General features: G+C 44.3%; 3 protein-coding genes and 2 non-coding genes across 14 annotated transcripts in view; all 5 read left to right on the top strand.

The window, feature by feature from the left end:
• INPP5D (inositol polyphosphate-5-phosphatase D) overlaps positions 1-8,179 on the top strand; it is a 140,235-nt gene extending 132,056 nt beyond the window's left edge. For all 4 annotated transcript variants that reach the window (XM_072640530.1, XM_072640528.1, XM_072640526.1 and 1 more), the window contains 2 exons: positions 1,803-2,403; positions 6,917-8,179. In XM_072640530.1, the coding sequence (XP_072496631.1) occupies positions 1,803-2,403; positions 6,917-6,919 (604 nt within the window). In that variant the 3' untranslated portion in view covers positions 6,920-8,179. The remainder of the gene's footprint in view (positions 1-1,802; positions 2,404-6,916) is intronic.
• A 42,576-nt stretch (positions 8,180-50,755) lies between these two features.
• On the top strand, positions 50,756-80,506 carry ATG16L1 (autophagy related 16 like 1). Of its 5 annotated transcripts, XM_072640543.1 has the most exons (19): positions 50,756-51,064; positions 55,037-55,130; positions 55,352-55,457; positions 55,602-55,675; positions 55,763-56,014; positions 60,541-60,606; positions 64,987-65,073; positions 65,713-65,769; positions 65,970-66,020; positions 66,679-66,781; positions 68,417-68,522; positions 73,263-73,333; positions 74,077-74,148; positions 75,865-75,985; positions 76,440-76,545; positions 77,201-77,350; positions 77,466-77,513; positions 78,208-78,309; positions 78,914-80,506. In XM_072640543.1, the coding sequence occupies exons 1-19, from the start codon at positions 50,950-50,952 to the stop codon at positions 79,005-79,007; spliced, it is 1,875 nt and encodes a 624-aa protein (XP_072496644.1). In that variant the 5' UTR covers positions 50,756-50,949; the 3' UTR covers positions 79,008-80,506. The 5 variants fall into 5 exon arrangements, with proteins under 5 accessions (XP_072496644.1, XP_072496640.1, XP_072496641.1 ...); XM_072640539.1 differs by lacking the exon at positions 65,970-66,020 and having other exon boundaries at positions 50,851-51,064; XM_072640540.1 differs by lacking the exon at positions 65,713-65,769 and having other exon boundaries at positions 50,851-51,064.
• On the top strand, positions 66,932-67,216 carry LOC140530655 (small Cajal body-specific RNA 6). Its single transcript, XR_011976083.1, has one exon.
• On the top strand, positions 75,039-75,301 carry LOC140530654 (small Cajal body-specific RNA 6). The gene has a single exon (XR_011976082.1).
• A 5,721-nt stretch (positions 80,507-86,227) lies between the features above and the next one.
• On the top strand, positions 86,228-116,591 carry SAG (S-antigen visual arrestin). Of its 3 annotated transcripts, XM_072640546.1 has the most exons (16): positions 86,767-87,011; positions 88,834-88,959; positions 90,303-90,363; positions 90,483-90,527; positions 91,633-91,826; positions 93,487-93,546; positions 94,407-94,483; positions 94,733-94,868; positions 96,675-96,759; positions 98,585-98,657; positions 100,641-100,778; positions 102,860-102,937; positions 104,549-104,572; positions 109,870-109,925; positions 114,737-114,746; positions 115,919-116,114. In XM_072640546.1, the coding sequence occupies exons 2-16, from the start codon at positions 88,894-88,896 to the stop codon at positions 116,019-116,021; spliced, it is 1,206 nt and encodes a 401-aa protein (XP_072496647.1). In that variant the 5' UTR covers positions 86,767-87,011; positions 88,834-88,893; the 3' UTR covers positions 116,022-116,114. The 3 variants fall into 3 exon arrangements, with proteins under 3 accessions (XP_072496646.1, XP_072496647.1, XP_072496645.1); XM_072640545.1 differs by lacking the exons at positions 86,767-87,011; positions 114,737-114,746 and adding an exon at positions 86,228-86,351 and having other exon boundaries at positions 115,919-116,591; XM_072640544.1 differs by lacking the exon at positions 114,737-114,746 and having other exon boundaries at positions 115,919-116,591.
• Positions 116,592-121,896: the final 5,305 nt, after the last annotated feature.

The raw sequence follows: 121,896 nt of genomic DNA on the forward strand, positions 1-121,896 counted from the left end.
AGGCTGCCTAGCTGCCTCCAAGACAAATAAAAGTTAAATGACTTGCCCAGGGTCACACAACTATTAAGTATCTAAGACTGTATTTGAACTTGAGTCATCCTGACTCCAAGCCTCTGTGCTGTCCCTCTGCCTTCAGTTAGTCAGTCAGAGAGGATAGAATGGAGGCAGGGAGACCAGTCAAGAAGTTGTTATAAAATAACCCCGGGGAAAGAAGGAGAGCCTGACACTGAGTGGCTGCTGTGTGAGTGAGGAGGAAGAATCTACAAGACTTGGCACCTGACAGGCTACGACAGTGAGGGAGAGGCAAGGACTGCTCAGAGGGGGAGGACGTGAGTGAGTGGAAGGATGGTGGTGCCATCAATAGAAACAGGGAAGGAAGAGGAGAAAGCGTCAGAAAAGGATGAATTCTGTTTAAGACACAACGAGCTTGGGATGCCTTTGGGCGATCCAGTTAGAGACTTCAAGCATCCCAATGGATGGGTCCTACAAGAGCTCAGGAGAGGGACAAGGGCTGGCCGGACAGATCTTCTAACTACTGTATACGTAGTAAGTGCTTGGGGGAAGGAGAAGGATATGCATTAATTAACCACCAACTATATACCACTTTTTGTACTAAGTGGTTTAATAAATAGGATTTCACTCAGTCTTTAGAACAACCTGGGAAGGTAGGTACTGTTATTAGCTTCATTTTACAGTTGAGGAAATTGAATCAGACTAAGGCTAAGTGACTTGCCCAGGGTCACAGAGTTAGTAAATGTCTAAGGCTGGATTTGAACTCAGGTCTTCCTGACTCCAGGCCCAGCATGGCACATAAAGCTATCCCCAATTTATGTTTGATAAATGCTTATTGAATTAAATTTGTCTGATAAACACTTACTGGATTAAACTGAATTTATTTCAATCCATTATTATTTTTATAATTATCCATTATTTAATAATTATTTGTTATCATTCAATTTATCCATTATTTCATTTGTCCTTCCTAGCAAACTTTGTAGAGTAAGCAAGGCAGGTGCATTTTCCTCCTTTTGCAGATAAGAAAACAGCCTCAGAAAAGGGGACTCTTTCTCAGGATCAAATAGCTAGAAATTGGTGGGGGCAGGGTTTCTTGCAATGATCTTTTCCCCATGCCATGCACAATTAGGTGAATTCTGCTCCATTGCCGCTTTTGTTCATGGCCTCCCATGTTCTGGAAGAAGGGGTTGCAGAATACTTTCCCAAGGCATCCATTAGGATCCCACCCAGGATCAGGCATTAAAATGTGTTTCCTATTCTCTATCCCGTGATTTGCCTGGCCAGAAGCCACTGTTCCAAAAAATGTCTGAATCGGGGGTTGTAAAGAGTCAGAACTGCTAGGAGGGAGGACAAGAGGAAGAAATCAGTATTCAGGTGTCCTCGGTTACAAAGTGAAGAAATGTTGTCTCTTGCTCAAGATCTTACAAGGGCCTGATGTCTAGAAGGTACCTGATAAATGTGGTTCAAACTCACAGAAACTCAGAATTGGGCAGGACCTCAGAGGCTGTCTAATCTAACCCAGCACCAATCCCTCAGTATACCTGACAAGTGTTCACCCAACCTTGGTTTGAACATCCCCAGTGGCAGAGAGCTCCCTCCCTCTCCCTAGGCAGCCCACTGCTCTTTGAGATCATTCTTAGCATTAGACAGTTTGCATTGGAGGTAAATTGAATGGCATTGCATCCCTGATTTCATTCAATTCTGTGTAAATTCTTCTTTCTGTGTTTGTGACTTTCTAACTTGATCTCCTTCTGTTCATCTTTGCCCTTTCTTCCCAACGGCTACAGGCCCAGTGACTTAGGGAAGAACATGGCAGATCCCTTGCCTGTGGAGGAAGTGCAAATGACAAAGCCAGAAATGTTTGAGAATCCACTATATGGATCTGTGAGTCCCTTCCCTAAGCCAATGCCCAGGAAAGAGCAAGAGTCCCCCAAGGCCTTGAGGAAGGACCGCTCAGCCTGCCCAGACCCTGGAGCTCCATCTCCAGCCATCATCCTCACGAAGCCCTCAGAAAGTGAGAGCAGCAAGTTGGCCAGCAGGCAGATCTCTGCCCCTTTCCTCCCTGTGCCCAGGATGCGCTCCTTTACATGCTCCTCCTCTGCAGAAGGGAAGACTCCATCGGGAGGTGAAAAGACCCAGGGGAAGCCCAAACCCCCCACACCCTCAGAAACTCCAATCCCAGCTAAGAGGCCTGTCAAGCCTGCTAGGTCTGAAATGAGTCAGCAGGGGAATCCAGGACAGACGAATAGGCCTCCTCTGCCTGCCAAGAGTCCAGCTGTGTTACACCTGCAGCATTCCAAAGCCCGGGACTACCGAGAGAGTTCCGAGCTCCCACACCACGGGAAGCATTGGCCAGAAGATGGGCCAATCAGCAGGACCTCAATGCAGGTAAGTGAGGAAGAGAGCAAGACGGGAAGGGAGGGACCAAACCCATCAGAGGCATGAGTCATCTGCCAATGCTGGAGAGGAAATGAGGCTAGCCTCTGTCAAAAGGTCAGAGGTACAAATGAGGTCTGGAAGCTAAGAGGACAGATCATCAGAGAAACCCCAAAACTTCAGAGCCACATGATATGAAGGCTGCTTCCCTTGCGCAAAACAAAACTCATCATCAGAATGTACATTTGTCTTTGTTGTGCTTACCCCTTTTGCAAGGTTATCTCACCAAGCAAGGTGATCAGAGCATCTCCTAGAATCTCTTGCAAGATAGTCCAGAGGCTTCTGGAACCCATCCCTTCTTTCCCACTCCTGCAGCTACCATCCTAGCTTATATCTACATTGCCTCTGGCCTTAACTACAGCCTCCAAATAGCTTCCCTGCCTCTGGTCTCTCTGTCCTAATCCATCCTTGAGATGCTACAAGATCAAAGTTTCTAGTGGACAGCTGTGGTCATACTACTCACCTGCTCAGAAAACCTTTAGTGGATCCCTTGGGTCTTCCAAATAAAGCCCACACTTCTTAGAATGGTGCTCCAAGTCCTTCATAGTATAGCTTTAGTCTGCCTCCCCAGTCTTATTATCAGAGCTCCTGTAGCACCTGGATCTTGCCCCTTGAAGCATCCAGATTCCCTTCTCATCTCTGAGCTCAAACACCCCAGGAAGGGAGTTCTTTTGATGAGAGAGACTAGAGACTACTGAAGGTCATTGAAATGGCTGGGCAGGGCAGGACAGGGCTGAGCAAGGAGGTCTGAGCTAGGTTGATTTTAAAAGCAGCCCTAGGGAAGCCATCAGAGCAGCTTCTGCCACTGCTCTCTCCTGGCTACTCTGATCACAAGCTACCAGGAACTCTGTGAAACAATTATGGTTTAATCCCAATCCCTGGCATGGCACTCAAGAACTTCATGGGCTCACCCCTAGCCCTACCATCTCACTTCATGATGACTCCTTCCTTAACCACCCCCCTCTCACTCTATCCTGTACTTAGAGCAGCAGCTGTGAGAATGTGAGACCCTCAGCTAGCACCACTGGATGTCTAACATCCCTCCCAATTGTCTCCTTCACCCACCCCATGTCCTAGCCAAACCACTGGCTCACACTAAGCTGATTGTCAACAAACACCACCAACTCATCTTTTTTTTTCACACAAACAGCTGCCAAACCAATTTCCCTCACACCATGCAGTTAATTTTTTTAACCTAAATTTGGGACTTAGCCCTGCCCCTGCCCATATTTCTAGTCTCATTTCATACCTTCTCTTTGCATAGTCAATGCTTCAATCAAACTCATCTTTTCCCATTTCTGGGCCTTTCCCTACACAACCCAGCAGGTCTGAGATGTGGACTCTCCTTTGTTGCCTCAATTTCCACATGTTAAATTCTATCCCATCCTTCAGTTCAGGTGACACATCCCTCATAGAATCTTCTCAGACATACATGAGCTCAACTTCCTTGAACTTATCGAGGTATTTTTTCTATACATCATCTATCTAGTCAGAGCATTCTGTTTCACTATATTGTAAACTGCTAGAGGACAGGAATTTTGTGTCATTCTTTGAATCCCTGTGCTTTGCTCAAATGTTTGTTCATCTCAAGTTGGACAGGACCTCTGAGATCACCTAATCCAAGCCCTCACTTTAAAACTGAGGGAATAAGCCACATCAAGGTTAACTGATTTGCCGAAGATCACACAAGTGGCCGATCTGGAATATGAATCTAAATCTCATGACTCTAAAATACTTGAACTGAATCTGGATCTTGATTCAGTTTTATAATATACTTGATAATTCCCCTAGTTTAATGTCATCCACAGATTTGAAAAGCATGACTGTGTATTAATTTTAAAAAAAAATCTGACAAGACAGGACCACGGACAGAGGTCTCATACTCTCTCCAGGCTTATAAAAATGTTATCAATACCCTTTAAGCATGATCAATCAATTGCAAATCTATTTCCTGGAATGATCACATTTCACTATTCTATCTATACAGACATCATGATAGACTTTGTCAAATGCTTTGCTGAAATTAGGATAATGGTATCTGTGACATTCCCCTGAGTAATGACATGAGACTCAAGAATAAATAATACCCTACAGGTGATCTAGTTCAAACCCCTCATTTTACAGAGGGAGTTAGCTGAGGACTGGAGAGACAAAGTGACCTGCCCAGTATTACACTGGTAGCAAGTACTCGTCCCAGGATTCAAACCTCAGGTCTTTTGATACCAAATTTCATCCCATTTCCACCATACAATACAATGCTATCTAAAATAAGCTTATTTTTGCATGGTATGTGGATTCATGTTGACTCCTAATCACTGCTTCCTTTTCTAAATGCTGATGAAGTACCTTTTATTGACTTGTTTCAGAACGTTGTTGAAGATTGACATCATGTTTACCAGACTGCATGTACTATCTCAAATTCCTCTCTACCTTTTCTCCTTTTGGGAAACAGGGACAACATCTTTCCAGCTGACACTTCACACCTTCTCCAATTTCTCCAAGATTGTCTGGAGGGATTCTGACAATCTCACTTCCATGATTCTTCAGCACTGAGACCTGGAAACGAGAAGCTCCTTTCTAATAGCTTCACATTCTCTCCCTGTCTTCTCACCTGTCTCCATTTCTTTGTTTCTTTAAACAGATGCCATCTTGAACTATCTGTTACTTGTTCTGCCCTTTCAAGTCTGAAGATCACTCTCTGCTCTAACTCTTTTTGGTGCCTTTATTAAGGACTTGGAGGGATAAAAGCCTAAGATCCTTGCTGGTGTGTTTAGCATTTTCATAAGGCTCATATCATTCTGGGCTTTGCAGTATTCTTGTGACTCTTTTGTATTCATTTCTGGTTACATTGTCCATCCTTCCATCTTCCGTCTACATTTCAGTATTTAAAGGGAGTCATGAGCTGATTAATATAGGAATTCCTGCCACCAGGACATATAGTGACCCGTCCATGATTTCTCATCCTGGGCAATTTTTGTTCTTGTTGTCCCATATACTCTGCATGGAGGATCAATCCAAAATGGAGGAAGTTTTCCTCTTCTTAACCTGATAAGAACTTGCTTTTAAAAAAAAAAAATGATAACTGCGTTTCAGTGTAATTGGTTTCCTTTGTAAACTTATACATTTTACTTTATATGTTGAAAAATGTTATTTAGAAGCATCCATAGGCTTTACTAGTCTGACTGTCACAAGAATTCATGATACAGAAAAGGTTGAGAACCCCTGGCCTAGTCTTCTGATATTTCATAAGCCTTGGGCCATCCAACTGCCTTGCATCCCTCTCATGATAGGACTGGTCTCCCTTCTTTTCTCATGATACATCTCCTCAGTGGTGTCCCTAACCCCACTTCCTAGTTGTGGGTCATCACTGGAAATATGCTGTTACCCCACCTGCACCCATCATGCATCTCCCCATTGTTCCTAGGTCCACCTTCCAGGGCCAAGCAGAATGAGCTAAATCTTTTCTGTTTATTGTGTCATACCAGCCACTATCCAAATTAAACTGGAAAAATGTCTTTTCTCTGGAGCTCACAGCCTCACGTAGACAGCAGTGAAGGGCAAGGGTATAAAAGACATAAACATGAGTGGGCAAATACTGGCTCAGGATTAAAACAAATGTATTTGTTGACATTCTACATAAGTCAAGGACTCAATCAGATGGTGTGGGAGAAGAGGCCTTACAGCTCTCACAGTTGATTGATCGACGAGTCTCTTGTTTAAATAAGGTGGAGATGGGAGAAATTCACTCCCTCTTTTATAATTAAAGTTTCTTGGAGGAATGACATTTAGGGAATTGTTTAAATGAAGAAAGGAAAAGGCTGACAACCTGGGCCAGGGAGAGGGATGGCAGAGATGCTGGAGGCAGAGAGTAAAACATAAATGGATAAGACTTTGAAGAAAATTGCCTGAGAAAGCCTTAAATGATAGATCAGGAAGCAAAGAATTGGGGACAGTTCAGGTAACTTAGGCAAAGACTTTACAGAGAGAGGGAAAGATGTGGAGGATTTGGGTTGTTTTTTTAAGGATGGCTAATTCAGTTCAATTCCATTCAACAGGTATTTATTAAATATTTAATATGTTCCAAGCATTGCAGTAGCACAGGGCCTGCAAAGACTGACTTCAGGGAGCTTGCTCTCTGCTGCAGAGCTGAGTATACAGATGCACAGGCATTTTATTTTAGCCCATGCCTTGTGTATATATCCTTTATACACATTTGTTCAATTAAATGAGGGTTGAGAGAGGTCATAAAAAAATTTAAAAATTGATATTTCACCTCTAAGAAGACATTAAGACACTCTTCTGGCTCTGTGACCAAAATCATTTAACTTCTCTCACCCCGTTTTGTTTATCAGCAAAGGCAGGGCCAGATGCCATGGACCAGATGCCGTCTTGGGTTTCTTTGTGTTCTAGGAGAGTAAGACCATAATGTGTATCTCTCTCTCTCTCTCTTTCTTTCTCTCCATAGTGAGTGCCACCCAAACAGGCATATCCTGAAAGAGAAGGTGGATAAGCCTCTCCTACACTCTCCAATCTGATGTTCCTGACATTGTTTGCAAGGCTTTTTGTTTTCAAGAAATGGACTGAGCTCCTCAGCAATGACTGGATTGCACTGTTGGCTCATTGGGTGAAATTCTTTGGGTTAGAAAAAGGAGAGATCCAGATGGACTGCAAAACACCCAAGTGACCAGGCCACCTGTTACAATTCCACAGGGGCCATTGCTGATGCCTTAGAGCAGTGATCCAGCAGCCAGCCTTCTCCAAAGGAGAGAATAAGGTACAAATGAGGGAGTGAAAGAGACTCTCTCGACAAACCAAAGACACGAAGCCCGGGCATATCCTGGGCACTGATTCCCTCAGTGGGACATGTAGCCTGGGCAAAGCATTAATGGGGATGACCGGGGCAGGTCAAGCAGGGAAGTAAAGAACAAAGCCTTGGGGACTAAACTAGGTAAATAAAGTCAAATGCTCTTCCCTTCCAGGCTGTTTGTTCACATTCACTGACTTAGGGTACAAAGCAATCTATCTTTGAGGGTCATGGAGTCACAAAGTAGACTAGATAAGGTCTTGGGCAGTTCTGGCTTCTTGGTGAGGTCAGTGGGAAAAGACATCATTTAATTTAGTGTAATATAGAATGCGATGTAAGGAGACTCAGGGTTAACCCCAAGGGACTTAGTCAATCAAGAAAAGGTTACCTTCCTCAGCCCAGACCTGTCCTGTGAGGGATGCTAAGGTCCATCTCACATATCCAAAATCTTTCCTTAGGTTTGTTAAGCACAAGGATGTCTGACCAAACTAACTTATTCCCATTTTCCTGGAACTGGAGCCTTAGAAACCCCTAACACTTAATAACCAACTAGCATCCACTTCTATACTGTTGCTCAAATCAGAGGTGGTACCCTTCCACACAGTGTGCATTAGAATGAACACATCTCGTTCTGGGTGGTGGACCCTCTCCACCCTTCTCTGTAACTGTCTCAGGAATACACATCTTTTTCCCTTTGTGAGTTGAGTGGGATAATTATTTGGTGATCCTCTCCCCCATCACCACCCCATTCAATTTTATCTTAAATGAGAAAAAACATTAGTGTTGGAAACAAAGGTATTGTGTGTGTGTGTGTGTGTGTGTGTGAGTGTGTGAGAGAGAGAGAGAGAGAGAGAGAGTGCCCTAGTATGCCAACATGTTTATAGAAATGTACCAATTAAGTCAATAAAGTCTGCTTTTCTCACACATCTGCTGCCTTTCATATTTTACTCATGACCTTCAGGACTACATCACCTTCCCGTGGATCTTTCCTGTCTGTTGTTAACTTGGCTAACCTTGAGCAAATCATTTCATCCCCCTCTCTGGGCCTCAGTGGAATATAAGACTGGAGAATTCCTTCCATCCCTCCCAGGTGTTGATTCTATGGGTAATTAGAACATAAGGTTCTTGAGGGCAGAGACTGTCATGTTATTGTATTTGTGTCCCCAGTGCATTATAGCATGTGAGCATAGAGATAGGGACCAGACCTGCAGTTACATAGATACAGGGAATTCCCTGGTAGTGAAACTCCTCTTCCGTTACAGGTTGGCATCTTCTCTGTGGCTCATAGTCTTGGAGTTGTCAAATAGTGCTAGATGGGCTAAACCAGATTAAAAAGTAATTGGGAAATGTTTAAAAAATACAATAGAACATAGATAATGTTCATTTGTGTTTTCCTAAATCAATGTGTGATTCCAGGGATGCCTTTGAGTTTGACACCACTGTGAGGTTAAATGACCTGTCCAGGGTCACACAACCAGCCTGGTTCAGAGGCAGAGCTTGAACTGGATCTTTCTGGACCCCAGGCCAGTTCTCCATCCACTGCACCGTGGCTGTCTCTATGGCATATAGTGACTCTTTAGTGTTTTATTCATTCATTCATTTATTATGAGTGCTATATCTCAAGCTTTGTGGAAAATTGCTATTAATGTTCAAGAAAGATATGTTAATACTATATCACATTTTATTGTGCCTTGAAGTTACAAAATGTTTTCATATCCATTTTCTCACTTGATTTTTTTAAAGGTAAGTGAAGTAAGTGGTATAGGTATTATTGCCATCCCCATTATACAGGTGAGGAAACTGAGGCTTGGAGCTGAGACTCCAAGGTCACATAGCTGGTAAGTGGTAGAGGTTCTAAGAGAGAAAAGGAGCAGTACTGCAGAGGGCAATGGAGACTGTAATGGATCCCCTGGAAACCTTCCAGGGAAGGAAAGGGCTTCTCATATTGAGCCTTGACTCCTTTCCACTGCTCTCCTTCCACAAAAATGGAGCTTGACAACCCCATCTGTAGAAATTCAACCACCAACAAGCATTTATTAAACATCTACTGTGTGCTAGGCTCTGGGAAGACAAAGGAAAAAGGAATCTAGTTCCTGCCCCTTCTACAGATAAGTCAATGAAGGATATAGAGATAGATACACATATGTATAACACAAAGTGATCAGGTAGGAGGAGGGGCTGACAACTGGGAAAATCAGAGAAGACGTCTTGGAGGAGGCGGCATTTTAGCTGAGACTTAAAGAGAAACAGATGTAGAGGCATGAAAGAAAAGCCTTCCAGGTCTAGCGAGCAGCTTGTGTAGGAAATGACATGTCCTATGCCAGTATAAAGAGGGCTGGGGAAGTTGGGAGGGGACAGAAATGTGGAATCAGCCTGGAGTGGTGTTGTGAATGGCTTCCAAAACTGGGCACAGGGATTTGTATTTTACCCTAGAGGAAATAGGGAGTCATTGAAACTTCTTGAGGGAGGGAGGGGCGTGGTCATACCTACATTTATAGGAACATTGATTAGTCAACTACTGTGTGGAGAATGAATTAGACCAGGGATTGTTAACCATTTTTGGCATCATGGACGTCTTTGGCAGTCTGATGAAGCTTATGAATGCATTCTTCAGAATGTTTCTAAATGTATGAGACAAAATACATAGGGTTACAAGGGAAACCAAATATATTGAATATTGTGGTAAAATTTTTTAACCATTTTATGGACCCTAGATTAAGATCCTTCTGGACTAAACCAAGGAGAGTCTGGACCTAAGCAAACCAATAAGGTATCTACTGTAATAGCCCAGACAAGAGGCGGAAAAAACCTAGGCTGGGATTGCTGTGGCGTGATTAGAGAGACTGGCACAAAGGCATGCAGTGCTGAAGAGGTAAACCTGACAAGACGTGGCTTCTGCTTGACTGTGGGCATGGAAAGGAAAGAGTGTAGAATCAAGAATGACAGCTGGATGGACAGAACTGGACTGGCAGTTAGTGTTGCCCTGGACAGAAAAAGAGAAATGAGGAGGAGGAGCAGATTTAAGGAGAAAGATGGCAAGTTCTATTTTAGGCATGCTGAGTTGGAGATGCCTGGGGAGCCTCCAGATGGAGATGCAGGATAGAAGAGAGAAGAGGGCTGGATGTGGAGATTTGGGAGTCATCTGCACAGAGAGCTGATCAGATCTCAAGAGATGCAGATGACTCCCAAGTCATGACTTATCAATGGATAGGGGAGGGGTGGAAGGGAGGGAGAGAATTTGGAACCTTAAAAATTTTTTAAATGAATGTTAAAAATAAATATAATATAAAAAAGAAAAGGATAGCTAAGTGGCACAAGGGCTAGAGCACTGGACTTGGAATAAGGAAGACTCATCTTCATGAGTTCAAATCCAACCTCAGATATTTACTAGCTATATGACCTTAGACAAGTCACTTAACCTCATTTGCCTCAATTTTCTCATCTGTAAAATGAGCTGGAAAAGGAAATGGCTAACCACTCCAGTATCTTTGTCAATAAAATCCCAAATGGGGTCACAAGGAGTCAGACATGACTGAACAACAACAACCATAGAGAATGAAGAGTCAACTCTTGACTTTCAGAGAAGAGAATTCATTTATCCATTCCAAGGGCATTCACTGAGTTCCTCCCCTGGGCAATGCACTGTGCTAGGTCCTGAAGGAGAAATAAGGACAAATGGCCTTGTCCTGTCCTATAACTTCCACTGTTCATGACTTGAAACATTCTCACTCACTCCCAAGTGGTTACTAAGACCACCATCACCCCCATCAGATTATTTTGCTTACTTATTCGTATTTATTATAAGAGTTGAGTTTTTCTTTTTTCTTTTTCCAGTGGGGATGGGGGAGAGAAAGAAATAGATGCTTATTAATGGGAAAAATTGTAAAATATTCTTTCTTCTGTCTCTTCTCCCTTTTCTCCACCCGCCCAACCAATCTTATCACCTTTACCTGGACTATTTCACTATTCTCCCAAGTCTCTCCTTCCTTCTCCAATCCAGAGGCCTAAAACATAGGGCTGACTGTATAACTCCCCTACTCAAAACTCTTCAGTGGCTCCCCATTGCCTCTAGTATCCAATACCTGTGCCTCAGTCTAGCATGTAGATTCCTTCACAGCCTGGCTCCAGCCTATCTTTATAGATCTGTCACACATTACAATGCTGAGAGAAACACTCTGTATTCCAACCAAACCGGACAGATAGCTCTTTCTCACTCAACATTTACTTTCCTGCCTCCATGAAGTTATATAATGTGAAGGAACAGCAAGAGAATAGGCATTTATATGGCTCCTACTGTGTATAGCTAAGCACTTTACAATTAATATCTCATTTGATCTTTACCACAACCCTGAGAAGGAGGTGCTATTATCCCCACCTGACAGAGGAGGAAACTGAGGGAGAGGTTAAGTGATTTGTCCTGGGCAAATGCTGCCTCATGAGCTTATTAACTATGGTCCCATCTACCTCTCTGTCTGTACACTACTTTCTGCTTTCAGTGATCATTGCCATACATCAGCTGAGATGCTCACTACCAGAAACTTAGCAGGCAGCTAAATGTCCTGATAGGCTCATGTTCAGAGATGCTACAAATTGGTTCCTAATGACCATTTTCTCTTCTCTGGGGACACTATTCTATTCTAAGTCTTTCCCCTCTGCCTCAGATAATTAGGAGCCTGCTGTGTTCTTTTTTCCACTTCCTAGTGGGGTACAAAGGGCACAGACTCAGAACCTGAGTCTTCTGATGTCATCTCATCTTGAACATTCAGTCCAGTCACTTTAGATTTTCATCTTGTGGTTCTAGATATCCAATGATTGAGGCTAAACAAAGTAGTAACAGAGTGTTACTGCATCATAGAAAGTGACAAATAGGAAAAGTATAAAGTAATATGGAAAGAGCTGAAGTTATAAGGACAGAATGTGGAGAGAATAGGCCAGGATGACATATTAAAGAAAACAACCTTAAAACGTTAAGCCCATGGACAGGGAAGAGATTGGATGGGGATGTGGAGTAAGTAAATTTTTTAATTTCTTTTTTGTTGTTCATCTATATTCTTTCTTAATATATATATAATATGTATTATATATAATAATCTGATATAATATAATAATTATATACTATATATTACATATAATATATATAGTTCTGATTATCTGATTTTAAGTGCTTATAAACCTTAAGATATTATAGAAATGTAATTTACTATTATTATTACTTTCTCATTTTGTTTATTTCTGCTTGTTGAGATTATTTATATAAAAATGAGAGGACTCGACAGGATGGTCTCTAAGGTTTAACTTCCCATGAGCCTGTAAGACATACTTGGATGCATACTTGGTTTTTATGCTCTTGAATGCCATTGGAGTAAGTAGGAAATTAAAGAAATATGTTGAAAGAAAACAAGAAAGATTCTTCTGCCCAGTTAACCCAGTTAACATGAGTGAACTTTGGACACAAATTGTTGCAGAGACATCAGATTGTGAAAGCATCTGCAATCAGCAATGACTAGGGTACTCTACTCAACCTGTGAACCATTCCTACTGGAGTTGGCCATCAGCCACCATGATGTGAAATTTACTTGAGAAGTTCCTTTTGGTTTTTCCTAAGCCTTTTTTTTATTTTTAAACAAGCCCATGGGCCATTCTAAGTTAAGTTCTGGTTCTGACACTAGTTCTGTGGACTTCAGACAAGTCCTTTTACCTCTGGTCTCCTTATCTGTAATATCCTGTAATGCCCCCCTTATCTCACTGGTTATTGGGAGAATTAGATAAAATCAGGAATATCAAGTGCTTTGTAAATGTAAGTCTAACAGTCTTCATTATTATTCAGCTTTCACGCTTCTCTGATTTGGGGCCCAGTTGACTGAATAGCTCTAGTATCTATCCCAGTTCTATATCCTGATGAACCATCAAGATTTTGTAGAGATAAAAAAAAAAAGTGAGATTGGTAATTACTGAGGTCCTCTGGGTTACCTTTGGTAGGTATCACTCTACTTGGAAGAGAGTGGTTACCAGGCTCTTTTGAATGTCTTGTTGAGATGATTGCTTTACAATGTTTAATGTTTGATTTTTTTTCCCTAGACATTTAGTTTCTTCTGTTCTTTTAAATATTTCAAGAATCAGTCTCTTGATGCCTTCAATGCTCTATTACCTCCAGCACAGACTTCCTCTTTGTATACATGGTCAAATGGGTCGAATGTTGTTCTCATCTTGGTTTCTCTTCATCAGGAACTTGGATGTTGGACTCCAAATGTGGTGACTCTCCTGTCTCTGATGGAGAAAAAAATCATGATAGAAATGTTAGCAGATCTTTTCCATTTTTCATCCCTTTGTTAACTTCTTTATGTTTCATCCATGTGTTCTTAGGATGACCTGACTTAGCTGGGTTTCATGGAGAGTTTTCTGAAAGTTCATTTTCCCTTCCACAGCTTCTCATTATTTTATGAGATCGTAATGCCCATAAGCTTTTATCTCTCTCTTTCACAATATTGTGCAACTGAGTTTATAGTCCAAACCAAAATTGCTCTCACCTGCCAGATTGCTGCACTTTGCAGAATGGTTGTCGAGTTCTTTTGGATTAACTCTTTTGATTCCTTGTTGAAGTGATTGTTTTCCATTGTTTAAACTTCTGTAGGAAATAGTGATGGTCCTTGTCAATCTTTCCTTTGTGCACTTGCCTTTTTTTTTCATCAATTCAGTGGATTGGAGGTACTTTAATTCTCCACCATATCGTTTTACTGTTAGCCTCTTTTTCTAATTTGGTGTTGACTTTTATCATTTCTCCAATAAACCAATAACCTGACAGCAGATTTGGAAATAGCACCATTAAGTGGTAATTTCCTCTTTGTTAAGATGTAGTCAGTTTCGCTTTTTTGTGATATTGTTTAATGCTCACCATGTCCAGGGTTTCCTAACTTTTCTCTTGAAGAAGATATTCATGGCATATAGTTGTAAAGCATCTGTGTCAAATGTTCCTAACCTGGAATCCATGGTCAGTCAAACAACTAGCATTTATTAGGCACTTAATAAATACCGAGCACAATGCTAAGTGCTGGAAATACAAATAGAAGTAAAAAGAAAGATGGTTCCTCTCTTCAAAGAGCTTAAATTTTAATGGGGGAAGACAACCCTTAAAAGGAAGCTAAAATGTTGAGGGGCGGAGGGGAGACAAAGATATGTGGTAAAGGTGTGGTAGAGGAAGACCAGAGTGAATCCTTAGCATAGAAGCTTTACAGCTACACATCATGAAGAGAACTGGAATGAGACCTTACTGGCCTGGGTGTCCTCTTTAAACAGATGTTCAGAGAGGAGCTGTCCAATCAGGAGGAGAGACTCCAAGGGTGAAGGGTACTTAGGTACTTACAATGAGTGGAATCCAGGGCTGCAATGAACCTTTAGGATGAAGATCTGGAGTGTGAAAGACAAAGTCCAGAATGCCAGGAGAGAATTGAGATATGATTGGCCCTTTAGACACTCAAGGCACCCAGAGAGAGATTTCAAGGAGTTTGTGAGAGATAGATACATAGATAGACAGACAGACAGACAGATACATAGATAGATAGATAGATAGATAGATAGATAGATAGATAGATAGATAGATAGATAGATAGATAGATAGATGGATGATGGATGGATGGATGGGTGAATGGATGGATGGATGGATGGATGGATGGATGGATGGACAGATAGATAAGGTATACATATATATACATATATGCTTCCCCCCCCACTAACTTCTAGCTGAAACTTCACATTCCTTTGATTATGAATATAGACCCAAAAAAAAAATCCTTCTGCGAATGGATCTCTTGACTTCATTCAACTGCCAAAGGGGTCCATGAAACAAAAAAGGTTCAGAAAATCTGTTTTAAGTGACCTACAAACACTTTCCCCCCATTATTTTCTTTATCCTAAGCCATCTTTCCCTGTTAGGCTCCTTTGTGTTCTCTTCTCCATGGAAGTCACTGAACATTAAAGTTTATGCTGGTTTCGTGGCCTTGCCATGTGCTTCATGGAATGTCTCCATTTCCTCATCCTCTGTAACAGCTGTTGGCATCTAACCTACACTTGTCTTCAGAGGGGTCTTTTTGCTTATGATGATCATAGAACTGCACAGAGAGGTAGCTACATATGCCATGAAATGACATTCTTGGTGCCTTTGGATGTATAATGAAATCCAACTTTACTAACTCCCTTATTTGCCTTTTCTCGGGGAATCTGTGAGTCATCTTACCATTTAATTGCAAATTCCTTTTATCTTCTGGCTTCAATTATAATAAGAATGTGCATATATTGATATGATTCAGTTTTTCCAGCATATGTCAACTCACCGATCATTGAAAAAAAGAGCTCGCATTTAGATTACCAATAGTTAAGTTACTATTAATAAATGATCTAAAATTGACTGATTCTGAGCACCCTCTGCCTCTTTTTTTAGTACTCTTTGGTTACTCATTATCACCATTCCTGCCAAAGAGGAAGGAAACCACATATGACTGAGGGCCAGTTTGCATTTTCATTGATTTTGTGATTTACCTCAGGGGCCAAGGAATCTATCACCTAATGGTGAGCCTACTGGTAATGACCCTCTCCAAGCTTAGCCTTACTAGTCCTTGGGAAAGAGATGTAGTCTGTGTCTAAGACTGTACCCAGAATCTTTCTAACATGGTAGAAGAGAGTTTGGCACAAAAAGAACAGGGTTGGACTTATTGTTTTGTCAATTGTATCAACTTGGGAAAATGATGGAGAAAATGTTAGTAATACAAATTAAACTGAGAAGTGTGCCATGCATACGTAGTTCTTTTTTAAGAGACCCAGTTGTTAAACATGTACCAGCATGCCCATGACCAGCCCACTGTACCTCAGAGCTCCTGAGCTCAAGAGATCCTCCAGCCTTAGCCTCAAGGTCGCTGGGATTGTAGGTGTGTGCTGCTATGTCTGCCCCATCCCCCTTAATCTAAAACTATCCCAGGTCTCACAGCTTGGAAGTACCTGAAGCCCAGCACTCTCTCTACTCTGTCACTTAAGTGCCATAGCTAGCACAGCACTTATGGCATAGGAGTACCTACTAAGTGTGTGTAACTGATTGAGACCTCGGGCAGATGCTGGCAGCCTCTCATTTTTTGTGGCTAGTGCTTGTTCTGTCTTTTCGTTCTTATTTATCTCTTCATGACCCCATCTGGGGTTTTCTTGGCAAATTTGCCATTTGCCATCTCCTCCTCCAGCTCATTTGACAGATGAGGAGACTGAGCAAACAGGGTGAAGTGACTTGCCCAGGGTCATACCACTAGTAAGGGTCTGAGGGCAGATTTGAACTCAGGTCTTCCTGACTCCATGCACTGCTCTCTCATCCACCTACAGCTAAATATACCCAACCATGTCACAAGTTCCAATGAGAATCAGCATGCTTTCAATATGCGCACTCACAATACACTCACATGCATACACACATTCCCATGCACACATGTGCACACTTAAATGTGCATACACACTCACAGTGCACTCACATGCATACATAATTCACATGAACACTCACATGAACACACATATACACATATCTGCACTTGCACATACATGCACTGTCCCTTGATCAGACTGCTAGACCACTGCCAAGGAGATTCTGTAGCCAGCCCAGCCTTTCACCAAGCCTCAAATCCAAAGCAAATCAAACCCATGCCCACAAGACCACCAACAGGACAATGCCAAATTCCCCCAAAGGCCATGACACGGGGGCATCTGCCCCCTCTGCACTGTCACTCTCTGTTCAAAGAGAGCTTTGCTGTCTCTAAGTCTGCATCATCTCCAAGGCTCTCTAAAACCTGACCCTCCAAGACTGGGGGCCCTGGTTTTGGAGTTCAAGGACTTGGCTCTGCCATTTCTTATCTCTATGATCTGGAGGGAGTCACATGACCTTCAGGCCTCAGTTGCCTCCCATGCATGGACTCCATGGCCTCCAAGGACCCTTCCAGCTCCCAACTGATGATCTCATGTACAGAGCCCCAAGTCATCCCCATCATCCAATCTGTGAGCTGGGGTGACAATCCAGGCCTTCCCACTGCACAGGCCTGTTGTGGAGATCAAGGAGATGACAGAAAGATAGCAGTAAAACCCCTAGACTTGGCACCCCTCCACACACACACATGCACATACATCCCTCTTCATTTATGGGGCCTGGCATTGATTTGAGGAAACATCAGTGCAGGTCAAAGTATCATCAGTCAGTCAACAAGCATTTAAATGTTAACCGTGTGCCAGGAAGGTGCTGAGCCTTGGAGATCCAAAGTGAAAAACCATTCTTGCCCTCCATTGTCTCCAATGAAGGAGACAACGTGGCTCCCTGGCAACCCCAGAGTGCAGGAGTCAGGAAAACCTGAGTTCAGGTCCAACTGCAGATACTTAATAGCTGCATGACCCTAGGCAAGTCCCTTAACCTCTGTTTGCCTCAACTTTTCTCATCTGTGAAACAGGGGTAATAATAGCACCTACCTCTCAGGGCTGTTGTAAGGATCAAATGAGGTAATATTCATGCTTGGAAGGTGCTTAATAAATGCTTCTTTTCTTCCCCCATGTAACTAACTAGTTCCCTACAAGATTTATATAGATTTTCCTTCACAGGGAAGGCACTAGCAGCAGGGAGGGCAAGACCAAGTCCTTGAAGGAAGCCATGGAAGCTCAGAGATGGAAGAAAGGAGGGAGAGCTTTCCAGGCATGAGGCACAGCCGTTGCAAAGACATGGAGGTGGGAGATGGGATACTGGGTGAGAGGAACAGCAAGTAGGCTAAAGTGATGGATCATAGAGGGAATGAAGAGGAAAGGTTAAAGTCCCAGAGGGGTGAGGAGGGGCCAGGATAAGTAGAGATTTCAGATGACTACAATGGTCCAAATGGCTGTTCTACATGACTCCACCATCCTTCTCAGAAAATACTCGTGTACTGCCTTGTACTATAAGCCACCAAATAATGGGATGACAAGGCCTCAGTCTTCCCTATGACCCGGCCCATGGATTCTGAATCCTTAGCTGGAGGAAGAAATCTAGTCATCAATATGGCCTTCCTACAAGATGCTGCTGCTGGGACGGTCCTGCCTTTTCAAACATCCCTCTCTGTCCTGCCTTCTCCTCCTCCCAACCATTCTAGCCCCATTAAGCCTTCTTCATATCTAGCAGAACACATCCTGCCTTTCTTTTCCCTTCTAGGCATTTCTCATTATAGAATACAGTCCCTGTAGCATAAGACACATCAGAAGATTCTTTCTTTGAAGGCTTGGTGGAGTATACATGCCCTGGGGCTACATTATCCATCCCTACTCTGAGCCCTGATCTTAGTCTTAAGCTGAAAATGCCAGAACCAATAAGTTTCTGAAGAAGAAAGCTAAAAGTGACCAGCCAAAGCAGGATGCCCGGCACCTCTTCTCTCCCTCCAACTCGGGAAATCTTCCTTACTGACCTTCTCTCAATTACCCTGACCCAGAGAAGACAATACATGCTTCCTCTTTCTCTATCATTCTGTGGGGCTAGCCCCAGCCCAGAGTAGGGAGCCTCCAGGCCCAGGTCACTGGTGACAGCTTCCTCTCCCTCATCATTACCAGAAATGTACACCCACCATCAATGTTGGGAGTGCTGCTGGTGTCAGACTGAAAAGATGAGCCAATACCTGGATGAGTGCAGAATCTGCTGCCTTTTCTGTTCGGTGGCTTGGAGCTTGGGGAGTTTTGTTGTCCTGGGTCAGGGTTGGAGTGAACAGTTTTCACTCTGAGAGAGACAGATTATATTTATGCAGATTCTTTTCTGCATTCAAACAGGAGGACAATAAGACTATTCCATATTTTAATACTTTGATGCTTCTGTGGACCCATTAGAAAACTACATTTGATCAATTTGACCACTTGAAGTGCTAAGACAATCAATCAAAAGACCAATCATAGATTTTAAACTAAAGGCAGAAAAAGTCCTTTTAACTATAGCCATGCTGCATAACAATCATGTTTGGACAGCCCCAGGAAATATGACCACACTTCAGACGTTATCTACAGTTATCAAGCTAGAGGTTTGGAGTCATTCCAGAGGTTAGAACAGGCATGGATTTCCAGTCCTCCCCTAAGAGGGGACCGTTTGGAGAAGGAAGGAAGGGATGCCTCTGCCTCAGCCTTAGCCCCCTCTTTCCCATGCTCCTCCTTTGGCCAGAGAAGGCCCTTGCTTAGAGGAAGTGGAGGATGTGGGACCTCATCTTCCCATTTGTGTCCTCCCTCCATCCCCAGATTGACTGAGGGTGACGCCCGCATCAGGCACTGAGCATAGATGGATACAGATTCATCATGCTTAAGAGGAACTATTTCAGCATCCCAGGAAGGGGGCAAAAGATCTTTCAGCCACTAGAGGCTATGAATTACTCCTTCCTTGAATGTGCTTTCTAACTATGAGCTCCCCTTCCCCTGGACTCTGTATGTACGTTTGGGAGAGTATGTCACAGACTTTGTGCGAGAAGGGTGGTATTATGGCAACTGTGTTGTTGAGTCATTTTAGGCATGTCCAACTCTTCTTGGCCCCATTTGGGGCTTTCTTGGCAGACACTGGAATGGATTGCCATTTCTTTCTCTAGCTCATTTGACAGATGAGGAAACAAATAGGGTTAAGTGACTTGCCCAGCATCACATGGTTGGTAAGTGTCTGAGGTTAGTTTTGAACTCAGGTCTTCATGACTCCAGACCTGATGCTCTGTTCCCCAGTGCCACCTTTCTAAGAAGCAATTGCTTGCCTGACTGATCCTCTCCTGAAGCACCTTAATGGGGTCTAAAGCTGTTGGTATTAGAGAATGTCCCTGAACTCCTCTGAGTCACCCCTAGAACATGGAGGAAAAGATGTCGAAAAGTTCTGAGGACCCAACTCCCAAATGAAAATGAATGTTGGAAGAGAGATCCTTAGAGTTTCCATAGGCTCCATGATCAATATGGTTATCCCTGCTACACACACAGATGTAATGCAAAGCATTCTGGACCTTGAACCAAAGAATCAGGGTCCATATCCACTGGAGGTGATTGAACTGGGCAGGGGGGAGTGCATGGGCAGAATTGCTTTTTAGGACAAGTCATTTTACTGCTGGGTAGAGGGTAGACCGGAGCAGGGAGAGGCAAGGCAAACAGACCAACCAGCAAGCTATGAAAATAGTCCAGGTGGGAGGTGATGAGGGGCTGTGCCAGGTTGGCAGCAGTGTTAGAAAAGAAAAGGAACATCTATGAGAGACAGAAAGTAATTGGGCACCCACCACGCTTTCCACTGCCCTTTGGGTCACCTTCAATTTTGGTTCTTTGGAGCACTCAGTGATCCATGATTAGAAGTCAAATGTGCCACCACTGGGACAATATGGACTCTTGTGTCAAGGAACAGTTTGGGAGTATTGAGAGCACCACATGGAGTCCTAAAAGCATCCAGCCTGTTCTCCCTCTGCCATTGAACACTGTGGGTCCAGTCCATCATGTACTTAAGGCACCTGAGTGAGGGAGTGATGGGCTAACTATGGATTGCTCTTCCAACTGGATCCTGTCGTCCAAATGGTAAGCATCCTTTGTCCTCTTGGTTTTCCCTCATATGTTGCTACGCTGCTCTCTTAGGTTGCCAGAGACTCCCACCAAGGAGGCTTTGTGATGGTCTGGTCTTAATGTAATGAAGGCAACATTATCGACAAGGAAGAACATCTGGAGGACCACACCTTTTATAGGAAATGCTTACTTTACTTGAGCCTTGCAAAAGACAATAGGCAAACCCTTTTGGTAATTGGGAAGTATGGAAGAGGCAGTGAAAGAGAAATTGATCCTACCCCATCTCCTCAAACAACAAGAATCCTCAATGACTATATTCTCTAGATAATTTAAATGGATAATGGAATTTATTTTTGATGTTTTTATTTTGTTGTGGATAATGTTTTCTTGGTGGATACTGTAGTGGTTTACCCTTTCCTTCTCTAGATCATTTGACAGATGAGGAAACTGAAACAAACAGGGTAAAGTGACTCGCCCAGGGTCACACAGCTAGTAGGTATCTGCGGCTGGCTTTGAACTCCAGGCTCAGCTCTCTGGTCACTGCACCACTTAGCTGCCATTCAATCTTTTCCAATTGCTGATCTTTCCAGGCTTTCAGATGATTGGCACAAATGTCTTTCTTGAATTATACCAAGAAAGAGGAGGGAAAACCTTGAATTTCTTCCTCAGAAACGAAGGTAAGAAAAGAAAATACATGAGAATAGAAAATACAGAGATAATTATGGTATTTGCTAAACTTCCAAGCTTTCAAGGACACTCAGCAAACATAAGTCTGAATAAAACATGAGATATGGACCATCCAGTGTTTACTTAGAAGGGAGGTTAGATCTCTAAGGTACTATTTTGGGGAAAAACAGAGGGAGGGAACACAGAGAAAATCCTCCCGATTAGAGGAGTCGCCCACTTACTGAAAACACCAAGTCTTTTTTACATGTTGGATATTAAAGGAACATTATGGCAGTGTAACTATTTTAATTTTAAAAGATCCAACCATGGAACTCTAAAAAGCAATTAGGTCAGCACCCACACTAGGTATAACTCCACAATACCAGGGATGCCTTCCTGGCCAGGCCCAGATAATCACAGCAGTATCCGCATACTAACACACCTCATCTTAGACAGTAAATGTTTTCCTGAAAGCTTGGGTTAGGAAAAACATTTCCTATTGACAGCTCTGTGGAAAAGCAGGCATGCTGAAAATCAGGCCAGCTGTTTTGGAAAGTAACTGAGACTTAGGCTATAAAAGTTACCAAAATGTCCACACCCTATAGACCAGTGGCCCCCACTATTAGGTTTGTACCCCAAAACATAGATGGGGAGAGGAAGCTATTTTTACAAAAACATTCCTATTTGGAAAGGCAAAAAAATGGAACAGTCTATTGGGAAATGGTTGAATAAATTGTGGCAAGTGTATGCTGCATAATAGTATATCCCCATAAGGAAAGAGTACTATAATGAATCCCCCCAAAATGGGAAGATACATTAAGTGGTGCTAAGTAAAGTAAACACAGTCGATGAACAAAGCACCTGTTGGCTACAGGTATTTAAATAAAGAATACAGCGGGGAAAGTGCAAGATTCTGACTCTTAGGATCCAAGATTAATTCCGGCTCGCCATTTGCTTGTTGATTTTCTCATTTTTAATTGCATATTAAGTTCATGAGACCTCTCTTTTTCTATTTTGTTGATGTATATTCTCATGGATACAATTTTTCCTCTAAGGATTACATTTACTGAAATATTGACAAGTTGTCTATCATTATTATTCTCCTTCACAAAATTAATTGGTTCTCCGGTTTGAACTTTGAACCACTCAATAGTCAGGATTTCATTAAAATTGCTTCCATTTAGGTCAGTTCTGTCATTACTTACTAATTATGTGATCTTGGACACCCATAAAAGAGTCTCTTTTCTGTGCCATCGGCTCAAGACCCCAAGGTTACATCCCCTAAATTTTCATTTCAATTTTTCAATTTTATTTTTAAAAACTTTTAATTTAATTTTAATTTTTAATCAGCTCTGTTCAAATGTAAAATTTGTCACAGCCCAGTGACTTTCACCCCAGTTACATTGAACCACTTCATATCAGATTCATTTTACAAATTTCAAAGACAATAGCAAAAAAAAAAAAAACCGTATAAACATTTCCCACAATGCTTCAGGAGGGTGATTACCCCCACCCCTTATACCATTGAATACAGTTCCTGCTTCTTTGGCCCTCCCAACCATATGGCAGGCCAAAACCAAATGTCCACACACAGTCCAGTTCTCTAGTCTCCCTGAAGCAGGTCCCCCAGAGTCTTCTACATGGGCAACTCTCTCTTAGGGCCTCTAGGCAAGTGTCAAACTCTCCTTCCCAAAGATAGTGGCATCTGTATGATTTCAGTATCTACAGGGAATCCCCCCTCCATCTGAACTTTGAGCAGACCTACCTCAGAAAAAGTTGCCAATGCTTTTGGAGAGCAGACCTTTTTGGTATTAGAAATAAGGGGGTTATCAAGCAAACATTCTCTGTTGTTGCATCTTTCCAGGAATCTCACATGATTTTCATTTACAGGTAGAAGCCATTATGCAGGAATCCCTTTGTTTTTCATGCCTGCTGAGGCCATCCATTAAGAAAATATGTGAAGGAAACCCAGGAGTTCACAAAGAAGTCTCTGCAACAAGCTACATCCCTTTGCAGTCACACAATTGACTAAAAGTTGCAGATACTACAAGATTCCACTGAGGCTGGATTGTTTGATGATTGCCTCAAATAAATTTGATCCCATTTGAAGCAGGGGTCCTTAGACTTTGGGGGTGTTCTGGACTTCTCAGAATCATGTTCATAAATGCCTAAAAGGAAACCCGTTCTATTGAAAAAAATTATCAAAATGTTTTTAAAAACATGGTCAACAACCCCAGATTAGAGATCCCCTACAATACACGAAAAGACAGTTATAGTCTAAGATCCAACAAGAATCCTTGGCTTTGTTCAGTGACCCTCTGACAATTGTCACTGAGGCTTAAAACAGGGGGATTCCTTTACCAAAGGAATTCACTACAGTCATGGAAGATGTCTGGCCAAGGTCCACCTGAACAGAGGATTCTCTACAATTGGCAAAGTTGTGAATGATATTGCACTGATTACGTTAAATCATAGACCATTATAGGTCTCCTCAGTGAGAGCCAGGATTACTCATAATAAATTGACCTAACACTATATAAGTGGAAAACTAAGTGGATGAAAAATAACCATTATCCAAACATTGGTTGACCAGTTTATTCTGTTAGTTCTTCTATATATAGACTGGAACAGGAAACACAAATGAAGTTGGACCTGGAATTGAATAGATGCAAGGTAGCAGGTCCTACTGAATTCAGGAAATTGTGCCGTACATTTAATGAACCTACATTCCCTAACACGAAGACCTAATTTCATCATGAATTTTCTCCAGATCAAGATGCATGGTTGTGATTTGTAGAACAACATAGTGTTAGAAGAATGCAAAATTAGGATGACCCACAGACCCTTCTGGTGGGCACAACCAGAAGGCGGGATGAACTATGCACACACAAGTCGTTCAAGGAGATGTGGGGTCAGCAGAGTTATAAGACTCACTGTATTTGAGGGAGAGGAGTATCCAGCCAAGCAAAGGGCAGTTTGATAAAGAAATCCTGGGCATTACTCTAGGGGAGCTCCAAGACTAGGTTGGGAAATTGCATAGCAGAAAAAGCTCCCCTTGAAAACAGACGGTAACAAAGCTGACCCAAAACTGAGCGACAGGAAGGAAGTACTGAGAACCAGCATGTGCCCATCCATCTGGAAGTGAAATCTGGCATAACACAGTGTGTCAAGAACTGGGTTAATGGGTCAAGCTGCTCCCAGACAGCTTACGTAATGACAATGACTACCTGCAACTGACCTACTTGGGCAGAGTTTGCTTCCCAGTGTGGTGAAGGACGGGAGACATTAGCAGACCATAAGCTCAAGATGAGTCAGCAGCAGGAAGAAAATGTTGCTGTGGACAGCAGCCTGAGAGGCAGGGCTTCCAGCATCCTCTGCACGCTGACCTGCTAGCAGCCCTCCGCAGTGGAAGGACATTGGATACACTGGAGAACATCCAGTAGAGGGGCGACCAATGTCTATGGCATACAAAGTTTAGTTGAAGGAATTGAAAATGTTTATCTAGAAAAAAAGGCTCAGGGCAGTGATTACTACTTTCAAAGAAGTTGTACCTCATTTATGTCATTCTTCTCATGTTTTCAGACTCCACCTTGTCTTCTGTTTGTTTCTATGCAGGGGGAAATAAGCCAGTCCAGTCTGTCCAATACTCCAGAACAAGAACTCTTGTCTTCTTTGCCATTATTTCACCACGCAGAGCTTCACACGTAGTGGATACCTACCCCCCTTCTCCAAAACCTTGAAAGCCTCCTCATCACCTCTAGGACAAAATATGAATTTCTCAGACAGACACTGAAGGTCTTCTGCATTTGGGCTCCATTGACCTTTCCAGGCTTTTTGTACATTTCTGAATCTGGAATCTGGAGTCAGAAGACCTGGGTTCAAATCCTTCTTCTCTCTGATGGCTCCTACCTGTGTGATCTTGGGCAAGTCAGTGGAACTTGGTTTCCTCAGAAGGGAATCAAACTAGTTATGATCCAAGAGTCTCTTCCAGCTCTGTCTATGATCCTAGACATTTCATCTCCCATATCTATGCCTTTGCAAGATCATCCTCCATGCCTGGAATGTACTCTGCCTCTGTAATTTTTGTCTTGCCTCAAGGCACCCCTCAGGCTTTAAGTTATCCCTGAAAACTTCCCTCCTCCCTCCCAGTTCTGAACGTTCTCTCCTACCTCAAATTAACTTACTCTTATTTGCACACACTATGTTCCCCAGTAGAATATAAGCTCCCTGAGGACAAGGAATATATATCCCAGTGTTTTACATAAATAAGAAACTTAATGATTCTTGAACTGAATTGAATCAACTAAAGAAAATATCCAAGTAAGAGTAAAAACCAACTTAAATGGAAACATAAAAAAGAAAATTCACTGAACTGTACGTAGAGCAGCCCCAATTCAACCTGCTTAAATAAACTGCCAATTCCACAAAATGGGAAATGGACAAAGCAATGACACTGACTGACGTTTCATGAGAAATAGTCATCATAAAATGGAGGAAGAAAGAACTCAGAAATCCTCTCAGCCAGTAAAATCTCCACCTGGGAACACAAGCTCATTTACAAAACATTACAGAAGAATGGTAGAACTCTATGAGCGATTTCATCTAAAAAAAAATGAAGAATGGCTGGGAAGAAAACAAATCTGCAGAGACCTTGGCAAGAGATCCAGCTAAGCCAAATCACCTTCAGACCATTGGTAGATGAAACCAGAAAGAGGGCAACAAAGAATGGAAAATGGAACAGATCTGTCAATGTTCTGATAGTGATCGATTCATCTGAATGATGTTAATGGAGCCTATACAATTGAATTCTGTCATCTTAGGACCCAACATACTATTTTTCTCATAGGTTTCATCAAAGAGTTTCTTTGCAATAATAGAATTAAATACCAATACATCCCTTTCCACAGAGTTGTATCATGGGTAACTGGCAAAGAGCTTGGAGAGGAAATGTTTGGATTTCAGGACTTCTGTTTCATGGAAAATCAAATGATGTATATCAGCTGCTTCTAATTTTATCTTCCCCTTAATAACCAAAAGATCTGCCACCTAGGAGTAGGTAACACTGTTCAAGAACATTTCTCAGACATTATCCTGCCCCTAGCCCTTTCCCAAATGGCTAAAACTAGGAAACTAGAAAAGGTCCATGGTGGTGGGCACCTCATGGTACCAGGTCAAAAAGAGTTCCTGCACTCACCTCTTAGCATTGCTCAGGTCCTAGCTAAAGATGAGCTTCACTGACTTGCCCACCTCTACTGTGACCATGGAGCCCACCCAGCCAATACTATTTGGTTTGATTTGGTTTTTGAGGCAATGGTGCTCACCATGATGAACTTGAGAACTTTTGGACTGGACCAACTATGTGCAAGAGAAACCAAAATGGAGGTGACAAATTTTAATGACATTTGGAAATCAAGTCTCTTGATACCTCAAAGAAGGAAAGAGTCCAAAAGAATGTACAAATTTTAAACAATGCTCTTATTAAAAAAATGAGCGAATGATATGACATCCACAGTTCCATCTCAGGTGTTTGCTTTCTCATCTTTTACAAATCTTTATTAGAAAGGTCTAGACACACCCAATGATGTTCCAAGTTCCAATGAGTACTGACATCAAATGAGGTGCAAAACAGGAAAAGTTGCATTCACCTAAGGTGTTTAACAAGTTCATGGAAGATATCCTTTACAAATTCTCTCCGAAATAAGGATTCCCAAGTGTCTCTAAGTTCTCTTTTCACACTCACAGTGATAAGTGAGTTAAGCTCTGAACTGAAACACCCCAAAGCAAGAGAAGCTGCTTCACATAACATCTACATTTTAAAAATAAAGGGGATGACTATGACATGCAGCTGGCTGTGTGGTTTTATGAATTAGATCATAAATATGGATTTCCTAGGTGTTATAGAACAACAGTAAGCTGAGCTCAGAATTGTGTAGAAGGAGATGAAATCTAGTATCATTAGAAAATTGTTCAGTGCTTTCAAGGATCCCAAATTATCACTACCACAAAAGGTCATCTCTTTAGTACCAATATTTTTCTAGTGATATTATATAAGTACGACTCATAGGACACAACAATTTTTTTTAAAGTTACAAATAACCAAACAGGTAATGGAATGAAGTTTCTATAAGATGATTTACAACCAAGAATTAATGAAAAAGATGTTATTGAGGATTTGTTGGACTGACAAAGATAGCAGACTGAGAATAAGACACAATCTGATTGCTACACTGGTATTCTTGACATATGGAAAGAAAATAAGAAGGTCTCCAGTGAATGGGGTGGATCTACTAGTCAGTCGGTAAGCATTTATTAAGCACCTATCATGTGCTGTACACTGTGCTAAGTACTGGGAATACAAAGGAGGCCATAACTTCAATGAACTCACATTCTAACAGGGAGACAATAAAGACACATTTAAGTAGGTACAAGATCTATACAGTGTAAATTGGGGGAGGGGCAATCTCACAGAGAAGACACTAGCAGTAGGGGACAGATTGGCCGGGGGGGGGGGGGGGGGGGGGGGGCAGGTCTGGAAAAGGTATCACGTGGAAGGTGGGACAGATCCTAGGGAAGCATATAGGTAGAGGGGAGGAGGAAAAGCATTTCAGGCATAAAGACAGGCAGTGAAAAGGCAGAATGCTATTCAAGCAGTAGCAGTAAAGACAAGAAAGTGTGGGAGAATTGTACTCTGCAAGAGGGGAAGGAGCTCCCTCACCAATAAACTTCCAGAGCTGCCAAAGTACCCACAGACCCACAAGCAAAGTCTAAAGGAGAACAAATCTTGAGTCTTTGTGTGGCAGCTGTGGGAAGGTATCACGAGCAGGACGCTGGGAAACAGCCAACAGGAAGGTCTTGGGAAGGACAATCAGCATGGTTTGTCCCCTTTTCTCTCTCTCTCTCTCTCTCTCTCTCTGTCTCTCTCTCTCTCTCTCACACACACACACACACACATACACACACACACAATGGGAACTCTAGAAGGCAAGAATACCAGTCACTGCAAAGAATGTGCCACAACCTCACCCCCTCTTCCTTCCTTCCTTATCATTCTTTGCTCTCAGCTGATGAAAGAGGGAAAGTGAGAGATAAAAGATATAGATTCAAGACCCAGTTCCACCATTTATTGGCCATACATCCTGGGACAAGATACAGTTCTGTTTCCTCACCTGTAAAATGGGAATAATGTTACAATAAGAATCATGTTACAGAATTCACATCCGCCATGCATCATTCCATTACCCATTGGGTTATTTGTAACTTTCATTGTTCTGAAATTGTGTCCTATGATTCATAGCTATGTAATATCAGTAGAAAATATTATCTATACTAATAATACAATCTCCCTGCTCTCTGAGGTTTTTCTGAGAAGATAATGGATGGGAAAGTGTTTTTAAAAATGTAAAGTGTTTTGTATACCCATGTAAAGGAATTCACATTCTTATGAATGTGATACATTGTTAATACAATGCCTGACACTTCTCATCCCAGACAACAATGATCAAACGTCAGCTTAGGGAAACGGAAAAAAGGCTGGAACCCTGATATAAATCACGGAGAAGGTCAGACATTCTCTCTTTCTCTCTCTCTCTCTCTCTCTCTCTCTCTCTCTCTCTCTCTCTCTCTCTCTATCTATCTATCTATCTTATCTCTCTCTTGCTCACTTTCTCTGTGTGTGTGTCTCCATCTCCTGTCTCTCTCTCTCACTCCTTTCTCTCTCTCCCTCTCTTTCTCTCTCTCTGTCTCCATCTCTCTGTTTCTCTCTGTCTCTTGTCTCTCTCTGTCTCCATCTCTCTCTCTCTCTCTTGCTTTCTCTCTCTCCCTCTCTTTCTCTCTCTCTGTCTCCATCTCTCTTTCTCTGTCTCCCTCCACACACACACACATATGCATATATACACATATGTGCATTTTATATATGCATATGTGTGTATAAGTTATTTTTTCACTTGCTTTTTGTCCTCCCCAGTGAGAGGGAAATTAGTGAGTCATTCAAAAACATAGTCTCCCACAGCTACCTTCTCTAACCTTAGCCTCCCAGGTTCCCTTCTTTACAGCTCCTTAAAATAGCTCCATTCTTTCAGCAAACTAATTTCCATGGAGATCCAGCTGTCAGAAGTGCTCAAAGTTTCCTCCTGCAAAGCAACAGCAGAGCTGCACACAGCCACACAATTCCCAGCCTCCTGCTTGTCTAAGAAAGTGACTTCTTTATGATGCAAATTGACTTCGTGTCACCACCTCCTGCCCCCCCATAACCAACAGTTGACATCATCCAAAGCATCTCTTTGGGGAGCCCCAAGGCACCTGCAATGCGGCAAATGATGTCGACATCCAGGTAACCTCAAGGTTTCCCCATTTTCCTTTCCCAGGGAGTAGACTCAGGCTTATCAATATTGTCCTCTCTCCAAGGGCTTCTCTTTCCTTCAGCCTCATTGTTTTATAACTTCACTACCCTTTTCCTGCTCTCTCACTTCCACACTTTTGCTCAAACTGTTTCCCATGCAATGAATACTCACCATCCTTCTTCCTTACTCAGTGATCAGTATGCTGCTGTGGTTCAATACATTTTCACAGGATGAATTGTACTAATCACTGCTATTGGCTTATGTACTTTGCTTTTTCTCTCAGTAAGCATTTACTGAGCACCTTCAGTATGCGTGGCACTGTAGGGAATACCGAGCTGATAAGGCACAATCCTTACTCTCTCAGAATTTACATCTACCAGGTAAATGTTACAATAGGTTCAATTCATTTCAACAAATATTAATGAAGAGCCCACTCTGTGAAAAGCCCTGAAAATGGCACTGGAGAAACAGACAAGAAGCTTAGATGCTCCTAGGCAATAAGACTATAGAGTAATTGTTATATATGTCAGATAAGTGTGGCCCCAGAATGGAGCTGAGAAAATGCATTTACCTCCCTCCCTTCATTGCAAGGGAGATGGAGCTAAGATGGGGGGAGGGGACAGACTAAGGATGCTGCATATACTGTCACAGTTGATGTGAGTGAGCTATCGTTTTTCTCTCTCTTGTAGTATTTGCTATTAGGGATAACTTGCTGGGTAGGAAATGGAGGAGGTATATTTCAAGTTAAGTCAAGTCAACAAGCCTACCATGTGCCAGGCACTGTGCACAGATGCAAAGAGAGGCAAAAGACAACCCCTACCCTCAAGGAGCTCCCCATCTAATGGAAGAGACAACATGCAAACAACTGTAGAAACAAGATGGAGCCAGTATGAATTGGAGATAAACAACAAAGGGAAGGCACTAAGGTTAAGGACTGGGAAAGGCTTCTTGTAGAAGATCGGACTTCAGCTGGGACTTGAGGACAGCTGGGGAAGTTCAGAGGGAAGGAGGAGAAGGGAGAGTCTTGGGAACATGGTGGACAGCCAATGGAAACTCTAGGAGTTGGATGATGGAGCACCAACTCTGAGGATCAGGGAGGAAGCCAAAGTCATAGATGCTGGATCATAAAGTTTAGGGAGGAAGTAAGGTAGAAGCAGACCAGAAAAGTAGGAAGGGGTCAGGTTATGAAGGACTTTAAAAGTCAAACTGATGCCTTTTCTCAACCCCTTGCAATCTCGTTGTCAACCCACCCCTCTCCTGAAACTGCTATCTCCAAGGTTACCAATGGTCTATTAATTACAGAATCTAGTGGGCTATTCTCAGTCCTTCTCCTTCACCTTTCTGTGGCCTTTCATACTATAAGCACCCCATCCTCCTGGACAGCTCCCTCTCCCTCCCTGGTTTTCATGGACACCTCTCTCTCTCTCTCTCTCTCTCTCTCTCTCTCTCTCTCTCTCTCTCTCTCTCTGTCTCTCTCTCTCTGTCTCTCTCTGTCTCTGTGTCTCTCCCTCTCTGTCTCTCTCTGTCTCTCTGTCTCTCTTTGTCTTGCTTCTTTCCCTATCTATATGTTTGGTTACTACTTTTAAGTCTCATTTGCTGGATCATCATCTATTTCACAACCCTAACAACTGGTGAGAGGGAGCATGTGGGAGGATAGAGAGTTCTGGCCTTGAAACTAGGAAGACCAGAGCTCAAGTCCAACATTTAATCTCTTAGCACTCTAGAAAATTCTCAAAAACTGTAAGATGTAAAGAAGGCGCAAATGTGTATTGGTAGAGGAGTTTCCTCCTTACCAGTAGCATAAATAGGAACCAATCCTTGGGGCCACATACAAGCTTACAAAACCACAGATTAGCATTATCTGTGTTATATTGGATTTTTGTTTATTTTGTTAAACATTTTCTCAATTACATTTTAATCTGCTTAGCTGCTCTTCCTCCTTGAGTTTGACACCTCTATCTCACAGAGATGAAATCACACAGTTCTTACCCTTCATAATAATAATACACAGTAGAGAATGAAGGGGGAAAAGAGAGATCAGATAAAGAACTCTACCTGAGGAAGGAAAGAACACTTTCAGACAGAGTATGAAGGGCAAAGGTAAGGAAGGTGGGCATTCAAGCATGAGTGGACAATGTACAAAGGCACAGAGGTGAGAGATTACAGTAAGCAGTCTGATTTGGCAGAAAGATAGTGTATGAAGGAAATAGCCACACTACAAGGCAGCTTCATTGGAGTGATACCAGCTAAATGCTACAGGATTATAAGAGATAGAGATTGAATTTCCAGATAGAATTATTAGGAAAACTTCATGGGGGAAATTTCTTTTCTGTCGACCTTGAGGAGATGAGAAAGGTTTCCAAAGGTAGGAATGGTCAAGGGTGTCAAGAAGTACATTTCCATCATCGGAAATAGCAAAAGAAAAGGTTCAGAGTTGGGAGAGCATAATTTGTTCTTTCTCTGATTTGTTTTCATGGCAATCCAGAGACATTCTTGGAAGTAAAGTGGGCTTCAAATCCCAGCCTCCACAAACTCATATGAGACTCTTCGGCAGTGACTTCTAAAATGGATTTGGGAGCTCTGAATTCCCACAAAATGCTCCATGGGAAGTGCCAGGGATTTCTGGCCCTAAATCAGAAGCTGTTGTCATTTTTGTTGCTCAATCCGTCCAGTTCTTTGTCACCTCATTTGAGATTTTCTTTGCAAAGATATTAGAGTGGTGGGCCATTTCATTCTCCTACTCATTTTACAGATGAGGAAAACTGAGGTCAACAGGATTAAGTGACTTGCCCAGGATCACACAGTTAGTAAGTGTGGCTGGATTTGAACTCAGTAAGATGGATCTTTCTGACTACAGGCGCAGCACTCTATCCATTTTGCCACCTATCTGCCTTAGTTAGGTAGCTGTCAATAACAATTCAATTTAGCAACTCATATAGGCAGTCCAAACAAGCATTTGGCTTTTGTCTGACTCCTGTCTACTAAGGTACAGTGACTAGGAAGCCTCTCCATGATAAGAGCAACCACCTCCCCAAAGGAAACTAACAGGGTGCTTCCAGGCTAAGATTATGTCCATTCTTTGGATTCCCTCAGTCTGTTACTGAATCAAAGTCCCTTGTCTCAGACAACTTTGACATTGACTTTTTGCTGTATTCTAGCCAACACAAAACTGCAATGGTTTCCTACATATGTGTGTTTTTATGTATAGACCTGTATGTATGTATATATGCAGCACGTTCCAAAAATCTTGGTGTCATCTTAAGCTGTTAATAATGATATATAAATACATATACATATTTAATGAGGATAGCAGATTAAGGGAAGCAGTCAGTTAAAATTGTAGAGTAATAATCATGTTCCAAGTCCTAATAAAAAAAAGAAGTGAAGGTTTAAACAATTCTGAGATTTTACCTCACACCAAGAAAACTGTCAAGAATGCTGAAAGATAAAAGTAGAAAATGTTAGAGGAACTATGAGAAAACCAACAGACTGTACCTTTGGTGAAGCCATGAACTGCTCCAACCATTCTGGAAAATAATATGGAATTATGCAAGGGGAAAAGTGATCAAATGGTTTCTATCTTTTAACTCAGTGATTCCACTACTGGGCATACACCCTAAGGAGGTCAAAGACAGAAGAAAAGGTTCAATATATATCAAAATATTCATAGAAAAACTTTTTTGTTCTGTCGTAGTAATAAAAAAATGGTACCCACCAATAAGCAGAATAGTTTTAAAAACTAGTGTGTGAATGTAATGGAATGTTATTGTATTGTAATAAATGACAAGTAAAAGGAATTCAGAGAAACAGAGGAAGATTTCTATTAATTGATGCCACATGGAGTAAGCAGAATCAGAATAAAAATGTACTCAATGATCACAATCATATAAATGAAGAACACTTTGTCACAAGAAAGAGTTCAATTCTAGGTTAGGGTATATGGGTTGGAGGTGACAGAGCATAAGGAAAACAGCACAAACTCCAAAATTCCTATGATATTAAAAACAAAGGCTAATATATTAATATACATCAAAGTTATAATTTTTTTTAAATTTTAAGTCAGAAAATCTTAACCAGCTTCTCTGCAGCTGAGCCAGAGAACATCAACAATAATCCCATGTCTGTCTTCTTTTCTTGAGGAGCAGGATGTTGTCTTCCCTTGTAGTAGATTGGTAGTCCATAGTCTAAAAGAGAAAATGCAACTAAGAAGAAAAGAGAGTGAATGATAAAGCAAAAAATGTCTTCCCTGAGACTTCCCCTGCTCAAGGAGAACTCTGGGCATTGTTCCAGAACAAGTTTCCATCATGGCTCTTATTTGGTATTTGGTCAGATTGTGACTCCTAAACAGCACCAATTTGACAGCTTCTTAGCTTTGAGTTCGAAGAGCATTTCTCAGCAGCATCACTGGCGTCAAAGGTGATCAGCCAACAGATGGCACAGGAGGGAAAGCAGTGACTAGTTTTGAAGACAAGCTGCATGCTATTTCTAGGACTGAATAAAATCAATTTCCATAATCACTAGATGGAAGTAGGGAGTCCCAGTCAGATTCTATTATCTATTTATAACAAGAGCCTTAACCTGGGATCTGTGAGCTTGTTTTTTTTTTAAAAAAAATTTAAGTAACTGTATTTCAATATAATTTATTTCTTTTTTAGTCCTCAGTGTTTTATTTTATGTATTTAAATCCATTATTCTGAAAAAGGGGTATATGGACTTGACCATACTGCCAAAGGAGTCCTTGATACAAAAAAAAAAAAAAAAGATTAAGAACTGTTGCCTTGGAGAAAAAGAGAATAAGTAGCTTGGAACACTTCTGGTCCATTGGGAACCACCGAATCCAACTTAATCAATATGTGTCAAGTTCTTCCAACCACTATCTAAAACTGATTAGCCTATTTTCTTACCACATTAACCAAACATACTGAAAGAAGAAACAGATCTTTTGCTTCATCCCCAGAATGTATTATGAGAAAGATAGCTGAATGGACAGCCTTCCTGGTTCCACTGGAGCAAATGCAAGGAAATCATATTTACCACAACTTTCTTTAAAGAATTTTCATCTCTTTTCCTGATCAAAACTTCACACTTCTAATCAAGTTGAGGAGGAATGATTTTGAAGTTTTACCACATTCTTTATAATAAAAAAAATTATGTCTCTTTTGTGTAGTCAGAACTTAACTAAGAAGTAGAAGTAGAACAGGAAGGAAGGAAGGAGGGAAGGAAGGAAGGAAGGAAGGAAGGAAGGAAGGAAGGAAGGAAGGAAGGAAGGAAGGAAGGAAGGAAAGAAGGAAGGAAGGAAAGATATTTGTCAATCTTGCCAAAAGCTCAGGGGAAGGGGACAACCAGAGAACCACCCTAATTAGAAGTTAGCCATCAAGCTAAGTTCGTCCACAAGCAGCTTGTTAAGCACCCCCAGAAGGTTTCATTATTCTCTAGTGGAGGGCACCCTGAGCTCTCAAAGATTTATCCATGAAGCTCTTAAGCCCTGAACAGCTCTTCAAAACTGTAAAGGACTTTGGTATCATTCCAGTGACAGAGCATGTCTGCTGTCTGAAGAACAGTCTAAGTTCACAGAGGCTCATTGCCAGAAGTTTCTATGCTCCATAGTCTAAACAAAGATGAATTTAATTCAAAGGAGTCCTTAAAAGTGCCTACTACAGAAAAAAAATGCAAAGCACCAAAAAATTTAAATGGTTTTGTTTTGGAGACCATAAACAACAGCTTACCTGTAGCAGAGTTATATCTATGTGCAATGAGATTATTAATTAGAGGAGAAAATTAAAATAAACCCCAAATTAGAAGAAAAGATAAATATGAGAAGATACTGTGAACAATTACAAACAGCTCCAACCCAACCTTTTTGAACAAGCTGTTGATTGAACAAAATGGGAAATAGATAAAGACTAAGATATTGATGTGATGCTGCAGTAGAAAACATACTGGATTTGGAATTATAAGATTTGTTTTCAAATCTTGCATCTACCACTTGATATCTGTGTCACTCCAGGTAATTCAGATTCTCTATTTATAAAATGATGTGCTTGTACTAAATGACCTATAATATCCCTTTTCATTCTAAATATATGATCCTGTGATTCTGATTGCCATAGTTTTTTCAAAAAATTCAACTGATACAAAACAGTTGCCAAAAAGAGTCCAGAAAACTCCCCAACCAGCAAATACTTGACCTTACTGCCAAGCTGAGTAACAAGATACCCAAGGGTAACACTGGCTAAGAGTACAAAATTATCTGCAAAACATTTTGAAGGTAAGAGCCACAAATCCAGCCATGCCTTTTAACCTAATGATTCTATTTCTAAGACTTCATCCTAAAAACAAAATTTTTAGAAAACTTCATAAAAAGGAAAACTACAAAATATGTACAAGATATTCATAGTTACTCTATACAATTTGCATACAATTCTGTGTGAGAATGGTTGGATAAAATGCGAGATATTCATGTGCCATGGAATTTTATGGAGACATGAAAATAAAAACCATAAAGCATACAAGAAAATATGGAAAGAACTGTATAAGTAAAGATGAAATGAGGGATTTTAAAATTTTGTCTTTGTATGATTACCTAGTGCCTATCCTATACCTAGCAGATCAAAGGTATTTAATAAATCCTTCTTGAATTGATAGAAAAGGAAGTCAGTAGAGATTCACAACAAAGATTGGAGAATAGAATCCTGCTCTCAGAATAAGTGAAATTGGGCAGAAGGTCAGATATTAGAGGAGATAAATGGGCCAACACTAAGGCAAATACCTGCATATTCAGTCAATCAACAAAGCATTTATAGTATGCTCAGGCAAGGTTGCTAAGGTCTGGAGACACAAAGACAAAAAGTAAAATTGTATGTGTGTGTGTGTGTGTGTGTGTGTGTACGAGATATATATATACACAGACACACACGTATGTATATACAGAAAGAGAGAGAGAGAGAAGAATAGTATATAGTAGCTATACATAGTATATAATAGTATAGGCAAGAGGTGATGAGGTCCTGAGCGAGAGCAAGGGCTGTGAAGTGGCAGAGAGCGGAAACCCAAGATCTGGCAACTCATCAGATGGGTAGGTTGAGTAACAGTAGGGAGTCAAGGTGGATACCAGGGTTAAGAGTGCCATCAATAGAAATGGGCAAGTTCAGCAGAGGGGTAAGTTTGGGGAGAAAGATCATGAGTCGTCTTCTGCATATGATGAGTTTGAGATGCCTAGAATACATCCAATTCAAAACATCTAATAAACAATTAGTGAAGTAAAAGTGGAAAGAAACTGGGGCTAAAACTACAGCTTTCGAAGTCCTCAGCAAAGAGATGATAATGGAGTCGCTAAGCGAGCCCAGCTCTACCTGAGGGATGTCCCACCTCCATATTTAATAGGCTCTCCAAAGCTGGAGGCTTGGGGAAGTCATCAAAATCTTGAAACAGACATTCATCTTGGCATTGTAAAGGAATCCCTTGACTTAATTAAAGGTTATTCGGATGAAGTACCTCTTTTAAAGACATAATAAAACATCTCATCCAACCACAACAGTGACAATTTTAAAAACCATTTAAGACTCTAAAAAAGTACAAGATAAAGCAGACTAATAAGATTTAAGTTGAAGAGGATTTCATAGGATATCTCTCTTTTCCTAGATTAAGAGGTAACATATAAGGGTGTATATATGTGTGTATACATATATATATACACCCTTATATACACATATGTATGCATATATGGGTAGAATGTAGGTATATATGTGTATGTGTCTGTTGTTTAGCCCTTTCAGTCATGTCTGACTCTTTACGACCCCATTTGAGATTTTCTTGGCAAAGATACTGGAGTGGTTTGCATTAGATGACGAAACTGAGGTTTCTACTCCCTCCTAAGGCAATCCTTTCTACTTTGAGACATTGAAACAAAATCTGCCTCTCTATGACTTCGATTCATTGCCTTTAGTGCTGCCTCCTGGTGCCAAGCCTAGCAAGTCAAATTCCATAATCCCCTTCCATTTTAATTGGAGTATTTTGTTTGGTTATCGGTAATGATACTCAATTTTTAAAAAATTTCTGTCACTTTACATAGTAGTTTTAACCATGTGGATATGCCTATGGAAAAAACATCACATTAGGCTAGAACAATCAGCTGGAAACTGAATAGAGAGAAATATAAAGTCATTCACTTAGGCCCCAAAAATTGATTTCACAAAGTATAACAGCAGCTAAAAAAATGTTCAGGTGAAAAAGAAATCTTGGGAATTGAATGCATGGCAAGTTGAATGTGAATCAGGGAGACCAAAAATGTTCATGTCATCATGGGCTGCTTTAAGATGGGAATGGTGACAAGGAGTATTTCATTTTTGTCTTGGTTTCCAATGCTTTCACCTTAGTCAAATCAACAAGTACTATGCACTGAGGAAGGTCATAATACTTCTGTCCTCTGCTGTGGTTAGACTACATCTGAGGTAATGTGTTCTAGTCTGTATCCCATCCTCTTATAAGGGATATTTAGAAAAGGATGGCCTCCCTCCCTCTCTGGAGGCTAAGCTAATTATCTTTTCCCCCAATCTCTCCCTCTTCTGAAATTCCCCATCTCTGGCCAAACTCTCAGCCCCCTAGGCTACCCGCCTAAGTGTCCTCTACTCCCTCCTCCTTCTTACTCCCCTCATCTCCAATCAGTGGCAAGTCTTACGGATTTACCTCCAGATTGTCTCTTGTATGTGCCCCTTCTCTCCCCCCACATACCATCCCCTTAGTTTAGTTTCCCACCTCTCACCTTGATGACAGCAGTACTCTCCTATTTAGTTTCTCTACCTTGAGTCCTCTCCCCTTCCTATCCATCCTCCCCATAAAAGCCAAAGTAATATCCGGAAGCATCCCCTTGGGGCTTCCTATTACCTCTAGATCAAGTACAACCTTCTTTGTTTGGCCTTTAAAACCCTTCACAATCAGACACCACCTTTACAGGCATGGTGTGTTTATATCACCACCCTTCACATACTCTGTGGTCCAGCCATTCAGACCTGCCTGCTCATCTTCACAGATGACACTCCACAACGTTATACCTACTACCCTCGGTGCCTGGAAGGCATTCCCTCCTCCACTCTGACTCTTAGGCTCCCTTCAAAGCTCAGCTCAAACACCACCTCCTCTATGAAGCCTTCCCAGATCTGCCTCCCTGTCTATTGCCTTTCATTTTGATTATATTTTACATATGCTCATATGCATACGGAGCATCTACCCCGACGGAATGTAAGCCCCTCCCAGAGCACGTTTGTCTTAGTCTCCAGGGCTTTCACCACTAGTTCTCCTTTAGACAAGTACCTCCTATGTGCCAGGCATTGTGCTAAGTGCTGGGGATACAAAGAAAGACAGATGCCAGTCCCTGCCCTCAGGGAGCTCCCAGTCTACTGGGGAAAACAAAATGCAAATAACTATGTACATACCAGATATCAACAGGGTGAGTGAAAAGTCATCTCAAAGAGAAGGCCCAGAGGTTCTGGGGCCTGGGGAAAGTTTCTGGCAGAAGGTGAGGCTTTAGTTGAGACATGAAAGAAGTTGGAGAAGCTGGGAGGCAGGAGACAACCTGTGAAAATGCCCAGAGCTGGGAGATGGAGGGCCAGGAGGGAGGTGTCATTAGATCATGGAATCCAGAGGGGCAGAGTGGGGTATGAGAAGACTGGGAAGGGAGAAGAGAGTCAGGCAAGGAAGAGCTTTAACTGTCAAATGGAGAATTTTCTAGGTGACCCTGGAAGGGAGAAGGGGCCACTGGAGTCTGAAGAGCAGACTTGCGCTCTAGGGAGAGCACTGTGGCAGCTAAGCAAAGGATGAACAGGAATGGGGAGACATCTGAGGAAGGGAGACCCACCAGCAGGCATTGGTGAGGAGGGTCTACACTGGGGTGGGGAGCAGTGTCAGAGGAGAGCAGTAGGAGCATGTGAAAGATAGTGAAAGGGTAAGCTAGGTAGTAAGTCACTAGAGCGAGGAAGACAACTAGTTGAAAGACTGACTGATGGGGAGGATGGGAGTGCCCTCCACAGTACTAGGAAAGTTTGGAAGAGCAGAAGATTTAGAGGGAAGGATTTCAAGTTCAGCTTTGGATGTGTTAAGTTTAAGATATCCAGTAGGCAGATGGAAATACAAGACTGGAAGTCAGGAAAGAGGTTAGGGACAGCCAGATGTGAGAATCATCTGGATAGAGATGATCATTGAGTCCATGAGATACAAGTGAAATAGGAGAGAAGGAGAACAGGAAAGGTCCAGGATTGGGCCATAGAGAATACCCAAGTAACTTGGATGAAGATGCAGACAAAGAGCCTGAGGAGGAGAGGTCAGATGGGTAGGAAGATCACCAAGAGAGAAGAGAGTATCCGGGAGAAGAGGGTGGTCAATAGTGTCTGAGGCTGTGTGTGTTTGTCCTTTGTTGCCGAAAAAGACCATGCCGTCAGAGAAATGATGACTTGACTTGCACTTGGCTTTGTTTTGAGTGAGGAAGGGCTGTGCAGGTCACCAGCCTCACTTCTCTTCCAGAGTCAACTGAATCCAGTGACCAGATACTCATCAGGATGACTAGAGATGGCCCAGGATGAGGCAAATGGGGTTAAGTGACTTGCCCAACGTCACACAGCTGGAAAACACTATGGAGGTAGTCCCATCCTGGGCCCTGCCCAGCTTCCCTGAGAACTATCTGTCCAAGGCAGGCTAACATCAGTATTGAAACAAAGGGTCAAAATTTGGGAAGGTGAGAAAATACAACTGAGGAGTCACTTGAAGGGATCTCCTCTCAGTGTTTGTACAACCTGATGATAAAGGGTGAATTTAAACAGACTCAGTAATGATGTAATACAGAGGGGTGTTATGGGATTCTCAAGAGGTTTGCTTCTACAGAGGTGGCTGGCCAATCCAGTGTGGCTGGGCTGCACAGCTGGTAGAGCACTGGACCTAGAAACAGAAAGACCTGAGTTCAAATCCTGCCTTGGACACTTTCTAGCTGTGTGACCCTGGGCAAGTCACTTAACCTCTGTCTGCCTCAGTTTCTGCAACTATAAAATAAGGACAATAACAGCACTTGCCTCATACAGTTTTATGTGGATCAAACGAGATTGTTTTTGCAAAGAGTATTTAGTCTAGTGCCTGGCACCTATTATAATGGTACTCAATACAGGTTTATTTCCTCCCTTCCTTTCTACCAAACCAGATAAGCCTGTCACCTACAGGTGACTCAGCCAGGCTACTGACACGTAATATGGGCCTGGAAGGAGTGTGAGACAGGAGGCCAAGCCATGAGCATTCCATCAGCTGAGGACCAGTATCATTCCCACCATCTCATCCTCATTAATTCTCAATTATGAATGCTAATGAGGAAGAGATCTGGAAAGACTCTCCCAACAGCAATCTGCAGAGTATAGTCTAATTTTTAACAGACTTTTCTTCCTAGTTGTGTCGTGCTCTGGCTAATATTAACTTGTTCTCCACAAGGAAATATCTGATGGCACCAAGAGGGTTGGCCAGATTGAGGGGAACAGGGAAAAAGACAGTCAGCAATGACAACATCCTGAACTTATAGAGCACTTTAAGTTTTAAAAAAATATTTTCTTTGCAGAAACCCTGTGAGGTTGGCCATAGAAGTAGCATTATTCCTACTTTGGGGATGAGGAAACTAAGGCCACTATCCTATCATGGTCAGTGCCAGGACATTGAACCACCCAAGCTTCTCACTCTTTCCAAAGTCAACTGCATTTGGGAATTCCACTGATTGTTCACACCATTCACTGGCAATCCGTGGGATTGCCTTCCAGTTCGTGAGACAACTGCTTATTTACCTATACATTGGTCTAAAGCATCTATAAATATGCGGACAATCAACTTGGGAGTTTCTGAGATGCATTAAGAGGTGATTCAGCATCTACCCTTTCAAGTTCCCCATGAAATGGTCCTTTGTGAAGCTAGAATGAGGCAGTCCAGATTATAGTCAGAGCTTCTTAACCTGGAATCCATTAACTTGTTGTTTTCATATTTTGAAAACCAACTTTCAATTGAATTGGTTTCCTTTGCAACCTTAGCCATTTTATTCTAAGTGTTGAAAAATGTAATTGGAGAAGAGCTTCTGTCAGAGCCCAGACAAAGTTACGAACCCTTGATGTTGATGCATTAGAATCAAGAGGCCAGGTCTTCAGATCAGCAGCCTTGGGTTTGAATCCCGTCAATCACTTTGACTGTCTCTGTGACAGCCACTCAGAGGCCCTGAGCATCATTTTCCTCCTTTGTAAACGGGGACTAATATTTACTTACTAATACGACTAATACTTATTCATCTGAGTTCCAGGGCTGTTGCATGGAAAGTGATTTGAAAGCCTTAAAACACTATTAGGATCCCTCTGCACCCCACTTTGAGCAGAGCTCAGGCTAGAAGGGACGTCTTTCCCTGCTTCCACCTGCCATCATTCATTCCACAGTCTATGAACAGAAGCCTCATGTCCTGTGGCCTCTGCTACTGGGCATGGTCTCATGAAACCATGTAGTTGGTGTTAGCAGGAAAAAATCCAAACTGACTGTGTCTCTGGGATCTGCTCATCAGGTTGTATAATGCAGAGGAAAATCTTGTTCATCATCACAGAAGGGAAAAAAAACCCTTTGGAACAGTTCTAAATATAGATGGCCAAATGCCATCTTCATCATTCGAGGACTTGTGTTTTTAAGCCTTTTTTATAGGCTAGAATAAAAGACTCTGGATTCAGAATGCAAGAGGAGGTGGAACTGCTTAGAAGCATCGCTAAGCTCTGATTTTCTCATTATTGATTTTATCGTGCATCAGATCCCAAGGGCAGCAGAAGTCAGAGACTGCAGAGCTTCATTCCCCAGTGCGCATATCTCCTGGTTTGCTCCTGAATGGGTTCTTAATTACCACCATAAATATTTCCTACTTCATTAGGTTCTCCCCTAGACCCTCTCTACAACTTAAGCTAATAAATATGATAAAAAGCTGTTTTACTTTTCTCCTCAACTTAATTAGGTGCACTAGCTGAATCTGAAACATTCTTATAAAATATAATTGATTTTGTTTCATAAAACACCAAGAGGTTTCAAGAAAATTCAGGAAGAAATCTTCTTGGTAGTTAGAGACAATGAAAGTTAACTAATAACAGAAACACATCTAGAGCACTTTCAGAATTGTAAAGTACTTTACACGTGCAAAGTGAGGATCACTGGATCCTCATGACAACCCTGCAGGGTAGGGGCTGCTATTAACCCACCCCCATTTTACAGGTGTCAGATCTGAGGCACAGAGAGGTAGTGACTTGCCCAGTCTCACACTGGCTAGTCAGTGTCTGAGGAAAGATTTGGACTTCAAATTCCATGCTCAATCCACCGTGCCACCTAGCTGCCTGCATAGCCATAAACTACTGAGTACTTAGCATAAGCAGTGCATCAGCCAATAAACAGTAAGTAGGCTATGTGCCAGGCACTGCGCTCAGTGCTAGGGATGAAAAAAAAGCACAAGACAGTCCCTGTCCTCAAGAAGCACATAACCTAATGAGGAAGTCATTATGCAAACAAATATACACAAAGCCAGCTAAGCTCGGATAAATAGGAAGTCATAAATAGCTAGAGAATGCTGGAATTAGAGGGGGAGGGGAACACAGGCTTCTTCTAGGAAGTGGGGGTTTTGTTGGGACTTCAAAAGATGCCAGGAAGGTCAGTAGTCAGATCTGAGGAGGGGAGCATTCCAGACCTGGGGGACAGACAGGGAGATGGAGGATCTTGTTCACCAGAAGGCCAGGGTCACTAGATCAAAGAGTAAATAGAAGAAAGTGCAAAGGCAGGAGGGGCCCTGGTTACAAAGGGCTTCATGTGCCAAATGAAGCATTTTGTATTTGATCCTGGAGGCCAGAGGGAGCCTGTGGAGTTTCTGGAGTAGGGGAAGTGACAAGATCAAACCTTCTTTTAGGGAAATCACTTTAGTGGCTGAATGGAGGAAGGACCGGAATGGGGAAAGACTGGGGACAGCAGCTGCTGCACTAGTCCAGGGGTGGGGGGTGGAGGGTGAGGGCCTACGCCAGGGTGGGGGCAGGGTCAGAGGAGAGAAGGGGGGCACATTGGAGAGATGGTGCAAAGATGAAATTGATAGGCCTTCACAACAACTTGGATACGGGAGGTGGGGTGATAGACATCCAGGATGATGCCCAGGTTGAAAACCTGGGGGACTGGGATGATGGGGGTACCCTCTACATAATAGGGAAGGTAGGAGTAAGGAGAGTTTAGGCCCTAAAATCCTTTCATTATGGGGATTTGAGAATCATTGACTTAGAGATGGTAATTAAATCCAAGAGAGCTGATGAGAAGAGGGCCCAGGACAGAACCCTGAGAGACATCTAAGGTTAGAGAGCATGATGTGAAAGAAAATCCAGCAAAGAAAACAGAGAAGGAGCGTTCAGAAAGGTAGGAGGGAAACCAGGAAACAGGGATGTCCTGAAAACCTAGGGAGAGGAGCATCTCAGGGAGGAGACGGTGATCAACAGAGTAAGGCTGCAGAAAAGTCAAGGAGAAAGAGGATTGAAAAAAGGCCATTGGATTTGGCCACTAAGAGATCATTGGTCACTTTGGAGAGGGCAGTTTCCATGGAATGATAAGGTTAAAAACCAGACCACCAAGGTCACCTCATTTACTCCAAAGTTTCCTCTATACCAGTCTGAGAAATGGCCACCTATCAATGATTTAAGGTCCGGCCCAATGACCGGAACAATAAGACAACCAGACAAGAGATTCTAAGCCTCAGTTTCCTCACTAATTTGTCAAGTTCTAAAGTTAAGGTGGAAGCATTCCCTCATTGCTTTGCAGGGGTGGATGAGTACTGGGCTATTGTCTAACCCAAGAGAAGGGGTTCAACCTCAACAATACCAAGGCAAGAGCCATAACCCACCTAGCAGCCAGGGCACAGGTGTGTGCTAGGAATTCAAAGAGGCCCTTCTGGGGGGGTGACTGCACATCAGGCTCTTAAGTATAATATATGTTAATAGGTCAATGACTTGAGCTTCTTAGGGAGTTGAGCAGGGAAGGAGAACCTTTGTTTGCTTAGCTTTAAACTGTGAGCTACTCCAGAGCAGTGATTGTTTTTCGCCTTTTGTTGAGTCCCCAGCATTTGAACACATAGTAGGTGCTTAATAAAAATTTCTTGACTTGATTCTGACTTTTTTGAGACTTTGATTACACCTCCCAGTGGACATGTCCTGCAACCGCATTTTTAGATGCACTCACATCTCAGTGAGGATAAATGTACTTGACCTATAAAAAGAAAGGTCAGTCCCACTCCTAGGTCTCTGGTCTGTGGACAATACTCAGCTCTTTATGGATCTTTCTGAAAAGAAGTAAAAGCAAAAACATCTAAATCTGTAAGCTGGTCCCCTTTTTAAAGGCCCACAAATGTCTACCCAATTCATTCCCAAGGATGAAACTCAGTCACTCTGTGCTTACCTCAACCTTAGGGAGATGTGAAGTCCCAAATAAAGGCTCACTGGCCTTTGAACTCATCAAGCTGACTAGGGCCCTCCCCCATGTACTCCCATTACAACCTAATGGCTGTAAAATGAAGCTGGGAAGGAGTCTGATGCCATGTATCTCAAGGACACACCTAGGGAAAAGAGGGAAGCAGGCCCCATCAAAAGGGAACAAACCCTGAAGTTTGGGGCTTTCATTTTCTTTACTTAAAAGAAGGGCCTCTTTGTTACTCACTGTGCTGTGGTTATGGAGAAATGCTTCTGGTTCCAAGTCTCACTTCTCCATCCGCATTTCAGAGCTTTTACAATGGTTCCATCTTATGGCGAAACAGGAAGGCAGAAGAGGGAGTTGTAGAATGCGCTGAGTCTGCTTGGGTTATAAAGATGGATATTTCTCTTGTTTTAGGTCTGGATGTTCTGGGGTTCTCCCATCTTCTGTTCTTGGCCCAAGTGGCACAGGTCAGCCTTCACAACACCATGTGGTCCACTTCCACTCATGACACCCCACTTCAAGACTCTGCGTTTTCTCTGGTTGTCCCTCATGTCTGGAACACTCTCCCTTCTCACCTCTGTCTTCTACTTCCCTGGCTTCCTCAAGTCTCAACTAAAATCCCACTTTCTACAGGAATCTTAGCACCTTCCCTCTGAGATGATCCCTCAGTTTATCCTGTATATATCTTGTCTGTACATCACTATTTTGTTCTGGTCTTTCCTATTAGACCATAAGCTCCTGAAGAGTGAGAACTGGTTTTTGTCTTTCTTTGTATCCCCAGTGCTTGGCAGGTAGTCATAGGTGCTTAATAAATGCTGATTGATTGCAACATTTTCCCAAAGACATCAGAAAAAAAACTGTTTGGCTCTTTTTTGTAAAATTATGGCAAAAATTCACATTCCCTTTATTATCGACAACTTTCATACAAGGATCTAAAGCTTATGTAGGTTTTCTTTTCTTTTTTTTTTTTTAACTTTCTTACTGTGGTGTTTTTGTCTCAAAACAACAGGTAATGAAACACAACAGGTAGAAAAGAATATGACCTGGGACTTTACTTTTCTGCGGTATCAGGACAAACCATAGTCCAAGGTGGGAACGAGTCCAGGAGGTGGTCAGAAAGGGGAGAAAAGAAGAGAACTTCACCCCAGGAACCAGCAAATAAACTCTGGTGGTGGGAATCATGGCACCCCACAGGCTAACCTGAGGTGGAAGGAGATAAAAGATAGTAGATAAGAACTCCAGAAGAATTCAAATGGCAGGGAGGGGAAGGCAGATGTAAACAAAGAAATGGGACTGAGCAGACAAATGGAAAAGAAACTTGGATTTCCTAGAATCAGCCACCTTTGGGTTGGCTTATCAAGGAAAAGGTTTAGACCTAAGGAAACTCAGTACATTAAGGAGATAACCAAAAAGGTCCAGAAATTTCTGAGATGATCAGGAATATAATATCAAGGAGATCCAGGAACAAAATGTGATTATTTAATCAAAGAAAAATCCCTCAGTTCTGTCGTATGAAGAAAACCATGTCTGAATCCTGAGAATGGACTGAGATTACAGGAAAAATGAGATCTTTCCTTAACTTCTTTTAAGAAAACAACAAAACTAGAATTTAGATTATTCTAATGGACCATATAGGGTTGCATGGAGGATGAGTACCTCTGGTGTGAGGGCTTCCCAAGCCCTTTCCAGGACTGCTCATCCATGCCACCCAACTCTCACCTTTGGCTCCAAGAAGTTGTAACATCAGCAGTAGCCACACCCTGGTAAATCATCTGGCAAAAGGGCTAAGCCAGGTTGAGGGTAATTGATTTGCTTTAGATAGAGTATCTTTTTCACCTTCTTTTGGGTCTCAGACCCCTTCAACAATCTGGCAAAGCCTTCAGAACCCTTCTTAGCATAATGATTTTATTTGCATAAAATAAATCGAAGGAAGTGCTAAGTTTCCAGTTAAAGGCTATAAAAACCAAGATATTATTTTTTCCCATCCAAGTTCATGGTCCCCCTGAAATCTATCCCCCTTGGTCCAGGGACCCCAGGTTAAGAACCCTTGAATTAGATGAATTGTAATTTTCTTTCCAGGTCAAATATTCTGTTGCTAACTGTATTCAAACTGAATTTTCATGCAGGGACAGTAGGAGAGTCTGGTTCAACAGTCATTCCAGCTGATTTGAGTCACTGTTGTCATAACCTGTCCTACTGGGGGGCATGGCATAATTCTTGCAAGGTTGGAGATCAACTTTGGCCAGTGATTTCAAGAAGGCTATGGATTCAGGCATGCAAGTCAGCTACAAGGATTCCATGACTGTTCAGAAGGCCAACTCCCCCCCAAACCAAGGCTGAAGTTTAGCTCCAAAGGAATGGAGACCAAGGGATAGGAAGTATCCTCAGGAAGTCAGCATACCTAGAATTCTGCATTTCGAGAGAAATTTCAGAGAAAGGTGAACAAATTACCATTACGATCTTAATGATCTTTTTAAAGGCATTAATGGTCATTTGAGAATTCAGCTGAGTACACTCCATGACACACAAAATTTATTTATCTATTTCACCAAAACCCTATTAAACTGTCATGTCCTTTATGGTTAACCTGTGTGAAAGAACACAGTTATATCCCCTACAGAACTGCTAATATTGCATGAGCCATTAAGAATGGAACTCTGGTATAGCACCTTTCACTTTCTGTTTTAAGTAAAAAAGACAGAAAGAATCCCTTCTTACCTTTCATGACAATATTTCCTAGTATAATTCCTGTCCAGAAGTTCTGACAAGGAAAAACCAGACAGGTCTCCCCCTGAGTAATAGTTTCCTAATTTAGGGGGAGGGTACTTCAGTTAGCCAGGGATCTTGGAAGATCCCAAACTCAGAAACTTTTTCTCAAGAAAGGATAGGAAGGGCATAACTTGCTGATGCAAAGAATATGTGAGAGGTGGGGAGGGGAGGGAGGAGCTACTCATCAATCATCTCCTTTTTTTCACCATTTTAAACATGAAAACCTTGGTTTTGTGCATCCTTCAAACCCAAATCACAGCCATGACACACCACAATCTGCCAGGAAGAATCAGAAAGCAGGAAGATCAAGGAGACATGAGAGAGGAAGTGGAAAGGTCTCTGAATTCAAGACTGACCAGCTGTGCACGCCTTCGAAGCCTGATCTTATAAAAGGAAGAATTCAGGTCAGATGAACTCTGCCACTCCTTCTGGCTCCAGCTTTTTATAATAACAACATTTACATAGTGTTTTCTATGTGCCAGGCATGGCACTAACCACTTTACAAATATTATCTTAGTTGATCCTCACAACAACTGTGGGAGGTAGGCGTTGTTATTGTTCCCATTTTACTTATAGGGCAACTGAGGCAATCAGAGATTAAGGGACTTGCCCAGGGTCACACAGCCCCATTAGATTGTAAGATCCATGAAGGCATGGGACTATGTCATTCCTTGTACCCCCAATCCCAAAACAGTGTCTTGACATAGCTGTATGCAACAATTTAAAGAAATGTTTGTTAAATTGAATTGTTGCATTAATTTGGTATTTCATATTTAGCTCTGGTAGCATTTCCAGGGAGACTAGATCAGGGAGGGGGAAACCTTTGGCCTTGAGGCCACATGGGGCCTTCTAGGTTCTTGGGTGTGACTTTTAAACTGAGTCTAAGTTTTATTAAGGGGATTTGTTCTATGAAGTTTGGATTCAGTCGAAGGGTTGCACTTGAAGGCCTAGAGGGCCCCATGTGGCCTTGAGGCTACAGGTTCCCCACCCCTGGACTCCATCGATTTCTCTTGGGTCATTTTCTTAGAATGATTGAGTGGCCACAATCACAAAGGTAGAAAAGTTGCAAAGCTAAGGATTTGAACCCAGACCCTTTGACTCCAAATCCAGGGCTCTGTCTAGCAGACCCTGTGTGTCTCCCAGGTCTCAACTACCTCATCTGCCAATTGGAGGGTGGTTTGAATTAATGATCTCCATGGTTCCTTGGAGCTCTAAAATTTATGATCAATGAAGTATATGGCAAGATCCTCGAGGACAAAGTCTATGTCTCGCCTTTTAAAATTTAAATTAAATTAATCATTAAATTTTTATTTAACCCCTAGCATAGGGCTGAGTACAAAGTATCCACGTTTCTCTTTGCCAATTCTGCTAAAGGTCAGCCTTCTATTTACCCTGAGTCTTTTGATCGCATATAGCAGGACTTTTGGTGAGGGGAATCCCACTAGCTGAAGGGACAATTTTGCTTGAAAGAGAAAGTTATTTAATGAAGACTAGTGACAACACATTGATTCTCAGGGCGATGGCAGAGAAATCCAGTGACTTTGGTAAACTCTGTGCTTGAGGCTTAACAGGACTCCTGAGGGAAAAGACTCTCAGGCAGGCATCCCTGTAAATAGAGAGAGCTTAAGGGCCTGTCCTGGACCAGATGGGGTCCACTTTAACACGAGGCCAGCTTCTTAGGAGGCAGAGGCAGGGACCCAGCCAGGGCCCTAAGGGAAGGGTAAGAACAAAGCCTCTGCCCAGGGCTCAGCCTGACTGTGCAGGGCCCTTCACCCTCGCTGGCAGCCACCCTGGTCAGTCCAGAAGTATTCAAGGAGCCCTCATCGCGTGCCGGGCGGCCGGGCCAAGGGCTGGGAAGCCGAGGAAGGGTCGGGGGCTCACGCTCTCATGGGGTACACGGGATGTTAATCATTATACGGGATATATTCTGCGAAAATGGAGATGCCCTCCCTTGTCCGGGGCCAGGAAAACCCCCTGGGGGGTCCCAGGAGCCCGGAGGCGGAGGAGAGGAAATTAACAAAAACCGAGGTGGAAACAAACCAGCCCCGCCCCGCCCCCGCCTCTCTGTCCCACTGGGCCTCCTCTGGACAATGGGGACCCCATCTGGGCCAGGGCAGGCAGAGGGGGGCGGGGAGAGCTGCCCAGTCCAAGCGCCTGCCCTCAGGCCGGGCCACCGAACCGGGCCACCGAACCGGGCCGTGGCCTCGTCCTCTGGGGCTCGTGACCGTCCAGACCCACGCGGTCCGGCCCACGCTGCTTGGGGAACTGGATGCAGCCAAAGTGAATCGAACTGAACGGAACGGAATTGAATTGGGCTGAATTAAGGTGAATTCAGAACTGAATGGACCTGGAGCAATGGGCGCACGTGCAGCTGGGGCAGACTGAGGCTACAAGGCAGGCCTTCCACTGGGGCTGTCCAGGAAGGGAATGGGCTGTCCTGGGAGGTAGTGAGGGTTCAAGCAAAGGCCTGGGCCCTGGGGGATGCTGCGGAACCGTGGCCACCTCAGGGAGGGGCGGCCCCACCCTAGGGGCAGGAAGGGAGCGCACAACTGCCCGGAGCGCTATGGAGACAGAGAAAGCCCCGCCCCCGCCTTGCTCCCTGCCGCCTGTTAAGGCAGCCCGGAGACGACGCCCCGCCCCCCAGCATGGCGTGCGTACGTCGGCGTCGCGGGCGGGGAAGGCAGGACTTCCTGGCGCGCGCTCGCTTCGCTTCCGGCGCGGACCGGAAGCCGCCGTTGTGCACCCAGCGAGCGGCTGCCGGAGGCTAGTGAGAGACGCCCCGAGGCGCGTCCCGGCCCGGCCCGACCCGGACCCGGAGCCGGCGGCGTCCCCGATGCTCGGCGCCGGGGCGGGCGCGGCGGACGTGGGGCGGAAGCAGGCGGCAGGGGGCGGCGAGGGCCCGGGCCGGTGACGGCGGCGATGTCGACGGGCCTCCGGGGCGCCGGGCTCCCGAGCTGGAAGCGCCACATCGCGGAGGAGCTGCGGCGGCGGGACCGGCTCCAGAGGCAGGCCTTCGAGGAGATCATCGCGCAGTGTGAGCCCCCCCCCCGACCCCTCGGGGATCCCGGGGCAGCACGGGCGGCGGCGGCGCCTGCCCCCCGGGCCTCTAGTCTGCCGAGCAGGGGGGTTAGTGTGGGCGTCGGGGAGCCAGGCCCCGGGGGGCGTGTCCTGGAGAGCGAACGTGAGCGTGCGCGCCCTGCCCTTGTGGGGTCCGCTGGGGAAGGAGGGAGAGCCCCTGCTGACATCGAGTCCGGAGGGGGGAGCGGTGGTCGTTACTGGGAAAGCCGAGTTACCTCTGAAGCAGCGGAGCGCCCCCGGGCTTGTAGGTGGGGTTCCCCAGAAGAGGGGGACGTAAAAGAGGGACGTCCTCTGCGCCGCTGGAGGCCTTGATTTTCCAGATCTCCCCCTTCCCTCCTGTTCTTCTCTTAGTCCTAGACTTTACCTGACACTTCTCCAGTTTCGCGTGGCCGTCCCCAAGCTGGTGTTGGATTTGATTTTCCCTGCTCTGTTAGCGCCGTTTCTAAAAGGGCCTTTGGGAATCATTTCCATGATTCACTTGGAGGTTTCCACCGTGTTCGATGCTTCTCGAGCAAGGATTAGTGTGTGCTTCCTTTTTTATATAATGGTTAATTCGCCTTCGTCTCGGACGGGAGGGTGGGCTTGGACTTAGGAGGCCTTAGCTATGTCCTAGCCCCGATGCCCGCCGCGGGTGTGTAAGGCTCTGTTTTCCCATATTTAAAATGAAGGTAGTACTTGGAATACTATCGAAGAAACGTTCACGCTGTATTCCGCGTTTTCGGCACGTCTGCCCAAAACCATTTTATTTAGCATTAATCTAAATCCGAGCCTTTCTTGGTGCCGTGGTGCCGTTGGCCATGACTCTGCCTCGGGACAATTTGAGGAATCTTGGGAAAAGGAAAAGTTCACAGTATGTTAAAATTCAGTTTGGGGTTGACCTTCTTTCTCCTCCATCCAAGAGAACAATGGTCACTTAATGTTTAATAGACACTTCATGCTCTTCTTAGACTACTTAGACTGTCTTCTTCCATCATGAACACTCCCCATCACCTTTTGAAAGGGATACCCTTCAGTTCCTCTTGAATGGAAGGAAGACCAACTGGCCTCTGGGTATCCTGGGTTAGTGGATGAGTTCCCGTCCCCCATCCCCTGTGGACTGTGACCCATCCCCCAGGACAAGGGATTCTTCAGGTCCCCTTCCAGAAGAGCTTCTATCACATCTGCTCTATTCTGTGGCTGCCATCTTGGCACTTACCCACCATTAGGGGCAGTGATGGGTATTGCAGGGTACATAATAGGGAGGTTGGAGCCCTCCTTCCCCTTCTCCCATCCTGAAATGTAGAGAGCTTGACTTCTAGCTCAGGACAGCAGTAAGTGTCAGAAATCCCAAAGCAGAACATGGAACTGGCAGTCGTTAACCTCAAGAGGAGTATGGCTATGGGCTCACTAGACAGTTGTCTAGTTTGTCACTGGAAACTCCTTGAGGCAGGGGCTGCTGACCTACCTGAACTTAGTCTTACCCTAACCCACGTGTTAAGTTGTTGAATTATTTGTCCATACTCCCCCTCCCCCACCCTCCAGTCAGTGTGGAGGAACACAGGATGTGAAAGCTCCTCCTCCCGGTGCAGATTGGCAGTTTGTCTTAGAGCAGCTAGTCTGGAGAGGCTGCCAAGAGCCCTGATCGATTAAGAGATTTGGCCCAGGGTCACACAGAGGTGAGACTCAAACCCAGACCTCGATGATTCCAAGGCTAGTCCTCTACTGCTCTGCTTAGTAGGTGTTTTAGAAGTGGTGGCGGTGATCACTGCTGCTGCTGGTAGCAGCTTATGTTCATTCTTTTCTCTGTCTCTTGCACCTTCACACTCTTGACCTTCAAATATTTGTAGTCTGCCCTTGAAAGTCAGTGTCATATTTAAAAATCTTTTAGTAATAACCATATAGGATAAGATTTAATCTTTCTATATAAAAGTCAAGAAAATCCACTCTAAATTGGCTTTTTCCCCCCTAGGAACAAGCCAAAAAATTGCCATGCTCCTAATTTAAAGCATTGTTAGGCAATTACTGACTTTTGCACACCTTAATATCAGCATTTATTGAACACTGCCTACCCTTCAGATTGCTCCAGGAAGCAGAGGTAGTTTTAAAATTTATATCAATTTTCTTTTTCGAGTTTCCCAACAGCTTACCCTATGTGTAGCACCACAGGCTTGAGAGAGTTCATTACTCATTAAAGTAGGAATGATCAGCTCCTGGCCCTGGGGCTCCCTTGCAGCTCTTAGCAGCCCCAGAAGGAACACTTGAGCCCCCAAATCCCAGTGTATTGGTGCTCTGATGAAGAGGTCAGGCAAGGCCCAGATGTCTACTTGTCAGTATGTTGTTTGAGAAATATCAGTACAGGTCCTTGCTTCTGATGCCTTGAGTCCCTTCCAGATACGGCAGCTCCAGACTTGGGTTTGGAGCCCAACTCTGCTGTGGCTGCTCAGTTGTGTAACATTGGCCAACATCACTTCATATCCAAGGTCCTCATTTCTTAATCTTTATCTGATGCACAGGAGTACATGGTCTTGAAAGCCCCTTAGAGCTCTGTGATTCTGTGCTTAGATCTTCCTCCCCAGGCCAGCCCAGATGTCTTCCTCTAAGAGATGCCTGTTTTTATGGAACTGTATGGCTTGTTGCTGGGAGCGTGGTTGGCATGCTGGTGCCATGCCGATTTTTGTCCCCTGAAAGACCTATGATAGCATTGCGGATACAGGATCCTCCAACCTGGTGGCATTTAAAAACGTTTTTGTTCACCACTATCACAATAATGGCTACCCCTACCATCATTTGTCGTGGGGCCATAGTCTCACTGTGATCAGAGGGGACATCTTTGCTTTCGCAACTTGTGATATCTGTGTTCAGAAACAGGCTTTGATGATAATAATGAAGGATTGAATAAGGATGTGCAATGAAACGTTGTTAAGTGGGACTGTGGACCCTCGGGGCTGAGGTCAGAGCACCAGAGAGAAGTGAACATGTAGCAACAAGCCAGGACACCCTCTGGGTGAAACTCCTAGTTAGTGTAAGTTCCGTCCCTCCTTGCCTCCCTCCTCCCCCCCTCAAACACACAGTGCCATGTATGAAGTTAGAGCTGGAAGGTAATGGAGAGGTCATTTGGTACTTTTTTTTAAATTAAAAATCAATTTTGTTGTGAAAGTTTTCTGTATTCCTGTCTGGTAACTGGCACCAGCTTGAGAATAGCAGGATCCAAGGGGAGAAGTGCTCCTTCAGGGAGCTGGGGTGGAGAGACCTGAGGTTCTGGCTTGGCAGAGCAAGGATGCTAGGTCTGGAGTCAGAGAATCCAAGTCTCAGTTCCACCTCTTGCTTTATTTCCCTTGTGACCTGACCCTCAGTTTACTCACCTTTAAAGTGAGGGAGTTAACCTAGATGCCCCCCCCCAAGACTCTTTCAGCTCCAGAGCTGTGACCTTATGACCTGTATCCTTTTTGTTACTGTCTGACAATCAGGAAAAAAAATTAGTAACTGGCCCAAGCAGGGGGGAGTGGTATTACTGTTTAAGAGCAGTCACTGTACTTGGACTGGAAAGCCCATGTCCAGGGCTAACTCTACTTGTCAGCTTTGTGACCCAGGGCACATCTCAGATTCTCCCTTGGCCTCGGTTTCCTCAGCTGGAAAGTGAGTGGAGTGGAGTAAGTGATCACTGAGGATCTGAAGGCAGTTCTTCTTAATGTTGTCGATAGAAGAGTATCCTGTATAATGTGCTTCCAATGAAAGCCATTCAGGTTCTACCTACTTAGGGATTCATCAGGGTTGTCCTAGTGCCACTCTCACCTTATTAAATGTGATGTAACCACACATTTCAGTTGGCTGCATTTAGAGGAATTTGAAACTGTTTTTGGAGCATTACTGAGGATGTATTGCCAGTCATTGAGTCCTGGCTGTGTGCCTTTGGTGTTACTCCTCATGCTTGAATTTCTTGTTCTGACAGATAATAAGTTGCTGGAGAAATCAGATCTTCAATCGGTGTTGGCTGACAAACTACAAGCAGAAAAGTATGACTTGCAAAGCAGGCATGAAATCAGGTATTCTGTAGTAATTGGGCATCTCTCCTTTGGGAAATTGGTTTCTTTTTCTGCCAGTCTAGAGATTCATTCGTTTTTATTCTAGTTTGGAAGATCAAAGGGTTATGGATCATTTCAACAATCAGGATGTTGCTGTTACTTTATTTAAATTAGATCCCAAATGGGACTGGATTTAATTCTTTCCCCCTTGTCTTTCCCATGGCTCGTTTTTCGGATCTTAGTCCAGGACATGATGGCGTGTGGAATGATGCTCAGCTACAAGAAATGGCCCAGCTAAGGATGAAACATCAAGAAGAATTAACTGAATTACATAAGAAACGTGGGGAGGTGAGAACACCTATCTGTTTGGCTCATTTGTTCCCTCAAGGTAGAAGGGAGAGGAGAAATCATTACTAAAGAAATGTAGACATAGGCCACGCAATAGTTTTTCAAGTGTGGTGCAACTTCTGAATGAATGTCTTTATCCCCCAGTTAGCTCAGTCGGTGATTGACCTGAATAATCAGATGCAGCAAAAGGACCGGGAGATGCAGATGAATGAAGCTAAGTAAGCAAGAGTACTACATTCCCAAAGACTGGCGATTGAGCCCCACCTCCTGCTTATCCCCTTTTGTTTGCCTTGGTATACTTCCAGAATAGCTGAATGTTTGCAGAAAATCAGTGAGCTGGAAACTGAGTGCCAAGAGCTTCGAAATAAGCTGCAGGACCTCGAAAGGGCCAACCAGACACTCAAGGACGAATATGATGCCCTGCAGATCACCTTTACTGCCTTAGAAGAGAAACTGAGGAAGACCACGGAGGACAACCAAGAGCTGGTCACTCGCTGGATGGCTGAGAAAGCCCAGGAGGCCAATCGACTCAATGCAGAAAATGAGAAGGATTCCCGGTGAGATGTCTTAATGTTGGGGGGCCTTTCATTCTTAATCAAGACAGGTGCACAGGAAGCCTTTACCTGGTTCTCAGCTTCTAGAAAGCACCAGCAAATTCACTTTCCCTTTTTGACTTGTTGATTGTATCTTCACACTAACAGAAGCTAACAGTTTTCAAAAGTCAGCTGACATTTTATTATTTTGAAGCATGGAGTGATTTTCTTTTAAAAGTCAGCCTTCTGGAGCCTCCCTAGTTAGGGACATCTCCAAAGCACTTGTTATCAGGGTTATTAGGCACGTTCTAGAAAGCTAATGGATTCCATTTAGACTTTCTTTATTTTACAAATACAGAAGATTCCTAGTAATACCTAACAATATTATGCGTTTTATTCTTTACCCCTACAGCCATAAGTTCTGCAGAATCTTGGAGTGGGAGAGGACCTCAGGGCCATCTATTCCAGCCTATACTTGAATGAGAATCCCTTTTCAAAGATCCCAAATACATGGTCGTCTACCCTCCCTCAGAACTGCCAGTGATAAAAAACCCTAGACACTTAGGGAGCATTCTAAGTATGGAGAAGTTGAGCTTAAATCCCCCTCTATAAATTATATCTGATATTCCTACTTCTTCTTTCTGGGTACCACAAATCAGATCTCTCTTCCTTGTGATGACTTCTCAGATACTTGAGGACAGGGCTCTGCATCTTCCTCAGCCTTCTGTGCCCCAGTCCCAGCAAAATGTCCTCAGGGCCTGCAGCTTCTCCTTGTGTGGCATCCTCTCAAGTCTGGCCAGTTTCTCAGTGTTCATCATTGAGTGTAACAGAAGCTAGAGTGGAAATGAAGCCTTAGTGCTAATGTAAGGCTGTGTTAAGCAGATATGGCCTGACCAGAACCACATACAGCAAGACTGTTCTCCTTTTTGTCATTACCTCTACTAAGGCAGCCTGGGAGTGGGGTGGGGTGGGGGGTGTTCAGTTGCCACATCTTATGTTATCTGACCCACCTCTACCCTCCATCTTTCTCATGTGAATTCTGGGTTTCTCACATCTCCCTCATCTTATACTTGGAGGTCCCTGTTAAGAGACATCCTGTTGGATTTGGCCCCATGTTCTAGACTTCTCCGTTTTGTGTCCCTTTGGTTTTGATGGTAGAAATGGGATTAGGGTACCTTCATCCAAACCTTTGATAAAGATGTTGAAGAACACAAGGTCAGGGATAGATCCCTTGGATGCTCCAATATAGATACTCCTCCAAGTTTGCACCAGTCCACTAATGAATAACCTTTAGCTTCAGTCAGTCTCCAGCACATGTCACCGTGTTGGTACCAGGAGAGACTTTCAAGTGCTCGGCTTCAGTCCACATTGGCTGTGTGTGCCTGTGGTCACTGACCTCAAAACCTGACATTATCCTGGACCCCTTTCTAAATGCTCCCAAACCATCCTTTTAATAACATGACCTAGGATTTTTCCAGGAATAAAAGTTGCCAGGGTCCCCACAAACTTGATCTTCTTTCCTTTTCTAATATGGAGACAAATTTCCTTTCTCCAGCCCTGCAGGAGCTCCTGTTCTTCACACGCCCTATATACACCAAGGCTCAGTAGTCACATGTGCCAGGTCTTTCAGTGTTCTTTGTCTCCCTTGTGCTTAGCTCAGCACGATGCCTGGGGCAGTTTTGTCTAGGTTCGAGACCTGAATTCTTTGGTGGCATCTGGATGGTTGGTCAGTCTCCTGACTCAGCTTGAGTTTCTGCTCTCTGCTAATCGTTGTTCCATTCTCCCTTATGTCAAAATCACTTTCCTAGTCAGAGCAAGAGAAGCATGACAGGAATCGAGTAGTTCTGTCTTCACTTCAACAAACTTTGTGCCAAACACTGGGGAATAGGCAAAAATGAAACACCTTGGAATGTGTGTGGTAAAGGGAGCTCAACAGGAATGACTGCTGGTACAAAGGCTGTAAGGGCAAGCCTGCCATTATATTGGAGAGGTGACTGGGCAGGAGTCAGACTGTGGAGGAGGGATCTCCTTTCTGTGATGCCAGGGGCTGGGTCTTCTTTGAATTTCCCCATGTTGCTTTTTTGTTTGTTCAAAAAGAATTTGGCCCCATTTTCCCTCATCATCTTCATCAGGCCCTTTCAGTAATACCTCAGTTCTTTCTGACCAGAATACAAGTGATGTGCCCTGTCTTCAGAGTTTCCTTCTGGGAAGTTATCACCCTTGGACCAACTTCCCTTGTGAATTTTAAGCCTCTTTATATCCAGAGGCTTAGACATGATCTTCTCTCTCATCAAAGAATTGTGACCCTGTCACCACATTTTAGGGAGAACTGACTGGAGGATTTCATCTCAGCCCCACCAAGGATTAATTGTACTTTGCACCTCCAAAGCATTTAAAGGGGACAGTCCAAAATAGTATTTAGCATTAATAGTTGACATCAACCTTATGTTTATAAATATAAGTGAGATGAATTCGTGCCCCAGTGAGGCAGATGGTGCTGTAAACTGATCAAGGAGCCTGGGCTCTGCCTCCATGGGCCCCAGGAAGAGAGGCCTATTAAGATTTAGTAAGGGTAGCAACCATTTTCAGTAAGGCCTGGCTCCACAAGCTAAGCCACCTTGATTTCCTGCCTCAGTAAGTGAAACTGGCAACTTATAGCAGCAGCTCTCCTGCCTGACCACATCCTCAGGGTGAGCCTTTTGTGGCTGTACTTTGTGCTGTGTTCCTGATGAGAATGACAGCCTGCCTGTGGGAGGGGAAGTAAGGAGAGCAGTCGCTCTGGGAAAGAAGAGAGATGCCAAACAGGGCATGCTGGAAGGGGACCAATGGCTCCCCAGGCAGCTGCTGCCTATGGGCTATGCCAGGGCCTGCACAGAGCCCACCCAGATGTCAGGTTGTAGAGTCAGGCAGCTGGCCAGGGGTGAGGGGCATGGGGGAGAGAAAACTTGCTGTGGCTGTGGGTTTCCTTTGTGATCAGGCCTTTTGGCATGTGACTTCACTTGTCAAGGCCCAGTGGATCTGCCCTTGCCCCTGTGGCCCCAGCTAAACTCATAGCTGTCCCTGGCCCAGCAGCAGTGCTGATGGGAAAGTTTTTATTGAGTGCAGGGACTAGAAGTCATACAATAGGAGCCCTGCCCTCAGAAAGTCAAGAGCGTTTTGGGAGTTTGGGAGACCAGTATCAAAGAGAAGCAAAGATTCCTATCGTGTGTTTTAGGCACAAGTCTGCCAGAAACAGTATTGTTAATATAACTTTGTTCCAAGTCCGTTTCTAGCTTAGCAAGATCTTAGAGCAGCACCTGGCAAAGAGCAGGCCTTTGAATGTTTATTGAATTGAGAGAGAGACCCAGACTGGCAAAGTTCCCCACCCCATGCCCTTGGACACTTCTTCAACATGATCATTCCAATTAATAGCTCGCATTTATAGAAGACTTTACAAAAAACACTTTACAAATATTACTTCATTTTATCCTCACAGTCATGCAAAGTAAATGTATTATTATCCTTATTTTATAGGTAGGGAAACTGGGACATACAGATTAAGTGACTTGCCCAGGATCACGCAATTGGTTCCTGGGAGATTGGAAAGCGGGTGAAGGCAATTCAGTCTCGGATATTTTTATTTCCCCATTTTTAAAAGTAGTATTTGTGCAATCAAAGTACCCTTAAGTATCGATTACTATACCAATTAACTTGCTTTTCATTACTGTTTCCTGTAATTTTTATTTTAGCATAACATGGTACTCCTACTTTGACTTTGCATTTTGTATTATTTAACGTAGGTCTTTCCATAATTCTCTACATCCCCTTATTTTTTGTTAACTTTTTTTGTGTGGTAATCCCTCATAGTTTGAGCAAGGCCATCACATGCTGAAAGCATGGTTTCAGGAAGATGAGTCTGGCTATGAAAGTGAAGGGAGAGGCCAGGAGGTAGCGAGATTTAAGAGAAAGGAAGGGCCTTTTAAAGGGAGCAGGGAGAGACCTGAGTGAATTGGAGTGGAGGAGAAGGAAGAGGGGGTGAAAGTCTCACCCCAGGAGAGGCGTGGGGGCTCTCAGCAGGTCCTGCACAAGGCCAGGGCTTGGAGATGATGGAGCTGGCCGTCCCTGGAGGAGGTGGCCAGTGAGGTTGGGCCACTTTACCCACAGCCCTCGTCATTTCTTTTCATCTGGGCTGGGCAGAGGGAAGTGTGAAAGGCACATCAGAACCACTTCATTCCTTCTGCGTGGGTATAATGCCATGGAAAGGACTTGGAAGCTGGATACCCAGATTCAAAGCCCAGCTCTTTGCTCTCTGCCGAGTCACACAGCTTCTCTGTCCCTCCTTTTCTCCCAGTTCAAACCTGCCTTTGCTAGTAAAGGGAGTGAGTTGGGTGTATGTTGGGTTTGAGAGAGGGAAGAGGGAACATGAGTGTGTTTTGGCCTGGGAGCAGTTCTTTCTGACGTGCCATGGTTTCCCAGCTGCTTTAGTAGAAACAGTGAGCTCCCTGCGGGCAGAGAATGGAGCTCCATAAGTGCACGAAAGGGTTTGTTTTAATGCTGTGGCATTTTTCCAGACGTCGCCAGGCCCGGCTGCAGAAGGAACTTGCAGAAGCTGCCAAGGAACCGTTGCCAGTAGAACCGTAAGTATCCCCAGGCAGCAGGCACAGCATCCTGGCTGCCCACTTTGCCCATCCCCTCATCCCACCTCTGAGTGTGCCCCTGCCCTGCAGCCTGCTGACCAGTGCTTGGATGTTCACCCTGTCCTAATGACACTGCAGCTAAAGCCCAGTGATAGGCTGTGATTACTGCTCTTGACCCACAGGAAGGTTCAGCACCTTGATGGAGGGGGTGCGGCAGGAAGGCAGGTGACAGAAAAGGAGAGCATTGCCAGGCCAATGGGGCAGGTTTCATTTCTGACTTTTAAAAAATCCCCAAATGGAGGCCTCACTGTTGGCCACCTCCTCTCCCAAGATGAGACCACCTGGTTTTTTGTTCGTTCCTATTTTTTTACAATGTGCATTTAAATAAAGCTCAACTCTTGTCCGTTGTCTTAACATGTATGATGAACTTGCAGCTCTTGGCGAAAAGTTATCGAAGGTATACCAGAGCCTCCTGGTTCTGGTTGTCAGCGAGTCCATTCTGGCACCACCTCACCCCACCTTAGAAACTGGGGATACTGGGGCGTCAGGACCTGCCTCATTATCCAGATGGATGGGAAAGGAGATAGGGTGCTGCCAGAGTCTCCTTGTCCTGAAGTAGGTTCCTGAAGCAGACCTTCTGCTGGGGCTTCCAACACAAATGGGGAAAAGCACTTGAGCACCAAAGAGCCCCTCCCCTGCCAGTGAACTTGGCTGATTTGGAAGAAAAAGCCCCTCTTGCTTTTACTGCTCACTTGTTAGAAGTGTCCATTTTTAGTCTTTTCCTCTCCCCAGCCCACTTCCTAGGTCATGGTGGTCATTTTTGTCCATCCTTGGCATTTCCAAAGGACACCTGCACCATTTTCCTCACATTCTTTGGAAAGGGTCAGAATTTCCAGCAGGGGCATTGGTCAGTGTCATTTTCAAATGAAGAAGTAACCTCTGGCTCAGAGCCACAAACAGAATCAAAAGCCACCAACCTGCAGCAGTGACCGTCCCCCACCTTGTGAAGGCCACTAGGGAATAGGACAGGCCAGCAGGCAGGCCAGACATTTTCAGTGCTGGAATTAGAGGTTATTGTAGAGCAGTGTGGGAAGAGCCTGTACTGCCCAGCACCTCTTTTCCTCCAACCGTGAGTAGTGAATGGAGCAACAGAGGCTCTAGCTAGCTAGGTGGTTCCCTCACTGTCCTTTCCTAAAAGCCAGAAATCCTCCCTGGATGCTACGTCAGATCTTTGCAGCCTTCACTCAGACAGCCAGCTCCTGGGCCTGGTGGCTGACCACACCTTCCCTTTCCTCTGCTTGACTCAGAATTTATTTGGCTTTTAAGTCTTAAAAATGCATCAGCAGGAAGCCAAACAGGTAGTCACTTTGTCCATGGGAAACAATTCAGAGAAGAAGTGTTCCTAAAACCACAGCACGGTTTTCACTTGCCTTCCTAAGATCGATTGGTGCATTAAATACCTCATTGATCTCAATAAGAGGGAGGAGGGGAGGACTTTTTCCCTCCCCAGAAATTATTACTTGGTTAATGCTTCCTGATTTTAAAGGGAATGGGAGATGAGAAGGGGAGGCCTCCCCTGTAATATGCAGAGAGCATTTTGAGTCCTGTTCCATCCTACCAGGAAATATGGCCAAAGCAGTAGGAGCTGAGGGCAATTGTACAAAATTATTGACCTCCACAGAAGCTTTAGATATTCCTGTGGTCGGCCCGTTGATACAGCGATTAGCAGAAGAATGGCACCTTAAAACAACTGGTCACAGAACCTTACAAGGAGGGAAGCAGGTATAGAAAAGAGGAGAGAAAACTTTCCTTGGGGAGCTCAGCCCTTCTCTGCCCCAGCTTCCCCCCATAGGTGGCAGGATGTCATCCCATTTGGGCAGAAAGATTGTTGGCAAAAGTGGAAGGGCATGGAGTCCACAGAGACCTTTGAAAGGTAACGAGCTTATTCAGTGAGAAGCTGCCCAGCCTCCCAGCTGGGGGTTCTTTGAAATAGCAGGCCGTCACCCTGCGGAGGTGGAGGCCTGTGCCGTTGCAGATGGGCTGGAAATGGCTTTGCTTTTGTACTGACCTCTCAAGGGTAACTTTGGGGAACAGATGCATGCTTCAGAAATAACAAAATAGCTTTGAAGCGCCTATGAAACAAAGCCATTGGCCATGAAACTTTGCTTGCATGCAGGGCTTTTCCTTCAGTATATGCCAGGGCTTGAGAGCCCTTTTCTCCTCCTCCCCTAAATGTTTGTGGCTATCATTTGATGATTACCAAACTCCTGGTTGTTTCCCTCCTCTTCCTGCTGGGTACAGGCCCCTACTGGGTGGTGGAGCTCAGAGACAAAGACAGACCCTGGCCTTTGGTTTCTTTAAATACCTCTGGGCATCTCCTAACTATCCTATGTCTTAGTCTTAGTCCATTTTTCACTCTGCATCTTCACAGTTTGAAACCCCTTCCCAGTGTGGTGTGGCAGGTCAGAATGGGACAGGGCCTCGTCACAGTGGGAGAGATGCTTTGGCTGGATGTTTGGCACCTCGTCACTTAAAGGACCTAAGTCTTCCCCAGCCATGTTGGAAGCCTAATTGATGAAGCAGATCCTGCATAATTGATTGAGTTAAATACAGGCACTTTGGTATGGCCTTCAGTGCTCCACAAATCGTTTCAGAAGTCATCAAATGCAGAGAAGTGGTCTACTCCCCACAACATTAGACCTGACTTAATGATGTGCACCATTCTGCAGCCATGGGGCAGACCCCGGCACATGGAGGCTCTCTTTCATAGTTGGGAGGGTCTTTATAAAATGATAGTAACTTCAAAGTGGTCTACTCCCCACAACATTAGACCTGACTTAATGATGTGCACCATTCTGCAGCCATGGGGCAGACCCCGGCACATGGAGGCTCTCTTTCATAGTTGGGAGGGTCTTTATAAAATGATAGTAACTTCATTCGTGGCAGGTTTAAGGTTGCCAGGTAATGTTGGGCAAGTCCTCTAGGTGGCCAGGCCTGGTTTCTCCACCTGTCAAAAAAAGTGGTTGAATGAGGTGGCCTCTCAGCTTCCTTCAAGCTCAAACTCATGCCATCAACAGTCCCACAAGACACTTAGCAGAAAGATACTGAGAGAAATGACTTGCCCAGGGCCCAAGGATACTTAAGGGTCAGCACCATGTGAGCCTGATGTCCCCTAGTTCCCAGTGTGGCTGCTTCGGAAGAGGGACGTGGAGAGAAGGAAATCTTTCAGGATCCTTGAAGAGCCGCCAGTCTCCGAGGTCAGGTCTGTGTGCTAGACGCTGCAAACCATGGTGGACACACATCTTCAGGTTCTGGTGGACTTCAGTAGAGTAGATGAGATCTTCATCATTCTCGTTTACTCTCCCTCCCCTACCCTCAGCAGGAAGCCTTTAAGCCTTCCCTCAGTCAGGGAGAGAACAGTGGCAGGCAGAGAGGGCGAATGTTTTTTTGGGGTGGGGGAGGGGATTAAATTTAAAAACATCACCACCACCTAACTTAGCCAACGCAGAAAATTGATGACTCATTGGTGCAGAGGCTTTGCTAGGAGGAGTAGCCTTTTGCATCCCCTTGGCTATGCAGAAAGTGGAGCTCTGAGGCCACTGATTGGCTCCTTGGGGGCCAAGGCTTTCTGACACAAGTCCCCTTTAGGCCTACACCCATCCCCTGCTTTACAAGTGAGTAGACTGAGGCATGGTGAGGTCACACTTAGCATCAGATCCTGGTCTGGAAACACCAAGTTTCCTTTGAAGGGCTAGGAATTCATATACTTGTGTCAGCATAAAGACTACTGAGAATAAAATTTGAGTGGCTTTTAGGCTCCAGTTCAGTCTTATAAATCCAGTGCATGGATAGGTACTTCCTCTGACTTCACTGACCTTCTGTCTGTAGACTGCTGTTCTGTCATGCCCCCAGCTAGTGCTTAGGATGCTTGGCAGGCCCTTACCCACGGTCCCTCCCTTCTACAGCCAGCCTTCTCATTTCTAGTTTAGCTTGCATGCATGAAGTCATTCCTAGGGCCGTCATTGCATGGGCCTCAGCTTAGAGATCGTTGTTTGTGCCAGAATGTTGTTTATCTCCCCCACCACCCTCCCCCGTCCCAGGAACTGGGCAAGACCAATTCTCATGCAATGCTTGATCTGACTGTAGCCTTGCATGACACTCCAAGGGGATCATGGTATGAATGAGGAGCCAAAAATTTGCTTCCAAGGGAAGTTTTTCCTTTCAGTGCTTACTTTGGACATTTCCCTGTGGTGTTTCGGTGCAGCCTAGTTACAGAGGTTGTTGATGGGTGAAAAATGATATTGGGGTTTGCCGGAGACGTTGGTGGTGGGGCTGCCACCAGCCAATTCACAAAGTAGAAACATTCCCATCCTTCTCCAGGGATGATGACATAGAAGTGCTTGTGGATGAAACTTCAGACGTGGCCGAGGAGACGTCGCCTGTGCGCACGGTCAGCCGGACAGCCACGTAAGCAAGCTGTGTGTCGGGAGGGAAAGGAAGGCCATTTTTCGTACTCCTTAGGGAGGCTAAGTGTACATTTTGGACGTGGAAGACGCCTGTGTCGGACTGGACAAAGCGAGGGCATCAGGAGGGTCTGCCACCTCTTATGTTCCATGTTCTACAGGAGATGTGTGAAGGACTTTGTGGCTGGCAGGGCCCAGACTGGCAGCTGGGCCTCAAACTGTCACCTTCTTCAACTTTGTCAGTGTCTTAAATGAAATTCTGACAGCTTAGAAAATGGCACAGCTTTGCCTAAAGAAAGAATAGTGTCACATGGGCTGAACTCAGGTTCTCATTTCATTGCAGCCAGAATTCCTACCGTTGGAGACTCTGAGCACAGACGTGTTTCATCTTAAGAAAAGCTTATGTTTCTTGACATGTCCCAAGAGTTGGGCTCTTTCCTCTCCTTGCTCCTCTTCTCAACCGGGTCCTCCCTCCACCCCTCCCCCACTTGCATTTTCTGGTTGGTTCTGTGCTTGGTGGGTTCTGGGGCTCAGTAGTAATAGGATGGTCTTCTCAATTGCTTTTTGTGTGGTCTATGTTGATGATTTTGGGGAGGAGGGGTGCTGTTCACAAGGTTTAAATCTGTCCTCCTGTCCTCTTTAGTAAGCGACTCTCCCAGCCTGCTGGAGGCCTTCTGGACTCTATCACTAATATCTTTGGGTAGGTTAGAACGCATTCACCTTTTTATATATGTATCTGTATATATACAAATGTGTACACAAGAAAATCAGTGATATGAGGAATACAGAGGATTGGAATGTCAGCCTTTCTTCTAGCTTTTGCCCTCCCCTCCCTTTTGTCCCTTCAACTTCCTATTTCTTACATCTTGCTGTGTGCTGACCTCTGACCTTTCCCTCCAGTCTGTCCGAGTCTCCCCTTTTGGGACACCACCCTTCTTCTGATGCTGCCAGGTGAACACATTATCCACTCTTAGCCCAGCATGTGAGTGTGGCACCTAGAGACAATACTGACCCCTGTGTCTTTGCCCTCAGTCATCTGACATACCCAGTACTAACCTGGAAGCTTTGCATGTGCCTCTTAGCCCTTCCAGATGGGAGCTGGGATGGTTGGACCCTTCCACTCTCCATGCTCTTTAGTGTTAACCTTCCTAATCAGCATGCTGATGCTAGCAAAGGCTCTCCTTTCAAAGATATTTGCACTGGATGCTGCTGGGGTCAAGAGCATGGGCTGGATTCTTCCCACAGTGAAAATTAAGACTGCAGTGAGGCACAACACTGATCTCAGATGTCTTTTTAAAGATAGACAGCAGTCCATCTGTTCTAATGGTACGCAGTTAGATATGTCTGGGCACTGATCCCCAGGACCAGCCCAAACCAACCCTGACTGGGCAGACAGTGAATGGGGGCTACTGGTTTGCACTGAACACTGGCCCTTCATCGTGGCTGTTTTCAGTCAGTGTTCTTTGGTAACTGGCCAAGGTGGGATGGGAAAGAACTAAAAACAACCTGACGAGGCACGTTCGTCTGATTCTTTGGTCCGTCATCTTGCCTGCTGATTGCCAAGTTTTGTTTTCCAATTTAACATATTTGCATTTGTATTTTTTCTTAGGAGGCGTTCTGTCTCCTCCTTTCCTGTTCCTCAGGACAACCCAGATGCTCATCCTAGCTCTAGTAAAGAAGTGCGGGTACCCACAACTGCAGTTTATGTCTTTGTAAGTACATTGCATTCAAAAAGTGGTGCCAGAAAACATAGGAAGCACTGCCAAGCAAACTCCCTTAGGTGTGGGACTGACCTCAAACAAGATCTCCCTTCTTGAGCTCTAGCTCAGTCTATCATCTAAAAGTATTTGGCTGTTTTCTGAGGTCAGTGATGAGAAGTAAAAGGTCTGACTGCACCGAGAAGTCACATTCCTTCTTGTGGCCTTCATAGCTCCCAGCAGCCCATCATTTCTTACCCAGGCATGATTAAGGCATGCTGTTCTTGGGATGGTGGAGCCGCTGACAGTTGGGGACATGTTCAGTGTGTGCTCCTGAGAGAAGGGAAGGACATGCTGGGCTGCTGTCCAACACAACCTTTCCAGAGGAGCTTGGAGTGGAGAGCCACAGGAATGTGATGGTACATGATCTTAAGTTTTCAAGCTGAGACCTCATGGGCTGATTCACAGCCTGCTTCTGGGAATGTCTTCACTTGCCAAAAACCATAATGGTCAGTGGCCATACACCTGTCAGCCTAAGAAAACAGCATTGCTAGATGTGGTCCAAGTGTAAGCCCGTGGGCAGGCTGTATAAACTGGGAACAGTCTTGGGAATGGGATTCATCCTGTTCCGCCAGCTAGTTAAAGAGAGTTGTCATTACCAGAAGATTGACCAAGAGACGCCACAGTGACTCCCTAAAGACCTTATTAGAAACATGAGGCCAGTCTCCCCAAGGCAGTCCTTCAGAGAAGAGGCCAGGTCATTGGAGTTTCTGCTTGTAATTGGACAGTCACTAATAACACCATCCTTAATTCTGACCCTGTAGCATCACATCCTGCTTGTGAGGCTGTGTTCTTAGAATGGCATGGGAAGAGAAACTTGGAACAAAATAAGAATCTCATCTCCTGACTTCCTGTACCCATCCTACCAGCAGCCCCCTCCTTCACAACCGCTGCTGCTGGCTTTTGACTAGTTAGGAGTAGTCTGCCCTTACTACCTTAAATGGTTTTTCAGCATCTGTCCCAGACTCCAGAAGACTTGAGGGTTGGATTTTCTTGGAAGGATTTTATTTCTTATAAAAATGTTGTGACATTTCTGTGATGTAATTGGCCCTCCTAGTGCTAGCGCTTCTATATAGGCTGACATTCACATCCTAGGCCTGTCGTCTTAGAGCAGAAAAAAAGTCTTGACCATTTATAGCTCTAATGTCCTAGCTCTGTTGAAGCAGGGAGGCACTTAGTTGAGCATAGATTTTTACCATGCCATTCTTTCTGAAAAGCTCTCTCAATCAATTCATGCACAAAGACCTGAGTTAGAGTGGAGTATTAGCTTGAAATTCATTACTCTCAGAGGAAACAAAATAGATGCAAAGACAGTTCAGACTTAAGAGAGGTGGGCTACAATCAAGACCATCTGAGAAAGTTATATTGTGGTTCTTCAAATATAACTGTAGTGCTTGACTTTTTATTTGAGAGCACGTTTGTTTTATTAGCAGCATTAAAGCCAGTACTAGAAAGCCCTCTGACCCAGAGACCAGTTTATTGTATTTATAAATGGACCCTAAACCTTGTTTGTGATCCCGTGCAGTTGGCTTTCATCAGCATGAGTGACAATGCAATCGGGAGCTGAGATGGATTCTTGTCTTCTTCCAGGATGCTCATGATGGAGAAGTAAACGCTGTACAGTTCAGCCCTGGCTCCAGGTTACTTGCCACAGGAGGCATGGATCGGAGAGTTAGACTTTGGGAAGTGTTTGGAGGTGAGATACTACAGTCCAGTAAGAAACTGCTAAGAACACCAGGTTAACCTCCATTTCATTTTGGAAAAGTTGTGAGAGACACTTAGTGTCCAGGAGGGAGGCCACTCACGGGAGGATCTTATTCAATCCTGGGCATATTTTCAAGAGGACATTGATAAGTATTGATCAGACTGGAGGAGAGTGACCAGTTTGGTGAAGGGACTGGAGACACAGCCATATGCAAAACAGCTGAAGGAACTTGGAGAGGTTTAGCTTAGATGATAGAAAAGTTCGTGCTAGCTGCCTTTAAGTAATTCAGGGTTGTCACAGAGAAGAGACTAGATTTGTTCAGTTTGGTGGAAGCTGTACTGCTCTGACTGGTATATAAAGAAAAGCTTCCTAACCACATAGAGTGTTCTAGCTGTTCAGAAGTGGAAGGAGTGACTGGCTCCTAGTGGATGGCTTCATTGCTGAAAGTTTGGGATCCTTGATCCCGCTCACAATGCTGTGTTTTTAGAATGGCATGGAAAAAAAATCCCATCTCCTGACTTCCTCTACCCATCCTACAAGCATCCCCCTCTTCTTCCTCCTTCACAACCGCTGCTGCTGGCAGGTAGAAGATCCTTTCCTGATCTGTGATTCCATAAAACAGATCAGTGTTGACTATTCTTTCTCTCTTCTGGAGATATCTCCTCAAGGTGTAGAGATGACCCGGAGCTCTCAATAGCTATGCCCACAGGACAGATGCTCTGGAATGCTTTCCCAAACTAGATGAGCTTCATATACAGGCCCCCCCCAATCAGCTAGATTTCTGTCACGCAAGGACCAGCCAGCGTCAGTCCCTGGAGCTCAGAGACAGGCAGCCTAAGTTGCAAAATGGTTCTGATCTGCAGAACTGGGTCTGTTCCCCCTCCTGGTGAGAGCACAGGTCATCAGTGAGCAGAAGACTTAAAAGTCTAGAGCTTGGTTGTGTTTTTGCAGCTCAAAACTGTGAGAGCTGTCCAAAGACAGTCAAGCACAGGATACACAGAATAACTAGTGAATTCATACAGCAGCTAAAAGAAACTGAAGTTATTGGAAAGTCAGCCACATCAGGCAAGTCTTCTTATGTACTTAAACTTAACAGTGATTGCATCTAGCCTAAGAGCTTTTGGACCATCTTCAATGAGAGTCTGGCACCTGCATTCTAGGCCCAGGTCTGCCACTGATTCTGGTTCTGAGAGCTAAATGAAACTTGAACATCTCCAAGGTTTCTTCTAGCTTTTATGTTTTTGACATGTCTGTTTTTGCAAATTAAAGATAAATTTATGTAAAAATGGTGACAACACAAATTAAAGGTAAAATACTGCAACCCTCAACAGATTAAAAAGTTCAGAGCAGACCAAGCATGAACCCTAGCCAGAGTTACATTTAGAGAGGAGCTCTGTCCTCTGAACAGGGCCTATCTGGCCACAGTACCATCTTCAGTTACAGGCACTGCATTTTAGGAAAGGCTGAGGGAAACTGAAACATGTCTGAGTGGGTGACCAGGACAGGGGCACCCTGGAAACATGCTGTGTATACGAAACCATTGGAGGAGCTGGGGACATTTAGTGTTAAGAAGGGAAGATGTAGGGGGGCCCACATGAGCTGGTGTCCAACACTGGAGAGGCTGTTATGTGGCAGAGGCTCTAACTTGGTTCTGCTTGGTCCCAGAATCAAGGATAAGGGATGGAAGTCACACAGGGGCAGATGGTGGCTTGCTGTACATTCCGCCAGTTATAGCTATCCAGAAGTGCATTGGGCTGCCCCCAGGGCTGATGGAGCCAGAGGCAGGTTGGAGGAGGTGACCTCTGTTGGCTCTTCCAGTTCACCTGCTGTTTGGCTTCCTATGTAACCCTTTGTGTTTTATGCAATTAAAAATATTGTTCTGAGAAGGGGATCCAGACTGCTGAAAGGATCTGTGATACCCACAAAAAAAGTTTATGACCTCGTGATTTAACCAAGGGACTTGTCATTTTCTTTCAGGAGATATAGCCATGCCTTTCGCTGCTGCTTAGAAACATACTCCTTTTCCATTAAAAAATGGAAAGATAACAGCGAACTTCAATGAGATCTCTTCCCACAACCACCACTGATTTAGAAGGGGTTAGAGCCTTAGGGTTTGGGGTTTTTTCTGCTTACCTACATTTTTGTCATAAAATCGTCTTTCAGAAAGAATTGTAGATAAATGAGAATCCTCATCACTGACAGTGCCTTAGGTGCCAGTTGATGGCTTAATAAGTGTCATTGTCCATTGCAAAAGTTTCTCAGGTCATACAAAAATGCAGTTGTTGAATGCGTCGTGTTCTGCTGACAGATGGTTGTAAATAATAGACCATTGGCTTCTCCTTTCTCCTCATTGGTCTGCAGCCGACACACTTTGTGAAATAGAAGTAGAGGCATCATCAAAGATACAGAAATGGGATTTTTTTCCCCTTTTTAAGATATTTGCTGTTGATAACTTTTGTTTTTGTATCACCTCAATTTCTGCCAGTCTTGTTCCTCCTCCCTCCCCTCAGCCATCTCATAGAACAAATGAATTTTTTTTTTTAAGGAAAACAGAAGTCAATAAAACCAATCAGTGTACTGAAAAAGTCCGAAAATACATGCCATGTTCCACATCTGTGCACCTTCTGCGTCTACAAAGGAGTCAGGGATGTATCTGAGAATTTTTTTCGTATTTAGTAAACAAATATGTTCACCTACTCAGCCTTGTTACTAAGTAAAGAATTGTTAACATCACATGAGAACAGAGTGCCATATGGTCTGTGACAGTGGGGCCATTATTATCCAAGAAGGTATAAGCTCCTCCATGTCGATTGATCCATGAAGATAATGCATTTGAAAGAAAGATATAAATCTGAAACACTTTAAATGGGATTTAGGTGGTGTCTTGCTATGTCCAGGAGCAACCAGGTAGCACATTGGGCCTAGAGTCAGGAAGATTCATCTTCCTGAGTTCAAATCCAGCCTCAGACACTTAATAGCTGTGTGACCCTGGGCAAGTCACTTAACCTTGTTTGCCGCAGTTTCCTCATCTGTAAAATGAGCTGAAGAAAAAAATGGCAAACAGCTTCAATATCTTTGCCAAGAAAACCCCACCTGGGGTCACAGAGAGTCAGGCATGACCAATAATGACTGAACAACAACAACTTGCTATGTGTTAGCCAAATAAGATTGTCCTGATTTGCTGTTCTAATCCTTTGAACCTCCTAGTGGGCCAACTGTTTCTGGAACTCAGAATCTGGTAGATAAGAGGTGCATTAGCTCTGAAAAATACCAGCTAGACCCAAAGATGTAACTGTACTAATAGACAGACTTTCCATACAACACCAGCTTGGCCACAAGGATAATGAAATTTCAACCACAGCCATTCTCCAAGACCAGCTACTAAATCATCGAAGGGTAGCACCGTCAGTGTTACTGATGAGAGCTCCTTAATGTAGAAGGCCTAACCGTGTTTTCTCAGTCTTTGTCCAAATGCCCTCCAAGATCCTCAAGTCCAAACTGTACCTGAACAAGAATCCCCTCAACAGCATACACTTCCTGAGTGATCGCTCAGCTTTCACTTGAAGTCCTTTGATGAGGAGAAACTTGGTAGCTCCTGAGGCAACCCCAGAAGTATGGCATAATGTTTAGAGCTGGAAGGGACTTGGGATTTTCCACTCCAGTTGATTTTTGAGACAGGAAATGGCCCAGAGAGATAGTGACTTGCCCACAGTCCCATGGTTAACAAATAGCAAATAGGCATTCTCACCCAGATACTCTGGCTCTAATTCCATGCTCTTTGCCCAGAAGTGGTGCTTAATAAATGCTGAATTCCTTTGGATTTGCATCGCACCATGTTGTCTTGCATCTGGAATGAAGGTGACCCTTGCTTCTCAGGCTCTGGGCCTAATGACACATTGGGGGGTCCTTGGACTAGCCAAGTGAAGTAGAGGAAGGCCATTCAACGTCCAAGACCAGAGTCATCCTCTGATCCACAGCTGTCTGCAAAATTATCACAGCTCAGCAAGGGCTTGTGTTGCATCCTAATCAGTGATCATGCTTTTGCTATGGATCAGAAGGAACTGAATCAATGACTAGAGTGAGTTTCTAGAGGGTCACCTCCACATGATGCTAATCTGAACATGGCCAACTAACTGTCCCTTGCCTCTTAGAGTCAGCTTGCAGGATTATCATGAAAAGAATGGCTTGAGGATGTATCAGGCTCTAGCACATAGTAAGCTTCATAAATCCTTGTTGATTGATTTGTGGAATTCTCACGTCACCTCTTCCATTGCCCCTACTGATTAGAAGTTTGTCTTCTTGAAAGACAGCCTCTTGGAATTGCTTTGTTGCCGTGATCCTGTATTGGGTTCGTTGGCTTTTTCATTAATCAGACTTGTGATTTCACTGGCATTATGACCCACCCTCCACCCCACCCCCAGTAAGGAAACCCTCTCCCTAGAGAGATTCTTGTCCTCTCTCTTAGAGAGTTGCCTTGGGCACTGGCACAGATTCCCTGGTGACTTTAGCTTCAAGGTTCATGCAAATCTCTCCATTAGCCTTAGGAGACATTGTGGTTCAGTGGAGTTCTGGTCTTGGAGTCTGATTCAAATCTTGACTTTGCCCCTTGTTAAACTTAGTCTCTCTGGGCCTCAGTTTCCTTTTCTGTACCATGAGCATAGGATCCAATGATTCTAAGGTCCCTTCCACTCCTTGGGTAGTAATCTCTCTTTCTTTTCTTTTTTCATGCAGATAAATGTGAGGCGAAGGGCTCGCTTTCTGGCAGTAATGCAGGAATCACAAGCATTGAATTTGACAGTGCTGTAAGTATTGATTTAACACCCATGAACCAGGTGGTAAAATGTAGAGGGAAAACCAGTTGTGCTGATTGGTGCTTAAGCTTGATTGGATGGGCTTTACTATTTCACTTGCATCTCTCACCATCCTAACTCAGAAACCAGGTCAGAGAAAGAGCCATATAGATAAAATATTGGTAGGATTATTGGATCAGTTCTGGCAACACCTGCCCTGCAAACCAAACAGAAGACAATTTCTAGAGTTGTCCGTCTAAAAGGGATCCTTAAGGTGCTGTGTTTTCAAAGTAGATGGAACCTGAGAAATAATCTGTAGCCCCTCAACGAGCAAGAAAGGGAAGAGAGGCTGGAGGAGGCCTGGGGCTCCCCTGGAGCATCATTGCTCTCACTTCTCCCTTCTTCTCTTCATCCCATCCATTCATTGTGTCCCATGACTACTTGGCGCTCCTTGATGCACTCACAACGTTTTTACATCTTTTCGTCTCATCTTTGGCCTTTTCTGGATTTGTTTGGGTCTTTTTTGGTATCTGCAGATGTTTTGTTGGCAGGAATGGGAAAGAAGTACTTGCTAAGTGTGTGCTAGATGCTGAGTCTGGAACATGCAGTTTGTGGGGAAGTGGGGAGGCCAGGGGCATGGAACATGGACTGAGTAGTGCAGAAAGTTAATCCCCATTTAACTCTGGCCTTGGGACTGGATGTTTACAGATATCCAAAGCTTTTCAGGCTTAATCTCTGTGTCTTTGTTCCCATAGGGATCTTATCTCTTGGCAGCTTCAAATGATTTTGCCAGCAGGATCTGGACTGTGGACGATAACAGATTACGGGTAAGGTCCCCTCCCTTCCCCCAAAGTAGGATGCAGTTGTGGGCACTGGCCAATAGCCAGCTGATTCCATATTTGTTTTCTTTCCAGACAACTCCATGACCAGGGTGCCCTTTCTTTTATTTTACAGAACTGATTGTTCTTGTTTAATAGCTAGATTCACATTTGCACTTTCTACTTTGTCCAAGGTCAGCCTCAATGGTGCTTGACTCTGTTACCTATGTTGACATAAGTGTTCAGAGTAAGACTAATGAAAAATTCAAAAAGTTCATCCAGAAACCAGGTCAGTGGTGTCCATTTGTAACTGTAACACATATGGGCCTCAGAAATCAGTGCTGTAATTACTTTTACTATACAGTTAAAAAGAATATGTCTGAAGTTGATTTCAGACTCTCAGTCAGCAAGTATATATTACACTCTTACCATGTGCATTTCACTGAGTGAAACCCTGGCAGTACAAGGAATGTCAGAAACAGCCCCTGCCCTCCAGGAGTGTCCATTCTGATTGAGGGGACAGTGTGCCAAAAGGACCAAGTACATACACACAGAGAAGATAGGTGGTAATCTGAGGGGGGATGCATTAGCAGCAGATGGGACCAAGAAGGGCCCTTTGCAAAAGAAACAGGAGCTGAGTTTTGTAGAAAGCCAGGGAAACCAAAAGGTGGGGGTAAGGAGACCAAACTTCCCAGCCTGGTAGGACCTCCACGGCAAAGACTCAGTGGTGAGGGGTGGATTGTGTCCTGTAGGCATGGGATGCTTCAGCTGTCAGGCCTTGATGCAGTGATGGCTTTGTAAACTCTCCGAAAAAGTGAGAAATCTTGGAACTTGGACCTGTGTCCTAGAAAGGAAGATTCTATGTTGAGTCATTTGAGCCTTGCTCTTTGTAGAAGAGGGGTCAGTGATGAATAGTAAAAGGTCTGACTACCCTGAGATGGCTCTGCTCACCTTCCCAGTTCCCAGCTGCCTCTTTGCTGTCAGGCTCTAGTGGTGCAGTGACTGAGCAGAGGCCAGCTGACATCACGGGATGCCCCATGTGTATGAGTGTGTTTGCTCGAATTTCAGTGAATGCACCACTGTGGTTGGTGTCCAACAGTGGGAATCGGCAAGGAATAAAGACTGGTGGGAGCACATCTCTTGAAACTTGCAAACTGAGGCCTCTCTGAGTAGGAAAGGATTGGAAGCCTCCCTCTGGAGTTTATTTCTTGAGCACGTTTAAAAATACTCATGGGGTTCAATAGTGACTGTTTTCAGAGGGATTCTTAACTATGTCCCCATATCAGAGGCTTTGCATTCTTGGTTCTTTCAGTGGCTTCATCCCATGTGAGCCCCATGCCTAGAGGTGTAGTTTGTACCCCACCACTGCACACTGCATTTGGTTCTGAGCATCACACTATGCTCTGGGGGAATCTGTTCTCCACACTCATGCTCCATGGGGCATTGCCTTTCTGTGACTGTCAAAATAATCCAGCCATTTCTTTGAGACTATATTATACTTGATTCTTTAAACATCCTCTGCTTTGTTTTTGGATTTGTTTGTTCTGTGTGCTTCTGGCCATGGTGCCTCCTCCAGCAGCCAAAGAGCTGCTGCTAAGATGTGATGTCCCCTCATTCTGCTCCCAGAACCATCAAGTCCCAAGTGACACTTGTTGGCTGCATTTTAGGACAGCAGAGTCCTCCAGGGGTAACTGTTGTTCTACTATCCTGGCCTCTCTCCCTCAGCACACGCTCACAGGGCACAGTGGGAAAGTCCTGTCTGCCAAATTCCTGCTGGACAACGCACGAATCGTTTCAGGAAGTCATGACCGGACCCTCAAACTCTGGGATCTGCGCAGCAAAGTCTGTAAGGAAGTTCATCATTGTCTAGTGTCTGTACCCACAAGGAGAAAGAGTGGTGAAGGCATCTGTTTTCTATGATAAAAAGTTGCCTGTAGAGCAGTACACCACTCAAGACTGCATTCAGGTTCACCTTTATACTCCAAAATGAAAATGTACGAGTGTTAAGATAATGAATGCTTGTGGGGTTTTAAGCTTCACAGTAATCACTCAGGCTGTAAGTTGCATCATTCCCATTGCTCATTGACTTGTCCATGGTCAAATGACTGGTCAGCAGCAGGCCCAGGCTATAGGCACAGGCTTTCAGAACCTACTTAGTTCCTACCACTTCCCCACTCTCTAGCATGTAGAGATGATTCAGTCATGATGGCCCAGGTGTACTGCACTAGCAACACTCTCACCGAGACACTAGTGAAGGTGGGTGGGACTGTTTGGTGAGCCAGGTCCATTCTCCTTTACAGGTATAAAAACGGTATTTGCCGGATCCAGTTGCAATGATATTGTCTGCACAGAACAGTGTGTGATGAGTGGACATTTTGACAAGAAAATCCGTTTCTGGGACATAAGGTAAAAACTCTAACCTAAGAGCCAAGGGAAGAGGATTTAGGGAGCACTAATGTCATGTGTCATTGTGCAACTTAGAAAACCATTAGTTGAGATTCTCCAACTCCCTTTCCCCCTAATCGTTTCTTTCCCTCTGTCTAGTTCAAGACCACTGTGCCTCTTCTGTGTGGCCTACTGCCCTCAGGAGAGCATTAGAGAGCCAGTAACTGACAGAGTGGGGAGGGAGCCCCTGGGGTCATCCACAATGTGTATCTGGTGGGTGACTTTTCTGGCCTATGGAATTTGAACTTGACAGGGAGGTATTTGAGCTAGAAAGTTGATCACTTTGAAAACCCCAAGAGCCTAGAAGAGTCTTGGTGGCCTCCCCACCCCAAGAGGCACCAACAAGACCTAGCAGTGCTCTTGGTTACCACTGCGGGGAAGGCGAAGGGAAAACAACTGGGGAAAATAGATGAGCAGAGGGGGAGATTGCATTGGAGCAGCTAGTGAGGGCAGCCGGCCAGGTTTCATTCTTGTGCCTTCTTAAGCTAACATGGGGCTTCCTGATTTGACATTTATATTGGTAACACCACTTGAAAATGGATCTGTGATTTCTGACCAAGCTGGTAGGTATTTATTTGTAGTAAAGATGAAGGATGTCTCTTTGCCTCTTTCTTAGATCTGAAAGTATAGTCCGGGAATTGGAGCTCTTGGGAAAGATCACGGCCCTCGATTTGAACCCAGAGAGAACAGACCTGTTAAGCTGCTCCCGAGATGATCTCCTCAAAATTATTGACCTACGAGTTAATGCTGTAAAACAGACTTTCAGGTGACCCAAGGGCTCTGGCAGCATGCAGATTTTGCCACGTCAGGTTTTGGGGGGCAGGGTTTTATGGAAGGAGGGTTGTGATCCTTCTTATTTATACTGCTGTGTTTGATTTCAGCGCTCCAGGATTCAAATGTGGGTCTGATTGGACCCGAGTTGTGTTCAGGTGAGTGATGATGTCCACAAATGCCACCAGCTGAGAAGGCAGAGTTTGGGGGGGTTTGTCTTTTCTTTAATGGTAAGAATATAGCCAGATTTGTGAGGATGTCACTGACTACCTCTCCACCATTGTACTTCATTTATGACGGTGTGAGACCACACAACGCGTTGTGCCTATGGCTGGCAGATGACCCTGTCAAGAGATCCTTAAGAATCGAGGAGGCCAGCACACAGATGGACTGAATCTAGGCAACTTAACCACATGTATTCAGAGGAATTTTGCCCAGAATTCCTTCATTGCTCCAATTCTCCTTGTTTCCTTTCCCTCTTTACTGCCCCCTCTGGTCCCCTGAAACCCACAGAAATCGAACATATACTATAATGACTTGATGAGTTTGGCCATTTTGATCCTTGTATCTTTGCTACTGAGCACAGGGCCTGGCACCTAGGAGGAGGCTGGACTATGGTCATGGTGGGACACAGGGACCAGGCAGTATTAGGTTTGCTTCCCCACCTGCAGCATTGACAGCTTTGCAGTGTCATACACACAAGTGTGCTCCACTCCACATATGCATGAAGCTCAGGCCAGCACTTAGATATCAGATAGCACATGACAGTATGTTTGGGAGGAACGAGGGAAGGGGGAACTCGAGCTCATTTGCATCCCAACACTTGCTCCCTCTCCTTGCTTCCTGCTCCAGCCCTGATGGCAGCTACATAGCGGCTGGCTCAGCAGAGGGCTCTCTGTACATCTGGAGCGTGCTCACAGGCAAGGTGGACAAAGTCCTTTCAAAGCAACACAGGTAAGGTGATGGCCTGGGCCTGCTGAAGAGTCCCTGGAGGGGGTTGAGGTGGTAGGACAAATCCTCCTGAGGCAATCAAGGGGCTGCAAGATGCCCACCCTCTGCCTCTATCCAGACTGCTCCAAGGGGGTCCTGGACGGGGCAGGCCAAGGAGCTAGAGCTAGGCCAGATTGCTCTGTGTGCTCACAAATGGGCACACTCTCTTCAGAAACTTGAGGCAATGGGACATAGAGCAGAAGCTCTTGGGTTTGAGGATCCAGGTTCAAATCCTGATTCAGATGCTTCTTATCTGTGTGGCTCTGAGAAAGTCACTTTAACGTGCACCTGTTGGATTCAGTGATTGAGCTTTGAATCAAGCTTGGAAGGGACCTTAGAGGAAGATGCTAAAGCTCAGGAAGGGGAAGTGACCTGTCTGTGGTCACACACCTAAAGAACAGCAGAGGTGGGGACAGAACCCAGATGTTCCTGACTACAAGGCCAGTATTCTGTTCACTGGAGCCTGTTATCCTATGAGTTATCCCAGTTAGAGGAGACTGATGAATCAAGAAAAGCTTAACGCCCTTCAGCATTGTCTCCTGGTGCTTTTTGTTTGTCTGTTTTTCAGTTCTTCAATTAATGCGGTGGCATGGTCACCTTCTGGCACTCACGTAGTCAGTGTGGACAAAGGAAACAAAGCTATTCTGTGGTCTGAATACTGACAGGATGGCTTAGGAAACACAGAATCTCACATGTCACCAGTGGAGGAGTGCTGACCCAGAACGGAAGGATTGAGAAAGGCTCATCCTAGAGCTGCCGTTCAAGTGGGTTTTTTGCCAAGGGCACCACTTTGACTTCCCAGAGAAGAGTGCCAGCGAGGGATGCAACAGCTGTTATTCCTTGGACAGAATTTCAGAGGCCTCCAAGATTAATACTGAGAAGATACTCCACACTGTAGGCATTTCACAAGGAATCTACTTCTTGCCTTTGGTTTGGATGAAGAACACTACTGGCTTTGACTCTCTGTACCTCAGGGGATGGAGCACACGGCACTGGCTGGGTCCCCTCATGGACAGCAGTGCCAATTATCCCAAATATCTGTGTTCATTCTCCTTTAGCACTTTCCACCATCCTTAAAAAGTTAGGAATTATTCCCGGTTCTGATCTATCCCAAGTCCCAGTGTTTTTTGGGTCCAACAAGTCAACCAGTTGACTCAGGCATTGGGTTAAGAGAAACCTGAAATCTGGAAAGGGTGGGTCCTACTGGGTCTGGAGCCTGGTGGGGTGGGTATGAGTGAGTCTGGTGGTCTGTGTCTTTGTTTACATGTCTCTTATTCTGATCTTCTCTAGCTGCCCTTAACAAAATTCATTATTCTGCTTAAGCTGCTGCACATGGGAGATCAGAGTAGGAAGCAGTCTCCTTCTGTGTATCAGTTTGACGTAAAGCCTGAGATTGGAGATAGCATGAAGATCTCCTAAAGAAGGCGGGAGAGCTGTGCTGCTACCCTGAGCAGCATTATTATAGTACCTGTTGTTCCCCAGTCCCACCAGCCTCTTGAGCTGTGCTCCTGTTAAGTTGTTGGTAGCTTGCAAGAGAGTGAAACTTTGAATGTATTACTCTGGGACTTGGCCCTTTCCAGTAACCTGTCCCCTTCACCAAGCACATGTGCTCTTTGGTGCTTGACGGAGGAAACACAAGGAAGCCGAAGCACTTGTGCATCCTCCCATCTCAGAGCCTGGGATGGGGCAGAGCAGATTGGGGGAATGACGTTAACTCAACATTCATCCAAACTTTACCCCTTTTCCCTATGTATAAAATTTCAATTATGTCAGATGGGCTTGTAAGCCACGTTTTGTTGTCACTGTCTAATTTGCACTTTATTTTGCTTCCTTCCTGAACTTCTGTCTGTAGTTTGGGAAGCGTCTCTTAGAGCTGTGTTAAAGGCCTTGGGTTTCAGTCGCCTCATCTGCAAGGTGGAGATGTTGGGCCCTGTGACCTCTAAGGTTCCTTCTGGCTCCAAGTCTCCCATCCTCAGCCAAGGAAATACTCTCAACATTCTTATTCTTTGCCCACCCTCACACTACTCTGATCCAAATTCTTGATTCAGGCGACCTCTCTGGAAAGGAGTCGAATGAAACGGACCTGGACACATCTTTTATTTATTTTATTATACTGCCCAGGAGAACTTGATTGTAAATAAATTCTGCTTTAAAAATTTCACACTTCTGTCTTATGCTGGTTTTTCTTCTTTGTCCTTAAAAGGAAGGAAGCTATTTTCTCTCATCCTGGTCTCGTGCTTCTGATTAGAAGAAAACACTCGAGTTAAGAGTTCTTTTCCTTTAAGATGATTTCTTACCACCTAGTCAAGATTCTGATCGATCCAATTTCCAATGGCATTGTCTCCCGATTGAAATTCTGAATGTCTGGTGTTGCCATTTCACTAGAGCATGGTCATAAAATCCACTTGAAATTAAAGTGTTTGGTCTTTCTCAGATATACTGCCTGCCCCTGAGGAAAGAGGTACTGATTAACATTGGAACTGTTGTCCCGGCTGTCTTTCTAAGTAACGTACTACAACCAATGGATTCCCCAGTAAAGGACCACCTGACCATAGGAGCATTGCTCATTGACACTTCAGTGTACAGAAATAAGTCCCTTTCCCCTTAAATCAGTAAGACCGCCCACGATGAGGTTAGTTTGAGGCAGCCAATAGTCACAAAGAGGGACGATCACCATTTACCGTTCATCTGATACGTAGGTAAGCACACATTTTCTAAACCTGGGCCAAAAATAGGAGTCCCGGTGATTTGAGGTTATCACAAGGTTATCCTCTGACCTTGGAGAGCAATCTGATGCAGCTCTCCAAGGCTTTAAGAGCTTAAAAAAGGTGGTTCCATGTTGTAATCCACCCGGGGAAAGATTATGAAAGGACAAACTGCTGAGGGAGCGAGCTTCAATGATGGAATGGGTTTTCCTGTAATAGTTGGAGCTTGATTCTGGTTTGTTGGCAGCTTTACTATGAATGAGTGCTGGCTGATTGACACAGTGTGGAGGTGGGGATGAAGGAGTACTATTGCATCATGTTCAGCCTTCAAACTAGTTAAAATTCGAGGTCAGGGTCCCTTAACGTAGCTTGTTTTAAACACATTTTATGTAAATATTGTCTGAGTGAATGTAGCTGGTTTTGTGATGAGCCCATGTCCCTGCCTTAAAAGAGCATACTTAAGAACAGGAAAAGTGTGTGTACATATATATGTCAATGCAAAATGTATACAGTAAGCACAAAGTCATTGGGGATCAGCCCTAGCAGCAGCTGGGGAATTGGCGCAGAGGTCTTGGATAGGAAGCAGCTTGAACCTTTGACCAAGAGGTAGAAGCATTGAGAGCCTGGGCAAAGGTCCGGAGGTGGGATGTTGTGTAGGAACAGTGAAGGTTAATGTATGACTGGAAGTAGATTGTAGAAGAAGAGGAATTCTGTCATACATACTGGGCCTGGGATGGGAGGCTAGAGGCAGGTTGGGAAGGGGCTTTAGTCCCTACAGCCACTCTGACAATAAGGTTCTCAGACAATCCATGAATCCATTCCAAAAGTTCAATGCACTAACTTCAAGAAAAAGATGTACACCAGAAAGCTTATATCACAGTATGGAGAGACAAGGCAAAGCCTCACTTGCCTTGGCACATGTTCTGAATTTTTTAGTGTTTCAGTATTTGGTTCAGCTTGGGACACCAGGCTTTAGGAAGGAGATTATGGAGATGGTGAGGGTCCAGGAAGGGGCAAATGGAAAGGTCGAAGATGCCAACGACCCTGCCTATAGGAGGGAGGATTAATTGGAACGGATGTTTATGCAGCAGTCATACACACCCCTTCTCCCACCCCCACACCTACTTTAATGGCTATCTGCATACTTGGAAGAGGAATGAAGCTGGTTCTATTTAGCCCCAGAGGGCAAACCTGGGGCCCAGAAATGAGAGAGGAGCAAGAGGAAGCTGCAAAGAGACCAACTGAGGCTTGACAGGAAGAAAAACCTTGCTAACTGATCTGTCTCAGAGTGGACTGGACTACTCAGGAGGCCCTGGGCTCCTTCTCCAGAGCTCTTCAAACAGACTGGACAACTGGTTGAGAATGTTGTGCAGAGATTCCTGGTGAGGCATGGATGGGGCCAGATGATTGGTCCCTTCCAACTGAAGAATCTATAAGGAAATCGTTGTGATTATTAAAACATCAGAGCCCTTCGGTATGCCAGGACTGAAGGAATAGAGGTGAAAAGCTCGGAAGCACGCTTCTTCACAGAAGCAAGATTTTTTGCCCAAATGTCAGCAAAAATCATAGCCCGCTTTTTTGGAGGTGTGGGAGAAAAGGTGCAGTCCAGGCCTATGACTTCATCTTTGTGAGGAGCTCCCTCCCTGATAACCATGCGATTTTTGTCTTAGAAGGTTGTCCAGAGCACTCGATGTGATAGATTTGCCCAGATTCACCTCACTGTTTTGTCATACTTCAGCAAACTCTAAGACTTCTGAGCTGGGAATTGTTTTACTTTACTGCGGAGATTTGAGAAAAGGGAAAGATTTTAAAAATTATTTTTCTGGCAACTGTCCTATTAAGCTTAACTTTTGAAGGAAAAGGCTCCCTTGAGCACTTACAATAATCATCTTCACCCTGGATTGCTGTTGAATTGTCAGAGATGAAGCCTAGATGGAGCAAATGCTGCCAACTTCGCACTGCTAGTATGTTTTTCATGACTTATGTGTCCAAAATCGATGGATGGGGCTTTGTCATATGCTCCCATGGACCAAAAGTGTCAAACCATGTCATTTCATGTTTGAGATTTAATGATGTGATCCCTTTGAAATGCCCGATAATCAATTATCCATTGTCATTCAACAAGTATTAAGTGTCTACTATGTGCTGGGTTGTGCTGGCACTGAAGATAATAAGTAAAAAATGTAATGGTCTCTACCTTCAAGAAGACAAGAACCATTCTTAGGGTAATGGGAGATGGAAAGGGAGAATGTACACAAAGAAAAGTAAATGTAAAAGATAGACAATAGAGGAGCAGTCTAGAAAGGGACAGAGGAAGGGGAGCAGGCAAGGCTTCTTGTGGGAGATGATATTTGAGCTAACCTTTGGAGGAAAACAGAGATCTGGGAGAAAATGCATCCCAGGCATGGAGGCAAGAGATCATGGACACTTCTGCTTGTTTCCTCACCAAATGCCATCCTTCTCCCAGGCACCTGGAGAGCCAGCAGATGGTGGAACCACTTCTCCTGGCCCATCAGCAGCCATCCAGGGGTTCTTTCTCTCAATTTGGAATGGAAACTTAGACATGATCCCATTTGATTCAGGAAGCCAAGAATAATACTGGCCCTTGCTCTCCCTCTTATTTTTTATTTTTATTTTTCAGTTAATAGAAATAACTTTGGTGCAGAAAGATATAAAATAAAACCAGGCAGAGCATCTGCCTTTCTATATATTGCCATAAAACCCAAGAGGAATACATGAAGAAATTCCATTCAGAAATGTACATTCTATTTAAGACTTCACTTTAACCCAAACACAGAGGAACTGTGTAAATACAACTACAAAATTCTTTACAAAGAGATAGTAATCGCCCATAGCTAATCCATACCAGTATAATACAAATGGCATTACTACGTACATTCATTTACTTATTCAGTGTCATAGCAATAAATGACTGATGGAGAGAGCTAGAATCAAAAAAGTAATTAAATTAATCTGGAGGAACAAAAGGACAAGATTCTCAAGAGAAATCATGAAAAAACATGGGAAAGAAGGGGGTCCAACAGTGCCAGACCTCAAACTACACAAAAAAGTAGTAACCAAAGAAAACTATTAAACTATTTTGGTATTGGTTAAAAAAGAGAACTGTCCATCAGCACAACAGATTAGATGTGCAACATACAGAAAAAAATAAAGCCAAAGATCTCAATAATAGGGATGTGAATTTAAGATTCAACAGAAACTCCTGGGAACACTGGAAAGCAGTCCGCTGGAAAGTGGGTGCAGGCAAACATCTCACACCATATACAACAATCTCCAGATAGATATATAACCCAGTTCTTTTTTTAAAAGTCATTTCACAAACAGGAGCAATGAATAAAGGACTTTCAGCACCTATGAGTGTGGGAAGAGTTCATGACCAAATTAGGTAGAGAATTATAGAAGATAAAATGGACAATTACGGTTCTATAAAATTGAAAAGTTTGTGCACAATAAAAATGCAGTTAAAATTAGAAGAGAAGTAGTTAGTGAAGAAAAGAGGGAGGATCTTTACAGCAAGTCTCTCATTTAAAGGTTTGATATCCATGATATATAACGGATTTAAATATGTAAGAATTATAGCCATTCCCTGATTGATAAATAATCAAGACATATGACCAGGCAGTTCTCAAAGGAAGAAATCCATGTTATCAACAGCCTTATTAAGGTATGCTCCAAAGTGCTAATAATTAAAGAAATGCGAATTAAAACAAGTTGAAGTTCCACATCTTACTTATCAGATTGGCAAAAATGACGGTCATGGAAAATGACAATTATTGGAGGGGCCATGAGAAGATAGGGGGACTCAACTGTTGGATCTGTGACTTGGTCCAGCCATTCTAGGGTGTAATCTGGGATCATTTCCAAAAATGCTGCGCTGTCCATACCCATTGGCCTAATGATACCACAGCTAGGTTATGTACCCAGAGAGGTCAGGGACACTACAAAGGATCCATATGTGCAAGAAATATTTATAGCAACTCTTAGTGTTAAGGCAAAGTACTAGAAATGAAGGGTGTAAGTTGAAAAAAAGTTATGGTATGTAAGTATATGAGATTATGGTGCCATAAAAAGTAACCACTTGAAAAGACTTACATGAAACTGATGTGGAGTGAAATGGACAAGGGAATAGTTAATACAGTAACAGCACTGCCAAGGAAAACGGCTTTGAAAGATCTAAGAACGCTGATCAGTATGACTGACCATTTCTCAACTTCCATGATGAAGCATGATTTTTTTGCAGTTTAGTCATTTTTCAGTTGTGTCTGACTCTTCATGACCCCATTTGGAGTTTTCTTGATAGAGATACTGAAGTGGTTTGCCATTTCTTTCTCTGGCTCATCTGACAGATGAGAGAACTGAGGCAAACAGGGGTAAGTGACTTGCCCAGGGTCACACAACTAGCAAGTCAGATTTGAACTCACAAATAGACTTCCTGACTGCAGGTCTGATGTTTGATGCACTATGGCACCATCTAGCGGCCTTGATGAAGCAATGATGCCACCTCCTAACCACGAGGTGATGGGCCCAAGGTACAGCACTTTCAGATATGGCCAGTTGGTGGATTTGTTTTTCTTGGCCATACTTATTGGCTTCGAAGGTTTTGTTTTTCTTTTTTCATGAGGGAACAGGTTTTTGGGGAAAGGGGAAAGCTAGTAATAGAGAAAGAAAAGGAAGGAAGGAAGGAAGGAAGGAAGGAAGGAAGGAAGGAAGGAAGGAAGGAAGGAAGGAAGGAAGGAAGGAAGGAAAGGAAGGAAGGAAGGAAGGAAGGAAGGAAGGAAGGAAGGAAGGAAGGAAGGAAGGGAAAGAAAGGAGGGAAGAAAGGAAGGAGGAAAGAAAGAAAGGAGAGAGAAAAGAAAGAGAAAGAAAGGAAGGAAGAGAAAGAAAAGGAAGGAAGGGAGGGAAGGAAGGATAGAGGGAGAGAGGAAGGAAGGAAGGAGGTCACTGCATTTTTTTAAATGCATTGAAGAAAACTGAAGGAAACAGACCCAGTGAATGAATAACTTTGAACATGATGAATCGTATACTTTGTGGGGTTAAAGAAAGCTCTTCTTAGAAATTTGTGGTTTTGTGTAGCCCAGTTTTTTATTCTACTTGCAATATGAAATTTTTAAAATTTGTTTTTCTTAAAATAAATGAGAACCGTTGCCTCTTCCTAGTTAAGGTTGCACCTTGTGGTAATGAACACTACCTACTCAGACCACAGGAATCCTAGGGGTCAGAGAAGACTCCAGGAAGCCCAGCCTCATTGTCCAAGATCATCCATCTGTGGCTGATACTCAGGTAAAGCTTGTAAGAGAATTTGGCAATGGTTCATGAGTGAAACAAGCTAATTATTACTGCTAAGATACCCATGGGGCTGGCACGCCTTCTGACCTTTTTATTAAAATGAGTGACCTCAAAATGGCATTGCATTAGTTCAGCCTAATTAAGCCTAAGATTTTCAAGTCTTTTGTCCTACTGGGGCTTCATGAGGAAAGCGAATTCAATCTATTTCTAGAAACCAAAGAGGTTTACAAGAGAAAAATAGCTTTCATTTCTCCACCTTACCTCCTAGCCCCACCCCCATGGCATGTTCACCCTCCCTCACCAACTGGAGAGGTGAGCCTGAGAAGATGGAGCTGGGGAAGAAGAGGTTCCTTGGCTAATGCTCAGAACTGCTGAGGAGAGCAGTTTGCTGATTCAGGGGCTAATCCAGGTCCTGTGTTCTGTTCCATGCATGAGATTATCTCCTAAACAGCCACAGCCTAGCTCATTAGACAGCCCGTCCAAATCTGCTACAAATTCCCCTCTTCATCCTTTGGGAGGCTTCACTCTCATCCACTTCAGGGAAAGGGCCGCCATGAACATTGTCCCGCCTGAACAGCACTAGCTTACTTGGAAAGAGACGAACCCGAATCCCTGAGCCTCCATACTGCCATTACTGGTCCAGCAGAACTCCAGGTAAAAACCAAGATACTGTAAATCAGTCATTAAATGGATGTTACTGGTGTAGCAAGAAATCTGAATGGGGCCAAGGGAAGTCAAAGTTGCTGAATAAATTCCCCACTTCTTGGTTTTATTTCCTCTTGTTTGGCTTTTCGGGGGATCTTCAGGTGAAGTTACCTAGGCTGGCTACTCCCTTTGGTGGGCTGCTGTAGAGGTGTCCGAAGTTGGGGCTATACCTACCCAGCAGACCACAGCCTAACCCCAAGGGGCTCATGAACCACCACTCAGCATGCGAAGACAAATCCTGGGTCTGACCCTGCTTACCATGCTTGTTAAACTTTCTTATTGTCTCTAGAATCAAATATGATTTCATTCCTTTTCAATTTCTATTTTGCATATGAATTTTATAATGCTAAGTAATAATTCATGCAATAGTCTTTGTAGATGGTGTAATAATATAATTTAATTTAAATGTCAGTGTGCACATATTGGTGGTACGTTCTCCACAGTGGTTTACCACTGGTATGCATGATCAAAAAAGGCTGGGAGACAGCTCAGTGCTCTAATGAATTGGGAATCAGGAAGGGAAAGAAGAAAGGGGGACTGGGAGCTGCTCTGCATGAAATACTTTTTTGTGTGATGGGTTCTGGTTCTCTGGGACATCCTTATTATCCACAAGGATTTTAAATTTGAAATTCATACTGAATTTCAGCATCTCAGGCTGGTGATTTTTTTCCATCATTGGTCTGGTAGGAAAGAATGTGCCATAGCCAAGGGGATAATCCAAAGACCAGATCTTCTCATTTGAATCTGCCACTTCTCAGAACCACAATTAGGTCCATTTTGTTGAGGTTTTATAAGAAAAGGCAAATATGTCAGCAGAGACTTGTCCTACCAGCTCAGCTCCCAAGAGGTTCAGCAAAGTTATGGGACTTGCCCCTGACCACACAGCCGGGGTCAGAGGTGGTGTTTGAACTCAGACCTTCCCCAGAGATAGCCACTTCAAGAATGTCATCCCGTTGTGCCACACTAGTAAAGTAGGTTTTTTTTTCCTTTTTAAGGACATTCTGCCTAAAAATCAAACTGTATAAAAGATCTATTTTCCAGCTACTGTTAGAAGCTGAGGATAAACATGGGAATGTCTTTTGCTTGACTACTGTATATCTGCTATGAGGGTTTTTTCTCTTTATCGTTCATTGGGAGGGAATTTGAGAGAGAAACAAAATAGATTTTTGTTCATTAAAAATATAATTATTAAGGAAGGAAAAGGAAGGAAGGAAGGAAGGAAGGAAGGAAGGAAGGAAGGAAGGAAGGAAGGAAGGAAGGAAGGAAGGAAGGGAGGAAGGAAGGAAGAGCTGAGGGTAGTTTAGGATTTGTTTGCTGGGAGTTTTGGGTTGGTTGTTTCTAAATATTTTTTGATCCAGACCTAAGATTTCATTTAGTGTCGGGAATTCCCAGTGTGGATATTCTGTCCACCAAAGTGGATCAGCTCCTTAACCAAATCTTGCCTTAGATCCTGGTTGTTTTGTGACCCTGGACAAGTCACTTAATGTGTGTGTCTCTTTCTCTGTGTGCCTCACTTTCCTCATCTGTAAAAGAAAGGAGTTTGATCTGATTTCCTCCTAGCTCTAACCCTAGGAGTCTGTGAGCCCCAACAGGTCAGAGACATGGCAGGCACTGAGAGGTTGAGTGACTTGCCCACAGTCACACAACCAATGATCCCACTCCATGGTTCTGGCTTTTGGAAACTGAGGCTAGCAGGACTTCTCAGAAGCACATGTGTGCACTAGCCTGCCTTTGGCATCTCAGCTGGCCTGTCTCTGCACCTTTATCCAAGGCCGTCGCTTGCCTTTGAGGACTCTTTGACACCTGAAGGACTCCCACAAGCCCTTCCAAGATGGCAACCGGGGTGAAGAATGCCCCAAACCACGTTATCTTCAAGAAGGTCTCCAGGGACAAGTCGGTGAGTGGCTCAGGGGCTGGGGGAAGGGGGGAGGCTCAGGATGAATGACCAGGCTGCTTTATTAGCTCCTTAGACATCTGCTGAGCGCCTACTTCGTGCAACACCCAAGATCCCAGCAACCTGAGTTGGGAGGGGGAGGAGGCAAAGATGACTAACTCTCTGGGAGCTTCAGGACAAGTGGAGAAAATAAATAAGAGCCACAGACAAAGGGGATCCACAGCCCAGAAACCCCTAAACTGGAGCCTAGACTTTGGGAGGAGGAAGAGGAGGAAGTGATGGGATGGGGCCTCCTGGGATAGGAGGGAGCAGAAGGAAACAGGAACCTTGGGCCTGTGGCCTGGGGGTCCTTGCCAGAAAGCTAAGGAGATAGCTACTGGACCTATAGACTTGGAGTTAGGAAGACCTGGGTTCAAGTCCTACCTTAGACAGCTGTATGATCCTGGGCAAGTCACTTGACTTTTCTGTGGCTCAGTTTCCTCATCTGTCAAATAAAAGTGTAGCCTCTAAAGTCCCTTCCAGCTCCAGATCAATGACCCTGGGGTTCCTGGGGTCTCCAAGAACCTCTACAAAGAGCTAAGGAGCTGGGCCTTCCTTGTGGAGGGAAGGCTCATGAATGGTAGTGACAGAATGTGGGAGCAGGGAGCTGCTCTGAGGCCCAGACAGGTGAAGGTGGCCCAAGGTCACACAGCCAGTAATGGCCCCAGGGCTCCTTACTCTCCAGCAAACTGACTCAACGATGGAAATCCACTGGCTCAGAGTCATTCCTCAATTAATGAGAGGGGACTTAAGGGATGAGTCCTGAGGATTTGGGGGCCTGCTGCATTTTGGAAAGGGGAAGAGGATTCCAGGAAAGAGAAGGGAGAGACATGAAGCTTTGGGAAGGGGTGGGGGAGTCGGAGAACTTGGGTTTGAATCCTGGCCCTGTCACACACATCCCCCACCCTCCCCACACACCCCCTCCTCTCACCCTCCCCCGTGCACCCTTAGATGAGCCCCTTCCCCCCTCCCCACAGTAGATTTTTCCCTATTACAATGACCCACTAGATGGCACTAGCCCCTACTTCATTCCAGTCACCTGTGAGGATGGGACTCCTTGAGTGGCATTCACCAGGCTGTCCTGCTGGGACCTCTTCTCAAGAGGCTGATATCACAGGCCACAGGTTTAGATCTATGGACCTTAGAGACCATCAGACCCAAAAGGTAAAGCAACTTGCCCAAGGCTATGCAGGCATCAGGTCCTCAGGCTCCAAGGCCAGGGAAGAGTCTTTCCACTGTTCCACACAGTAAGGAACCAGTGGAGTCACTAGTGAAGGTCACTCAGGTCCCTCCTGTTCCTCCCACAGGTGACCATCTACCTGGGGAAGAGGGACTACATTGACCACGTGGACCAAGTGGAACCCGTGGGTAAGTCAAAGGGAGGCAAAAATCCCTTTGCCAGCTGCTTTCCTTCTGCTGCTAGAGAAGAATGCTGCTGATCTGGAGTCCTCCACCTTCCTCATTATGATTCTTTCCTTTTGGTCCAGATGGCGTCGTTTTGGTCGATCCTGAGCTCGTGAAAGGGAAGAAAGGTGAGGCGGGCTTTTAAATTCTGAAATTTGTCTAAAAGACAAGCATTTATGAAGCACCTACTGCCATCTGCTCTTGGAGATAAAAGGCCTCCTTGACTTTGCCTTTGATCCACAATGATCAGTGAAAGCCGGGGAGAGCCCTTCTTTTCACTCACCTCTGTCCTAGGATGGGCTCCTCTTCTCAGGCGCTCAGGTGGGACCATGGCAGCCTAGGAGCCTAGACCCTGAGCTGAAGGAGGCTGGGGCCTGTCTAGTCCAACCTCCTCATAAAGATGAGGAATCTGAGCCCCAGAGACTTAAGGACTTCCCTAAGGTGAAACAGGTAGGAAATCACTATGCCAGTCTTAGAACCAGGGCTGAATCACCAGCTCCCAGTGCCAGCATTTCTTCCTAGAAGCCCCTGTGCCTGGGATGCCTTCTGGCTTCCCATCAGTCCCAACTAAAATCCCCCTTCTCCAGGAAGCCTTCCCCAACCCCTCTGAATGCCAGTGCTGCCCCTCTCCTACTTACGTTATGTGGCATAGAGCTGCCTCCCCATCCTGAGGGCAGGAGCTGTCTTGTGCCTCTCTTAGTGTTCCTAGAACTTGGCCCAGGGCCTGACACATAGTAAATGCTTAATAAATGTTTATCGACCGACTAACTGACAAATGACTTGGATTGTTTAGTCCCATAATTCCAATTGGGGAATTCCAATGACATCTGTTACTCCCAGGCTAATCACCAGCCCAGGACACTGTTGTACTAGAAGAACTCATATACACCCTCAGGAATGTAACTGAGCTAAAGATTTCAGGTCCTAGGCATCCATAGAACCCACCACATTTGTGTGACACTTTGAAGTCATGTCCTCCTGCTCTGATGTAGGGTCTGTAAATTTTTAAGAGTCAGCCTGGACTGAAGGACATGAGGCAGATGACGCTTTGGTAAATCTAGCTATCATCATCCTTAAAAACCAGTCCAGGGCACCCATTGGCTGAAGCCAACAGCTCAGATTCTCTTCTCAATCCCAGGGGCCTCTGGACTTTATGGAGCACGTCTCCTCCCCAAATCACAAGAGTGATCAGAGGCTCACGAATCACTAACCCTGCTGTCTTGTTCTGTCCAGTCTTTGTGTCTCTGACATGTGCATTCCGCTACGGCCAGGAAGACATTGATGTCATTGGCCTGACCTTCCGCAGAGACCTATATTTCTCCAGGATGCAAGCATACCCTCCCATCAACACAAGGACTACACCAACCAAAATGCAGGAGAGCCTGCTGAAGAAGCTTGGGGTCAATGCCTACCCTTTCCTTCTCACGGTGAGTGTGCCTGTCCTGCCTCTGGCCTGCCTCTCCTTGTCTGCCCCATTCCCAGATCTCCAAAGCTGCCTGGCCCAATGAAAGGAATGGAAAAGAGGAAACAGGAACTACGCACGTCTTTTTTTCTTGGAGGGAGACTTTGGTACCATCAGGGTAGTGAGCTTCCAGTGAGAAAACACCCTGGAGCCATTGCAGATGGGCCCTGCTATGCAACTCAGCCTTACAAGTACCCATGTTCCTGAGAGGTTTACTGGCTAATCTTATACTGTCTTCACAGACTTGCACTTGCAGACTTGCAGTTTTATTTTTCCTATTTTTTTCAGTGAGGGAGGGAGGAGGAGAAAGGGAGAAAATATAAAATCAATTTTTGTTCATTGGAAAAATAATTAATTTTAAAAATCGAATGAATAACTTAGCTACTTTCAGTAATACAGTAATCCAAGACATAATCCATCTGTGTCAGAGGCAGGACCCAACCCCACCACCCCAGAGTAGTCCCCACTGTGAAGCCAGCTCTCAGACCATGTTGTTATTCAAACATTTTCAGTCATGTCTGACTCTCCATGACCCCTTTTGGGGTTTCCTTGGCAAAGCTACTGGAGTAGTTTGCCATTTCCTTCCCCAGCTCATTTTACAGTTGAGGAAATGTAGGCAAGCAGGGTGAAGTAACTTGCCCAGGGTCACCCAAATAAGCTAATAAGGGTCTGAGGTCAGATTTGAACTCGGGAAGAGGAATCTTTCTGACTCCAGGTCTGGGGCTCTATCAACTGCACCACCTAGCACCATTATACAATCTTGAAGTAACATTATCCTTAACCTTTTAAATTCAATCCTTTCTGATAGAAATGTACATTATAACAACAAAGTAAAAACAAATAGCTTTGAAAACTGTAAGAATTCTGATCAAACCTACTGTTCCAAGATTCCAGAGGCCTGAGGGTAAAGCAGGTGGACTGTACCCATCACCCCAAAGTGGGTGATGGGCTCAGGGTACAGAATGACGCTGATGCTTTTTTAACATGACCAAATGCAGGAATTTGGCTCGACATTTCATATTTATCACAAGAGTTTTATTTTTCCTATTTCTTCCCATGAGGGAGGAGGAAGGAGAGAGGGAGAAAAAAAATCAACTTTCATTCATTGAAAAAAATTAATTCAAAAAAGTCGAATGAATGACTTAGCTATTGTCAGCAGTACAATGATCCAAGACAACTCTGAAGGACTCCATCGAGGTGCCAGCCATCTCCAGAGAAAACTGGTGGAGCCTGCGTGCAGATCAGAGATTTTTTTTGTCACTTTATTTTACTTGGGTTTTTTGTCTGTGTTTTCTTACACAGCATGACTTATGTGGGAATGTGCTTTGCATGACTACACATGTATAACCTATGCCTTCTCAATGGGGGGGAGAGGAGGGAGAGAATATGGAACTCAAAATTTGAAGAAAAAAAGAATGTTAAAATTGTTTTTACATGTAATTAGGGGAAAATAAAATATTAAATAATGGGGAAAAAAAACAAATTGAACCTTTCTGAGAACACTGGGTGCCTGGTGGACCGCCATCTTGGAACAGAGCACCTGGCACACAGTTGTTGCTTAATAAATGATCACTCCACCACCTCCCAAGCATCCCACTCTGAGGATTTTCTCTCTTCTCCTTCAGTTTCCTGACTACCTGCCCTGCTCAGTAGCTCTTCAGCCATCTCCTCAAGACACGGGAAAGGTGAGTGGGGCAGGGCCCCCTAGGAGGAAGGAGCCATGGAGCCCCCCAAACTCCTGCCCTCCCAACTTGGCAGTGGAGCTAACTTCAAGTGAGGGGCTTTAAGCCCATTCCCATACTAGGAAAATGTGTGGCTTCCCCTTAGTCAAACTCCATAATCAGAATGTTAGCCAACATTTGTACAGGACACCCCAAGAGACTGAGTGGAGTGTTTAAGCTATTAAAGCTTATAACACTTTATATATGTCATCTTTTTTGGTCCTTTACAGAAACCCTGAGATGTGGGTACTGTTATTATCCCCATTTTACAGATGAGAAAACTGAGACTGCATTTCAGTGACTTGCCGAGGGTCATACATCTAGAAGTGTCTAAGGCAGGATTTGTACTCAGGTCTTGCTGAGTCCAAGTCCATGTTCAGTTACATAACCCACTTTGATTATGGGGCTAAATCCATTGGAAACAAGCCCAGTGCTATTGATCTGAGATTATTGGCTGACATAAAATGGTAGATGTAAACTGGGAGGGCGGAGGCTCTCAGCCTCAAGTTGCAGGGGACCCTAGAATCTGTCACCAATTGGGATGCTGAGGCCCATCCTGGTTTAGTGACCTGCCCAAGGTCATACAAATAGTATGGAAGCTGGGACAGAAGCTTCCAGCACAGAGGGGGCCTCACCTTTTATTATTTATTATTTATTGGATGATCTTTTGGGTGTGAGCCACCCATGGAAAGTCCTAACTCTTAAGACGACCTGGCCACATGATACCCCTCTAAGATGGGGCAAAAGCTTCCTGCTTTTTTGAGCCTTCAATGCCAGAAAATGAGACCTCATGGGATCCCTTGCTCTCTTTCGATCCTTCTCAGTGCTGCGGAGTGGACTTTGAGGTGAAAGCATATGCCACAGACGTCGCAGAATTGGAAGAGGAAAGAGTGCCCAAGAAGTAAGAGGGGGTCCCGGCCCCAACCTCCAAAGTCCCTTCTCTCTTCGTCCTTCCACATCCAGCTCCCCTTTGAGCATCCCTGACTCAAAGCTAAAAGGAACTTTGGAGGTTGGCCAATCTAAAAATGAGAGCATTTTACAGATGAGGAAACTGAGATAGGGGTGGTAGTGATTTTCCCTCTGACAAAGATGAAGGGTAGACGAGGGTCTGAGAGGGAGTTCTGAGTTGGTGGTTTCTCTGCTTCCACAGGAGCTCTGTCCGCCTACTAATTCGAAAAGTCCAGCATGCCCCTTCTGAAATGGGACCCCAGCCCCAACTGGAGACGGCCTGGCAATTCTTTATGTCCGACAAGCCTCTGCATCTGGCTGTCTCTCTCAGCAAGGAGGTAAGTGGTGTACTTCTCTTGGGGATGGGGGAAGGGGCATTTGTTCTTGTCTGCAAAATCGCTCCAGAACCCTGGGGGAGCAGGGACCTCCTCCCGAGGGCCTCGCTTTCAATTGTGCAGGTCACCGCCTGTCCCTGACTGGCACCTGGACCACCCAATCTGTTGTGGTCTTTCCTCATTTCCTCTTGATGTCATGAGGGTGTCCATGGAGCAAACAGAAACTGTGGCCTTGGAAAGGCTATTTGCCTCAAGGAACAGACCCTGCTGGAGACCGGGGATGGGCTCACCCAGAAAGGACTCTTAAAAAACCAGAGAACTTGGCAACTTTGCCAGCAGAAAGTTAAAAATGAAGAAGCATTGAGCTTCCAGCTGCTAGCTCAGCTCCATTCTTTAAGGGGGATCCCAGCCAGGATTGAGCCCCTGGCTCTGTGGGAGGAGTCAGAGAACCCCAGTTTTTCAGACTAGGGCTCATGCCTTAAAAACCCCTATTAGGATATCCCCATGTGGGTTGTGCAGTCTCTGAAGACCACCAGTGAAGGACACCATTGGAGTCCCTGAGGCTGCTCATTGCTTGGGCTGCCAGTGGCCAGTCTGTCTTCCATTTCCTGTCATTCCCAGCTTCTCTAAGCCCAGGAGCAGAACCAGTAAGGAGGGGAGCAGGGTGCCCCCCACCCCATCCTAGGCAGCCCATCCCACTTTGGGACACTTCCCATTGTTAGTATGCTTTTCCCCTTCATCCAGACAGAACCTGCTTTTCCCAGGGTCCTCCCACCAGCCTCATCTTAGCATCCGTTCACAGGACAGCCTTCATCCAGATGCTTCTCCCTCTAACCCCCAACAACTGGCAAATCTTTTCTTCTTCAGACTAAGTATTTGTGACTCCTTCAGCCTATCCTTATGGGACATCCACTCCAGCCCCTTCCCCATACTGGCAATGCTCTTCCTGCCTGGGGTGCTTCTCACTGAGTCCCAGATTTGAACTTCAGAACAGGGGACAAAGGGGCCATGACCTCCCTGTGCCTGGAAACTGTGTTTCTCCCTGTCAGCCCAAGCTTTCATTAGCCCTTTGGGGTCACAGTGCCAACTTGTAGTGAGCTCACTGGCCACCAACACCCCCAGATCTTGTCATACTACTCTAACCTTAGTTCCCCCATCATCTATTAGGAAGAGAGGTAAATTCTTACACTTTTGGACCCAAGTGTAAGAATTTAGATTTAGGCCTATTGAATTTCATCCTAGTAGATTCAGCCCAATGCTGTCAGAATCTTTTTGGATCCTGACTCATCCAGGTACTCACTCACTATTCCAACATGAACTTTCCCTTTTGGATAAAAGGTGAAGGGTCATGATCTTCAGAGTAGGTGTCCTGGGAAGGTTCTTGGGAAGAGGGGCATGTTTATTGAGGGCAAGAGCAGGAGCCCCTTGCCAAACTTCATCCTGATTGGTCTGTTCCTTAGCTTAGCTTTACCAGTCAGAAGGGTCAGGGGAGGAAGGTGATACCCACAGAGGCACATCAGTAACTGTCAACCCTTGCAGTGACCACTCAAGCTGGCCACATTGGTTAAATGATGGTGGTATACAGAACATCGCGGTCATCCCTGCTCTTCGATCGTCCACTCTTGGCCTCCCTCTGGGTGAGATCCTTCTCCCCTGGACCAAACAGGAAGAGCTAGTTACCCTTGTTCTCTCTACCCCATCACTCGAGGATCCAGCCTCACAGACCCTCCCCAAAGGAGTTGGCCCCACTGTGTTGGAAAGCTGTCAGATTAAGCAGGTGAGTTAATAGCTGTGCACTCACTTTTTCAGATCTATTTCCATGGCGAGCCAATCCCTGTGAAAGTGAAAGTGACCAATAACACAGAAAAGACCGTGAAGAAAATTAAAGTATCAGGTAGGAGGGAGCCGCCCTTGGGGCATCCTTAGACTCTTCCCAGGTCAGTTCTTGGGGTAGGAGGCACTAGAGGAGGCCCCATTACATGTGGCTGACTCTGCTGCCCCAGAATCCAGTGGGCCACCTCAGCATCTCAAAGTATGACTGTACACTTAGAAAGAGATGCACTGGAGGCCAGAACTAGATGCACCAAAACTCAGCCTCTTTCATAAACTAGCAGGTGACAAATCTCCCCATTACAAATAGAGGCCCTCTGTTCTGTTCTGTTCTATTTTTTCTTTCTCATAGTTTCTCCCATTTGTTCTAATTCTTCTACACAACATGACTAATGTGAAAATATGTTTAGTAGGAATGTATATGTAGAACCTATATCAGATTGCACGCCATCTTGGGGAGGGAGGGGAAAAAAATTTAAAATTTATGGAAGGGAATGTTGAAAACTAAAAATAAATAAATTTGACTACAAAAGAAGAGGCCCTGAAATAGGCTTGAGAATTCAACTAATCCACCCATTATCCCAAACCAAACTGTTATTCCATAAAAAATTTAGAATAATGCTTTAATAGATGTTGACATACTAAAGACTACTACTGTTAACTAATAATAATGGCAAACATTGCATACCCCAGGAAATGGGTGCCATTACTATCCCTGATTTACAGATGAGGAAACTGAGGCTGTTATAATGAAAGTGACTTGCCCAGGGTCATACAACTAGTAAGTCTCTGGGGTAGGATTTGAAGGCAGATCTGCTTGGTTTCCAGTCCAATACTCTACCCATTACACTACCTAGTTGCCTTAGAATCTATAGACTGTGTGGAAGGAAAAGCTTTCAAAATCCAGAGAACTAATGAAACAAACCAAAATGTTGTGGGAACAGAAGGTAGTCCATCTCCTCCCCCCACTCCCCATCCTCCTGTCTGCTCCACGGTTAATCCCGAGGATGCTCCCATGAGCCTCCAGAAGATGAGCCCACATCTCCATCCTGTGAGTCAGCCACCACAAGCACCTGAGCGCTAGGCTGTGGGCAGACAATGAGAGAGGAAAAAGTCCTAGCAGAGCGGCCGGCCCTGGCCCAGCCCAGCCCAGCCCAGCCCAGGGTGCCCTAACAATGCCCAAACAATGCCCAGCGCATCTCCAGGGCAGGCTTGGGAATCGGACCTGTATTCCAGTCCTGGCTCTGTGACCCTGGGCAGGTCCTGGATGACCCTTTAAGGCACAGAAAGCTTGTCAATCTCCATTGGTAGAGAGAGTTTCTATACCAGGAGTTTGCCCAAAGCCATTAACACTGTAGGTCCAGCCCCTCAAAAATAAAATGATCGTGATCGTTGTTAACTGACTTTCATGTGGCATTTTAAGTTTGTAAAACACTATGTACAGAGCCCCTGAAGATGAGGCTTCAGACACGACAATCCTCATCTATGGGTGAGAAAATCTAGGCCCAGGGAGGACAGTGACTTGTCCAGGTTCACACAGCCAGTAAGAACTAATAGTTGCTGACATTCATACACACTCGAAGTGTACGCAGTGCTTTACAAATATTAATTTATCCAGTTCTCACAGTAACCATGTGAAGAAGGCATTGTTGGTATCCTCATTTTACCGATAAGGAAACTGAGGCAGACAGCGGTTAAGGGACTTGCCTAGAGCCATACAGTTAGTGTCTGAGGCTGGATTCCTGACTCTAAGCCTGGGGCTTTGTGCCCTGTGACCCCCCCCCTACTGCCTACTAACCTGGTGTCTGTGATGTAGTAGGTAGGGGCTCCCTGGCAGGGCTCCGGGACCTCTATGAACTGGCTCCCAAAACTCTGTCTTCTCTTTGCAGTGGAACAAGTCGCCAATGTGGTCCTGTATTCGAGTGACTACTATGTCAAACCTGTAGCCTCAGAGGAGACCCAGTGAGTAGCCCTCTGTCCCCCTCCTCCTCTTTCTGGCCTCCCCAAGGCCCAGGCATGTCTTGCTCTGATTTCACTCAGTCTTCCACCCCAGCTTACCCATTCTCCAGGACAGACAGAGTGAGGACAAAGAAGCAGGGAGAAGCCACCGTCTGCCATAGCCACCCTGCCGTCCTTGGCACAATTAGGTCTCGAGGCTGTCTGGGGAGGCCTCACACAGGGTCTGTCCAGACCCTCAGCAAGAGCCAGACAGCTTAGCCTGGCCTTCCAGCAATCTTCAGGGTTACTCTGGCAGTGGCTGGTGCCGCCCTGCCCCTCCCCCCCAAAGAGGACCTTGGGATGGTTACTCCTGTGCTTGTGTCCGCACCATCCACCCCAGCAGAGGGGAAGAAACTCCTTGAGAGCAGGCCTTGTTAGGGTGTAACTGCCTGGAGGTCCGGGATTGCTTCCTTGTTGTTTTCGGATCTCTAAAGTAATGTGTGCCTGTCGATTAACCAATTGGACCAAAGATGGCCAACGTGACTGATAAATACCTTATCATTTTGTGATCGGCAGGCCTTTTCTTAAGCACCTTCTATGTGTGCCAGGCCCTGTGTGGGTGCTGGCAATAGGAAGACAAAACTGAAAAAGAGCTGTCCTCAGAGCTTATATTTTAATGGGAGACAACAGGCACCTGTCTAAGTTAAAGCAAAACAGAGTAAATGCAAAGTAATTTCACTTAAGGAGGGAAAGAAGATGCTGATAGTTGACTTGGAAGGAGAATAGGGATTCTACAGTGTGATATGGAGTGATGAGGCGGACATGTGTGATGCAAAGGCATGGAGGTGGGAGATGGGACATCCCATTCTGGTGCAGGCTCTCTCCATGCCTACCTGGCCTATTCCCTTGTTAGGCCCCTCCTTGGAACCTTTCCATGTTGGAAGGACCTGCCCGGGTTTCCACTCTACCTCATACAGTGCAGGGAAACTCCCCTTCTCCCCAGTACCACCTCCAGCTCCACCTGCACCCCCTGCCTTCCCAGGCTTCTTTGAGGCTCAGATTTCTGGCTCCCTATTCCTTCTCTGCACACTCAAGGTTTGGGGGCTTTGTCTAGTTAATTACCAAGCATGGTAGTGCCAAGGACCAGGCACAAGAGAGCACCAGGAGATGCAAACTGACAGGCCAAATGCATGTCACTTATCTTCAAATACCACTTTATGACATGATGCCACATGAAACACAGGGCTAAATAAAAGTATACAAGGCACATATTCAACTCCCGCTTTTCAGTCACATAGAGTCTCCCCTCCATGGGGTCATGTAAGTCCCAAGTGGACCCAGATTGCCTCTGACCATCAGAGCCTCCAGGTCTTTATTTGACTCTCCTTCTTGGCCTAGAGATTGGGACTCTGGCATAGGTAGGGATGGGGTCTGCTGGTGAGAAAGGTCATAAGGTCATTGGTTTAGAGACACAAGGGACCCCGGAGGCCAATCAGATGGAACTTTTCATAGAATACATGAGGAACTGAGGCCCCAAGAGGCTTGTCCAAAGTCATAGCAGTAACCAAGAGACAGAGTCTGGATCTGAACCCAGGCCCCCTGACTTGAACACCATACTCTCCACTGTGTCTATCACCTTTTAGACTAACCTCAGTCTGACGTTTCTGTTAAATGTCAATAAATCAGGTTGTGCTAACAATGTAAGTGACTTCAAGTGTGTTGGCCCCTTCACAGAGGGTCTTGGTTTTGTGACTGGTCTAATTTACATTTTACCCAGTTACATTCTGGTTTTTCATTTGGAGGCTTCTCAAGCGTCTCTGCTGGGGTTGTGGTCATTACTGTTTGTTTTTACTGAGTTTCCCCCTGAACTTTGGCCATTTGGAAAAAGGAAAGTCTACCCGTAAAGAGACAGAGTTGGGTGTGGATTCAATTTCCTAATGCGTCAGCTGGGGCTTTGGGGCTTCTGATTTGCAATCCTGATAAGTTTTGATCCTTTTTTTCCTCCAGTGAAAAAGTGCCACCAAACGGAACCTTGACAAAGACACTGACACTTACTCCCTTGCTTGCTAATAATCGAGAAAGGCGGGGCATTGCCCTGGATGGAAAAATCAAGCACGAAGATACCAACTTGGCCTCCAGCACCATGTGAGTTCTTTGTGGGGACACAATACTATCTAGGGTCACAGCTCAAGGGCAGGAAGGAATCCAAGAGGCTCTCCAGACCATTTTACAGATGAAGAAACCAAGGCTCAGAGAGCTAAGTGACAAGGCCAACCTCACACAGCTAGGAGATGTCTGGGATGGGATTTGAACCCTGAGGTTCAAGGTCTAGCCTCCTGGCCAGCCAGCTTTCTACTCACAGGCACTGGGTAAGAAGGACCTTTTCTATGACTGTGACTTGCGTCCATGGAGATGTGACTCCCCCAGACCCAGAGCTGTCGTTTCAAGGGTGGGGAAGAGCCTGCTTGATCCATCTTTGCAGAGCTGCCTTGCCTCTACCTTCACAGTGGTGGTGGGGAGTCAGGAGCCCTGGAGCCCTGTGCAGCTGGAAGAGGATGAAGTCCCTCTGAATGGGAAGGTGCTCAGAAGAGCCCTGTCTCCTAAAGCAGCTTCTCAACTCCAGACAGTAGCAAAAGCTGCACTGGCCAGGGGTGTAAGGAAGGTGTGAGGAGTGGAATTTAGTCCAAAGGAAAATGAGCCAGCAGGACCACAGGGCCAGAGCCAGAGGGTGGGTGAAAGACCAACTGATGATGCAAAATCAGGACAGGAAATGGGATTTGCTTCAACTTTCTTGTCCTTTGAAGTCTAATTAATTTCCATCTGTCAGTGGGTGAATGGAAGATCCCATTACTATGAATTTTAGGCTGCACTTCTCACCCCTACTCCAGCCAAAACCTGGAAGTTTTTAACTTGGTGATAGCCTGTAATCCCACACTTGGTTCCACTAGATGGCTCGATAGTGCACAGATACCTGGACCTGGAATCAGGAAGACCTGAGTGCAAATCTAGCTCAGACACTCACTTAGCTGGGTGACCCTGGGCAAGTCACTTAACCAATATGGACCTCAGTTTGTTTACCTGTAAAATGAGATAATAATAACACCTACCTCCCAAGATTGTTATGGGGAGAAAATGAGATATTTGTAAAGTACTTTGTAAACCTTACGGCTCTAAATACCAGCTGGTGTTAGTATATTAATAGTAGTAGTAGTCGTGCCATAGATGTGATTTAAGTTAGCGGGTCTCCTCAGTAGCAGAAGCAGCAGCAGTAGCAGCTTCCCTTGCCACCGCCCCCCAGCAGGATGAAGGATGCTGTAGGATAGGGTCACAGCCATTTCAAATAACTGAAAAATGTATAAAATACTTGGGAATCTAATTACCAAGCTGAACACGAGTCATATAAACACAGCTACAAACTGCTGTTTATAGAAATGCAGATGGACCTAAATCGTTGGAGAAATATTCATTGTTCATGGATAGGACAAGTCAGTATAATAAAAATTACAACACTTCCTAAATTAATTTACTTATTCAATTCCATACCAAACTACCCAAGGATTAGTTTGTGGAACTAGAAAAATAATAACAAAATTCCTATAGAGACAAAAAACATTTCAAGAATCTTAAGGGTAATAATGAAAAAAGAGTGAGAATGAAGGGGGCCTACCAGTAGCAGATCTCAGTCTAGATTACAAAGCAGTCATTCTCAAAACAATTTGATACTGGTTAAAAAGCAGAGAAATCAATCAGTGGAACAGATGAGGTACACAGCATACAGATCAAGTAGCCTAGTGTTCAGTGAAAACATAAAGACTCCCAGCTCCTGGGACAAGGACTCAAGAGAGGCCATGAGTGTTGATGAAATGAAGAACTAGCTTCAGAGCTATGAAGATTTGGTTTCCAGTCAAGCCTTAGACACTTCTTGTCTTTATGACCCACCCGAAGCAAGTCATGTAAGGGACCAAGGCCCCAGGAGGTATCACTGAAAGGAAGGAGTTTCCACACTGGGAGGTCACCAGGAAATGAAGTGAATCCTCCCCTCTAGTAGGTATTAAGTTCTTAGATTTCTAGTTCTTTGGCTTAGTTATCCAGTCTCTCAAGAGAATATTTCTTGTCATGATTTCACATGTGAAGTGATGAAGAAAAGACTATCTATTTAACTGTCACAAGCCCCTAAACACCCCCTTTTCTAGAACACCACCCTTACTCTTTTTTCTCTTGGTCAGCATTAAGGAGGGCATAGACCGAACAGTGCTGGGAATCCTGGTGGCTTATCAGATCAAAGTGAAGCTCACTGTCTCAGGGTAAGTATCCTAAGATGAAGGGAATCATCTCCATCTTGTTTGTAGGGAATAGAAAAAGGTCTTCAAGGCTCTTCTAAGTTAGTTACCTGTCATCAGCCTATCCAATTGGATGAGTAGGAGCGGCGCTCTTCCTAAGAATTCTAAGAAGTAAAAGGCAGCAGGGGCAAGAGGGAGGGGCAGCCTAGAAGAGATCAGCATTCTGAGAGAGGACTTGGTGTCTTGGAGAATCTGCCTGTGTTTCTGGGGCCATGGGGAAAAGGAGGATGCCCAAAAGGGGATAGTATCCCAGAGAGAACAGGAGTACACTGTGCGAAATGGTGGAGGACCGTGAGTTGTGAGGTCCAGGGAGGAAGCGTATCTAGGACAAAACCCCAGTCGTCCTATCCCAGTTACATCTAAGAGGAACAAGAAGTTAGGGGTAATACTCCCCACTCATTGCTTCCTAAAATGGTCTCAAAGAAGCATTTTTTTAATATCCATTTGAGACCTCCTCAGTTTTTCATTCATTTGGCTACAATTAGTGTCTAGGTTGGGAATGAATATTGTATGGGAAAATCCCATGACCCAGAGTCTGATTGAGCTCAGCTCTCCGGGTCTCGGGTCTGTTGTTCGCTGGGTGAACTGCTTAGAGAAGTGGAGAAGGATCCAGACACCTCATGTTCCAAACAAATTCTCACATGTGGAAAATCAAATTCTCCTCTTGCGACTCTCTAGAGGATGGTTTGGTCAGAGTTCTAGCTCTTGTTCACTTCCCATCACCCAAAGGCTGAACCTTCCAGCCTTGGGAGCTGCCCTCAGGCCTGGTTCAGGACCTGGCTCTGCCCCCCTGCGCCAAGGTTGGGCAGGACTGATATACAAGACAGAGCCACTGAGTCTCGAGGTGACTGTGGTCAAGTCACCAACAGCACTGTCTTTGGGTAAAAGATATTTGCACTTCAAGGTTCCTTCCCTGCGCTAAAATCCCACAACTCTAAGTAGGGAGGAATATTTCCACTCATTCTAAATAGGTTCCATTCACATATTGTTTCCATTAGCAATATTTCTTAAAATGGGAAGCTTTCTCCAGTTTTTTTCCCTATATGAATATAAAAACATGGCTAGTGTTTATAGTTAGTATTTGAGTTCTACAGACAGACAACAAAAACAGACACCATCTCCTGGCCCCCTGGAGAGACAATCTGATCATCAGATCATAGATCTGAGCTGGAAAGGACCCTTAGGGACCGTCAAGTCTGACCACCCCACTTGGCAGAGGAGGAAACTGAGGCCATTTCTGGGACAAGAGTACAGGGACACACTGACAGGAAGAGGCAAAACCAGGATCCAGGATTGGGTCCCCTGCCCCAGATCCAGACCACTGTCCCAGGACCAGGCTCATCCTCTGGTCTCATCTGGTTATTTCGCGTTCCTGAACCACAGATTTCCAGTTCTTACCCAGTCGTCTTGAGCTGGGAGAATAAGGTTGTAAGTGGATAGTGGGATCATGGAGCTGAGATGAACTAGCGGGAGAAAATTCCTGAACTTGGCTATGGTGATGAGAACCGTCATTAATAACTGAATTATGTGGAGCTCTGTGTTTAACGGTTTTCTATTTTTTAATGTGTTTCCTAGCTTTCTGGGAGACCTCACCTCTAGGTAAGTTGATCCACTTCCTTCCATTGTCATCCACATTATTAAAATAAGCCCTCTCTCTGTCTCTCTCTGTCTGTCTGTCTGTCTGTCTGTCTGTCTCTCTCTCTCTCTCTCTCTCTCTCTCTCTCTCTCTCTCTCTCTCTCTCTCCCCCTGTGCATCTCCCCTCTCTCTTTTTCTCAGCTACTTTCATAAATGTAGCTCTGCTCTCTGCAGATAACTTTCAGTTCTATATCTATAACTCTCAGCTCGAGTCTCCCTCCTAAATTCTCGCTGCCCACTGGCCATTTCACCCTCCTTGTCTCCCAAGCATCTCCAGCTCACCAGGTCATCATGTCTGGAGTAGACATCTTGCAGCCCCGAATGCTCCCCTCTTCCAAACTTCCAGTTCCCCTGGTTCACAACACTGGAGTCATCCTTAACCCTTTCCATGTCCCCTGACCTCCTCACATCCAGTCCCTTCACAAATCTTGTCAATTTTATTTCAGTCATGTTTCTAGTCTGTCCTTTTCTTTCCACTCACACAACAACCATCTAGTTCAAGCCCCATCATTTCTCCCATAGAGTATTTCAGTTGCCTCCTAATGGGTCCCCCCTTCCCCATTCTTCTAGTGTCTCTGGTCTCCAGTCCATCCTTGGCATAGCTGCCAGACTGATATTCCTAAAGTACATCAGTCCGCTGCTCAAGGGGCATCTTTGTTTGGCTGTTAAAGGTATTCATCTCTGGCTATAGTGGCCTTTCCAGTCTCACTGCCCATTTCTGTCCTTCATGTCCTGAGTGCTCCAGCCAAACCAGCCGTCTTACAGTTTTCATACATAGTGTTGCATCTACAGGCTTTGGGTACCCATTACATCTCACCTTAGCCTCATGGAATCTCCAGCTAATGACCCCATCTTAGAAATTACACCCCCTAAATTAGACTCCTTGCAGGTAAGGGCTGTTTTGGTTTTGCCTGTACCCTCAGCCCCTCGCACAAAGACTGGCACATAGTAGGTATTTAATAAATGCGTATTGATTAATGAATGAGACAGGACTTAGGAGTAGGAAAGTGCCCAGGGCCAATTTTCTGCCTAGCACAGTTCATTTTGTGATAGCAGGAATTCAATAAATATTTATTTGCTCTTTGGATTTGGTTCCTGGGGATATGAGGTACTGAGTTTTGTGTGGAGAAGGAGAACAGTTCTCAGGCATTTAGAGAAGAAGAATGACTCTGGAAGAAACAGCAACATTTTGACCAGAGAGATCATAAGACAAAAGGGTGTGTGTGTGTGTCATGAGTGCAGAGAAGAATCACTTTCTCATCTTTCCTCTTTTTATCCTTTCTTTATTCTTCATTCATTCTCTTCTCCCTGCCCTCTTTCCTGACTCCTCTTTCTACTAGTAACCCAAGGCTATCATAATACACTCTTTATAGGTCTGTACTTATACAAGATCCCATTCACTCTTGTTCACCAGTCTTTCAGATCACTAATTTTTTATTGATATATTTAATTTTGGCACAATAAACACATTCCAACAAACACCCAAACAATGGCCCCTAAAAAGCATGTTCCCTGAAATCAATGCCCATGGTGGAACCCATCACTTTCCACTTTTGTAGTGGATCAGTTGCCGGTAGACAGGAAATCTACTTTAACTTTGGTAATATAGCAGACTGAGGTACTACATCTCCAAACGCCGCAGATTTTATATAGGATGACACTCCACATCAAGGCTACATGGGATTGGATGAGTTGTGTTTCCTTACTCTAGGTGAAAATTATATCAAACCTTACTTCTTTCCAACTTCAACTGGCTCATTTCCTCTTTAATTCTCTCCTTGGGTTCTAAGGCAATCAGATGTTCTGACATTACCTAATAAATAAATAGAAATATAGTCTGGCTAAGTAATAAATTAGCTCTGAGCCCCTGCCCAATTTATAAACCAGAGAAACTTTTTACCCTAAGCTTTTATTCCTCTCTCTTTCAAATTCAAACCCACTCCCAAGCCCCATTTTATAGGCATAAACAACGTCAGCGTTATAGCTCATGTAGTTTATTACAGTAGCAAATAATAAAACAAAACAATTATTTACAATTAATTATGGTGAAGAAAGTCGACAGTTTGAGTTACCCATCTATAGGAGAGATGTGGAATAGAATACTCCCACCAATGCTGCCACTAATTCTTCCTCAACTCTAGAAAAAAATGTTCTCTCAGAAGGGTGATTCTCTTTAAAATTCTATTCATGTTCTCACAGTGTCTCCTCAGACTTTCTCCTTGATAGTTACTCAGTCTCTTGGAAGTTTATTTAATCCTTTCCCTCTGTGCCTCAGTTTGTCTCCAGCCATGACACCTAAAGTATAGTACCCCAAGATTCTGTTCTCACTGTCTCTTAAAAACACAGAAACAATATGCAAAATCTCTGTGAGAGGGGCTAATTGAACTAGGGTTACAAAACTGGACTAGAGTCCCAATGTTATCCTTTTGATTTGACCCAGGTTTTGTGTTCCATTAGCATCTCCATTATCATCTGATCCTGCTTTCTTAACTCACTGTCACTTTATCCACATCCTCCTGTGTTTCTCTAAAATTTTCCCCTTCCCTGTTCCCTAGAGTGAAGTAATATTACGTTATGTTTCTATGCCATAGCCAGATTAGTTTAAGAGAAAAAAAGAGGACTCCTATCCCACAAAGATTTCACCACTTTTCACCATGTTGATGAGGCCGATGACCAGAACCATCCACAACCTAAGAGAGCACAGCCCCTTGGCTCCACTGCAGGCCAAAGGCTTTCGTGAAAAATTTGAACTTGACCACTGACAGATTTCTTTTGTTTGTTTGTTTGTTTAGTTTTATTTATTTATTTTTAGATTTTGACATTCATTTCCACAAAATTTTGAGTTCCAATTTTTCTCCCCATTTCTCTCCTCCCCCAATTTTTCCCTCCCCCCACCCCATAACACCTTGCATTCTGATTACCCCTTCCCTCAATGTGCCCTCCTTCTGTCACACCCCATCCTTCCCTTATCCCCATCTTCTCTCTTTTCTTGTAGGGCAAGATAGATTTTTATACCCCATTACTTGTATTTCTTATTTCCCAGTTATATGCAATAACAATTCTCAACATTTGTTTCTAATACTTTGAATTCCAACTTCTTGCCCTTCCTCCCTCCCCACCCATCCCCACTGAGAAGGCTAGCAATTCAATACAGGCTATATATGTGTCGTTTTGCACAAGACTTCCATAATAGTCATGTTGTGTAAGACTAACTATATTTCCCTCCATCCTACCCCATCCTCCATGTATTCTATTCTCTCATTTGACCTTGTCCTTTCCCCAAAGTGTTTACTTGTAATTGCTCCCTTCTCCCATTTGCCCTCCCTTTTATCATCCCCCTCACCCCACTTGCCCCCTTCTCCCCTACTTTCCTGTAGTGTAAGATAGATTTTCATACCAAATTGAGTGAGCATGTTATTCCCTCCTTAAGCCATATGTGAAGAGAGCAAGTTTCACTTTTCCCCTCTCACCTCCTCCCTTTTCTCCTCCATTGAAAAATATTTTTCTTATCTCTTCTATGAGTGATAATTTGTCCCATTCCTTTTCTCCTCCCAATATATTCCTCTCTCACCCCTTAATTTTATTTTTTATAGATATCATCCCTTCTGATTCAACTCAATCTGTGCTCTCTGTCTATATGTGTGTGTGTGTGTGTGTGTGTGTGTGTATGTGTAATCCCTCCACCTACCCAAATACTGAGAAAAGTCTCAAGAGTTACAAATATTATCTTTCCATGTAGGAATGTAAACAGTTCAGCTTTAGAAAGTCCTTTATGATTTTTCTTTCCTGTTTACCTTTTCATGCCTCTCTTGATTCTTGTGTTTGAAAGTCAAATTTTCTATTCAGCTCTCGTCTTTTCATCAAGATTGCTTGAAAGTCCTCTATATCATTGAATGACCATATTTTCCCCTGAAGTATTATACTCAGTTTTTCTGAGTAGGTGATTCTTGGTTTTAATCCCAGTTCCTTTGACTTCTGGAATATCCTATTCCAAGCCCTTCAGTGCCTTAATGTAGAAGCTACCAGATCCTATGTTATCCTGATTGTATTTCCATAATACTCAAATTGTTTCTTTCTAGCTGCTTGCAATATTTTCTCCTTGACCTGGGAACTCTGAAATTTGGCTACAATATTCCTAGGAGTTTCTCTTTTTGGGTCTCTTTCAGGAGGTGATCAGTGGATTCTTCCAATATTTATTTTGCCCTCTGGTTCTAGAATATCAGGGCAGTTTTCCTTGATAATTTCATGACAGATGATGTCTAGGCTCTTTTTTTTGATCATGGCTTTCAAGTAGTCCCATAATTTTTAAATTGTCTCTCCTGGATCTATTTTCCAGGTCAGTTGTTTCTTCAATGAGATATTTCACATTAACTTCTATTTTTTCATTCTTTGAGTTTTGTTTTGTAATTTCTTGGTTTCTCATAAAGTTATTAGCTTCCATCTCCTCCACTCTCATTTTTAAAGAACTATTTTCTTCAGTGAGCTTTTGAAACTCCTTTTCCATTTGACTAATTCTGCTTTTTAAAGCCTTCTTGTCCTCATTGGCTTTTTGGACCTCTTTTTCCAATTGAGTTAGCCTATTTTTAAAGGTGTTATTTTCATCAGCATTTTTTTGGGTCTCCTTTAACAAGCTTTTGACTTCCTTTTTAAGTTCTTCCATGGTCTGAGACAACTGGATATTCATTTTGGATGTACTGGATGCAGAAACCTTGACTTCTTCTGACAGTATGCATTGTACTTCCTGGAGGGGACCCTGCTCCCCTCTCACCCAGTTAGGAAAGCCCTCTCACTGACCTTTGAAGCTTTCTTTGGTGCTTGTGAGTTGAGGGATCTGAGACCCTTCACTGCTGCTGGGAGTTCTGCCCCAGAGGCCTGTTCCAGTCCTGTTCCTCCCAGTGCCATGTGGCCAGGTCTGGGCTCTGCATCTCAGGCTATAGACCTTTCCTGCCAGCCTTACAGGTTACCTTTGGCTTGAAATCTCTTTCACTCTGTTGTTCTGTAGCTTTTGCTGCTCTAGAATTTGTTGAGAGTCATTTTTTACAGGTATTTTATGAGCTGTGGGGGAAGAGCTAGAGTATGTGCATCTTTCTACTCTGCCATCTTGGCTCTGTCCTCTCCATTGACTGATTTCTTGTGTTAATGTCTTGCCCAATTTTTATTTAACCTTCATTCTGAGTGAACTTCGTGTGACAGAGATTTAGGTCTGTTAAGTTCCTTTCCATGTCTGCGTGTTTACTCCAATCTTCTCCTTTTCTTACAGTGAAGTGTGCACTGACTTACCATTCCGCCTCATGCACCCCCAGCCTACAGACTCAGGTGAGTTGCTCCATGTTTCTGGTGACCCTGATTTTTCATTCTTTGTGATTATTTGCTCTTAATGTGCTTCCTCTTCTAAGAGGAAAATGGCCAAATGTGCAGAAATTCTCTACATCTAAAGGAATCCTCAAGACATCCCCCAAAATGAGAATAGATGTTAGCTTTGCTTTGTGGGCAGAGATCCTTGGCCACAAAACAATTTAATAGCAAGTGTGAGGTATAGGGCCCTAGATTTCCAGCACTAAAGTTGGGCTTCATTGTTAGTGATTCTGAACCCTCCTCTCCTACACAATGTGCCTCAGATGGAAAGAGCACTAAATAAGGTATAGGAGCCCTCCAAGCTATGTTACCTTGGGCTAGTTCCTTCCCCTCTCTGTGCCTTGGTCTCCTAATCTGTACAATGAAAGAACTGGATTAAATGGTCTCCAAAATTTCTTCCAGTGCTAAAGTTTTAAAGCTCTCTAGTTTTGTTATGAGAGAAAAGTTATAACTGAAATTGAAATGTGTGACTTATAGTACCCTAATACATACATGTATGTATACACACACACACACACACACACATATGGTGCCTATTTACCTTCCTTTGGAGAGGAGAAGGAAGGGGAGAGGGAGACAGAAGGGAGAAGATGAGTTGAGTACTCAGGCAGCTCGATCTACTCATACTTTGTGTTCGTCCTTCATTTTCAAAGAAGACCATGCCATCAGAGAAATGATGACATGACTTGCACTTGACTTTCTTTTGAGTGAGGGAGGGCTGTGCAAGGTCACCAGCCTGACTTCTCCAGAGTCATCTGGATCCAGTGACCAAATATTCATCAGGATGACTGGAGATGGCCCAGGTCACTGGGTCCAGATGGCTCAGGAGGAGAAAGTGAGGTTGATGACTTCACACAACACTCCCTCACTCAAAACAAAGTCAAGTGCAAGTCATGTCATCATTTCTCTGATGTCATGGCCTTCTTCGAAAACGAAGGAAGAACACAACAACAACAAAAATTGTGCCTATGTGGGGAGTGTGTATATATGTATAATATTTTGTGTGTATATGTATATTTAGATAAATGTATATGAATTGTGTGTGTATATATGGGGAAGACAGAGAGACAGAGACAGAGACAGAGCGTGTGTTTGTTCTGCACTATCTGAAGGGACCTGTGATTCACCAGTGTAAAGAACGCCCTCCCTGGAACTCAGGAGGTCAGTGCCTGAGGGACAGAACAGGGGAAGGCCTCACCTCTAGAGGTGTGGAGACGAAGGCTTAGGTTGTGACCAGCATGATCATAGCAGGTGCTTGCTCCTCCGAACTTGTTTCCTTCTCTCTGCGTGCTGAGATCCCTTACAGTTCTAGTCCTCGATCCTGTTTCAGAAAATGAATTCAAGAAAGAACAAGGTTCTTTCCCCAAATCTCACATGTGTCAAGGACATTTTAAGTCTTCTAGAAACTCCAGTAAGTAGCATGAGTAGTAATCATCCCCCTTTTGCAGATGAGGAAATGAAGACCTGTTGACCTAGAACTGCATCCAGAGGTTAACTAGGCTGAACTCTCATTTTACTGGAGAGGGGCTGAATTCCAGAGAGATGCAGTAATCTGCCGTGCCAAGGCCACATAGTTAGGAAGAAGAGCCAGAATTTGAACCCAGGTTTTTAGATTAGAAATCCAGCACTCTTTTCCCTGTACCAAGACATAAAATAAATCGCCAGGGAGTTTTTCCCTTTTGTATTTATAATGCCTGCCCTACAGTAGACACTTTGTAAATGTTTGTTGAAGAAATGATTGTAGAATGTGTCCACATCAGAGCAGGGTTTAAGTCCAGGTTCTCTGAGTCCAAGGCTAGTTGTTTCCTCCCTTTGCCACACACGGCCTTTCCGTTAACCGTGGTTTTGGAGTCAGAGCTGCCGCACTTACTCTCCTGGTTCTCACATGGAAATATTAAAATATTTCCCCTTCATGGAGACCATTTCTTCCCCATCTTTCTTAGCTGAGCAAATACAATTATTCTTTATGTAGGTGCAGAAATCTAAGAGAGGCCTCGTTTCTAAAAGATGTTTTTGGTGGATAGTTTTTTCATTCATAAATGTGACAAAAATGAGAATAATTATAATCGTGATTATCATTATCTGTTCATTTCTAGTAATGAAACATTCTTTAAGGGCCAATGTAAAATGTTAGCTTTTGTGTGTGGCTGTCAGTTACACAGAGAAGGATCCTGTTGGGAAAAGAAAGTCAGAAGCCACCCAGAAAGGACCCTTCTTAGTGCCGTCAAGGTGTGAAAGAGTCCATCTGAGTTGTTTCCTCCCAGCTGGCAGAATTCCATTATTAAGATTGAGATGCCACTTAGAAAAGACAGGGTTTGATTCTCCAAATGCTAGGAATGGTCTATATAACAGACAGTTCTCTGCTCTTTCTCCCTCCCCCCCTCCCTCTTTCCTTCTTCCCTATCTGTCTTTCTCCCTTTCCTCTCACCTTCTCTCCCTCCTTCCCTTTCTCCCTCCTCTTTTTCTTCCTTCCTTCCTTTCTTTCTTTCTTCCTTCTTTCCTTCTCTCCCTCTTCCTCCCTCCTCTCTCTCCCTCTCTCTCCCTTTCTCTCTCTCTCCCTCTCTCTGTCTCTTTCTCTCTCATCTGGGAACTTTTAAAACTTTTTGACAACTCTATTTCAGTATAATTGGTTACTTTGCAATCCTATGTGTTTTATTTTCTGCATTTAAAACATAATTCTGAGAAAAAGTCCATAAGCTTCATCTGGCTATGCAAGGGGTCCACATCACAGAAAAGGTTAAGTTCCACCCCCCAGCCTACACAATACAAATAGCATTTACAAGGTCAGTAAAAGTATGTTTGAAGGAAAGCCAACTTAACAAGTAGCTTTTGGCTTTCCCATGGCTTTCTAAGTCGTTTCTCAGCCTCCCTGGTACCCTAATATAGGAATTTGCATTTAATAATGAATAGACCACCCATAGTTGCTTTGGAATTTGTAAAATGGCTCAAACTTTTAAAAACAATTTTGTCTCCATTCTCACCCACTAGATGCATTGCCAAATGCATTTTTTGTGGTCATATGTTTTAGGGGGAGAGAATGCCATTAATCTGTTTTTGATTCATTTCTTATATCATCTACATACCATCTCTAAACATGGGATAGCCAGAAGCCTTCCAAACCTTCCAAATAAGGCCTTCATAAACTGGAGGTAGGCCCAGAGTCCTGGATTTGGCCTTTGGTCCATTCATGAAACTCTGGCTCTCCATCAGTGGTTCAGTTCAACCACATGGGGCTTTTCCCAAATCCATCATGCAAAAAATATTGTTGTTACACACTTGTCATGGTTGCCAAATTTCACTTGCATCACCAACAACTAGTTGCTCCATTGGCATCTTTATGATGGTAGGAGAATCCATAGAAGCACTCCAGTGCATTGGGTGGACTCCTTCTGGTGAACTTGAGAAGACATGGATGAAAGTTGAACAGGGTGAACAGGCAGAGAGAACGCTGTGATGTAAGCCAAGTAAATAACGCTGTGGGCATCCACAAAAGTGTTTTATTACTGTGTGTTTTCAAGACATAGTCATAAATAACGAGCAAATAATACAGATGTTTCAAACACACGTCAACACGAATTTCATGGTGTCTCCAACAGCGTCTCTCAGATGTATACTGAGAGTTATTCATTATAAAGTGTGTGAAAATGAAAACAAATTCTATTAAAACCAATCTTCACATACTTTTGGACTTATTAGCATGCAGCCTCTTAAAATGCCCAGTCAGTATAAATAATCTAAAACGGATGCTTTAGTTTATGAGGCATTAACTGAACACCTACTTTGTATAAACACTGGGCCAAATGTTTGGGGAGCAACGAAAGAAATAAAGGTCCAAGTAGGGGTAACAATTTGGGAGTAATGTTAGTTAGAATGATGTTTCAAAGGCACCTCCTTCCATAGGCACTGGGAGCTGAGTTGTAGGGTGAGAAATGCCTTCAGTGGATAGAGGGCTGTGCTTGGAGTCAGGACCTGAGTTTAAATTCTGCCTCCAACACTTACCAGCTGTGTGATTCTGAGCAAGTCCCTTAATATCTCAAGGCCTCGATTTCTTCTGTAAAATGAAGAATTTGGACCTAGTGAGGTCCCTTCACTGCAGTGCAGTTTGAGCAACCCTGTGGAGACTGTGGCCTTACAACTTTTGAGATGTACAGATTCTATCCTAAGGGGTCGAGACTAGGAAGGAGCATTAGAGGCAGCGGGTTACACATGGGAGATTCACTAATGGACCAAGGAGAGAGGAAGGCAGAGTTAAAGCAAACTGTCTATAACCAAAGCTCCCCATCGTGTTTCAATTCTTCCTTCTGATTTTTTTCTACATAGAAATGTTTGTGCTTATTAATGATCATTAAAAATCAATAAAAAATAAAAATTTTTCAAATCTTTAAAGGTAAGGAGGCAGAAAAGCCTTCGAGGTAAGAAAAGTCAGGGAGGCTGGAAGAAGGGGACCCCATTCCTCTTACTCCTCTTGCCACAAGGTTGTTTGAAAGGGCTGTACCCTTGTTCCCCAAGAAATGACTCCAACCTTCCTGTGACAGGGACAGTGCCTGCCTTAAGTCATTAAATGGGGTTTCTGAATTAGTTGGCTTTGCTTTCTCGTTTTCCTTTGTCACAAGGGAAAGCAGGGACAGGGAGCCTGGTCAGTCCAACCCACAGGTAACTTATGGGCAGACAAGATGACAGCATAGTACAGATAGTCAGAAAGAAAGAAGAAAATGCATTCCTACCACTCACTAATGACTTCCTTCTCTCATTTTCCTGCTCTCGGATGACAGCCAAGGAGAGGTAAGACCCTTTCACCCTGTCCTCTGGGGTCCTGACAGGTTGTCCAAGGAAGGAGGGAGGGGTTAGCTCTGTTCTGCCTGGCCCCAGAAAGCAAGACCAGGAGCCATGGAAGGACGTTTCCACTGGGTATCCTAGCCATGGGAACTGCCTAAATTAGGGAGAGCTTCCAGGGGAAGTAGTAAGTGGCCCCTTACAAAGGGTCCACAAGCCCCTTGTTGAGTATCTCATAGAAGAGATGCTGGTTCAGTCCAGGTTGAGCTAGATGGCCCCCAGGACCTCTTGCAGTCCAGCCCAGGTTTTTATTGGAATGAAAGAGTGAAGAAATTCATGAAAAAGACCTTTTTAGGGGCTTTTGATGTTCTCAGCACTGGGACTGAGGCAAACAGAGCAACCTGAGACAGTCCTTTCTCTTGGGAAACCCATACTTTACATGGAAGAGACAACAAAGAGAAGAAAGTTCAATGTGAGGGCAGAAGAAAAGGTGCAGAATCCCTAAGGGAGCAGCGGCAGGATGGATGGCAATGCCCAACCCGTGCTCACACACACCTCCATCACCTACTCCATTCTCCTCCAGTTCTAGCTTGTGTGTGTGTGCGTGTGTGCGTGCGTGCGTGTGTGTGTATGTGTCCCATGGATCACTAAGTTTCCTCCATGTTCTATAGGGATTGCCCAGCCATCCATCCTCTCTTCTGATTTGTTCTTTTCAAGAACAAATGTCAAAGCACTCACAATAGACCTAGCACTGAGGAAAAGAGAGATTTCTCTTTTTTTCATTCAAATTCAAGAACATTTTAAAAATCAAAACACTGAGAAAAGTGACACGAGAGGGCATGCTGGGGGAAGCAATGTTAGTGCTTATATCCCCAAGGTAGGAGAAGCCACAGATTTCTGGGGCAGGGGGTTGGGGGGTCTCTGAACGCATATGGGAAAAAATTACATCTTTTTTTTTTTTTGCACTAACCTCTAACTAAAATTTAACACTTCCGTCAAGTGTGATTTTTAGAAAAATTATACATAGCGGTCACCAGACTGCCAAAGACGTCTAGGAAGTAAAGAATGCTGAGCCAGAAGAAGGTTGGGGTGCTACATGGAGGACAGTGACCATACAAGACCTGGGCCATCACTTCAAAAATTGTGTAATGATCCAGATGTTTGTCTGTCTTTCATTTCAGCTCAATGGGTGAAGATTTGGTCTTTGAGGAGTTTGCTCGTCAAAATCTGAAAGATGTACCTGATAATGAAGAAAAAAAAGAGGCCCTAGCTACTGATGACTGAATGGAATGAAGACTGGATGGTGTTGCTGCAGAGAATATCGTTCAGAGGACCGTAGCTCTAGATCTTCAAGGGACCTTAAAGGTCGCGTAGTCCAAGCCCCTCATTTTAGAGGAAGAGCTAAGACCCCGTCTTTCCTTAATGTCATAGAAGTGAAACCAATTTAGTCAAGTTGAGTCATAATCTCGTCCATACCTTTAGGAGACAAACCTCCTTAAATAGGCTCTCTAGGTAAACTAAGCCAGTTTATAGATTAAACCACTTAGAGGGCTCAGCCTGTGCTAATTTGAGAGGAGGAGATTTGCATATTATCAAGAAAGCTCAGTGAACATAAACACCATGAAACAAACAAACAAACCAAGAAACCCAAGGAATTTGGTAATATCAAGTTGAGTGGTTTGCCCAAAGTCATCAAGGCGTCTGACTCCAGACCCTTCTCTGGTGCCACACTGTCACCCAAGTCAGCACAGAAAGCAGAAGAGCCAAGAGAAGCGACAGAAGTAGTTAACAGTGTTGTGGGCTTTCCCCTTCCCCATTGCTCAAATAAATAAAGTTTGAGTAGTAGCTAAAAAACCAGTGAATTTGTGTCATGTTGACCACCTGGAGAGGGCCTGGGCTGTTGGAACTGCTGCAAAACATGAGACATCTTAGACTGGCTGAGCAGCCATCATGAGGCAAGATACAGGGACGAAAGCCAGCTGCAGGTTGAACCATCATTAGATCTGATGAGGAAGGGAGAAACCGAGACCATAGATTAGCAGGTAAAAAGACTTTTGAGGTCATAGGATCATAACTTTAGAGCAGGAAGGGATCTTAGAAGCCAAACCCTTCATTCTACAGATGAGGAAACTGAGGCCTAGGGAGAGGAAGTAACTTGCCCAAGATTACTCAGGTAATAATGGAATTTTAATCCAGGTCCCAAAATGATGGGATACAGTGTTGAGAGACCTGACCTCAGAGTCATGAAAACTTGGGTTCTAGTCCTACCTCTGAACCAGGATGACCATGTGATGTCTTGGTGTCCCAGGCAACTCTCCAAGACTCCTGAGTTAATAGGATCAGTCAATGAGTCCAGATGAGGAAACCAAGGTTCCATGCCTGGGGTCAGGCTTCATAGCTCCAAGCCCAGTGGTCTGTCTCCCAAGACACCCCTGTTGAAGACCAGTGTTTTGCCCCTTTGTCACTGAGGCTTTTGGGTATGTGGTCTGTGATTTCTTTGGTGGAATAAACTCTCAGTGAAGATCCTCTTTGGTCCCTGAGGATCTGACCTGCCATTCACAGCCTTCTCTACCCACAGCCTGGGTAGAGAAGAGAGTGCTGGCTTGCCCTGGGATGGTGGGAGGGTCCAGGCTTCCTGATTCCAAGACCAGGCATTTCCACCAAAGCGTGGGAAGAGCATCTTAATTTTATGAAGGCCTTGGTGATGAGTGTCTGGGTCAACTCTAGATTTAAAAAAAAACAACTTGGATTAACAGTGTCTACATTCACATCCATCTGTGGAATCCTAGACCTTGAAACCCACCCCCACCCTGTTTTCAGTGGTGAACAATCCCATCTTTCCTGCTCTGAATTCAGGGAATGGGTCATTTTACAAAGGTCACGCCTATGAATTAGCAGAGGACCAAGCATTTAAGCCCACTACTACCAGGCCCTGTGCCAAGCCATGGGGATACAAAGAAAGGAGAAAACTGCCTTCAAGAGGCCCATGTTCTAAAAGGATTGGACTCCCATGACCTCTCTGGTCCTGGCAGCTGGGACATTCCATGACCCTGCTGGATCAGCACAAGGAGAATCCATTGGATAAGCCGATTAGAGATGCTCCAGCTGGTCTCAAATGCAGTAAACAACCAGAGGCCTGCTGGGACCACACTGAACTGAAAATGCCCTCTTCCTCCCAGCCCTGTCCTCACCCTTCTCTTCTCTTTTCTGGGCTCACTTCCTTCCTCCCAGCTCCCACCCTTCTTCATCATCAGCTTCCTTCCCTAGAGTCTTTCTCTCCTCTTCCCCACCTTGGTGAATCTAAAGATGGAAAGCCTCTATTCCTCTGACGACAGGCCTGGATAAGCCTGAATAAGCCCTGACTGTAGTCAGAGGACCCAGGTTTAAATGCTGCTTCTGAGGCTTACAACCTGCCTCAGGAAGTCACTTTACCTGAACTTCAGTTTTCTCATCTGTAAAACAAGGGGGGTTTGACTAGATGGTCTTATGTAGTCATTCTCCTAAACGTTAACTCATGAGCCCCCTCTAGTGTGCTTCTCTTTCACAATTATTAACAGCCAGTAGGGGCAGCTAGGTGGTGCAGTGGATAGAGCACTAGTGCAGGAATCAGGAGGACCTGAGGTCAAATCTCCCTTCAGGCACTTGATACTCACTAGCTGTGTGACCTTGGACAAGTCCCTTAACCATAATTGCCTCATCCTGATGAATATCTGGTCACTGGATTCAGATGGCTCTGGAGGAGAAGTGAGGCTGGTGACCTGCACAGCCCTCCCTCACTCAAAACAAAGTCAAGTGCAAGTCATGTCATTATTTCTCTGATAGCATGGTCTTCTTTGGCAACAGGTAAACACACCTTGGATTAACAGCCAGTCAACACAGTGAGTGAGGTGTTTTGAGATTGGGTCTCACTCAGGCTAAAAGTGCTCACAGTACCTATTCCCCTCCTGATGGGCGTGGAAAGCCTTGACTTGCTCAGTTTCCAACCTAGACCAGAGTGCCCCTTCTTATGCAGCCTGGGGACTCTGCCAACTCCTGGAGGCTATATGGACTCACTCAATTAGCTTTAGCCCTACTGTAGCCCAAGTGATCTAGCAGCAGGGATTACAGGCATATAACACCACATCTTGTCAAATTTTTTAGCAGAGGCATTTACTCAAAGGGCCAAGAAATAATACTATGACTTAATATTAATACTTAATTGATAATTAATGTTAATAATACTATTCATTAATATTAATAATTGATTTATGTTGGTATTACTAATATTAATTAATAATTAATTAATTAACATGAAGAATAATGGTTACAAAGCATCTTTCCACAAACCAGGGCATATACTCTCTCACAAAAACACCCAGTCTGGGAGGGGAGAAAGAGGTCACACTAACTCTAAGTGCAATGGTATTGGGACATACATGTAGGAACAGCCCCTGGACTTTTCTCACATGACCCAGTCCCTGGTGTTCGCTTGACCCATCCCAGTCAATCTGAATTGTTCCTTTTTCTTTTATGGGGCATTTACAGTACCTTATTGTAAAATTTGGGTTGATATTACATAATACTATACATATATTTTATGCATTTTTGAGTTTCTAAACCTTTCCTGTCATCTGCTGGCCTTCACATGTTGTTGGCAGCTTCTGCAAAACTCCCAAAAGATTACCATTTAATTTCTTATGCTAACCTATACTATATCGAAATCCCAATGCAGAGTTTCAAAATGGAAGGGACAACTATATTTCCTACACATAGAGGCAATGCTCGACACAGAACATTCAAAAACCTGCATTTGACCACAACAAACTTAAAACAGGATTCCATAATTTATAACTCATTGAAACAGAAAGCATACAAAAAAAGGAACAAAAAGTAAGAGATATGATGGCTAATGAGGCATTTCACATTTCGCCTTGACTCTGCATTGTCCAAACAATTCTCATTACATGTCTACTGGTAAAAAAAAGTTAGGCTTGAACCAATCCTTTTGTCAGTAGCTGTCCTGTCCTACGTAGAAGCTTCCGACGCCAATCAGCTTCACTCTTCATACCCAGAAAGGACCTTTTTAACTCAGGAAGGCAATTCCAAACTGGACACACCCACCTCAAGGCTGATGTTTCATCACTTGCTTAGGAAAGGAAACACAATTAAGCAAAGGTAAGTGCTAATCGGATCGACTGAGCCCATGATCCTTGTGGGAACAGTTCTCTACACCCCCTTTGAGACTCTAGAGACCAGGTGGGGTGGGTGGGTGGGGGGAATACTACTTGTCACACAGGAGAGTTGAATTGGAGACTGAGTGGGAAGATACCATGGAGTTTGTGTTGTTGTGTTTATCCTTCTTTCTCAAAGAGGACCATGATATCAAGATGATGACATGACTTGTAGTTGACTTTGAGAGGAATGGAGGAGGAAAAAAGGAAGACACTCCCCTCCCCCAACCCATCCCAGGTTTTCAACATCTTACCAAAACACCATTGCTAAGTTGAACAAGTAATCAAGCCATGCGTGCTCTGTACAACCCAAGTTAAACTTTAATTATGAAGAAATCAATCAGATAAGAAGAGTAGACAGGTAGTTAGATCAATCACTCCCCACTTCTTGCCTGGGCAGGAGTAATGACTTTGGAATTTGACAGCTTCTCCTCTGTCTCCCATCCATCTTTCACACAGCTGCCAAAGTAATCTCCCTAAGGCCCAGCTCTGGCTAGGGCTTGATGGACTGGTTGATAATTAATTAATGAAAGAGCACTTAAGCATTTACCACATGTCATACACTATGTTAACCCTGAGGATACAAATCATATTTGGCTCCAGGGTGAATGTTTCCGCAGCAGCCACAGATGTGACACCAATGATGGCCGGGTGCTAAGGAGTTAATGCCACTTCCCTGTGTCTCCCTATTCTCTCTAGGACAAAATGCAAAGTCAGGCTGGCATTTAACACCAGGATGAGTCTGGCTCCCATCTACCTCTCCAACTTCATGCCACAAAACTGCTGCACCCACCCCACCCCTCCATTTTAGCCCTGCTGGACTCTTCATGCCCTCTCTAGTCCCTGTGCATTTACAGAAACTCCCAGGCTTTTGTGGTTAAGCAGGACTTGGTCACACCATCCCACCTTCCATCCTCTTCTCTTCCCTTGGGAATCCTTCTGTTCCTTCAAGCCTTATCTCAAAGGCTAGTCTTCCATGAAGCTTTCCCTGATCTCTCTCAAAGAAAGTCATCTCTCTTCCTTCCAATCTCCCTACATGAGCGATCTTGGCCTTTTTTGTGTTAAGGAACCTTTTGGCAGACTGATAAAGTCCTTCTCAGAAAAATATTTTCAACAGCATTTTATTTAATGTTTCTAATATTGTTTTATGAACAAAATAAATAATAGGACTAGAGAGGAAACTGATTATATTGAAACAATTATCAAAATACTTTTCAGCCAAGCTCAAGTTCCCAAGTTGAGTGCCTGTCCAGGGAATTTCATCAGGATCCCTCCTTTGTCCTCCCAACCCCCATTCCCTAGCTGGCCTTGTTCTTGGCCAGATCCTTTCCCAGAGGACTATAAGCTTCTTCAGAGCAGGAGCTGCTTTGCTCTTGTCTCTGTGTCCCCAGCATCTAGCCTGTCACATTTAATATGTTTAAGAAGAGGAAAGGAGAGGAAATTTCCAGGACATTTTGCTAAAGTTTTCCACTGATTCTCATTTCCCAGAAGGATTTGATAACCTCCACTAGTGTATGGCAAATAATGGATGGATGGATGGATGGATGGATGGATGGATGGATGGATGGATGGATGGGTGGATGGATAGATGGATGGATGGATGGGTGGATGGATAGATAGATGGATGGATGGGTGGATGAATGGATGGATGGATGGATTTTCAAAGTCCCTTAGCCCTCTATGATTCAACTTGCATTTTTAAAATCCTGCCCAGGAAGAAATCCAGCAAGAGTGGGGAGGAATAAGCTAGCAGATCTTTCAGAGGTGGGTCCTAATCTGCAGTCTTCACATTGAAGTGGGACTTGCCAGAGCTTTTCTGTTGACCCAACCTTTGAGAAGCAGAGTTCACCTCCACATCCCTATAAGGTGTCAGAGGAGGCTGTAGCGGAGAAGAACTAACTCAGGCTACATTAGCAAAAGTATCAGGTCTGGAAGGAGGAAGGTGATTG

This window comes from Notamacropus eugenii, chromosome 2, assembly GCF_028372415.1.
Source record: "Notamacropus eugenii isolate mMacEug1 chromosome 2, mMacEug1.pri_v2, whole genome shotgun sequence".
NCBI classification, from domain to species: domain Eukaryota; kingdom Metazoa; phylum Chordata; class Mammalia; order Diprotodontia; family Macropodidae; genus Notamacropus; species Notamacropus eugenii.

Excerpts from the sequence above, each read along its gene's own strand:
- ATG16L1 (XM_072640543.1), top strand. The coding sequence starts at position 50,950 with ATGTCGACGGGCCTCCGGGGCGCCGGGCTCCCGAGCTGGAAGCGCCAC. Across the intron at positions 56,015-60,540 it reads GAAAATGAGAAGGATTCCCG|ACGTCGCCAGGCCCGGCTGC; the intron begins GTGAGATGTCTT and ends GCATTTTTCCAG. Across the intron at positions 66,782-68,416 it reads CAACTGCAGTTTATGTCTTT|GATGCTCATGATGGAGAAGT; the intron begins GTAAGTACATTG and ends GTCTTCTTCCAG.
- SAG (XM_072640546.1), top strand. The coding sequence starts at position 88,894 with ATGGCAACCGGGGTGAAGAATGCCCCAAACCACGTTATCTTCAAGAAG. Across the intron at positions 90,364-90,482 it reads GGACCAAGTGGAACCCGTGG|ATGGCGTCGTTTTGGTCGAT; the intron begins GTAAGTCAAAGG and ends CTTTTGGTCCAG. Across the intron at positions 100,779-102,859 it reads AACTTGGCCTCCAGCACCAT|CATTAAGGAGGGCATAGACC; the intron begins GTGAGTTCTTTG and ends TCTCTTGGTCAG.